At 40.3% G+C, this 141,835-nt stretch overlaps 13 protein-coding genes across 18 annotated transcripts in view; 5 read left to right on the top strand and 8 right to left on the bottom strand.

Annotated features, from left to right (window-relative positions):
• Positions 1–10,746: 10,746 nt before the first annotated feature.
• Positions 10,747–14,530, bottom strand: LOC311497206 (uncharacterized protein). 2 transcript variants are annotated; one of them, XM_084557401.1, is made up of 3 exons: positions 14,328–14,530; positions 13,599–14,058; positions 10,747–13,245 (listed from the first exon to the last, which is right to left on the bottom strand). In XM_084557401.1, exons 2-3 carry the CDS (start codon positions 14,032–14,034, stop codon positions 11,861–11,863), a joined length of 1,821 nt encoding a protein of 606 aa, XP_084413527.1. In that variant the 5' UTR covers positions 14,035–14,058; positions 14,328–14,530; the 3' UTR covers positions 10,747–11,860. The 2 variants fall into 2 exon arrangements, with proteins under 2 accessions (XP_084413527.1, XP_084413528.1); XM_084557402.1 differs by lacking the exon at positions 14,328–14,530 and having other exon boundaries at positions 13,599–14,238.
• Positions 14,531–14,762: 232 nt separating this feature from the next.
• megf8 (multiple EGF-like-domains 8) lies at positions 14,763–36,003 on the bottom strand. Its single transcript, XM_084556563.1, has 44 exons — positions 35,247–36,003; positions 34,449–34,638; positions 34,172–34,335; positions 33,856–34,065; positions 33,506–33,686; positions 33,174–33,262; positions 32,661–32,874; positions 32,385–32,568; positions 31,635–31,780; positions 31,434–31,544; positions 31,151–31,302; positions 30,954–31,055; positions 30,599–30,746; positions 30,044–30,207; positions 29,488–29,691; positions 29,082–29,279; positions 28,653–28,913; positions 28,421–28,539; positions 28,185–28,316; positions 27,470–27,583; positions 27,280–27,363; positions 26,870–27,109; positions 26,554–26,738; positions 26,165–26,378; positions 25,808–26,048; positions 25,561–25,693; positions 24,197–24,447; positions 23,862–23,972; positions 23,654–23,772; positions 23,271–23,508; positions 23,016–23,187; positions 22,693–22,856; positions 22,434–22,569; positions 22,108–22,339; positions 21,904–22,030; positions 21,608–21,818; positions 21,238–21,452; positions 20,944–21,139; positions 20,654–20,822; positions 20,366–20,558; positions 20,096–20,266; positions 19,842–19,972; positions 18,119–18,251; positions 14,763–17,948 (listed from the first exon to the last, which is right to left on the bottom strand). The coding sequence occupies exons 1-44, from the start codon at positions 35,268–35,270 to the stop codon at positions 16,449–16,451; spliced, it is 8,673 nt and encodes a 2,890-aa protein (XP_084412689.1). The 5' UTR covers positions 35,271–36,003; the 3' UTR covers positions 14,763–16,448.
• A 432-nt stretch (positions 36,004–36,435) lies between these two features.
• On the bottom strand, positions 36,436–40,239 carry trim35-28 (tripartite motif containing 35-28). Its single transcript, XM_084556735.1, has 6 exons — positions 39,523–40,239; positions 38,881–38,976; positions 38,203–38,433; positions 38,083–38,105; positions 37,873–37,991; positions 36,436–37,720 (listed from the first exon to the last, which is right to left on the bottom strand). The coding sequence occupies exons 1-6, from the start codon at positions 39,943–39,945 to the stop codon at positions 37,185–37,187; spliced, it is 1,428 nt and encodes a 475-aa protein (XP_084412861.1). The 5' UTR covers positions 39,946–40,239; the 3' UTR covers positions 36,436–37,184.
• Positions 40,240–43,975: 3,736 nt separating this feature from the next.
• LOC311497524 (uncharacterized protein) lies at positions 43,976–57,236 on the top strand (the record flags this gene model as incomplete). Its single annotated transcript, XM_084557840.1, has 4 exons — positions 43,976–44,377; positions 44,483–45,163; positions 55,821–56,219; positions 56,325–57,236. The coding sequence occupies 4 exons, from the start codon at positions 43,976–43,978 to the stop codon at positions 57,057–57,059; spliced, it is 2,217 nt and encodes a 738-aa protein (XP_084413966.1). The 3' UTR covers positions 57,060–57,236.
• An 8,870-nt stretch (positions 57,237–66,106) lies between these two features.
• Positions 66,107–68,108, top strand: LOC311497677 (C-X-C chemokine receptor type 3-like). Its single transcript, XM_084558024.1, is given in 3 exon segments — positions 66,107–66,861; positions 66,863–67,057; positions 67,163–68,108. Coding segments are annotated over 3 exon segments (1,149 nt in total). The 5' UTR covers positions 66,107–66,663; the 3' UTR covers positions 67,919–68,108.
• Positions 68,109–71,040: 2,932 nt separating this feature from the next.
• On the bottom strand, positions 71,041–74,100 carry LOC311496424 (C-X-C chemokine receptor type 3-like). Of its 2 annotated transcripts, XM_084556291.1 has the most exons (3): positions 73,923–74,100; positions 72,611–72,961; positions 71,041–72,311 (listed from the first exon to the last, which is right to left on the bottom strand). In XM_084556291.1, exons 2-3 carry the CDS (start codon positions 72,953–72,955, stop codon positions 71,523–71,525), a joined length of 1,134 nt encoding a protein of 377 aa, XP_084412417.1. In that variant the 5' UTR covers positions 72,956–72,961; positions 73,923–74,100; the 3' UTR covers positions 71,041–71,522. The 2 variants fall into 2 exon arrangements, with proteins under 2 accessions (XP_084412417.1, XP_084412418.1); XM_084556292.1 differs by lacking the exon at positions 73,923–74,100 and having other exon boundaries at positions 72,611–73,914.
• A 3,103-nt stretch (positions 74,101–77,203) lies between these two features.
• cxcr3.2 (chemokine (C-X-C motif) receptor 3, tandem duplicate 2) lies at positions 77,204–79,831 on the bottom strand. Its single transcript, XM_084556505.1, has 2 exons — positions 79,592–79,831; positions 77,204–79,342 (listed from the first exon to the last, which is right to left on the bottom strand). The coding sequence occupies exons 1-2, from the start codon at positions 79,625–79,627 to the stop codon at positions 78,236–78,238; spliced, it is 1,143 nt and encodes a 380-aa protein (XP_084412631.1). The 5' UTR covers positions 79,628–79,831; the 3' UTR covers positions 77,204–78,235.
• Positions 79,832–84,635: 4,804 nt separating this feature from the next.
• cnfn (cornifelin) lies at positions 84,636–85,831 on the top strand (the record flags this gene model as incomplete). Its single annotated transcript, XM_084557905.1, has 3 exons — positions 84,636–85,345; positions 85,429–85,565; positions 85,742–85,831. Exons 1-3 carry the CDS (start codon positions 85,222–85,224, stop codon positions 85,829–85,831), a joined length of 351 nt encoding a protein of 116 aa, XP_084414031.1. The 5' UTR covers positions 84,636–85,221.
• Positions 85,832–87,652: 1,821 nt separating this feature from the next.
• Positions 87,653–91,183, top strand: tlr21 (toll-like receptor 21; the record flags this gene model as incomplete). The annotated part of the gene is made up of 1 exon (XM_084558025.1): positions 87,653–91,183. The coding sequence occupies exon 1, from the start codon at positions 88,241–88,243 to the stop codon at positions 91,181–91,183; it is 2,943 nt and encodes a 980-aa protein (XP_084414151.1). The 5' UTR covers positions 87,653–88,240.
• A 52-nt stretch (positions 91,184–91,235) lies between these two features.
• LOC311496425 (uncharacterized protein) lies at positions 91,236–94,362 on the bottom strand. The gene is made up of 3 exons (XM_084556293.1): positions 93,438–94,362; positions 92,475–92,551; positions 91,236–92,372 (listed from the first exon to the last, which is right to left on the bottom strand). Exons 1-3 carry the CDS (start codon positions 94,048–94,050, stop codon positions 91,761–91,763), a joined length of 1,302 nt encoding a protein of 433 aa, XP_084412419.1. The 5' UTR covers positions 94,051–94,362; the 3' UTR covers positions 91,236–91,760.
• A 2,056-nt stretch (positions 94,363–96,418) lies between these two features.
• Positions 96,419–102,688, top strand: pafah1b3 (platelet-activating factor acetylhydrolase, isoform Ib, gamma subunit). Of its 4 annotated transcripts, none has more exons than XM_084557468.1 (10): positions 96,476–96,509; positions 96,806–96,899; positions 97,658–97,747; positions 98,239–98,355; positions 98,521–98,643; positions 99,464–101,728; positions 101,819–101,875; positions 101,977–102,027; positions 102,124–102,192; positions 102,383–102,688. In XM_084557468.1, exons 2-6 carry the CDS (start codon positions 96,819–96,821, stop codon positions 99,719–99,721), a joined length of 669 nt encoding a protein of 222 aa, XP_084413594.1. In that variant the 5' UTR covers positions 96,476–96,509; positions 96,806–96,818; the 3' UTR covers positions 99,722–101,728; positions 101,819–101,875; positions 101,977–102,027; positions 102,124–102,192; positions 102,383–102,688. The 4 variants fall into 4 exon arrangements, with proteins under 4 accessions (XP_084413593.1, XP_084413594.1, XP_084413591.1 ...); XM_084557465.1 differs by having other exon boundaries at positions 101,819–101,869; XM_084557466.1 differs by having other exon boundaries at positions 96,476–96,493; positions 101,819–101,869.
• A 126-nt stretch (positions 102,689–102,814) lies between these two features.
• Positions 102,815–107,600, bottom strand: LOC311496703 (cell adhesion molecule CEACAM5-like). Its single transcript, XM_084556658.1, has 9 exons — positions 106,791–107,600; positions 106,441–106,704; positions 105,760–106,035; positions 105,386–105,637; positions 105,018–105,293; positions 104,674–104,925; positions 104,174–104,581; positions 103,339–103,593; positions 102,815–103,153 (listed from the first exon to the last, which is right to left on the bottom strand). The coding sequence occupies exons 1-9, from the start codon at positions 107,191–107,193 to the stop codon at positions 103,065–103,067; spliced, it is 2,475 nt and encodes an 824-aa protein (XP_084412784.1). The 5' UTR covers positions 107,194–107,600; the 3' UTR covers positions 102,815–103,064.
• Positions 107,601–135,379: 27,779 nt separating this feature from the next.
• The window catches only part of LOC311497525 (cell adhesion molecule CEACAM5-like), a gene marked incomplete at both ends in the record, with an annotated part of 10,561 nt that continues 4,105 nt past the window's right edge, over positions 135,380–141,835 (bottom strand). The window contains 9 exons of the mRNA XM_084557841.1: positions 135,380–135,402; positions 137,078–137,255; positions 138,009–138,046; positions 138,145–138,191; positions 138,515–138,608; positions 139,038–139,292; positions 139,370–139,645; positions 140,810–141,076; positions 141,204–141,482. Of these exons, the coding sequence (XP_084413967.1) occupies positions 135,380–135,402; positions 137,078–137,255; positions 138,009–138,046; positions 138,145–138,191; positions 138,515–138,608; positions 139,038–139,292; positions 139,370–139,645; positions 140,810–141,076; positions 141,204–141,482 (1,457 nt within the window). The remainder of the gene's footprint in view (positions 135,403–137,077; positions 137,256–138,008; positions 138,047–138,144; positions 138,192–138,514; positions 138,609–139,037; positions 139,293–139,369; positions 139,646–140,809; positions 141,077–141,203; positions 141,483–141,835) is intronic.

Genomic DNA, 141,835 nt, shown 5'->3' on the forward strand with positions numbered 1-141,835 from the left:
AGAGAGAGAGAGAGAGAGAGAGAGAGAGAGAGGGAGAGGGAGAGAGAGAGAGAGAGAGAGAGAGAGGGGGAGAGAGACTCCCGACCCCCTCCTTCAAACATACACACAGAGAACTGGCTCCGGCTCCGGCTTCGCTGGAGTGGAGAACCATAAATCTTCATATAGCGGCTGTTTTGATTAATGCAGCCGAGTCGAGCTAGGGGGCTGGACCTATCCCATTACGGCCTAATGGAAGATGGAGCGGCGCTGTCTCCACCACTAGGCCCCTGTCATTTGTTCCACTTTGCAGTCCATTTGGCCGAGAGACTACAAGCCACTCCATCAAAAATATTTTCAGAGTTAATTTCCGCCCGCTTAATTCGCCTTGATTCGGATTGCGTATCGAATGGCAGGATCGATTTTCGCCTGGCGTCTAAATTAAATAAAAGAGAGGGGGGTATACTTTAAGTCTGCGTTTTCTTTCTTTTCTCTTTTCCATTCCATTCTTCCACCTCTTTTCCAGCCATCCTTTACCGTGGGCCCGCTTATTCTTTTTTTACGATGCATCTCATTTCCTCCTTTCTCTCAGATTTTGATAGACCCGTGTTTGCAGAGGAGGAGGCACAGGTTTGACTGTAGTTACAGATGAAGGGAAACCTATTGAAGGATGAGTTCAGGTGGGTGGATTTATGGATTTGCCATGCTGGGGAAATACATTTTATGACAGGGAGGTTAGAAAGAGAGCAAGAAAGAAAGAAAGAAAGAAACCCGCAATGACATTTTGTAGATCCCAAAGAAGATTTGGAAAACATGGAGTGAAGAAGAATTGGACAGGCCTACATGGGAAAGTGGGGTAAATTAGGGGCATCGGGGTAGAGAGGGGGTGAAAAATAATAGGGGGGCAAAGTATCAAAAAAGAAATGAAAAGAGGCAAAAAGCACAGTGACAAATTGGTCGAGTGTGTCGCGAATTCCCTTTTAGATTTAAAGCCGCGTGTAGCCTATCGTCATATCTTTCCAGAGTAATTTATTTTCTCATTTCTCTCTCTCTCCCCTCACTACCCTTCTCCCTCTCTGTGTGAATTTATCTGGTAGTCACGTGGACAGAGGAGGGGGGGAAAGTCAATAAAAGTCTCCGGCGACAACTGTTTCCCCCGTCGGTCTCTCGTCTCCTTCTTGCATTATCTCCCTTGTTTTGCTTTCTATTTGTTTATTCACTGAAGCCGCTTTGCTCCTCCTTATTTCCTCCTCCTTCAGCTGTGTTTCCTGTTTCAGATCCTCTTTCATATCATAGGACTGCAAGCCTATACCTACTCCTCTCCAGAGGGGTCTATTGATTTTATTCTTCCACTAACAGCAAGCCCCACACTTTGAAATTACAAAATCAGGAAGCTGTAGGATCCATCGCTTGTATCCACCTAAGAAATGCTTCGATAAGCGTCAGAAAGTTCTCAGAGGCTTACGGGTTGGAGATGCAGGCCAGTGAGATTTGAAAAAGGAAAAATTATGTCACTTGTGGATTATTCATATTAAAAATGTATTTTAAACCAATCTGAATAAAGGAAGGACAGGATTAAGGAAAGCCACATACATAAACCCCTCAAAATCTAGGACTGAGCAGATGAGAATACCTCTTTTGGAAACAGGGTGATTATTGGCAATGATATGGTCACTCATAGTATAATTCTGATTCAGCAAGTCTGACAAATTCATTACATATCATATCATACCATATTGATGATGCCACATTTACGACCAGAGGGAGAAAAACATCTATGCTTAAACTCCAGTATATCACAATGACCAAATGACCAATTACAGGGGTGGGAGAAGTGTTCAGATCCTGAAGCACAACAACTTTGTGAAAGTAGACCAAAGAAGCAGCAGAATCCAAAGTAAAAGTATTGTTCAGAAATAATGACATGTCAATTTTATTATTTTCATAATTATTAATGAAGAAGCACAGACCTGTTTGCTTTATGCCGACCCCAACACAACAAATAATATTTCAAATTTAATCTATTTAGCCTTTATTTAACCGGGTTTATCCTACTGAGATCAACATCTTTTTTTCTTTTCTTTTTTTTTTTTTTTTACAAGAGAGACCTGGCCAAATCACAGTTGCGTAACATGTAATTCTCAGACAAACAGGACTCAGATTTCACAATCTTTTCAAACTCGTTCAGGGATACTATGTTTTGAAGTTTGAGATTAGCCTGTAGGTTAATCTATGCAGCAAGAGTAGAAAACCTAAAAGCTGTCTTTCCCATTTCAGGTCGTACCTTAGGAACTACAAATGTCAGTATAACCTTAGAACGGAGACTGTGTTTCAGTCTGTGTTTGCATTTCAAACTTAAAGGGAACTGTTTATTTCCCCACAAAAAACAAAAACAATACAATAAATGCTTTAAGAGCCTCACCATTCATTTATTAAAATAATGCAAATGAGGGCACTCACACCTTCTATCCATGCCTCAACAAGCATATCCAAGCTTAAATATGAGCAATACAACTTTTTGTTAGAGGTTTTGCTTCAGGAGTTTCCACCTTATCAGAAATGATTCTCATTTGAAATTCCATTATTATAGCAATAAAAATAATTCCCATTTATTATTAATATTTCAGCTACTGATAAAGTGCACAACTGTAACAATAAATTATGGAACAGCTTGCCAAATATCAACTTTATTTTGAAATGTCCCACTCAGTACATTTATTGGTAACAGTATGTAGTTGAAACTAATTTAAGGGATGTTTATTAGAAATGCTATAGGCAGATATATCAACATCAGCATTTATAGAACCAAATATTGTTGGGATGGGTACTGCTATTATGTTTTCTTCAGTGTGCATTATACTGCAAAATTGTATTACTGTTTTAGTGCAGCAAAGAAGAAACTGAATTCCAGTAGTGCGGTCCAGAGCTAGCCAAAATGTCAGCAATCGGGCAATTTCTTACACTGGAATATCCCACCAGTCTGTAAAGGAATGGCACTGGAGTTGCCAATTTCAACATCAACAGTCTTTTAAAGGATCTGAAGACGCAGCACGTGAAAAAGCACAAGGATTTTGCTGCTTAAGTATCCTTTGGAGTTTGCCAGGATGCAAATAAACCTCAGATGTAAAACATTTCATACAGGCTAACAGATGGGCAATTACGTATCACAGGGGTTAGCTTGTTTAATGTTTTGCTCATAAACATTTTGTTTAAATGCATCCTTATGGTCCTGATGTAACTCAGAGTTCAGGTATTGACGTTGGTATTGGGAAGGAAATATTTTGTTAACCAACTATGCATTATATTTATTGTGTAAAAATGCATGTGATTAAACAGCTGTTCAATGTCTTAAAATGAGAAATACTTGGCAACTGTAAAGGCTGTAGTGTCAGAGATAAAATATTTGCTTCTGAAATAAGTAGAATCAACATACAGGTAAGCATAAATTTCCACATAATAATTATTGATACACTGCTAACTAAACTAAACTCAACTAAAAGACCCATACAGATATGTGTGGCAAAAGCTACAACACTATGTCCAGCAGCTTGCGGCCTATGCTACTGATGAGCTGAAAGGGTTGATGAAATTCAAGGGTCTCTGTGCTCTGGGTATCCTTGGGGGGTTTACACTTCTACAGCAAACAGGACTGATGGCCGACCCACCCAATATGACTTGTTCACTCAGCCCCTCCAATATGAGTCTCTCTATTTCAGTCGCCACATCTGTTATTGTCTGATTCTTAAGAAAAAAGTGGCTGAGCAGAAGATAATGAAATCAAAGTCCAACACACAGTCAACAAGCCCCTGGTAAGAAACACAATGTGTCAATATTAATCTCCCTGACAGAAAGTCGAAATATGGCATCTGTCACACATCATCTTCTCTCTCTCCTGTCTTTTCTTTGGAGTGGAAAAAGATGGAAAAGAGGTGGTTTTGGTGAGAGTGAAGAGGGGGAAGTTGTTGGAAATTGAGGACGTAGACTGGAAAGGGCAAAGGACTTCGGGAATTCAAAAAATAAAATAAATAAATAAAAAAATCATGTTCTGTTTTCATCCTTTGCATTTGTTGTGGCATGCATTTGGACCCTTCAAACATTTAGAAAAATAAAAGCAGATCTGAAAAATCATTTATAAGCTGCCGTGCATCAAGAGCACTTCAACAACAAAACATATTCGCAGAGCACTCAATCTCAAGTAGCACTGGACACAAATAGACATCATTTTTATTAGTGTTTTGAGAAGTTTTTAGAAAATTAGATTAACATTATCCCATTTTTTTTAACACTTAAAATAATTTAATCTGCTATTTTAATGCTCATTGTTCTTGAGTCTATTTGACTTAAGGTTTTAAAACATATTCAGTTTCAGTTGTACCACTAGGAGGGGGCAGAGCCAGAAATAGTCAAATCTTTCAAACATGGACATTATCGATTTATTTTTTTGCAAATGATTATAGCTAATTTGTCTTAACTGAAAGGGAATCTGATTTTTTGGCAGAAACAAAGAACAAACTATACAGTATCTTTCCAAACCCATGAGCTGCCAAAAAGCAACAACAAAGTTATTCAACTGACAAGACATCTGAGTAGCAAAAACCTGTAAGTAGCTTGTAATACAGCTTGTTCCTCTGGGATGTTTTCCTTCTTTACAATGGACACAGAAAATGATCTCTTATCAAGTACATCAGGTATTTATGGTAATCAAACTGGTGTTAGCTTGAGGTCCCCAAATTGTGTCTGAAAATAGTCCCCAACAAATGCCATTTTTACTCCTGTTTGAGAATCATTACTAATAATAAATAAAACAGAAATTTATGAATTAAGTGCTCTGCAGGATTTAAGGTATTGGTTTGAGCCATACAATGACAAGTATTGTTACGTTTCAGTTTTTCATGTGATTTGCTATCAAACATCAAATCTACTGTATAGTAGTATTGTAGTATATTGTAATGTGTAATGTAACAACAAATTGTAGACTGCACTGATTGTAAGAACTGCAAACGCATTTCCTTGTCCATGCCTCTTAGTGGCTGGACAAACACAGACAATTCACGCTCCTTCTGCCTCCTACACACCATCTACTCAGACGTCTTCTCTTTTTTGTGCATTGCAGTAAAAGTAACTGTTGTTCAACATGTATTAGCTCCAACTGCAAGATGAAGCGTTCACTTCCAAACGCCATTGTTTGAAGTACACAGCGACACTCAACACATCTGACTAGACGCTGACTATCCTTTGAGCAGCATAATTATGATGCTGATGCATCAGCTCACAAGTATATAAACGCTTAGAACTGGGCCACTTGTATAGGCTCTGCACAGATCCATTGCAGAAATATAAACCAAGCTTTAAACTCTAATAACAAAGCAATTGACAAAGATTCAAGCTTAGACAGCGATTTCATTTTCTCAACTCGTACCTCACTGACACCTAATTCTTATTAGACATGGAAAAACAAATAGTTTCCAGTAATGGACTATGACCCCCGAATCCAAGCACATATCCTGGAGTGCATATTCAAGGTCAAAATGCAGAAAGCAACAAGTCTGAGTGAGACATGAGCTTTCTGACTGTAGGGCAGCAAAACTAATATTGCTGTTGTAACAAGATGCTTAAGGCCGGCGATCACAACACCAGATCTCTTGGTGATGAGATATAAAATGTCCTCCTATATTTCATCAGTTTTCCCATGCTTGAGGTTTCTCCTCCCCATGCACATCCACCATCCTTTATTTATCCTTCAATCATCCAAGACTCTCTACCCCTTCAGCCTGTTATCTCTTTCTCCCACTCATTTCACCCAGAACACTTTCCTTTCTTTCATCCTCTTTCCATCTGCTTCCTATTCCTCCCACCTTTCCTCTTCCTCCCTCCCTCTCTCCGTCTTTTGGACATTTCTCTTAGTCCTTTCTGTATCCCTCCACCCTGCCTCACCACCCTCTTTTCCCCCCTTTTTCCTCTGTGATGAATGAGTCTGTCTACTGGGTGCAGTTCATATTTACTGAGCAGGGGAGCGCACACTGTCAGTCTTTCTTGCCCTCCACATCTCTATTCCTCCACTAAAGAGACAGAGAGAGCAAGAGGTTACAGTGGGATGAGAGGAGGAGGGAGACTGTGGCCAAAAGATCCACTTCGGCAGTCACCAACATAGCAGCTGGCTTCATTGGGAACACGTTAGTCTCAACTAGCAAAGTTTCTCAGTGCTAGCATAAGAGGTGGTTGAGGGAGAGAGAAATCTTCCTTACCTCTTGACCAACCTGTCAATGTGGTGATACTAATAGGGAATAAACAGTGTCCATCCTTTTATGTGTAACTCGGCAACCCACTCTCAGCACTCAATGCAACACAATTTAACAGTGTTTTCTTTCTCCTTCTTTTGTGCGAGCCATGCTTTTAGGCACATTTGGACTTGAGAGGGAGAGAAGTAAGAGCCGCTACCAGCTACAGCTTACCAAAGGCCCACAAAATACCCGGTTTCATCTACGCCCACACGCACCAGTGTGTTGCGGCGAGTCAAACTGTGTGTTTTGACCCGTGTTTTTGACCCCTTCATAAATGAGAGGAGTGGATGTGGGCCTACCGGAGCCCAAAGGGACAGGCCAAGAGCCGCCGCAAAGCCCTGCAGAGCCACCATCTCTTCCCACACACTGACCTCTGAGGCCAGCCGACACCAAAACCACAGTAGCGTGACGACACCCAGCGCGAACGCACACGATGTGTTCCTCTGCCAAATTGACAAAAATATAGACAGTAAATACAAGGAAAATTGGATCGCTCAAATTACATCACAAAGAGAAAATCCCCTTAACTGGACTTTTATAAGATTCAGTAAGGGGCAATTTAATTCTCAGACTGCAACCTAAAACACCACCAACTGTCTGTCAAAGGCGGCAGATTGAAAATTCTTCCTTTTTTTTTTTTTTTTTTTTGCCATTTGGCATTGTGACAGGAAGACTAAATAAATCTGAGTTTGTATTTCTTGATGATTTGCAGTAGTCTCAGCCGCTATAATGCATTTATATCAGCACAGATGAAACATAATGTCGCTGTAAACATTCATATAGCGGTACGTCCGAATCTAAGAAGGAGAGTGAAAGAGAATTAGAGGAGAATGGGAGCAGGAGAGGAAAAGAGTACACCACTGAAAGGAGGGAAGGAAAGCATCCTGCCATAATCAGCTGAATATTAGGGAAAATTGGACACAGGAAAGGCGAAAATTGGATACGGGAAAGATTTCTGAGGAGCGGAGAAAAGCCTGAATGCATCAAATGTGAAAACAATGACCGATATCAAAACGAATGGAAACAAATGTAGGCCCCTCTGGATAAATCACTCGCTGTAAAATATCCTTTAGAGATCCTAAAAGCCATCTTCAGCTGACAAAGAGGGTCAGAGGTCTTACACGGGGAGCACTATCGGCTGAAACAGCACTGTTTATGATGAGGGAGGAGGTATAATGTTGCTTTACAATGGGACATAAAAATATTTTCTCCATGCTGTGCTGACCACAGGCTCATTCTGTATCATAGTTCTAACAAATAGCACAAACTTCGGACCATTTCCTGAGCCTGCCTATTCCCTGAAGCATCCTTTCCACAGCTATCCATTTCCCCCTGGTGCCTCAAGAAAGGAACTACTGCCGTTTCACTGTGGCCTTTTGAAAAGAATCCTTCGGCCGACTCGTCTGCTCTATAGCTGATGTAGGCCTCAAACTGTGATATATCCGACTATCACTAACCAGGTGATGAGATACGTACAAATACTGTATGGAAAGGGTAAAAAGTAACACCTTTATTTATCAGGATGCATTCCCTGCCATCCTGTGTTCGTGTGCTCCCACAGCGTACGCAGCCAACCTCTTCATCCCTGGATCATATTTGTCCGTCTGCCTGCCACGCTGATAGAACATTCCAAAAATGGCTGTTGTGCAATCTATCTCAATTTTCCAAATCTATTAACTTTCTTTGTGTGGCCTGCCTCTCCTCGAGCCCGATCTTTAAAAACCGTGGTTGTTCAACAATTATGATAACTGCAACAGGGGGAATTAGAGAATCCACCCATTCATCTCTCCGCCCCTCCTCCACACAGACATGACGCGGCTAAATGAAAAATGGACACGCTTTAAGAAGTATTGATTCCAGCTTTAAACAAAGGTACAGTCAATATTATTTACTCCTAAATATATCTTTGTTATCTGTGCTGGAGTCGTAGTTACTGCTCTGTCCTCTGTAATTGCGGACATAAAAATAATAGACCAATTCCCACTGAATTGACCAAGACAGGTTTGGTTGTGGCCCTTGTCCTAGTGATGCATATCCTCGGTGTAAATGAATGTGAGCAAGGTTTTCCTCTGATGACTGCTCTACTGGAGGCAGATATATATTCCAATCCAAAAGGGAAATAAAGTGCAAAATGCACAATGGAAAAAAAAAAGAGAGAAAAAGGCAATGCATCTCAAATGTCTGAAACAAAAGAAATTACAATTCATCTTCTTCCCATTATTGTTTTCCATGCACAGTTTGAAAAATTGAGTTTCCTGTTCATAGTGCTGTGTATTTTAGATTTGTAAGGTGTTCTTTAGAAATACTCCTTAAGCCCCCTGGAGTTTCTTTTCTTGTGTGGAAAATTCAAGTTTTTATTTCCTTTTTTTTTTTCACAGTATATTTTTTATTTGTTGGTCCACAGCCATGCCAAACGTATTCCTGGCAAGATAAGCATTTAAGTTGCCTGCTGTTAATATTTTTTCACAATAAGTGCAACATATAAAATGTATTGCTAACACAATTTAATTAAGAACACAATTTTAACCAGAGAAAACGGTAGTGTAAACATGTTGCTAATTTTGGTCCTCTAACGGCACGTGAAAAAATATTTTTTCAGCAAATCTAACCGTACAGTTTCTTAATATATTGTGTATGCTAACAAAAGTATTTTTAGAAAATCTGAGTAAACGGTGAGCGATAGTATGGGGGTGGAAAAATAAACAAGCGCAGAACTATCAACAACAATTTCTTAATTTCGACCCTATTATTAAAGAATTTGGTATGCACATCTACTCAGCCTTTGCTTGGGTCAATGTGAGATGATAATACCAGCCAGTGAAGACTATTGCCTAACACTTTAGTTTCTATAAAAGAATCGGCCGAGATGATTCTTCAAGAACTTACTGCAGCACAGCAAGGACAATGAAATGGCCAAATATGTTCATTTTTCAGAAGCAACCATTTTGAATGGATCACAACCCTTTACTGACAAATCTGAGATTACAAACGTTTTTTCTCTAGACACCAGCTCCTGCAACTTCCACAAGATTGTCTTACAAACACACTCATGAGGCCTTGATCCTCATGAATTATGGAAACTCACTCTTACAGTCCAGTGAAAGGAACGGTTCCTCAGCTCATTCGTTATGATTTAATTTGTTTCTGTAATTTCCTGGATGGAGCAGAACGGGCTTGTTTCTTATGGCACTCTTAGTGACTGAAAGTGCCCATGAAAACCAGTTCTGGTTTAAAGTAGACATGCTCAATTTTTGTTTTCATTAAACATTTTTTTTTTCTCCCCACTTAGCATTAACATATTGGGATGATCACAGTGGCAGGCCAAAACACTAAAGACATTTCCAGTAATCCAGTTCTGACTTTTAATATGCCACCAGAGCAGCAGTAGGAGTTTATCTGCTCACAGCACGCATCACGACCCAGGAAGAATCTCTACTGCACAGACCAGGTCCGAGGACATCACAACCAACAACTGTGTCTAACAGATTTACAACACTGAATCTGCAAAACAAATAAGGGTCTTTCTAATGAGCAAAAAATAATCTTAAACTATTCAATGAAGCATCTCAATTCCCTGAGGAGGATTAGTGAAAGATTAGATGTGAGAGGATGCTTACTTGTGCTGCCTCCGCTTGTGTTGTCGCCTCATAGTGTCCGGTTAACCTGCCCTCGATGTCTCCTTTGACAAATGCCTCCAGGCCTTCAAATTCCCAATTCCCAAACTTTGTTACACGACAGATTTCGTGTATCTTTAGGAATCTGCTGGCTCCCCTTCGACTTGTTTACAGTTGACATCACTCCAGCTTGTGCTCTTTTTTTTATCTATTCTTCTGTTTTTAGGGCGTCCACTTTTTAGAGTCTTGACCATGTTGTAATTCATGTCTCTCAACAGGCTGTGATGTATTGGTCTTGGCTCGCCCAGGTGCATTTCATTTCATTTTTTGTGAAATATCTCTCTTGGTTTGGTTCTCTTGGGTTGTCCTTGTCTTGCCCGCGTCCTTGGCAGAAATTAAAACTTGCTAATGGTAATGAAAGATGGCGAAATGGCAGCAGCTGCGGCCTTATTTTTAAATTTGTTGTTAGCTAAAGTACATTAGCGCTAGCTTGTTTTCGCAGTTCACCAGAATTAGTGAAAAGTTATTAACAGTTAGTAAAAACACTTTGTTTGTGAAGGCCCGTGTCCGAATCTCAAACTCGGCTGTTTAATGACTCAAAACCACAAGAAATGTGTCAACTTGGTGTGGCCATGGACTGGTACTCGGCTGATACTGCGGCGAGCAAACTTTGTTCATTAGCGTCTGACAAGTTTAACCTGCGCGCTCTGCTGCTCGCTGGAGAAGTGTAGGCACGTTTTGTTTGTCCGCCTGGCCGTAGGGAGCGGAGCTTCTATATTGAGCACAGGAAAAAATGATCCGCCCCTCCGGGACACTCCGTACCAAGCATCAACGCTCAGTTATATGTACTGTAAACAAAACAGGCTTCCCTTTAATTAATGTAAGATTTTTTTACGGCCAAAGTAATCGCAAAGTTGTGTTTTTTGAAGACAGCTCCACGGACAATAATTTACGATTTATGGCCTATACTTATTAGTTTAATGTTAAAAAATAAAAAGCAAATACTGTAGTCCTGATAAGTTCAAAAAAACTTCGTCCTACTCAGCTGCTATGAGTTATTATACTCTGCTTATCAACATCTGAAACATATCTATGGTACAATGCAGAATTAGAGACTGTAAGACTTTCTTTGCACAAACTGGCAGTACATCAGACCGTGAGCTTTTTCCTCTATTTGTCCTTTACAGATAAACTATAACATATTAAAGGATAATAACGTCAATGAAGAATATGCGGTGTCAAGATCAAAACAGACACTTGTTTTTCCGGTTTAACAGGAAAAGAGGTCAAACGGAAAAAAGTTGTAATCAATGTGATCACTGTTACAGTACATGAAGCAGAACCTGACCACTCCTGTTTTAATCAGAAGTGTCACACTGATACTGTACACACTATCTTTTCATTAAACAAAATAAAAGAGTCAAATTTGCCAGGATTAACCTATTATACTATACTTTATGAAAGTATTTTCAAAGGTAATTATCCATATGGCGATTTACATATATTCCTAATGTCAACAATTAACGTGTACACAAATAATTTGGCCTCTCCCATTAACCTAAAACACAGTAGCATTACACACAGTGTTCATGCATTCATCAAATAATTTATTATATTTTTACACATAATTCAACGTTGGACAGTGGAGTGAAAAAAAAAAAAAAAAAAAAAAAAAAAAACAGTAACTGCACCCAAACCATATCCTCAAGCCTCGGTTGTAATAGTGTCTTGCTAAACCAGCTCAGACTTACAGTGCCCTGGACTAAAAATTCACACAAGTCTAGGGACAGTGCTGTATAAAAGCTCCATGCAATACTTTTCTTAATAAGTTAATAACAGTCATCCGAGTCAAGAGGCCTACAGTTCATATAAATAATCATTTACAGATATGAGTTCATACTTTAACATATTAGAAAATCTAGTGGTTGATAGTTTTAATTCAGGCCACTTTCATTAAGAACTGTCCTTTTTGTAGTCTTCTCAGTAACCTCAGCGACATTTAGCTACGTGACCAGAAAGGTGGTGAGACCGGGCAAACCTTCGGAGGCAGTTGGGGCAAGAATACGGCTTCTCCCCCGTGTGCGTTAACATGTGAGTCTTTAAATGTCCTGACAAGCGGAAGCTTTTTCCACATTCTTGACATGTGTAGGGGCGCAGGTTAGTGTGACTCCTTCTGTGCTTGCCCAGGTCGCCAGAGGAAGTGTAACGGCGGTGGCACTCAGGACATTCATAAGGTTTTTCCCCAGAGTGTATCCTTTTATGCTTCACCAAGTCACCAGACTGAGTGAAGCTCTTGTCGCATTCATTGCACTTATATGGTCTCTCGCCAGTGTGGGTCCGTTGGTGATTCCGTAGATGTGCGAGGCGAATGAACCTACTTCCGCATACAGTGCAGTGGTAAGGCCTTTCTCCTGTGTGTGTTCGTAAGTGTATTTTTAAAGCCCCCATATCGCCGATCTTCAGCCCACAGTCCCCGCACTGGTGAGCTTTCTCATTGGTGTGAAGCTTGGAGTGAACCCTCAGGTTTCTCTTGGTGTTAAAGTTCTTCCCGCAAACGTTGCAGTGAAAGGGTTTCTCACTGGAGTGCGTCCTCACATGAAGATCCAGACTTGACTTGAATCCGAACTCCTTACCGCATTCAGTGCAAGAATATTCCTTCTTCCCGGAGTGCGTGGTTAAGTGGCACTTGAGGTGGTGTGATCTTATAAAGGCCTTTCCACACACCTGACATTTGTATGGCTTCTCTCCCGTGTGTATTTTCATGTGCTGCCGCCACCCGCTCCGCTCCACGAACCTCCTGCCACAATCTTTGCAGACAAATGGCCGGTCACCTGTGTGGGTGCGCATATGGTCGTCCAGGCTTTGAGGAGTGCACACCTTCTTGCCACATTCTGGACACTGCACACCAGTATCCAGACAGATAGGCTTATCCTCAGGTTCTGCATTATCTGGTTCATGACACAAATGAGGACCTTGGCCCCAGGTAGCTTTAAAATTCTTCCCACATTCAGCACAGCTGAGATGCCCTCCTCTAGTAACAACAGACATGTTGTGCCAGCGCTGACAGTGATTCTTCAGATTCTTCAGGTACTGGAAGCTGCGTGCACATATTGGGCATGGGTGAAGCCTGCGGGGAGGGGCAGAAGGGTGGACTTCATGCATGTGGACCCTAAGGTGCACTTTAGAGTTAAAAGTGCTGCTGCAGATAGTGCAGGTATGTTTGGGGATGAGGTTTAGTGCGCGGCTTGAAAAGCATTTTTTAAGTTTATCGAGATATTCTCTCTGATGGACCCACTTCACATGCTTCTCCAAGAACTCAAAATCAGTGAAGGAGACCGTGCAGTGAGGACATGGAAAAAACTCAGACGATGACTCTATGTAGGAGAGAAAGACAGAGAAAGCAGAATTCATGATTATACTCTTCTCTGATATACAGCAATATAAAATACAGTTATTAAAAACTATATGGGTGATATACAGTATATGAACTATTCTCACCATACAATCGGACATGTTTCAACAAACCTTTTAAGATCTGTTCAACTCTCACTTGTTTATACAATAAAATAATACAAATCCACAAGTGGCAAAATACTGGGCACCTACAGAGTTAATAATATGTTTTATATATGATATTTTATATATGCTTTTCAGGCTGGAAATTGGCTCCGTTTTAAATCTGTTAGTGGAAATAAAAGCAGATTTTGAATGTTTTATAAGCTGCTACCTGTGCAGACCTCCTCTCCTTCAAATTCATCTTGGATGTCACCTGCATCATCCACCTCCTCGTCACTGTCTCCCTCTTCTTTAATCCATGAGTCCGACTCCTCCTTGACAGCAGCTTCAGTGAAATCATATTCTGAGCAATGGTCATAGTTACACTCGCCCTTAATGTGTCCCAGTGGGTGGTGGCTATCTGATCCAGATGTCACAGAGTCACCATTGATGTCCGAACAGCTGGATGTGTCTCTGCTGTGCTCCTCACTGATCTCCTGTGAGTCCGGTTCCTCCTTTATTTGGATGTTCAGACCGTCTCCATTAGTGTAGACATACTGAGAGCCTCCTTCGTCTCCCTCTTCCTGCTCTGGTTTATATTCTGTTTTAACTGTGATCTCATCAGCTGGGTTCTCTCCTCTCCTTGCTTGCTTCTTGGCAGCCTTCATCTTTATGTTGTCGCCATTAGCGTGCTGCGAACGAGAAGAATATGACACTGAGGTGAATGTCCAGTCGGGAAAAGAGTCACATGCAAGGAAATGAAAGAAGCACAAAACCCAAACAAACACTAGCCTAGTATGTTGTGGTCATCTGCACGTTAGCTAACGTTAGCATCACAGCTAGGCTACAGAAATAACAGCGTTAGCCTAGCAGCCATGCTAGCACGGTGGATCATTTACTTTCTCGTAGCTACATAGTTGTCAGCGTTCAGCTCTTCATCTGCTAAAAAGAAGACACTTACACTTGTGAACCAGGCGATTCAGCCGAAGCTTAGCTCTGATATTTTTTGCTAACGCTTCCTGACTGTCTAGACTGGTGTGTGTCGACAATAACACAGGAAGAGCAGCAGCGGTACCAATGAGCGGTACACACTTCCTTAGGTTCTGGCCAATTAAAGTGACCGTAACAAAAAAAAAAAAAATCAAGTATCCTCTGACAATATGTTAACAGTATCTATCTGTCTTTCTAGCTATCTGTCTGTCTGTCTGTCCTTCATTGGAAATATATTCATTTTTAATAATTTAATTTAATTAGATATTAAAATTAATTCAAGAGTGTAAGAAACATGGAACGAGAGCTTTTATATCAAAACTGAAACTTAAAAAAAATGCCAAAAGTATTAATAATGCCAATTACAAAACTTTTTGGTGCCATACAAAAGAGGCTGCACACACAATCATGTTCCACAGACTTTATTTCAGCTGACTCAGGACAGAATTTTCACACAGTCTTCTGTACAACACTGTTCCCTTCTTTAAACAAAAAAACAACAAACACAACAAAAAATTATGTACAAAAATAAAGTATGTTAAAAAAAACACACGAAGACACAAGACATAAAAAATGTTTTAATGCGCATTCGTGGAGGGCTGCTATAGATAGTAACAGTATTCATCTGAGCTTTAGTTTGCTGCAACTCATGAAAAAAATAAAGTTTTGTTTGTTTGATAAGAAGCCAGCAGCACCATTCGGTTCATCAAAGACAATGTGTGCCATCTGAGCCTGAACGACCCCCCCACTCTCACATTTCACATGAATAGTGGGGCTCGTTGGCTCCATGCAGTGCAAAAAGGAAAACAAAAATACTAACGCCAACACAAACCGGGGAAGAAGTAATTCAGTCTAAAAATGCTATCAAATCTTCCCGAAATCTCTCACCAGGAGAACTTTCTAGTGTAACTATTTCCTCTTTCATTGTGATTTCAACTGAGTAACATTTTTCAGTGTGTATGTTCCTTTTTTTTTTATCAAATTGTAGTCTGATTGGTGAATACAATCATCTAAGCAGGCAGGATACCTGGAAAAAAAAAAGCCATCCAGCAAAACTAGCCAAACACTAACATACATTTCCTGTGAACAAAATGTAATTAAATGTTTTTTTTTAAAAGATGACATTGTTTTTCATATTTTTTGTGGACAAGTTCTGTTAATATTATAGCATCATTAACTGAAGACTAATATTGAAAACATCACTCATAATTTCTTTTACAAAAACAACTTATGAAACAAAATGTTCTCCTTACGTCCACAAGGAGCTGTGACACGCTCACACTTCCATTAACACAAGTATTAAGTGTAAGCCAGATGACTCACAGGCAAGGCAAGAAGTGAAGGCAGATGAGCAGAGAGACAAATAATGTAACAGAGCAGGTGAATGAATATGCAAAAACATACTCAGGAGTCTGCTTAACATATACTCGTAGCTTAGAAGCCTGCCATATACCTAGTTGCAACTATAAATCGCTCATATTGACTATGATATAAAAACCATCTCGCAAGCAGCTTCTATTTTTTTTTTTTTTCCAGCACTGGGCTGACAATCAAAACCTTGCACATTATCTGAACCAATTTAAGTCTTTTGTTCTTAATGGCAACTTTGATTGTCACTTTTTTGGGGTATAAAGCACATGTTGGTTCCAAAGCTAGCATGTTTGTTTTTTTCTTTTAACAGCTCTGTTTGTCAATGCGAATAATTTTACCAGGAGTCCAGTTTCAGTCGTGCGAGATTGAAACTGGACTGTGCTCATACCTCTTTAGTGATCACAGACACAACGTGACAGTATTTTGATACGCGTAGCAGTTGTAGTGCATTCTAGAGAGACAGCCGGCTTGGTCATGTGAAGCACTGAAATACAGTATAGCAATACATAATACAATAAAAGACATGTATTAATTCATTATACAGTGTATGTACATCTCTGTTCAAAATGCTCTAGTGATCTGCCGCTGACATAACTCTTTCTTTTGGACTTTTGCCCTGCGGCTATGTTTCAAAAAATTAATTTATTTTATACCAAACACTTTACAAGCTTATTCCATCCTTCTCATCTCTGTCTTTCATTTATATCTTTTGCTTGTTTCCCTACATAGCCATAGTGGTCAGGTGCTGATGCCCTAGCAGCCCCTTGCGGCCCGCACCTGCCCCTGGATGCCCCCCTCCATTGCCATGGCCACAGTATTCTTGCAGGTTCTGACGCAAAGTAACCAGAGCAGAGCCCAGACAGGCACGATTTGGAGCCAAGACGCCCCCAGGCAGCTGGAAGAGGACGGTGGCTACCCCAGCCATGCCATCATCTGTGGGCTCCAGGGTGATTGGCCCTACCTTAAAGGAGGAGTAGGAAAAGCCCATGAGCTGAGAGAGGAAAGGGTCGGAGCGGCAAAAGTGCTGGTAGCCGCTGTACGTGGTTGAGTGGTGATGATGTGAGGCCGGGGCGCCAGCTGTGGTGCTGGCATAGTGATGGGTGTTCAGGTAATGCAGCGGCAGGTGCTGGCCGGTGTTGACCCCTCCACCCAAGGTGAGGTGGTGGTGGTGGTGGGCTGTGGGTCCGGAGCCTGGGTCATGTTTATAAGAGACGGCTCCTGCTCTACCCCTCTGGCCCACCACCACTCCACCTAACTTGCACGTGCGGGCATGAGCAAGTGATACAGTGCTGCCCCCTACCCCCCCACCAGCTGAAGGCAGGTAAATGAGCTGAGGCTCCTCCGGCTCAAGGTATATGGTGAGTTTAGCAAAGGGCCTTGATGCCATTTTGGTCATCTCTTGAATGTGGCGACGCTGCTCCCGACGGAAATCCAGGAACTGCTTAACCTTCCACAAGAGGACACAGACAGACAAGAAGAGGAAAAAACAGGAGAAGAAAACAGAGAAGAAAACAAAAAGATCGATGTGGGCTTGGTCCTGTCGCAGAAACAGCAGGCCTTGGGACTCCCCCTGCTTCTCAGCAGTTCCCACCCCCCTCAGAGCGATGTAGAAGCGGCTTGATTTCAGGGAGTGCACCTCATGTGGGAAGGTGATGACAACACGATCTCGAACACCTCGGACAATCAACACCGTCTGTGGTTTCCACACGGTGATGTAGGTAATGAGTCCTTCAGCACGCTCTTCTCTTATTTCTCTCTCTGCCCCTGGAGGTTTTGCTTGAAGTTGCAACGGGTTGTGGGAGAGCACGGGACCTCCAAGGCTGGACGAGGCGTTTGCAAACACCTTTATAGGGGACGGAGGTGAATCCTTATCTGCTCCAGTAGTTGCCCCCCGAGTCGCTGACTCGTCCTCAATCTTGATGGCGTGAATCCCTGTGTATCGGTCCACATCCACAATGAAGGTGTCATGAGAGTTAGACACATAGACCTCCACCTCACCAAAGGTAACATCAATTGTGACCCGAATGTCCACATTTGTGAACTTTGGCTGGGCAGCGAAGAACACGGTGCGGCCCTTGGGCAAGTTGCGAATAGTAGGATCATGAAAGCAGTTGGTTTGGGATGTGGGGTCAAAGCAGCACTCTGTGTCCACATTGAACTGACGGTAACACTGACGTCCATTCACTGGTGTGCCATTGAAGGAATCCTTGCACTTTGCACACTAAAGAGAAGAGAAAAACAAAAACAATCTGAGCAACACACAGTCATGGACGCACTTTTTCCTCAACTTAAAAAAGAAAAGAAATCCAAGGATATATTTTGATACGGAACACCATTTCTTTGTAGATAAATATGTTGTCAACATTCTGTAAACACAATCTCTATGCATACTTGTTGCCTGTAGCAGTCTTTCCGGTCCGTCTGAGGGCTACTAAGGCAGGAGGACGTCTCCGTGTTGTTTTGGCAGGGGCAACCTGTACCATCATGTTCATTACATGTGTCTGCATGGCCATTACACTGACACCTGCAATGAAGAGGAGACATTAATATACTAAATAAGAAAAAAACTGTGTATCAATAAACATTTTAAATTTTCATTTCTTTCACATTTTTAGCACTGATTCTTGGGAATTTGGATAAAACAGGTTTTAATTTTGAAAATAAAAAATTAGTTAAATTAAAAAATCTGAAAGTATATCATTATAGACCAAGGTCTTTTTTTTTTTTTATAGAATAGGCATTTTCCAGTTATTACTTTGTTTTTGTCAACACCGTCAGACACAATAAAAAGCAAATTATTTTTCACTTATTTGGTCTAATATGTATTTTGAGTTTTTAAATCATGATCTGGCATTCTTAGCACACAAATATGCTGTTAAATGTTGAATATTCACTTATATTCATTTTTTATACTGTTTCATGTGTACTCCTTTAAAAGATTTAACATCATACAACGTTTACTTTAAGCCTAAATAGAAAAAGTTAAATTTTTTTATTTAACAAACATATTTTAGTATTGAAAGAGACTATTACTTTAATAACTCAACAGTACTGAAGGAACATATTGTAAGCATATTCATTGAAAACAAATAAAACTCCCTCTGACGGTGGTGACTTTAGACCTGACGGTGGTGACAGTGGCCTCTTTACAACATACAATTCCAAAATGTATACCACTCAAGTCAATGGCTTCTTGCTTAACAACTTTATTTAACTATTTAGTCCAAAAAATTACAATCTTGAACACTGTGTTAACAATTGTTTAAAGAATTATAAGGTACACTTAAGCAATATCATTATTAAAAGTACCCCATCCCCATATATTGAAACATCAAATCATAGTAAAAAATAAAGTCATTACCAGTAGGCATAATGTATAATGCATCACTGACATCATCTTAAACTGTCATCTAGTGCCCCCTACTCATAAAATAATACATTATATTCTTCTGTAAACTGTATACTTGACGTGAAGAACAGATACAAATAACACTTGTGAGCACTGTGGCACTCTCCTCCACAGATAGCTGCTGCCTAGCCATAACTTCCTAAAATATATACAGTCAAACTTGAGTGTAATGACTATAAAACTGGGGGGAATTACAGTGAATGTTAGATTTGGTTAGATGTTGTCATGCCATTTTCATTTGGCGTTAGTCATTGGAGATGCATAGCCTATGTAGGTAGGTGCACTATGTGCATCCCAAATGACGTAAGCCAAATGAACATGGCATAAAGGTGAATTTCATTATTCATGAAAATGTTATTAATTTTCAAGAGAATTAGCACTTTTCTTAGTGGGACATGTTTTTGCCAAGAATCGGTGTTAGGCATGGGAACATTTCTCTACCAGTTTTGTGTTGCTGCAAGATCAGATAGACAAAACAACACTGATGGCATGGTACGTTAAGAAAGACTCATCATTTAGCAGAACAATATGCATTGCATTGTATTCTACTGTAAGTTATGCAATATCTGGCATTATGTTTTGCGATCGTGGACATGGCAAACACTTTTTAAAGCTTGATATCATTTTATGCATAACAATTAAAGACTTATAGTGCACAGCATGGGAGTCCATAAACTGCTCAGCTGGAAACGTAACGTAACTCACTTCTCACACTTCCCCTGCAGTAGGAAGTAGCCACTGAGGCAGCTCTCACACTTGTCCCCTACGCTGTTGTTCTGGCAATTCACACATACGGCATTATCTTCTGTGGGACCTTCAAACACCCAGTTCTGAATCTGATAAACAGATAAAGAGAGAGCTCTCTGAATGAATTAGAACAAAGACTGTGTGCAACATAAAAAGATAAGTCAACTTATGGTACTTGTTTTTGCATATAATCAAGGAAAAGCTATATTTACACTGCTGGGGTCCAGAGGAAATAGCCGCGGATTGTCAAGGGCCTTCTTATGTTCATCCCGGGACAGACACACAGCGCTGTTTCCCTTGCAAAACTCCCGACATGGATGACAAGTTCCACCCCCTTTGGCTGAGCCCACAAACAGAGGCTTACACTTCTCACAATGCTTACCCTAGAGTTGGGGCAAAGAGAAATCAATATTCACCACTGAATGAATATATATAAAAACAGTGTTTACATTGTGTGGATGTGTTCTACTAAAAGCACTTACTATAGTGTTATTGTGGCACTCGAGACAAACATCGGGTTTGTTCACACCAGCACAGTTGCTGTGCTTGTTGCAGCTACACTGAGAGGAACAGTTATCCCCGACAAAGCCAAAGTGGCACTGGCAAATGCCTGGTGACACACACGTCCCGTTCACACAGCCCTGGGCACAGACTGGCTCACACTGACCAGAAACACTGTACAGGAGAAAAGCAAAAAGGAGGTGATTTGGGTTCCAAAGACTGTGAGGAAAAATATGGTGGTTATGTTTTTAACTATTCTCATGTATTACCTGCTCAGTATGTAACCCTGTTTGCAGGTGCAGTGGTATCCCTGGGGTAGGTCATGGCAGTCCTGAGTGCTGTTGCAGTGGTGATGGCCGTTAGCACACTCGTCCTCCTCTGGACAGTGGAGGAAAGACCAGCTGCTGTTTCTCAGAGGGCAAACACCTTCACTCACACCTGACAGAGATAAATGTAGAAAGGTGAACAAATCAGTGATCAGAAAGGCATACACTGAAATGAATTGTTTATTCCCTGAGCCGTTCAGTGTCTTGAACCATCAACATAAATCTTTTCTCACCATCTAGTCCTCCTTGCAGACAGCGTCCAGCCCCATTGCCATCCCGAGCAGCACACCAGCCACACTGAGGCCTGGCAATGCACTGGGAGCACTGGGTGAGTTGGGAGCACTGAGGGGAGCAGGAGTCGCCTCCAGAGAGCAATCGACCACACTGGCCTGCCTCACAGCGGAGGGGCACAAATGACGGGCTCATGCACTACGGGAAAGGGAGAGAGGTTAGCATTATGTGAAGTTTTTGTTATTAAATCAAAAATGCTAAATACTCTGTACAGGTCAAGCTGTCTACAGTCTTACCTGCTGCAGAGCCATGCTCCACACACAGTGCTGCCAGCCCCCATCAGAGCCTCTGGAGCCCAGACAGAGACTGCAGTTATGGAGACTGTGACAGGGGGGAGGGCATGGCAGAGGAGGAGATGACTCCACCTGCATGGGTGAGACGTTGAGCAGGGCGTAGCTGAAACACGTCCAGTCATAAGTTGGGTTCACACTCAGGATGCGCCTGGTCTCGCCTGGTGGAAGAACAACACAGTAAAAGCTTTTACTTTTTGTGTGAACAAAAATGCCCAAAATCATAATCATAATAATTCACCTATAAGCTACTAGGTTTGTTGTTCAGCAACAGACTGAATCCTACAACATTAGTTAACTTCATGCACCTATGTACCTGTGCGTTTGAACTGACGAGTCCACATGCATTTGCCAGAAGCGGTACACTTAGGGCAGTCAGAAGCCTCACAGCTTGTCTCAGTGCAGTTGCTGGACAGGAAAATCTCCCTCTGGTTGATCCGGCAGTCATGTTCAGATGTACAGCTAACAGAACTGCTGATACAAGCCCCCTCTGGACAGTTGGTGCACCATTTACACTGTAAAGCAGGCTGGGAAATGTAGTAAAGAACAGATTTTAATTGCGGCCTCTCTTTGAGCAAATAACTGTGCTACAGTAAGGGCACTGGATGTTACCTGTGATGGAGTGGAGAATGTTTTGGGGTGTCGAGCAAGGCATTCACTGCAAGTCTTGAGTCTGCGACACTGGTCTGGTTGACGAGGGGTTGGAGAACAGGGAGACTGGCCGGTGAAGCAGCCCATTCTAACAGAATCGAGAACAGAATTGTAAGGTGGACATCCTTTAGTTGCAGTAGATAGTTGCTTCAGCCAAAGCGTTACCTCTCAGCAGTATCAGAAGAAGCACATGTTCCCCTACACCAGACACAGCTGCCTGTGGTGGTATTGCATGCCTCAGGTGTGGGTAGCAGAGCACAGGGGTCAGAGGGCACCGTCAGCGTTAGAAGTCTGCCGAGTGTGACACCGTTGAAGCCTCCTGACAGAAAGAGGCGACCGCCCCAGCTCGTCATGGCAAGAGACACCGAACGATTTACTGGATCTCCTACAGCTGAGACTGAAGCACAGAGGTGAAAAGTGGTTAAGTTATGTGACGTTATGATTTATAAATCAGCATAACTTAATGTGCATCTAGGCAATAAGATGATCACCTGGTTGTATCCAGGTGTTACAGTTGATCTGATACAAGGACACAGAGTTACTGTAGTCTTCCGCTTCTGTTCTCCCGCCAACAATGACCATGGTGTCTTTGATCAACGCTGCAGCATGGAAGAAACGTGATAGGGGCTAAAATGGAAAAAGATGTAAAGCAAAAATAGATATGTTATTTTTATGCAGTTGACTGATATGGGGTAACTGCTTGTGTAATTTTAAGAGGATTACAGAAACGATTTGAGCTCAGCTTTTTACCTTATTACCCTGTGAAGGGACCAGCAAAGACCAGGTGAGGTTGGGGTAATAGAGACTGTAGAGTTCGCCTGATGGTTCCACTGTCTCCACATGGAAGCGGTAGCCTCCAAAGACATAGATGGCATCAGTCTGCTCATGGTAGACTGCAGAGTGGCCATATAAACCTGTACACAATACACAAAACTGGTTTAAGTTCAGAAAAATATAATACTTGTTGTGTTTTTTACACATTTTCATAATAAGAGCCAATTCTGTACTTAAATAAACGGTGCATCACTTAATAAGATACTGCGTAAAAACTATGTTCCAAAGTAACAAAATACCTGTAGGTGGTGTGCCAGTGTGGGGGGCAATTGTCCAGTTTCCAGTATGAGGGCTGAACTCAAGCAGATGATGATTGAAGCCATTCTCTGGAGAGTAACCTCCAATCAACAGCACAGAAGAGTCTCGTCGTACAGTTAAAGTGTGACCTGCCACTGGAGGCAGCACTGAGCTCTGTTAGAGGTAGAAGAAAATTTAATTGGTTTGATGTCAAACGTCAGATTCATTTGTATTTCAGCAATAAGTCAAATCCTAACCTTATGTTCTCTCCAGACCAAACTGCTGAGATTGAGACTCCATGTATCCGTGGCAACACCATTTTGAGTGGCACCACCCACCACCAACATGAAGTTGTGACCGCCCCCGTGGCCCCCAGAACCAGAGTCATGACTGGTCAGCAGTGCAGAGGCATGGTGATAGCGAGCGTTAGGAGTCATGCCTTCTTCCACAGAGCTTGTCAACATTTGGGTCCAACGATGCTCCAACACAGAATATCTAAACCAACGAGTGGGGATTGTGTTATTGTACATGCATAACAGACAGAACACTACACTTCATGTGTCAAGTATGACAATACCTAAACATTTCATAACATGAGAACTATTCAAAACATTTGCAATCTCAAGTTACATTTTCCTACCTGTAGACATTACCCAGAATCCCCTCTGACAGAGAAAGCCCCCCATACATCCATAGGTTGCCCTGTGGTCCAGATACTAAGGAATGTCCCATCCTGTGTAGGAACCTGTGGGCTTGGTTCTGTGAAACAAGAGTCCAGTAAATATAAATATATGTTTGTGTGCGCTGGGCTGAGTAATTCATGAATTGCACATCTGTTCGGTCCCTACCACTGTCAGTTGTGTGTCCAGCAGTGTTTCCCAAACCAAGCTGTTGGAGTCCCGAGGAACAGAGCAGTCTGAGCCAGCCCAGCCGTCTGAGCACACACACACACCCAGAGACTAAGATAAAAAAAAAAATGCATTGGTTAGCTAGATAAGAACATGTGGTCTCATTTTTAGAATTTAGTATTTTCAAGTTATTCATTTTATACAGTATACAATACAAAATAAAAACTTAAATAGCTTTAGTACTCAACATTTTACAAACTATAGAAATAAATTATCTTTAAGTCAAACAAATAAACTGAAAAAAGAAGTCTAACTTTTTAATCAAAAATTCTTACTGTGTTACAAACTCCTCTTCCTTCTGCGATTCCACAATCCTGAGGGCATATTGGCCGGTCACAGTGTGGTCCCCCATATCCCTGGTGGCACTGGCAGAGCCCACCTTGGCACTGGGTTCCACCTGGACATGCAGATGATCCCTCTTCACCCTCATCAGAGCTCTGCTGACACCGTCGTACCCAGAAAGATGCATTGAACCCTTGAGGTTTGTTTGAAGAGACGTTGGCTTCGTAGTAGACTGAGATCACACCTGGTGGTAGAAGAGAAGATACAATACTGTGACAGTGACTTTACACCAGGGGTGGGCCATCAGGGCCAGCAAAGCCCTCTCTGCTGACCTAAACTTTATCAAAATTGCTGACTAACATTTTAATACTTTACCATTAATCTTATTAAATTATTCCCAATAGCCTCTTCTTTTCATTTTATTGCTTGTCCTACGGTAGCGTCACCATTTTCTCGTCCTCTGATTGGGGGGTCAGAGAGTTGCTCCGTTTAAGCAAGCTAGTGGATCATGTTCATCTCTTGCGAGCTGCACAACCAAATTGCCGCCGTTAACACTTCAAAAGCTATTTGTTGAACCCAAGATGGTGGAAGGAGGAGAGGCTATCAGTTTGGTTGCAGATCTTCTTAGAAAGTCATTTTCATGGTGGACTTCGAAGGAAAACTGGATATTGTGAGGAAAGGCCGCCCAATCCTGGAGCTAGCTAGCCTGACCCAGGGTGTGTCCGCCACTTTCAGTACAGCAACTATAAGCGCTATGAGGAGAACTCTGAATTGCTCTGGTGAGTAAAATAAATTATATTTACATCTATTATGTATAGTTTTGCCATTTGACATAGTTTCTTGCCTTAGTAAAGGCATTCATCTCGCTATATGAGATACCCGTCTAGGATGCAACGTCCTGTTTTATTGCATATCAATATGGAGTTGATGGTTCCTATAGCAGTGGCGTCATAACGATTGTATTAGGAAGTGTTTTGAATGAGGTTGGAGGGCATTGACGTCCTAGGTGGAAAATGCACGACCCGCCACTACTTTATACTATGCGTGAGTACTTGCCAACTGTGAAGCAGTTATGGCAACACATGGACTAGGGCGTAAATTATGTGTTCATTACTTTAGGGGTGCTCAATACGTCAACTGCGGTCAGCATGGCATGTCGTCTATGGTATCATCTATCCTCACTATGGTATTTGGCACTTGATTGACATTAGTTAATGACGGCTTGACGTGCTGCAAAACTCTTGCGAGCTAAGTAGTTAGGCTTCCAATTTATATCAACGAAAGAAGGGGTACTAAAATGAATGGGGGTGTTGCACCAAGTAAGGTAAATCACTAGTGACTAGTGTTTGAAGCATACCTGAGGTGGCCTCTACTGTGATTGGCTCAGTTCTTGTGGTGCCACAGAATGCGCCAATTAGGTTGTGATCAGAATGTACAACTCCATTGCCCAGAAATCGAGGAAGGCCATCAAACACATAAACATATGAGCTCTGCAAAATAAAGCACAGGGAATGTGTAATAAAGATGACGACTGTAAGGAAATGCTGACAATATATGAGTAACATGTTCATTTGTGTGTATCATCAGGTCATGTTTATACTCACTTTACAGTATGTATGAGAGTCTGGGTGTAGAGTGAGGGCTACTGGGGGACAGAGTTGTCGGGGCAGGCAAGGTGCCAGGTTCTCAGTCACAGACAGGACCCACAGACAATGAGAAAGTCCTGCTTTCCCCTCTGTGCCACTCCGCCATCCCAAAGAAGAGGACAGAGGAATGGTGGAAGATGAAGTGGAGGAGAGCAGGACAGAACGGCCCTGGCACTGGCGGTAGCATGTACCATTGTTCCTATAAGTCAAGGTAGACAAATTATGATGAAATCAAATCCCCCTCAGTTTAGACCCAAAGGAAGTTATTAAAAAAGTGCATTTAGTCATTCAGTGGTGTGGTGAAGATCTCCTTACCTCGGGTCACCGTAGTAACCAGGCAGGCAAGACTCACAATGTGGTCCCTGTGTATTGTGGGTGCAGTAGCACTGGCCTGTCTGGTTGTGACAGTATCCTTGGAGAGGATCACCGTGACCGTTACACTCGCAAGGAACACACCCGCCTCCACCAGCCAGAGCAGAGCCAAAGCTACCTGGACGGCAGTGCTCACAGTGAGGCCCTGTAGTCCAGTCTGAAAGACAACAAGAAAGAATCAACACTGGAACCCATAAATTACCTGATACATTTCTGTGTCCAATTGAAACAGTGGATCATGCAGATTCAGTTTTAAGAATTTTGAGTGTGAGCTAAGAAGAAAATGACAGAAAGACGAAGTTATCACTGAAATCCAGGAATTAGGGTCTCACCCTGGCATTCATCACAGATCCCCGGAGCAGTGATACAGGTGGAGTGGAAGTTGCAGCCACAGTCCCAATCACATTCAACACCACTCAGAACCAGAGTGGCAGGGTCCGAAGTCCACCCCAAGGAACATTCACATTCAAACCGTGGGCTGCCACTACACTGACCTTCACGACACTCATTGTAACAACTGTGAGCGGGAGAAAAATTATTTCAGATTTACAAAAAAGCTGCCTTGATGACAAAATGAGAAAGGTGACGATGACTTTTATGTCAAGAGAATTGAACTATAAATCAACACGTTTTTAGGCGGACACGTACGTCTGGTTGCAGTGCAGTGTGCCATCCCCCGTGTATCCTCTCTCACAGTGGCATTCGTAAGAGGTGGGAGTGTTGATGCAGGTGGCAAAGGGATGACAGTTGTGGAGACCGAGCCTGCATTCTTCTACATCCGGGCAAGTGGGGTAGGACCAGATTGCATCCTGCTCTTCGTCTTCCAAGTGCTCCAACTCCATTTCCATTTCAAGGGGTCGAGGTGGGGCCGAAGTCTGGGGCTCAGGGCTGGGGCAGCAGGAGAAGTAGACATTATTATTAACAGGTATTCTCTATTTATCTATCATCCATCCACTTTGCTTAGGTACTATTTTAATTAGAAGCCCTACTAAAATATCTGAGGGCCCTACTAAAATATCTGATATCATATCATGAAAGTGTGAAGAGAGATATCTTACTTTGCAGCCCGTGCTTCAGCCACAGCTACACTGCAGTTATACACCGATGGATCATCCATTCCTGACCAGTCTCCCCTCAAACATCTGAAATGAAGGATTGGAAATATGCAATAAATACAAGGAAAGCAACACATTCACTGTCTCTGTGGAGTCTGTTGCCAAAGCACTGTTATAAGTCTGCCCTACTTACTTTCCAATGGTAGGGTTGTTGTAGTCACCACACCAGCCACACTGGAACGTTCGCAGGCAGTCAGTGCATGTGTTTAAAGCTGAACACTGCTTACACTGGGGAACTGAATGAACGCTGACAAGCAAGAGAATAAAGAATATGAATAACTGACATATTGATCTATGAATCAATTCAACTCAACTCACTGACAAAATATGCCTCAAGGTTGGCATGTTTTTCTTTTTAGAAGAGTGTACAACTGCATGTGTTCTAACTGAAGTTATCAATAAAAAGTAAGTAAAGATAGTTGCGACAGTAAGCATCTGGACAGTTAGATATTTTTTTTCATGGTTTGTGCAGCACGGTCAATTTAAAATGAAATAATGGCCACCACATTAGTGGCAAGTCTCAGCTTAACATGAATAGACTAATATCATTATGAGTGTGTGAGATATAGCCCCTTGCGCAGTACCCAAATTGCAAAGGTTCAAAGCAATAGGACACTAGGCAACAAAATGTTTCCTGAGGAGCCCTCTGTCAGCATGACTAGGAAACAGGTGGACACAGTCTGATGGATAACAATGAGAAAATTATAAATCCATAAATTACTTAATTGTATTATCCTTGAAAGACCCAAAAATGTGTAGCTGTCCAAATACTTACAGTCTAGACAGTAAAATAGATTTGTCTGACTCAAAAAACCACAACATCAAATATGTTAAAAACATCCTTTTACCTGTCGTACCAGTCCCTGCACTCTCCATAGGGGTATTTTGTGAGGTATGCAGCAAAATAGAAGCAGGCCTGTGCTGACTCACACCATGCACACTGGCTGGAGTTAGAGAGGCACTCACCACACGTCTTTCTCCTTTACAAGAAAAAAGAAGGAGAATAAAACAAAAGTCAGTTATTGGTTCAGGTTAGGTTAAAATAACTCCAATAATGTTAAAAGGAGTTTTTTTTTTATCTCACTGGTTGCAAACTTTAGGACACCCTCCTGGGTCACGTATGGATCCATCTAGTCTTCCCCGTCGACTGCACTGGTAGTCTCCTTTCTTGCTGGAGTTTATCTGCCACTCGCAATAAGGGTCCTGAAGGCCAAGAGTAGCATTGCATGAGTGAAGAATGTGACCTAAATTAAACTATACTACATCTGCAGGATAATGAAACGCAAACGTTTTTTTAGGTTTTATCTGTGTTGTACCTGAGTGCATGCAGAGCAGTCTCTGTACTCTTCACACAATGTGCAGTGCTGGGGGGCTAACAGCAGATGGCGCTGTCCTCCTCCCTTGCCTTCAACCTTCTCTCCTTCAGGGCAGAGTTCCATATCTGGGCTGTCCCGCAATAGGCAACGGGACAAAGACGGGCACCAGCCACAAGACTGGTCAGATAGACACGCCAGACAGGACATGTAGCCTGAGCAGGAACCTGAGCGGTAGGGCTCCAAGAACAGGAAGGAGATCTCCTGCAAGAAGCGGAATGAGGTAAGTGTTCTGCTACTGTTGCGTAAGTCAAGGAAACACACTGTGCAGAAAAATGACTGAAATGTAAATGAGCAAGGAATACCAACTTAAGTTGGCTGTTTATTTTTTACTACTCATAGGTTAAACATCTTAGCAATGTCAGTACTCACACTTCCTCCTGGCAATGTTCTGTTCCAGATCAGGGCCATCTCACTGGTCTGTCCTGAGCCTGAGTTGTTAAGGTAGCCCTCAGCCTGGACTAGGTAATGGTTACCCCGGGTCAGGTTAGAGAACAGTCTACTCCCATCTGTCCGAGCCAGCAGCTTCAACTCCTTTTCCTGCTGGGCTGCCCAGCGACCAACCACCTCCTGATCATCCATCCAACAGTTTCAGAGTATTAGAGAGAAAGAAAATGTGGACAATACTTAAGTAACATTAAAGATCCTTCACATTTGTATAATTAAAATACAACAGCACATTTTGGAATAAATCCAATAATGTACATACTGGAATATTCCATGTCCAGGAAGACTTTAAAAACTACAATTTCTATTGTTGATGTGCACTTTTCCTCACCAGTTGGCTGGAGTTGGGCCCTGATGCCATTCGAGCCTCAAAGTGTAACCTCTGGATGCGAGCCCACATGGAGACGGTCTCTGTAGGAGGGGGTGCAGGTGGAGGAGCCCCCCACAACGGGTGGATGAAGCCCCTGAACTGTAGGGCCACGTCCATTTCTGTGGTGGGGCTGAGGATGATGGTGGTGCTGCGGAGGATGGACACCTGGTGGAGAGGGGAAGAGGATGGAGGATAGTGGAGGATGGATGGAAGTGGAGACACATCAACAGAAGCACTATTCTCTACAAACTGCTCCACTAGCTCGACAAACTACTTGAAAAGAGAATCTTGTCTATGCAAAATGAACAGAGAAAAGGACAAAAGAGAGAAGTGAGCAAAAGTAAACGCAGTAAGGGGGGAAACAAGAGACAATCATAATATTCAAGTTGAAGAACTTCAGTGAAGTCAAAGTGACAAAGCAATGTTGGAAGAAGGAAGGAGGAGTAAGTATAAGCAGAGAAGGAAGTAGTTACAACCACAACTAGTACAGTTAGCACTTGAGATTTGGACTCCGTACCTTGTCAGGCTGGGAGTCGTTGCGGGGGTGCTGGAAGGTGAGCAGGTGCAGTCCCGGGACATAGTTCTCGGTGCGACAGGAGTGGAGGGAGGTTAGGAAAAGGGTACGCTCCCCCCACCAGCCGTACGCCCCTGAGATCTGGTCCACACGGCACGCACTTCGCTCTGTGAGACCGAGAGGGAGAGGTCAGCACACAAATAAAACATCTGACCTCGAAAAATCTCATAATACAGCAGTTTCCTATTGTGTACTACTGTACAGAAATGAGTGCGATCTATGACTCTTGTGTGAAGCGTGTTCAAAGGGAGTCAAATGATTTGACCTCACTGCAACAAAAGAAGTATTCAACTGGACAGACAAGTCAAACCATAGTCTGAGTAATCTGTCCAATCTCAGCATGGTGTAATCAAGTCATTGTACTTAACCTCTGAAACACGCCCAACATGAGTCTAGTCCCTCCCATGTCAACTCCCAACATCATTACTTTTTTTTTTTTTTTTTTTTAAAGTCTAGACCATTCTCTTCTGCCCTCCTTCCTCCCTCCCTGGGTCTCACCTGACACTGGTAGACAGGACTCATTCTGAACACACCAGCCAAATTCACCAGGCGCACGGGCCAGAGATGCTGGAGTGCCACTAAACACCAGACAGGACTGGCAGTCAGACAAGAAGCGAGCGAGGCCCAAGCACCCAGTGCTGCCACACTGTGGACAGAAAACAGACACGCAATGGCTGTAAACCAGTGTAATCCAGTGAGGCATTCATACAGACACATCAAAGTAAAGAAAGAAACAAAATGGTGTTTGATAACATGGGAATGGATATGAAACTTACATTTGGAATATGTTTAAATGATTATGAATCAGTCTAGCATAAAGCAAAGTACAAGGTTGTTCTGAAGGAAGAATTACCGGGTTTGTGGGCTGGTATTCTCTACACCGGCCTTCGCACCAGCTGCACTCTGGGTTCTTCAGGCACATACTTTCATCTAGTGCCTCAGCACAAACAGCGTCCTGGTAAGCGAACACACACAGGTAAACAAAGAAATTTAGCTCCATAAGTTATTTTGTCATATGACTTGTAATTTCTCGCCTGTCCTTTCACTCACCCTGTCACCTTGATCGCTACTGACAAACAGTGGCACTTTGTATGCCACAAGGTCTCCACGGGCGACTCCACTGTAACCCCCAGCAACCAGCAGCACTCGTCCCTCCATCACAGCAGCAACGTGTGAGTAACGCCCCTTCACAGAATCACCACCTGAGAAAAAGGGAGGTTGTGAAGTATGTTCACAAGTAACAACCACCAAGCAACAAGCTGTAGATACAAATCACATTGAGGGTTTTAGATTGTGAAATTTGCGGCAAACAAAACAATGAACGGAAACTCACTGCGTAACCATCTCTCCCCAGCAGACACCCACTGGTGACAGCCCAGATGGTAAAAGAAGATCTCTTCATCATAACACTTCTCTTCTTGATAGTGTATGTGTACATTCCCCCCTAAGAGAAAACAGAACAGAAAGCAGATTAGTATACACAGAGCTGCACTGATTAACAAAGCGTATTTCTCTTAATGTGCTTGAGTCTTACCATAGACCACCATGTAGTTTCCAATGACCGTGGCTGAGTGGAAAGCTCTCTCTCTGGGGCCAGTTGCTGGGAAACGTGAACGGAAGGATGTCCAAAACCGCCTTTCCACGTGGAACACGTCGGTGTTGTTCACCCTCACACTAAACCTTAAAAATATACAGCAAGCCTACTTTTAGTGTCCACGAAGAACTTTGTGTACTGGTTGGAATATTGTTCAAAATGTTACATTTATTACCTCAAATAATCATTCTATCCTTTTTCCTTTTATTCTCAACTACTCTTATCATTGTATTTTTCTGGAGAGCTTTAAGGTTCAGTGAGTAGAATTCAGTGTCATTTAATGGTGAAGTTGCAAATTGCAAAAAGCTGAATACACCTCACCCTCTTCTTCTTAGAGTGAGGGAGAATCTACGGTGTAAGGTTTCTTTAGAACCGGTGTTTGGATGGATTGTTCTAGGCTACTGGTGAAACATCCTGCTCATTCTCCTAGATCATGTATGCACAATGTGACCGTATAAAGTACAATAAATGGGCCTGTCAATGTAGCAAAGAGATGGTAGCACGTACCTTGGCTCCAGAAAACCTGTGATCTGTACTACAGAAATGGGTTGGTCTAACTCTGTAACCCTCTCTGGAATATTTTTCTCCTATACTTTGTCTCGACGAAACTTTTCTATTAAATGCAGCATTCAGTGTTGATTGTTTCTGTTGTTTGTATTACTTATCCAGTCTGCATTAGAAGTTGTGTACCTGGCAGTGGTAGGCCTGTGGCCTCCATAGACTAGCAGTGTCCTGGATGGACTATGGAACACCATGGAGTGTCCAGCTGTGGCTGGGGGCTTCCCACCAGTGGGCTGAACCATCTCCCATCGTCCAGAGCCATTCAGACCAAACCGATACAGAGAAGAGGAAAACATATCCTCCTCAGTGCGCCCTGGAAAATAAGCTTTGTTAGATTCATTTTCCAAGGAATAAAAAAAAAATCAAAACACAAACTGTAAGGTGAAAATACATTATCAAACCCACCTCCAAACACATAGAGATTACTGTCTACTACAGCCGCAGCGTGATTAGCCAGTTTAGGAGCACCACGAGAATAGGAAAAGCCAAGCTGTTGCCAGTCATCATGGAGTGGCCGATAAATCCATACATCACTGGCCAGGGAGCCGTTGGCTAGCTCTCCACCAAAGATAACCATGTTGCCCTGGTACTCTACGGCCGTGTGGGAATGACGAGCCACCTGAACACAAAGGAAAGCCAATGAGTGCCGAAAGGAAAGGAACAACATCATTTATCTCATACACCTGAGATGACTAAGTATGTTTTTAATGACCACTCTAATTCAACATAAGCAAAGTCTCCGGGAACAGAAAATTCTAGCTGCAGAGACAAGGTTTCTCTGAATTCTTTGTTTAAAGATCAGACTACTGCAGAAGGCTGACAGAAACAAGATCACTTCAATGCTTGAAAACAGAGTAAATGAGATGCAAGAGCAGAAGGAAGAGTGCATGTTTGAGTGTATATCCACACAGCACTTACAGGAGAGTGACCATAAGACCTGCTTTCCCATTGGTTGGATGTGAAGTTGTATTTGATCAAGTCACCGAGAGCTCTGTTCAGGTCAAACCCTGCAGGGAAAATAAATAGTATTAAAACATAGTCGTTAACTATTAGAAACGCTACCACACATCATAAGAAAGACAACGATAATACTGTTAGTTAATTTAACAGGAATTACTTGTGATTGATAAACTGTGTTACAAGATAGAAGTCAATAAATCAATCAACTGTAATAAAAACTGACCGGAATGTTAGTTTGTCCTCTAAATATTATAACAAAAGCATAGAATCAAATTGTATGTTTTTCTCACCGCCAAATAAGTACATGGCTCCAGTAGAGGACAGGTACACGCCAGCAGAGCCAGTCCTGGGAGGTGTGTAGGGGTTTCCCTCACTCACACGCCACCACTGCCCTGCCCCACCGTCATCATGGAGACCAAGCTGGCAGCTGTGACCCAGGTAGCCTGGGTTACACAGACAGCGTTCTCCTTTCTGAGACCAAAAAAAAACAAAACAAAAAAAAACAAAAAACACAAAAAGTAAATCAAGAACTTTTCATTAAACTGCACACCCGACTGATTTAATCAAGGCCCATTCAGTGAAAGATGATTGACCTTGTGCCTGAATAATTGTGTGTTCATTCAATTTTCCCCTTGCCTACCTTGTCACACTGGCCACTCACAGAACAGGACTGTGTGCACAGAGGGGTTGTGCAAGATGGTCCTGCCCATCCTTGATGACAGTGGCACTTTGATGTAGAGGAATCACAGCGGCCGTGACCGCCACAGGCTCCAGGGCACAGAGAGAAGGTGTAGGTTGCATTGAAACCCAGGAGATTGTAGTTAGCATCACTGAAGAGATGTAACAGCATCTGGAACAAGGAGATCCACACAAGTTAACACTTCTTTTTTTTTTTTTTTTAAGAATAAATGTGCTGGTAAGACAGGAGTTTCCTTGATGACGTCCTAATTGGTTACCTTGCCAGACTTGGCTTCAATGGGTTGAGGCAAAGTGTGGCCACTCAGACTGGCTAGGAGAGGACTCTGGTAGGAGTCTCCATCATACACAAAGAGGTAGTCATACGTACACTCTGTGTCCATGAAGGTGAAATTCAAGACAATGCGGTGGCTGTTGCTGGGAGCTGGAAAATATAAAAACAGTGGTAAATGGTAATTCATTCCTGCTAGAAATCTAAACACTTAAAGTACACAACAGTCACACTGTGCACAATCTAACTATTTAACCAGATGATACCTTTAATAAGCCACTCGCAGTTCCCATTGACAGAGTAGTTTCCTGGTCCATCTGTGACATAGCCTGGCAGTCCCCTCAACACTTGCCTGTGTCCCTTACAGTCCCCTGCTTGGCACAGAGGTGTCCGAGCCCACAGCAGGAGTACGAGGACTAAGGAGACAGGGAGGGGGGAGGCCATCACTGGCACTGCCTGAAGGACAGGATAAAATGATGAGAACATGGAGATGGTCCCATTAGGCAGCAAATTTGTGCATCAACCGATTAAACTTAACCTACCATCTGATCTGCCACACAAAGCACATTAACTGAATGAGACTGTTACTAAAAAATCCAGGAGTCGTGCAATCTGATGGTCCCAAACGGTGACCCTTTGTAGATCAGTCTGAACTCACTGCAAGATTTCAGTTTAAGTCTACAGTAAACTGCAATGTCATCCACGTCGCACAACTGAACAGACTTTAAAAATGCTAGTGTTGTCTGCGCATTAACATACTCAGTGGTAGCACCTGGAAATAACACTGGTTCTGGTGGGGCTAACAACTGATAGTCCTATGAACACCAAAGCTAGCACGCAACAGTTACCATCAATCTCATAAAACAGGCAAAACTTGAAATATAATAAAACGTAGTTCTTTATACAAGGGAGCACCCCCCTCATTTTTTTTTTTAAATTGCCATTGTTGCATCCAGTAGGCTCTCCGCAGGCTATCACAACAAAGCTAACGTACAGCGTTGCTAAGCTAAGCTAGCTAACAGAATACCGTTAACAGCCTGGGGCCGTTAGCTGGTCATACTTACCAATTCCCGTCTCTTTGGCCGCATGGTAATTTACATTTTCGGTGATTCTTGTAACATTAGCTACAACATGAGCTAAGTACTCGCTGGCGAAGGCAGGAAACCTGACAACTTGAGCTAGTAGCTACAGAATCGTATCCACTGCAGAGGACAGCCAGCGACCGGGGCTGTGACAACTCTGCTAGCTTGGTTGCTAGCTAGCTGCAGCGGCTCCGACAAAATCCAGATGCGTAATCGTCAGTGGTTGCCGGGTCTATTGGATAATATCATTGTGCAGGCTGCGATTTCATTATGTAAGCACAGGATGCTATGTTTCAAAAACTCCAATAGCACACTCGTAGAAAATGCTCCATAGCATCGATGCGACTCCTGCTGTCCATGTTACGGTTAAATGCCGTTGTTTTGGTGTTTATGGCTGGCTAGCAGTGCTCGGTGGTTGGCAACACAAAAGACAGCGCCGCCAGTGGCCTGTCCCGCCACTGCCATCCAGCGGTGATGGGAAACAAGGCTTTAAACATCTGGATAGAAACCACGCACAGACAGTGTCGTATACTTGCCAATAGATTAGGTAGATTAGGGAAAACTTGTAATTTAACAACACAGCATCCATCTCCCTTTACGACTGTTATAATATCCAGTTTACGTTGAAAAGGAAAGGAGGTATTTTAACAGTTTGATCATTTGTGGTGTTGTTGTACTGAATTACACTCAAGTGTTTCTGTTATTCGGCCTATAGCTCACTGTCTAAAATGGGGTTGTCATATAATGAATATAGTAATTGAAGAGTACTACAAATCATGAAACAGTTGAACTGGCTTCTAAATATTGTGTATAGATTTTTTTTATTTTTTTTAAGTTCTCTATTTTCTATTGCTGATTTTAGCGTTTTGTTATATTTTATGTATGGTGTCGAGTGCCTGTACATTGCTGCTGCAACAGTGAAATTTCCCAGTTTGGGATTAATAAAGAAACTATTTATCTATCTATTTTAAACAAATGCTGAATACTATAAATGAAGCCAACATTTTGTGTAGTATTGTTAAATTAGAAAGCATTAATTTTCACTAGTGTAGCTAATGAACTGGCAAGTGAGTGTACAAATAATCCTGTTTTAAGTTCATAAATTTCAGCAATTATGTTTGAATATTTACAGTTGTAAATATTGTAAATAAGTAATTATGAACAAACTTAATTGATTTTAAAATATTTTATTGAAGAAGAGTCAGCGTATTCTGTTTTCACACTAAGCAGATTCACGGCAGCGGTAACAATACTTTATTGCCAAAGCAATGTCCTGATGAGTGCGACTACTTCATGGCAACACTTTGTGTAGTGAGTGACAAGATGATTACACACGATTGCAAATTATCGTACAAACCAACGAACCAAAACAGATTCAGTTTACAACAGAATCTTATAAAAGTAGTTAAACAAGTCATTAAAATAGATTTCCAAGCACAGAAGGAATTTCTTTGATTCTCAATGCAAATAAAATAAATCCAAACACAAAACTACTGCCATAACACCCCATTAAAATACAGAATCAAGCGATTCAAATTGTGCTGACACTGAATCTTTTTGTTTTATTGACCTACCAGACATTAACAACTGAATCGCAGCGTTTCCTTAAGCAAACTTTATCGTAGCCTGGGTTTTTTTCCCCCTTTTCTGGTCAGCTTCATTATGTTTGTGCAGTTATGTTAAGTAGTTTTTCTTTTCTTCTTTTTCTCATGTCTCTTGAAATGTGATTTTCTTATTCTAATCTTTCATCTGTCATCATTAGCAGATTTAAATCTTTTATTTGATGTTCTACATCTTTTTAGTGGTAAGCTGTGCTTGAGCTAAACTTGCCCTGCCTTTTTATTTGAAAATGTTTTTCACGGTCACTTTCAATCAAACAGCTTTGGGTCAAGAACCAGACTTCTGCAGTATTTTAGCATTTCATGATGTGTGTACAGCCATTTTTCCCGGAACCAGAACCATAGGTGTACTATGAAGGCCAGGGCCAAAAATAGGAAATATCCTCTCTTCGAACTTGTGTGGAAAAGTGACCAGGTGCTTTGCCGTTCCCCCATCCCAAAAGGACACCTCTCCTTTATCGATATTCAGCTTGATGCGAATCCTTTCAGGAGGTGGATGCAGCTGCAGCTCTGTACGCTCACTAGTCAGGGCGGTATACACCCCTTTGCTCAGTCCTATAGACCACACACCACGATTTGTTGACACTGTGAACTTCTTTTTACGGGCCACTGACTCATTGCATACCCCTACTATCCACTTGGGATTGTCACCGACAACGACATCCCATCTATGTTTCCCGGAGGTGTAACCTTCGGCACCTAAGACAAAGACACAGGGGTCAAAGCGCTCTGGGTTATCAGGGACGGTCAGCCGCTCGGAACTTTCCTTCATACTGGTCAGATCAGGACTCAACGACAGCCATGGAGAGGCTGTGTTCGGGTTCAGCAACACTGGATCTGCAAACACAGGAAGAAATGAGACACAAAGGTGTCATTTAGCGTCTTATAAGATTTGTTAAATATACGAACAGTTCTTAAAAGTATGCCAATACAATTACAGTTCCGCCAAATACAAGTCATTCCAAACTCCCATCATGTAATTCACTCACAATATTTGACATTGGTCTGCATGTTCTTCCATATCTTGAAGCTCAAACCACCAACATGCTTGCCCATGTTCAAAAGAGCACTGTCAGGAAGGCAAGGCTCCGCCTTAGGCCACTGGGTTCTAGAGCAGAGATGGCATTATGTTAAGTTAAAAAGAGATGTTTATAAATGAACAAAAAACACCAGAAATGTAAAGAGATGCAATGACTTACTTTCTTTTTAAAGCCCGGAAATTCTAAAACACAAAAGAGAGTGGATGAGATTAGCTCAAGTCATCTAAAACAGCTAAACAGAACAGACAAAACAAGATGGACTGAGCTGCTCTCTCTTACTCGCACTAGGGGCAGATCCTCATTGCCCATCTCTTTCTTCAGAGTCTCAATGTGCTTGTTCAGGGCGATGATGTCTTTTTCTGTGTCTTTAATCATCTCCGCTATGGCAGCAGTCTTCTCCTGCTCCTCAGTGGCCAGTGCTTGCAGACGCTGTTTTTCTTCTGCAATAAGCGCCTCGTGGAGCCTCTCATACTCAGCCTTGATCCGTTTTTCGGCTTCCCCAGCCTGATGCTGCGATGAGCCACAGATGATAGTTCACATATACAGTGCACATACAAACATGAAACAGGATATGCACAGTCTGTGATGTGTTGCATATGTTTTGTTATTTTTTTTTTGCATTGTATATACAGTTTTGTTTTTTGTGTACCATGCATTTACTATACAACCTTCTCACTCTCAATATGTTAGGGAAGAACTACTTCCTAATATCCAGCAACTGCTCATCTTTTTCTTTGTAATGTAATCCCGAGAGCCAATATCACGTACAAATATCTTTATGGTCGCTCTAGGGGGCTGTATTATTCACAGAAGTAAAAGATCAAAGTCAGGTATGGATCCAGTTTCCCTGCTGGAACTGGGTGAAGATGGAAGATGTCTGAATGCAATGGACAAGTTTTGCAGCTTGTGTGTAAGAAACTAGATTAATCATTAAATGCAGATGGACCGCAACTTTACCTTGATGTATGTCACTGCATTGCTGAATTTCCGTGTCATTTTCTTGTATGTTTCCACTTTCTTTTCAAAGATCTGGACTTTGAAGCTGAGCTCCCTCTGCAAGAAGCACATCATCACCAAGAGATATTTTAGGCAAGTGACCAGTACCAAGAAAAACAAGGACTCTGTACCGTGTTCTGGAATCAACGAGGGAAAGCGAAAATGGAGCATAATATTAATTTCAAATGCCGTTCCAGTCTTTGCTGCCAGATATTGGGCTCAGTTGTATGCCAGCTTGCTCACCCTTCCAAAACTGCAACTTTAATATTGCTGCGAAATTATAAGCTTGACTGCTGTGTTGGTCTGGGTGTATTTCCCTTTCTTTGGAAATATCAAACACAACCCAAAATGAACCTGGATGTTATTCTCAGGGTGTTTTTAGTGTGGTTAAGAAATGGGACTAGAGCAGGGTGAAAAAGGAGTGAAGAAATGAAAGCATAAAAGAGGACCTAAGAAAAAAGAACAGATGAGGAAAAACTGGCACATCAGGAATAAGGAAATATGTTAAATACAATAAGCTACGGGGTGTGGACGTATTCAGTCTTTGCTTCCTTTCTTGTCAGTATTTCCTTAACTGGTTTAAAGCTGGGCAGGGCTCTTTACCTTACATATCGGTACTCCATCCCTCAGAGAATGCAGCCTGTGCGTGTTGTGGAGAGAGACACATTCCACGCACAAAGGCTCCTCATCCTTCTCACAGTACAGCTCCAGCGGCTTCAGGTGCAGGTTACAGCTTTCCTCGTTTCGGCGAATCGGGTTCGGCCGCAAGTTTGCCTGTTTAAGAAATGTCTCGCAGGCGCTGCTGAGCGCACGGTTGGAGATGGCCTGCTCTTCCTGAAACGCCGTCCTGCAGACGGGACAGGCTTTGCTGTACTCGAAACTTCTCTGCAGGCACTCCCGACAGAAACTGTGGCTGCAGGGTAGCAACGCGGGGTCCCTGAATATGCCCTGACACACAGGGCATGTCAGGTCCTGCTGGAGCGGTAACTGGTCATCGGACATATCCTCATCCATGCTGTCAGCCATGATTTCACGGGCCTTCTTCAGTAAAGTTTCGTTATCAAGACCAACGGAAATCAACAGATAAAGGCAGCCACATCCGTGTTCTGGCTCTCTGTGATAAGTCACCGCCTCACGCCTTGCCTTATGCCGACGACCATTAATGAAATATTTTTATGTCGAAATAAATCGCATAAAAGCCGACAAAAACTACGCTCTCCCAGCGCGCACTAACTTATGTCTTACGCCGCTCCTTTTCCGTGTTTGTGACGATGACGCACAGTGAACTTGATCTGTGTTTCTACAACACTGCCCTCTAAAGGATCTGGCACGTATAACAGGTCAGGTTTTGGAGAAGTGCATACAGCGATCAGTCATAACATTAAAACCACTGACAGGAGAAGTAAATAACATTGACCATCTTGTGACAATTCAGTGTTCTGCTGGGAAACTTAGACCTGGCATTCATGTGGTTGTTACTCAGACATGTAGCACCCACTTAGACCAGACCAGGCACCCCCACCCCATAGAAACGACAACTCATAAAACATGGAAAACAGCACAAGGGGTTGACCTGGCCTCCCAGTTCACTAGATCCCAAACTGATCAAGTATCTGTAGGATGCACTGGACCAAGCCTGATCCACGGAGACCCCTGTGACCAACATTCTGTTGCCGGACAGAACAGGACAGCCTCAGAAGGGTTCATGGGCTATTCCGCTGCTTCTCTCAGTTATATTTTTCTTTCATTCATTTTTCATTCATTCATTTTTTTCTCCATTCTGGGAGCGACTGGTGTGAATAATTCCAACAGATGGCACCAAAGTGCCACATTGTGAAACTGTACTTCCGCCATTGCATCTTTGATTAAGACCAGTGTGTCTGTTACCCAGTTAGAGGGAAAATTCTTAAATACAACACATTCATACTAACTGCAGCATGCATTAAAAGATGTGTGTCCTTTAAAGAATCATTGCAACCATGCTATTTAAAACAGTAACAGTGCAGGTCAGAATAACCACAACCTAATGTCTACTCATACATATCTGCTGCCACTGTCTCCATGGAGTAGCAATACAAAGTGCTCTGATTCCCTCACCTTTTGCACTCTTTATTTTGCAATTTGACTTTTAACTGGATAAAACTGCAATTATGGTCATGTGTTTACACTCCACACTGACATTATGAAAAACACCAACACTGAAATCTCATTTACAAAAGGCTCTACAGGTGCAGTCATCATCCTTGAGATGGGTGTAGACCCTTACTAGAGTGGCAAACTGAACTGACTGAACAGAGTTTAAAAAGGTAGTTCTCAGTGAGTGTCTTGACACAAAACAAGTCCAAGTCTAAATCTGTAGATTGAGTAAAGACATGAAGCCACATGTAAATCTTCAGTGTTCCCTAGAACACTTTTACTTCCCTAGTGCATTGAAACCACAAACCAGAAGTACCCTCTACTGAGACAGGGGAAGTGGCAGTAAGGGCAACCATCTCAGCAGGACTACATCAGTCAGGACTTTATATTAGAGCTACATAACCACCTGATGAAAGGCACAGATTTGCCAGACACCATTTAAAGGACTCTCAGAGCACAAGGAGACAGATTCCCTGTTACGAAGAGACAAAAATTTCAAAAGTTGAAGTGTGAGTTGAACTCCAAGTACTAACACTTGGCACTTGTCATCACCTCTTAATACCATTCCTACCGTGAAGCATGGTGGCACTAGCATTATGTCATGGGATGCTTCTCAGTGGCAAAGACACAAAAAACTCCGGGAAAGATGAATGTTAATACAAACAGTAAAATTCAGTGGTGCAGAAACATTTTGGTTGTCACATTTCTTGAACAGATGTTTATTCCTGTCACAGGGGTGAATTTTACACACTGTCAATGTAATATTTGTGAAGAAGTTTCACATATTAGTTGTTATGACAGTATTTTTGTCCAGGATACTGCTGTGGATGCTGAACTGCTTAAGTATATATATATATATATTTTTTTTTTTTTTTTTTTGAGACAGGACATGAACACTGATTGTACATTACAACTGAAGACCTTTTCATGTAAAATGTAGGGTTCAGTCGTATAGCTTATATGATGTAGGTTTTTCAAGTAGCCTCTTAGAGATTTTGAAACGGTGTATATACCAGTTAGCCACCCCTTTGTCTCTTGCTTAATGGGAAATGTTACAAATTCAGTAAATCGGTTTTCAAACAAAGACACAATAATTACCAGTAGTGCAGGGTAAAATAACAACAGATTAAGAATTAAGAACAGAATTTTTGAACATTACACAAGGCTTAACACACCAACAGAACTTCCTTATCAGCAGCGTTTTCAGATTCAGACTGTGTAAATTCACAGAAATCAGTTTCTTTTCTTCTTTTCAGAGTTTTGTTATTTTTTGTAAATATTTTTCAAATTTGTATTGTGTTTTTTTGGTAACTCTTTTCCCTGTCGAAGTCGTCTTTGTTTTTTGTATATATATTTTGCCAAATTCCGTGCTACTGTGACAAGGAAATTTCCCATACGTGGGATTAATAAACATGTCTTATGTCTTATGTCTTTCTTTGGAAAATGTGCCAGCCTGCTCACACAAGTACGTGTTTAAAACAATTTTATTTTATCTTTACATTGGCGTAAATTGCTTGTATTAACATGAGCTTGGAAAGTCAGGGGTATTTAGTTAAACTTAAATTTACTTTTAATAAATAATTTTTTAAACTAGTAATTTAATTTCTGTATTTTCTGTATTACCTTAAACAAAAACTCAAAGACATTTTATTTGTTAAACAATATGATGGGGAAACTAAAAATGTTTTCTTGAAGCTATATACATTTATGTACAGTGTATGCTGCATATTTCAAAAATGATATTTCTATATAAAACCTGAATTCCCGAATATTTCCTTCTAAAGAGAAGAAATGAAAAGTAAAAGAGAAACATAGAACAGTTTTACAGTAACTCTGCATGATTCCCCTGAAAAAGATGAAACTCTCTCTTGAAGTTCCCCATTGTGACATTCGCGTGTCTTAATGCCCCGTGGCATGTGATCTCTCTTCGGGCTTCCTCTGTTGTGGTTCCAGATTTCATTTTGACTGTGGAGCTTTGAGAACTACAATATCAGAGGATTAAAGTTTTGGTAAGTTATTATTTTCCATCATATTTTTTGGATATTTAAATATATAATATTGTTCACTCATTTTGTAGTATGAGACCACAGCATGTTAAACTGGGATGTGGTTTTCAGTTTGATGTGATGCTTTTTTATAACCACGTGCCATTCAGTAAAATGCTGCTACATTTTGTGAAGGACAAGGCAATGAGACCATAATGCAGCTACAGTCAAACATTGTTTGATAGCATACGTACTTGGACTAAATCATGTATTATATAATTTTAAATTACAGTTGCAGTATTTATGTCTCATGGCTCTTAACTTATGAAAGGTCTGAATTTACACACGCTTTCTCTTCAGCTAGTGCAAAAAAAAAAAAAAAAAGTAATAGTCTAACCGTAATATGACTGAAAAGGCCAAACTTTAACTCAAACAGAAACTGTGATCATGTTAATTGTTGGTACGGAGTCATACAGTTAATGAAACACCACAAACCTGACAAAAGCAAACCGTTACGTCACCCTCAAGCAAACCAAGTATGGTGGTATTTCACCCTGGCTTTATATTTCAAATATTACAAGAAAAGGAAATGTTTTTTTTACCTTCCCTTTGAAATATATCAAAGATGTATCCAGCATCTCCCTTCACAAGACATTGACCACACTTGATTAATGAAAATAATTGTCACTATAGGTTCTTTTACAAATCAGACCTATACCGTGCTAAACTAAGACACTTACTACATTCTTTTACATTGGTGTCTGTGCTGCAAAAAAATTAAAATAAAATAAAATAAAAAATCACTTAAATCAAAACAGTTCAAGCTTTGACTTGACAGTAACATAAAATGCACCACCATGTTTGACAGGTCAAATGCTCAGCCCATATTAACGTGCAGATTTCTTCTGTTTGTGCAGAGTTCACCGGCGTATATGATGGAAAGTGAAACATTCACACTGAGTAAAGGCCGGGCATGGTGGCTTGACGACCTTGATGACTTGTACTACGAAGACAACAACACCTTTAACTTTTCTGACTCATGCTGTGAGGGGGCTGACATTTGCAACCTTGATGACAGTAAGGATTTTGAGGCGGTGTTCATACCTATTCTGTACTCCGTGGCGTTTGTTGTGGGTTTCCTGGGGAACGGAGTGCTGCTGGGTGTTCTGCTTAAGAGCAGGAAGAACTGGAGTGTAACAGACACCTTCATCTTCCACCTGGGTGTGGCAGATGTCCTGCTGTTGTTGACGCTGCCGCTCTGGGCTGCACAGGCTGCCCAAGGTGATGGATGGACATTTGGTACACCTCTTTGCAAGATCACTGGAGCCGTTTTTACGGTAAGTATCGTGCATCAGGAAGATACCTCCGTCATACAAAGGTCCATGTGATAGATACTGAAAAAAGTTCTCACTTCTGTTTCATTCAATTCTTTGTGCCCTCAGATTAATTTCTACTGTGGCATCTTTCTCCTGGGCTGTATCAGTTTGGACCGCTACCTGTCCATTGTCCATGCTACCCAGATGTACTCCCAGAGGAACCCCATGGTTGTTCATGTCAGCTGCTTGGCAGTGTGGTTCTTCTCCATGCTCCTCTCTATCCCTGACTGGATCTTTTTAGATGCTGTGATGGATTCCAGACGAAACAGAACAGAGTGTGTTCGTAACTATTTCATGCTGGATAGCCAGAGAGTAGTTAGCTGGCGACTGGGATCACGCATGCTCTACCACATTGTGGGATTCCTGCTCCCTTCAGTTGTCCTGATCTTCTGCTACTCCTGCATTTTGCGCCAGCTGCGCTACGGCACCCAGGGTCTCCAAAAGCAGAAAGCTTTCAGGGTCATTGTTGCAGTGGCGGTGGTTTTCTTTCTCTGCTGGACACCATACAACATCACACTCATGGTGGACACGCTTTATTCAGGCAGGAGCAGTGAAATATGTGGAGTCAGTTCATCTATGGAGAAAGCAAAGACAGTGACCTCTTCTATAGGTTACCTCCACTGCAGCCTCAATCCCATCCTATATGCTTTCATGGGTGTGAAGTTTCGGCATCAGCTCCTGGACATATTGAAGACTTGTGGGTGGAAGGTGAAGGCAAACACTAGACTCCAACCTGACACGACATGTGTGAACGACACCGCATTTTAATAGTTTGGCTACTCATTTCAATTCAGTTTTATTTATATATCTTCTATAGCAGTTCAAATTCTCTCATGGCGCTTTACAGAACCCGGAGCCTGACACCCCCAGAGCAGTCATAAAGGTGACAGTGTTGACAGCAGCAAAAGAGGGAGATGGGACAGAAGAGAAAGGCGGAGAAACAAGCAGATAAATCCATACATGCATCTGGATAAGGCACACACGCGGCATATGCATGATACAATGAGAGTATTAGTTGATGCACGATCTGAAGTTCTTGAATCATGGTCAAAATGGATGAATAAAGCTCAAAGGAGACTATGCCATGTAGTAGTAGCACATGAATGTATGGACAGTAAAGAAGAGTATAGTTAAGTTAAGTCATGTTACAAAGTGGTGAATTTTCCACTCTCTCAACTTAAAATGTGTAGAAGAAGGCTCAAATCTATGTTGTTATGTACATATGTTTGTCTGACAGAACTGTATAAGCTGAGCTGCTGAAATATATTTTTGTGACATATTTTTGGGCATTGACACTGATGACACATAAATTTTTCCTGTAAAATGCAGGATCCATCATATACATCAAACAATGTAAGTTTTTCAAGTATTAAAGATGTTGAAATACTGTGTGTACCCAAGACTGCCATCCCTTTTGTCTCTCGTTTTGTGGGAAATGTTACAAATTCAGTAAATCTGTGTTCAGCATTGCGGTATATTTTACAACATAATTAAAGACAGAATTTTAGGAATTAAAACTAATATTTCTTTTTTTATTTTATTTTGTTAACCTTGTTGCTCTTTAAGCCCTTAACTGACATATTTTCAAGGTTTCAGTTGCACTTTTGAAGTGGTATTTGAGGTATTGTTGTGTCGTCATGTATTTGCTGAAATGACATGCACAGATACAGGAAAAAAAAAAAAAAACATCTTCCTGTCTAAAAGTTAGTTAAGCCTTCCCAGTGCAGTCTCTACAGAGTACAAAAACATAGAGCATAAAAAGGTTTTTGATGCTATGTTGAAACATTTTGAAACATTCATTCATCTTCTGTAACTGCTTGTCCTGTAAAGGGTCGCAGGGGGTGCTGTCATCAGGTGAGAGGCGCGGTACACCCTGAACAGGTCTCCAGTCTATCGCAGGGCTAACACAGAGAGACAGACAACCATTCACACTCACATTCACACCTACGGCGAATTTAGAATCACAAGTGAACCTAACCAGCATGTCTTTGGACAGTGGGAGGAAGCAAGAGTACCCGGAGAGAACCCACACAGACACAGGGAGAACATGCAACAAGCTACATAAATGTATATACTGTATACTGTAGTTTGTTTCATTCTGTGTTAGTATAAATGGTGATTTTCAAAGCATTCTTTTAAAGACTTTTAAAAAGTAAAAGAGAAATCAACGAGTTTTACAGTAACACCATACGAAAATTCCCCTTGAAACTGTCTGTCTGGTTGTTCCTCTACCACTTCACATGCCTTAATGCGTGGTGCCATGTGATTTTCTTTCTATTTTTATTTCATTTTATTTTATTGCATACGTACTCGTTCACCCATTGTGCTATTTGTTCCAACACCTTTAGTCAAGCGTATGAGACCACAGTATGTTAGAGTGTAATGTGGTCTCACACGCTTCACTGAAGGTGTTAGAACACCCTTTTTATATGACTGCGCCATTCAGTAAATAGTTTCCACAACAAAATAGATTTTACCCATTTGATAATCATGTAGTAGATGATTCTTCTACCACACTCTCCTGGACATGTGAACTTTGTCTCTCCACTTCACCTGGCTTCCTACATCCTTTTTGCTAGAGAGAGCTGGGGCGATGTGGCCGCTCTACAGCTTGGTGTGAAAGTTGCGTGACCAACTGAGAAGCACAGAAAACTGTTACACACAGATTAATGTGCAAAGCCTTCCTTATAGAACTTACTCTGAGTCCTTTCCAAACTCAAAAAGGAGAGTCAATGCAAAAAGGTCAGATGACTCATTTAAGAGTTTTGGTATGACCAAATGTGATTCATTGTCATTGACTGATGCACATTTCTCCAAATCTCCACCACATGCAGTACGTGGACAGTACTAACCCAAACCCTTAAAGGGACTGCATGCACCAACACAGTGACAATTAAATCATGACAAATGTCAAATGTCAAATGTACACCAAACTGCTGACTATGGTGAATTATGTTATGTCTAACCCTAACCCGAACCCTATTACAGTTATCCAGTTTTCCATATCCCATGATATCAGTCAAGCACAACATGGCAAATACATTTAGTTAACTTATAGCCTGAAACGCAGTTGAGATGTGCTCCAAACAAGCACCTAAGACAAAACAATCAAACAAGACAAACTAACAGGAAGTGTTCTGGTGAGGTGATAGCTCTCGCTCTCTATTTTTTGTTGTGTGTACACTTTCATGTGCTGTCTTTTGCTTTGTAGGCGTTTATACTCGTCCTGGAGTTTAAGTTTGTCTACACTTACTCACATATTTTCATGATTTTGTTTTTGCAGCTGTACAGCTTCTTTCAAAGTGACAAGTTCTCAGTCATCCCATGGACTATACCACTGATTGAATTTGGTCAGTTCATTTTTCAAACCACCATTCCATGGGAGATTCATGCAAATACATCCAACAGATGGTGCCACAGGGCCATTGTGTGACATTGCATTGTGACAAGTGCCTGTTGCCCGCTGGGGTAAACACTGCCAAAACACACCACATTCAAACATTATCATGACATCTTGTGTGGTTGATGTGCGTCTTTGTCTGTGTGTGCCCTCAGAAGGTTTCTTGCCATCATTTAAAACAGGAACCAAAACAGCTCAGCTTGGAATAGTTGCAACTCCCTGTTTGTACAGTTGAAACCAGATGTTTACATACACTGTGTTAATAATAAAGCTTTTAATAATAATAAAGCTTTTATTGCAGACACAGGTCCATATCATACATATCATACACATACATAATAAATAATAAAAGTATGTTAAAAGACACATAAATATTTTTTCCTCACTGTCTGAAATTAAATCAGACTAAACCACTCCTGTTTTAGGTCAGTTAGGATTACTAAGATTATTTCTATTTGCTAAATGGCACAATAACGAGAGAGAGAATTTTTTTATTACTTTCTTCAAAGTCAGAAGTTTACATGCACAGAGATTACTATGTCTTTAAACAATGAAGGAAAGCCCTGATGGTGATGTCATGGCTTTGGAAGCTTCTGATAGGTTAACAGACAACGTTTGAATTAACTGGAGGCACACCTGTGGATGTATTTTAAGGCTACACCTCAAACACACTGCTTCCTTGTTTGACATCATGGGGAAATCAAAAGGAATCAGCCAAGATATCAGGAAGAGAACTGTGGAGCTCCACAAGTCTGGTTCATCCTTGGGAACAATTTCCAGATGCTTGAAGGTGCCACGTTCATCTGTTCAAACAATTATACGCAAGTATAGACACCATGGGAATGTCCAGCCATCATACCGCTCAGGAATTAGACGGGTTCTGTGTCCCAGAGACGCACGTGTTTTGGTCAGAAAAACGCGAATCAACCCCAGAACAAAAGCTAAAGACCTTGTCAAGATGACGGCTGAAGCTGGTAAGAGAGTGTCATTCTCCACAATGAAACGAGTCCTGTACCGACATGGACTGAAAGGCCGCTCAGCGAGGAAGAAGCCATTACTCCAAAAGAAACATAAAAAGGCCAGATTACAGTTTGCAAATGCACACAGAGACAAAGACCTTCATTTTTGGAGACATGTCCTGTGATCTGATGAAACTAAAGTGGAACTGTTTGGCCATAATGACCATGGTTACATTTGGAGGAAAAAGGGGGAAGCTTGTAAGCCTGAGAACACCATCCCAACTGTGAAGTATGGGGGTGGTAGCATCATGTTGTGGGGCTGTTTTGCCGCAGGAGGAACTGGTGCACTTCATAAAATAGACGGCATCATGAGGAAAGAACACTATGTGGAAATATTGAAGCAACGTCTCAAGACATCAGCCAGGAAGTTAAAGCTCGGGCGCAAATGGGTCTTCCAAATGTACAGTGACCCTAAGCATACTGCCAAAGTAGTTACAAAGTGGCTTAAGGACAACAAAATCAATGTTTTGGAGTGGCCATCACAAAGCCACGATCTCAATCCCATAGAAAATTTATGGATAGACCTGAAAAGGCGTGTGCGAGCGGCCTACAACCCTGACTCAGTTACACAAGTTCTGTCAGGAGGAATGGACCAGAATTCCAGCAGACTATTGCGAGAGGCTTGTAGAAGGATACCCAAAACGTTTGACCCAAGTCATACAGTTTAAAGGCAATGCTACCAAATACTAAGGAAATGTATGTAAACTTCTGACTTTGAAGAAAGTAATAAAAAATTCTCTAAGAAATTCTCTCTCTCATTATTGTGGCATTTAGCAAATACAAATAATTTTAGTAATCCTAACTGACCTAAAACAGGAGAAGTTTAGTCTGATTTAATGTCAGACAGTGAGAAAAAAATGTTTATGTGTCTTTTAACACAGTGTATGTAAACATCTAGTTTTAACTACACACTTGACTACAAACAGCTGCATCAGAAAGAAATCAGTTCCACTCGCTTTTTACTCTCACTGAGTGTCATGACAAAAAAATTGTCAAGGAAACTGACCGCATACTTAGCAAACGTTTGAACCCATTTAATAAAGCTTTAGTTTTCCCTAGTGTACACTTACCTACCTAATGAAATGCAAGACGTTTGAAACCACCTATCAGACTTCTGAGACAGGGGGACCTGCTGGAAGGACAACCAGGACTACATTAGTTAGCATGGCCTTTTTGACAGAGCTACATGAAAACCATGTAGGCTATGTGCATAGGTTACGCAGTCTATGTCATGCACGCACTAACCCTAACCCTAACCCTAACCAAAGAATCTTTAGAACTGATGTAAGGATGAACATGGCTAAATACAGAGAGCTCTTTGAGGAAACCTGCAGAGAGCTGAGATTGAGGTAATGGCTCGTGTTTGAGAACAAAAATGATTCAAGGAAAATGGCCAACACTGATGTGCATTCAAGTCTCTGGCTGCTGTACAGTGATCCAGCCAAAGCTGGATTCTAACTCTGCCCATTAAATAAGATCAACAATCAGTCAGGAAGAATGTGATAAATTACCAACAGGTGAAGAAGTGTTGTATGGATATAATACCACACAAGACCAATGAGAAATATCAGTTTTTCTTTAAAATGTATGTATTAATACATGTATTAAAATAGTCAACAAAAGTAAGGAAATACTGTTCATCCAAACACAGACCCATCATCCCCCACCCCCATTTTTTTTTTATCTTGATCTGATATATTAGTGGTAAATTTTCAGCAGGTTTCCATATTTCGTTTCGTATTAAAACACATCGCATTTTATTTTAATTCTGACAGGTTCTCTCCCCGCCTACATACAACGTTCATTGTAGGTACTTTTGGACTGCCAAGTGCAGCTCCTGCAGGAACATTCAATATTACTAAGTGTGGTTTCTCATCCACTTTCAATATCTTTCAATAGATTCTAATGGCGAGGTGGTTGGCACTGATGCCTCAGAGCGAGAAGGTCCCAGGTTTGAATCCATGGGCCAGCTGGGCCTTTCTGTGTGGAGTTTGCATGTTCTCCCTGTGTCTGCATGGGTTCTCTCCGGGTACTCTGGCTTCCTCCCACCATCAAAAGACATGCTCATTAGGTTGACTGGTGATTCTAAATCACATCCACACCATTGAATGTTATTTACTTCTCCTGTCAGTGGTCATAATGTTGTGGCTGATCGGTGTATACGTATATATTTGCGTCATAGCAGCAAATGTCACATCGAATATGTTTGTATGACTTCAAATGGGGTTTTACAGCAGGTACTGCTCTAAAATATCATGAGTGCTGTGATGTGGAATGACAGAAGTGTCACAAACAAACCAGACTGACAGTAACACTTATATGCGTCACAACTGGGGAAGGACGTGTAGAAACTACAAACATGTTTATTGCACATAATAAAAAGCTCAGTGCCTGCAGAACACTGAAATCAAATACACAAAGTCAGACAATGTCAGATATCTAAGATCACAACCATGTCCTCTTTGACCCTATTAACCATGACGACTGTAACAACCAGACCTTCCTGTGCTAGGGCAGAAATATGACGGTGCAGCAACCACAGCGGTTATCACTGGAGGTGGCTTTCAGAATATTTGATTCTAATGATAGTGCCACGCTAACCTATAATGTGGTGGCACCAAAAGGTTAAAACTGAGAGACAGGTTAAAACATTTTGCCGATGTTCAGACAGCTGTCAAGGAAAAACCTGCTCAACACGCTCTGAGGTTTTAACCTATAATCATCAGGTTAAAAAAGACAAGTTTTATAAGTTGTCCAGAAGTATTTTCTTCATCCTATGTCTCCCTGCTCATAGAGCTTCACAGCAGTATCACTACAGGAAGCTGACTGTAACATCACAGCACTGAGCGACAGTGATTTGAGTAACAGCACAAATTACAACTGGTTGTATAAAATTTTGATTGTGATTCAAACTAAGCAACAGGACTGAAAACAGTACAAGGACAGGATTTTAGGAATTAAAACTAACACTTGGATTTGTGGCATTTTTTTGTGTTTGCTCTTTCACTTCCTCAAATTACTTATTTCTATGGTTTCAAGGTTAAACAAACACGGCCAAATTTAGGGGCCCGCTTGGAACATGAATGTATTCATTTTGGAATATGATCGTGAGGAAGAAAGTGTTGTTGCGAAGTGCTTGTTGGAGTCACATGAGACAGACACGCGTAGTTATGTAAACCCTTGTTTTGGCTCACACTTGGTCAGCCCTTCCTCAACCAAACCGTGTTTAGAAAGCTGTTTGTGGATATCAAAATGAAACAAAACTCTTAGGTGGCTGTGCCTAAAAACCACATTAAGTATATAAAAACTCCTTTATGGTTTCAAATAATAAATGACCCCCTTAAAATGTGTAACACCACGTGAGATTCGAAGGCGCATAAACCGTCATTGTGCATTCCACGCCGAAATGTGCAGCAACAAAAATGTGGCATGCAGTTCGTGCCCTGTTTAACAATATGAGTCATAATACATTTATTTTGTACATTACATTTTCCAGCAGTCTGTTTCTCTGATTGTGCTGGCTGAAACAGTTTCGCTTACAAGTCAGGTGCTTGTACTTCCATCTCCCTCTCTCACCACAAGCTGTGTCAAAAAAACCTGCAGAACAAACGAATAAAGAAAGGTGTGAAAAAAAACAGGAACAAGCGAGGGGGAAACAGATACTTAAAACCCTGTGCTGTCGCAGGTGTCGTGTTTGCATAGTGGTGGCTGCGTACGCAGTATGAGCAATGCTGAAGACAACAAAAAAAAAAAAGGTGTGATAAAATCTTGAGGTTTGAGATGATTGCATGCCTGAAGAGACTGATCTTACAAAATTACTTCAGAACAGATTTAACACTGATAAGACAAATATAGATAGTTCCAAGGGTTTTAGGTGATCAACCAAGATTAGGAGGTTCATTCATAATTTTCTGTGCCGTTATTTCATTCATTTAGATTAGAAAGTGTAGACTGTATTTGATGTGAGTTGATGCTGTGTTTGATTGCTAATAATTGCTCACTGCTCTGTGCAACTGCTCAAATGCTTTTTCTGTAGAGGCGTTGTAAAATTGTGGACTGTTGCACTCACAAAGATGATGTTAGGTTGTCTTCTTACTATGAAGGCTAAGAGGTTTTACTTTTATCTTCATCTGTATTGTTTCTGCTTTCTGCTGGAGTTCACGGGGCTGAAGACTCGTCACACTGTCTTCAGCTCCGTCCTCAGATACTCTTGATGAGATAAGATGTACATTTACTGATCCAGTATAGGAAAAACACAGGGTGACACGGATGTAATCTGCATATATGCATGCGCTAAGGAAATAACTGTAATTTTGTCAGTCTACACAGTAAATATTACCATATGCCATATGTGCACTGGTAAGCACAGCCGAGAAGACAGCAGGGTGCATAAATAGTGTGTTGGGTTCACATCAGCAGCTTCCAACGTAAATGCCACATCTGGAATGAACATCAGACGTTCTGCCTGCTCAATTCATGATGGATTAAAGGGAGAATAGCTCATACAGTCCCTCGAAATAACTTTTGAGTCAACTGTCCGATTACTTTTGGTCTCTTGAAAAAGAGGAGGCTACATATTAAAGGGCTGCAATTCCTAAACCTGGGGGCGGAACAGTGGTGTGGTGGTTAGCACTGAGGAGCAAGAAGGTTCTGTGTTCGAATCCATGGGCCGACTGGGCCTATCTGTGTGGAGTTTGCATGTTCTCCCTGTGTCTGTGTGGGTTCTCTCCAGGTACTCCAAAAACGTGCTCAACTTGTGATTCTAAATTGGCCGTAGGTGTGCATGTGAGTGTGACTGTTTGTCTGTCTCTCTGTGTTAGCCCTGCGATAGACTGGAGACCTGTCCAGGGTGTACCCCGCCTCTCGCCCGATGACAGCTGGGATAGGCTCAAAAAAGTAGAACAGAATGTGAACTGGTCATTTTGGAGTCTATAAACTTCAAAATTAAAAAATGTGAACTGTGAACTAGTTCACTTTTATCTGTGCGAACTGAACTTTGAACTAGTTCTTCCTTAGTGTAAACTTGCACAACACCTGCAGTTTCTAGTACAATAACAGCACAGTATTTCAACTTTGCAAGAATTTCTCAAGTATGATGCATGAATTTATTTTACAGTTCCCTTATTTTTTATTCCACTTTCCATATTACTACTTAACAGTAAATACCGTAGCAGTTAATTAAGTGGTTAAGCCTCACTAAGCCGGATGCTAAACGGATGTGCCCTTTGACTATGTGTGTTGTATGTCTCATAGACTGTGGCCTTAAATTTAAATACAAAATCCAATTTAAATGTGCTGTTCAGACATTTAATTAATGGCTTTGACATTTTTATTGAATATTATAGATGTGAGCCCAAACATCAAGGCAATAATGCTGGTGGAATTTGCGAGTAGTGTCACAGAGGAAGTCTTAACGCTAAAAGAGATCTAAACCTAAAAGTAAAACGTATTGTCACAGTTTTTATTTAAAGGGAAGGTTTTTTTAGTGTCGGTGAAATGAACTTATTATCACAACATATTCTAAAGTCAGCACTCAGTACAGCACTGTATTTCTTGTAAACGTATTTCTTTTAATCACGGACAGATACTGAAACAGAACTTCTGAAACAATGAAACTGATATGCGTTTTTTAGAATGAGTCAGAGTTGTTCATCATGTTTAAAAAGTGTACCAGCCATAACATGTTTTTAACACATTGTCACACTGGCACAAGAAACGTACAGGGAGGCTATAAATCGCTGGTTTCAGGCATAAAGTGAAAAATTAAAGTTGATCTTCTTCGAGGAGTTTTCTTTTTAAGAGAGAAAATAAAAAAAATAAATAAAATATAGGAATACTAAAGTACATCCCAATCATGCCTTATCCGAGCCAATTAATTCCTATAAAAAAGTCTGCTTCTGATTGGAAAGGTTCAAGAGTTTTGGTGGCGTGCGGAGGATTTTGTGTGTGTGGGTGTGTTTTGGGCTTCCTCTGTAGGGGCTCTAGGTGCTGTTACTGGCAACTCATCATCTCATTCCTGTCGTGTAGCCCAGTGAGCCACAGTGTCAGAGCAAAACAGTTTGGTGAGTTATTATTTTCCTCCTTATTTTTAGAATATATATTTATATATATATATATATATCACTAGAAAGATTTCATTTAACATTCACACATCATTCTCTTTTATTTAAGATTTTCATTCACTGATACACGTGTCTCATTATGCGTGTTTAACAAATTACTAAGAGACCATAAACTGTTTTCTGATGCAGCATATCAGCAGGTTCATCCTCACACTTTTAGTTCAGAGTAACACAGACCACAGCATGTTAAACTGTGATGTGGTTTCCAGTTTGATGGGGTGCTTTTTTTCATTTCAGTGCCATTCAGTAAAAAGTTGCCACATTTTGTGAAGGGCAAGGCAGTTAGACAATGATGAAGCTTCAGACAACTTTCTGTGTTAATATATTTATTCATGATATATTATTCAATTAGAGATGCAACTTCAGGTTGCCGTTACGGCTTTTTGCGCCTCACGACTCTTAACCTGCTGCACACTGTGAACATGCTTGATTTCTCTTCCCCATCTGCTTGCTCAAAACTGCACTTGGTCATACAGGCATACAGTAAATCAAACAGAATACCACAAACCTTAGCGAGCGAAGTGTTACATCGCACTCTAGAAAGCCAGGTATGGTCGACCTAAATATTTGAAAAGTGTTGCAAGCTTCTCTGTCCAGACGGCATTGACTGACGACACCAAAGGTTTTCCACCAGCAGCTTGGATTTGGTGTAATGATCCTGTGGATGCTTACCAGGTCTAAATTAAACTTAGACATCTCCCTGGAGTTGCTCTTGTTCTCAGATTGAAGTCACTTGTGTTTAAATCTGAATGGTTAAAGCACTGACTTACACAAATAGCACCACCATGTGGTTGAAACAGGTTACACATGTCAAATGCTCAAATCAAATAACTGAACGGATTATCTGTTTGTGCAGTTGATCAGCATACATCATGGAGGAGGACAATCCTACACCGAGTGATTACAAGGCATGGTGGCTTGAGGGCCTTGATGACTACGACAACTACACCTTTAACTTTTCTGAGTGCTGTGAGGGGGGTGATATCTGCGACCTTGATGACAGTACAGATTTTGAGGCGGTGTTCATACCTATTCTGTACTCTGTGGCATTTATTGTGGGTTTCCTGGGGAACGGAGCGCTGTTGGGTGTTCTGCTTAAGAGCAGAAGGAAATGGAGTGTAACAGACACCTTCATCCTCCACCTGGGTGTGGCAGATGTCCTGCTGTTGTTAACGCTGCCCCTCTGGGCTGCACAGGCTGCCAATGGTGATGGATGGACATTTGGTACACCTCTTTGCAAGATCACTGGAGCCGTTTTTACGGTAAGTATCGCGCATCAGGAAGATACCTCCATCATACAAAGGTCCATGTGATAGATAATGAAAAAAGTTCTCACTTCTGTTTCATTCAATTCTTTGTGCCCTCAGGTAAATTTCTACTGTGGCATCTTTCTCTTGGCCTGTATCAGTTTGGACCGCTACCTGTCCATTGTCCATGCTACCCAGATGTACTCCCGCAGGAACCCCATGGCTGTTCATATCAGCTGCTTGGCAGTGTGGTTCTTCTCCATGCTCCTCTCTATCCCTGACTGGATCTTTTTAGATGCTTTGATGGATGACAGACGAAACAGAACAGAGTGTGTTCGTAACTATTTAATGTTTGATAACCAGAGAGTAGTTAGCTGGCGACTGGCATCACGCCTGCTCTACCACATTGTGGGATTCCTGCTCCCTTCAGTTGTCCTGATCTTCTGCTACTCCTGCATTTTGCAGCGGCTGCGCTGCGGCACCCAGGGTGTCCAAAAGCAGAAAGCTTTCAGGGTCATTGTTGCAGTGGTAGTGGTTTTCTTTCTCTGCTGGACACCATACAACATCACACTCATGGTGGACACGCTTTATTCAAAGGACAGCGATGACACCTGTGGAATCAGAACATCACTCAGCAAAGCAAGGACAGTGACCTCTTCTATAGGTTACCTCCACTGCAGCCTCAATCCCATCCTATATGCCTTTGTGGGTGTAAAGTTCCGCCGTCAACTCCTGGACATATTGAGGTCCCTGGGCTGCAAAATAAAAGCAAATGCCGCATTCCAGTCAGCTGGCAGCAGGAGAACCTCAATTTGGTCTGAGTCTGCGGACACCTCCAACTCCTTGGCTATCTGAAAAAGAAACATATGAACAAATGTGAACAAGCTTACAAATGAACTTCAACTTTCATAAAAAATAGAGATGAATATCTGAACCTAATGTGTTTTCTGTGTTTCCTCTGCAATATATCCTGTAACATGTTGTGTTTTCTTTAGTTTACCATAGCTCTTAGTGTGTTTGCAGCTAAACATGAACATTGAACATCATTTTGTATATTTCTTGTATAGTATAATATAGTATTTTCTTTTCTTTCTTTGTTTTCTTTTTGAGTTTTTTTTTCTTTGTCTTTTTTTTTTTTTTTTTTTTGATTGCCAGGCAGCTTTGTACCATAAATAATTCAGGATGCAATACTGTTACTGTTAGTATTGGTACTGCAACAAGCTATATTTGACATACAAACTTAAATTATGCCAGTTTTTTTTTACATTGCACATATGTAAAACATTTTTATAATAAACATTTATATTTTTCATAATCTCAAACAAGTGTTTTTGACATTGCAGAACAGCGACTTGAAACTTAGAAATCAATTTACATGTGTTTCACCTTGATATTCCACGCAGCTTTAAAGCTTTCTGAGAGGTTTTAGAAAGATCCATTTCAACTGTAAGATAATTAAAACATTTTTTTCCCAAGTGTACTTTTTTAGTTACCATTTAAAATCCGTCCACTGGTTTGTTCCTGTGTAGACCTGCAGGATACTTTTGCGTCCAGGATTTCCAGGGTTTGTGATCCCCAGCCAGGACTATAAGGCCATTGTTGTTATGATTATTTCTGGAAATGTTCCTAGAGGGGTTGTTTACATCAGATTTTAAGACTGGCATCACAGGTTTGGACAGGCATTACAGGCTTTCATGCTAAATGCCACATAGTTTATTTCTTAATAAAACTGGAAACACAGAGTTCACTCTTTCAGAACTCTTCCTGCTTGGCAAATCAGAAGTCACTGTGAACTTAGCACAAGGTCATTGCTTCAAATGACAAAATTCGAATGACCTACTCACGCAGATCACACATATTTGCACATGTGGTAAAATGGCTAAATATTCAAAACCAAAGCTGAAAACTGTTGTTAGACTACCATTTGCCACCTTCTGCCACATCAGCTCCTAAAAGGAAATTACAAAATAATCATGCATAAATCTCCTATCTTGCAAGTAAAGTGGCATCCAGGCATTTTTGCATGCATACATATATTGCATGAGACAGTGACGTATTTCATATATTATTATATTTATACTTTCTGTGTGGAGTTTGCATTGTCTCCCTGTGTCTGCGTGGGTTCTCTCCGGGTACTCCGGCTTCCTTCCACCGTCCAAAGACATGCGCATTAGGTTAATTTGTGATTCTAAATTGGCCATAGGTGTGCATGTGAGTGTGAATGGTTGTCTGTCTCTGTGTTAGCCCTGCGATGGACTGGCGACCTGTCCAGGGTGTACCCCTGCCTCTCGCCCGATGACAGCTGGGATAGGCTCCAGCAGACCCCCGCGACCCTTAACAGGAATAACCGGGTATAGAAAATGAATGAATGAATGAATTATATTTATACACCCACCCTCAATGGTGAAACCACATGAGGAGATGTCCTTCACAACAAGTAGCAATGCTCCGAAGATAACAAAGAGTTTCTCCTTCTCAAGTGTTTCAGTACAAGAGTTGACTTCTAGAGCTGCATAAAGAGAACTGTCTCTAGAGAGAAGTTATACTTAATCTGTTACTGTTTTCAGGTTTAACACACTTTCACAGCAGGATTCAATTTTGCAATAGCATTTTATTTTATAGATTTGTAGCTGAGAGTTAAAATCCTGCTCCACAACGGCTTTTTATTTATGCACAAACTTTCCTGTTTACACATGCCTTCACTTTGGTCTCTGTCAACTAATAGGTGGGGTATTCAGCTCCTGCTTGCTGTTTCTTTTGTAACAGTTTGTTTTAGTGCACAAATTAAATACAAATGTATTATTTAAAAAGCACTGTGGATGTCTTCAGTTGTCTCTAACTCATGAAGTAACTAACTCTTATGAAGTGTAAACAATGCATGCGCATGTATATATTTATAATATAAACAGAATAAGAACATGAACAATATGTGCGAGAGTATCACCGAAAAAAGGAAACCCACATGTATCAGTTTCTGTGGAAACACTTTATATCTTTGTGACAGGAAACTGATGCAAAGTGACAAAAAGGCGGATGTGCATCCTCAGCCACAGAGTTGAAACACCAAGCTAGCACAGAGAATGAAGGTGCATTGCAACAGAAGTCTCAAAATAAACTAGTATGTGCACGACATCTTAAAAAAAAGCAGAAAGGTGACGTCAGCGTAAGAGATCATTGCAATAAGTCAAATATTTGAGTCTTCAGGCAGCAAAGAGTAGACTAAAGATGATTTAAATTACCGAAAACTATTTCAAACACATCAAGCTTTGTATGTTTGACATGAACTGGGCTTGTTCTTTTATAGTGCTGAAGGTTTTTAATTTTAAATTTGATGAAGTCCGCTTCCTTTCATTTTTTTGCACATACTATTCTCCCAAACTGTATGTTGTTTGCCTATCTCTATCTTAGCTAGGCTCTAGTTGAAGCAGGAAATAACACTTGAACTTGACCTGACACTTGAGCTCAATTATAACCACGCATATATGTGATGTGTTTCTACTGGACGCAGTATGAGCAATGCTGAAGACAACAAAAAAAAAGGTGTGATAAAATCTTGAGGTTTTTGAGATGATTGCATGCCTGAAGAGGCTGATCTTAAAAAATTACTTCAGAACAGATTTAACACTGATAAGACAAATACAGTCAGGTCCATAAATATTGGGACATCGACACAATTCTAATCTTTTTGGCTCTATACACCACCACAATGTGAAATGAAACGAACAAGATGTGCTTTAACTGCAGACTTTCAGCTTTAATTTGAGGGTATTTACATCCAAATCAGGTGATCGGTGTAGGAATTACAACAGTTTGTATATGTGCCTCCCACTTTTTAAGGGACCAAAAGTAATGGGACAAATTAACAATCATAAATCAAACTTTCACTTTTTTAATACTTGGTTACAAATCCTTTGCAGTCAATTACAGCCTGAAGTCTGGAATGGATAGACATCACCAGACGCTGGGTTTCATCCCTGGTGATGCTCTGCCAGGCCTCTACTGCAACTGTCTTCAGTTCCTGCTTGTTCTTGGGGCATTTTCCCTTCAGTTTTGTCTTCAGCAAGTGAAATGCGTGCTCAATCGGATTCAGGTCAGGTGATTGTCTTGGCCATTGCATAACATTCCACTTCTTTGCCTTAAAAAACTCTTTGGTTGCTTTCGCAGTATGCTTCAGGTCATTGTCCATCTGAACTGTGAAGTGCCGTCCAATGAGTTCTGAAGCATTTGGTTGAATATGAGCAGATAATACTGCCAGAAACACTTCAGAATTCATCCTGCTGCTTTTGTCAGCAGTCACATCATCAATAAATACAAGGGAACCAGTTCCATTTAGGCTGATCCAGCTTCGCTCCCACACTGAACGCTACAGGACTACTTTCATACCATTCTCTGTCCAGTTGTACAACAACTCACCTTTCTGTGACAGATAACTCATTGTTATTAATGTTAATGGACACTACTGCACCTTACACCTTACCCTGTATATGTAATTTATATTTATATTCTTCCATTTCTTGTACATTTGTTCATATTCTAATATGATAATTTGTACATTTTGGCTTATACTATTTCTATTTTACGTTACTAGATCTTATTCTACTTATTTTTTATTTCTATTTTATTTAATTTAATCTTTTCTTTTTATCTGAGGTTCTTAAGAGTGTGTTTTTTATGGACAACTAAGCTACTGTAGCCAAGCAATTTCCCTTGTGGATCAATAAAGTTTATCTAAGTCTAAGTCTAAGTCTAAGCCACACATGCCCACGCCATGACACTATCACCACCATGCTACACTGGTGAGGTGGTATGCTTTGGATCATGAGTTCCTTTCCTTCTCCATACTCTTCTCTTCCCTTCCCTCTGGTACAAGTTGATCTTTGTCTCATCTGTCCATAGGTTGTTGTTCCAGAACTGTGAAGACTTTCATCTTCATCTGTATTGTTTCTGCTTTTTCTTTGGTCTCCATGATGGTGTTTAAGATCTGAATGTTGTCTGCCACCCACTGTGTGACTTGCTGGTCAGGAGTTCACGGGGCTGAACTCAGTGCAAGAGTCATCACACATTCTTCAGCTCTGTCCTCAGATACTCTTGATGAGATAAGATGTACATTTACTGATCCACCAAAGGAGAAACACAGGGTGACACGGATGTAATCTGCATATATGCATGCGCTTAGGAAATAACTGTAATTTTGTCAGTCTACACAATAAATATTACCATATGCCATATGTACACCTGAACCTGGTGGTGAGCTATGGAAGCTCACCATGCATAACCAAGTTAACCACATGTCTGTCTTTGTTTGTCTTTGTCTTGGAAACAAAGGAAAGCACCGGAAACCTCAAGTCCCACAATCCTCCAGGTGTGAAAACTGACCCAGCAGTTCACTGGCTGACAGTGGCATGTGACCTTTGAGGTCATCAGGTCATATAAAATGTTCTGTTTGGCCTTTGTTCTTCCTCTCTTCCACACCTCCACGTGGAGACCCCCAGCTGCTCAGCTGCAGCTGGCTGCCTCATGTAGTCTGCTAACAAAGAGCAGCTACTCCAGGCCTGTCCTGCTTACAGCAGCGAAGCAAGATCCTGCTTGAGAAATCTGCACCAGCAAGTCTTTTAGCCAACAAACAAAGGTTTTTAGGCTAAACCCCCAAACAACAGGAGCCACACAGCTAGTAAGCACTAAGCTACATTAAAGGACTTCAAGGAGCGGCCGGTTTCTCTCCAACGTCTGCCATCAGGAACATATTAAGCACTTCAGCTTTTCTCCCCTTGGCCCTTCCATCAGGAACCGCCAGCTAAAGGAGCAACACGTCAGAAATTGACTTTTCCACCAAATCTGGTAATATGACCTGGGCCTAGTCAAGCTAAGCTAAGCTTAGCTTCTAAGTTGTTATAGTGATTTGATGTTAGTTTAGGTTATGCAGCACACAGACTCAGGGTCTCTTGCATGTTAATCTAACCATTCTTCCTTTAATCTGGCACCTCATAAAACTCTGATCACATTCCATATATACACTAGCCAGTACATGGTCTGAGTGTCCCTACTCAGCAGCCATCTTATTTTCTCTTTGCTCAAAGCCTCAAGGCCCTAGTGGCCATTTTGACACACACCCCCACCCACACACACCTGTATAAAGTGCACTGTTGTTAGATCGTATGTTTTTACTTTTAGTCTTGTTAATAAATGTCTTTTAAACATACCTGTTGTCTGTTTATTGTTGCACAAGAATGAATTTTGCCAACTTCTACACTGTCAACAACTCCAAATTCCTTCACCTTAAATAATTGTTAATGTGGTAATTTTGGTTACAGTTATTAATTTAATTATTAATCAGAAATCCAAATTGACAATTTAGTATATTTTATGAGACTGATTTGATTAATTGGCTATCTTTTCCCTTCTTAGAAGGGTGGTGCCCTGAGGTGATCTAGTAATTCAGATCCAATTATTTAATAATAAATAATTATTTTTGATAATTACTAATTATTTATGATAGCCAAACCCCAATATTGAGTGCCTTAGCACACAGGCCCAGCATGAATCAGCATCAGACGTTCTGCCTGCTTAATTCATGATGGATTAAAGGGAGAATAGCTCATACAGTCCCTCGAAATAGCTTTTGAGTCAGTTGTCCAATTACCTTTGGTCTCTTGAAAAAGAGGAGGCTACATATTAAAGAGCTGCAATTCCTAAACCTGGGGGCAGAACAGTGGTGTGGTTGTTCGCACTGAGGAGCAAGGAGGTTCTGAGTTTGAATCCATGGGCCGTCTGGGCCTTTCTGTGTGGAGTTGCATGTTCTCCCTGTGTCTGCGTGGGTTCTCTCTGGGTACTCTGGCTTCCTCCCACTATCCAAAGACATGCTCATTAGGTTAACTCGTGATTCTAAATTGGCCGTAGGTGTGAGCCGTAGGTGTGAGTGTGAGTGTGAATGGTTGTCTGTCTCTCTGTGTTTGCCCTGTGATAGACTGGAGACCTGTCCAGGGTGTACCCCGCCTCTTGCCCGATGACAGCTGGGATAGACTCAAAAAAGTAAAACAGATCCTGGCGGAAAAAATATCACGGGCTGGGGATGGATGGTCCTGTCAGTCAGAGATTCCACTGAACAAGAATGGCTTGAAGCTGCTCATCAAAAAAAAAAACTAGTTCTTCCTTAGTGTAAACTTGCACAACACCTGCAGTTTCTAGTATTCTAGAATTTCACATATTTTTACAGTTCCCCTTTTTTTTAATTCCACTTTCGGTATTGCTCCTCTTGCACGTGAGCACCTTCCCTTTGGTGCATCACGATCATTCTTTTGTCATCTGACTAAACTGTAAATGTTAGAAAGGCCACCCCTATGCGCATGCGCCAGTTATAAGGTCCCCTTTATTAGTATGCCGTAAAAAGTTAGATGCAGCAGTGACTCGGTAGATGAAAACTTTGTGTGCTTTGTGTGCGTAATTGCCCAAAATAAGTGAGTAAACCTGTATAAATCCTAAGTGTTAAGCCTGCAGTATTTAAGTGATCAGATTATAATTTGCCAGAGATTGCCTGTAAAACCGTTTGCATGTAGTTTATAGAGTTAACTTCAAAGAACTTTTCTGCCGTTTAGTTTCATTTTATAATTTAAATTCCTTCTGCTGGTGTGAAGTTGGTGTTGGTGTGATTTGTGTCAGAAGAAAGTTAGCAGTCAGTTAGAATATTAGTCTACCATATTCCAGTCGATTCTGTTGAAGTATTTCATGTTAAACATATCGCAGAATATATGCCAATTTAAACCGTGACGTCGCTGATAATTCCACATCGGTGGAAAAAAGATTCGGGATCCGGCTCACTGAACCGGCCACCAAAGAAGACTCAAGAATAATTAATCTAGACGTCTGCTTAACCGGCTCAGTTGAGTCCTCCCACATTTGATTGATATATAATCAATAAACGGCACCATTCAAACATCTTACATCTCAATCGTCAGAGAAACAAAATGTACTACCCGACTTGACAACTAGCAAGCAGCGCAAACTAAGGCACTCAGCCACTCGGATCCGCTGAGTCTCGAGAGCAGGGAGTCAACAGCCACTCACTCGGTCGGCAGAGCAACGAAACTTAACCGACTCAGGGATCATTCTCATCTCAGAGAAATCACAAATGTTCTTAATCTGCTGCCGCCTATAGCCAGTCTAAAGACGGGGAAAAAAATGGCCATATTTTAGAATTTAGACCATTAATCACAGACAAGATCGTCTGTTTTCTTCTAGGCCAGGGATGCCCCCCCAACGAAAATAAATGACACAAAATTTTGCACAGCCATGTTTTATTATAACAATATAAGTGAAACAGAAACTTGTATTTCTCAATTGCACAAATCCTTCCTTCAATAGAACATTTGAAAATCACACTTAAGACAATCCAGTTATTCAACTATTGCAATTACAACAGGAAACACACTTTTTAAGGTGCACAATCTCCACCTCCAACATAGGTAGGTAGATAGTACAAAACATCCACGAATTGCAAATTTAAATAAACATGCCCTTACATGCTAAATGTCTGTCATTAGAAGCTATATTAATCTATCTTTCCCAGTAAGTGGTTATTTTGTGTTTGCTTCACTAAACACACACACACACACACACACACATATATATTTAAAATGGCAGTTTTATCATATCTGGCTAAGTGTGTGGTCCTATGTGGCCCTCAGGTAGTGTCGATGAAAAATTGTGGCCCCCTCCATCATTTAGGTTGGCCATCCCTGCTCTAGACTGAGTAACGTTATGATACTGAATCTCACTGGAGCCTATGTAGTGAGTGAATTAATAGCCTTTTCTGCATCCACTTCCACATACATTTTAGACCAGGGATGGGCAACCTAAATGATGGAGAGGGCCCTGCTTTGCTGTGCTGTGCTTGACTTCAAGTAAACATCGATTTGCATAATTCCAGTTTCCTGTGTTCTGACCGACACACCGGGGAGATACCCATATTCATTCCTACATACAGTCCAACATAAGCCACGCGGATATAACAGTAAGTACCCTAGCAGTTAATTGTGTGGTTAAGCCTCACTAAGCCGTCCTATGCTAAACGGATGTGCCATTTGACTATGTGTGTTGTATGTCTCATAGACTGTGGCCTTAAATTTAAATAAATAATCCAATTTAAATGTGCTGGTCAGACATTTAATTAATGGCTTTGACATTTTTATTGAATATTATACATGTGAGCTCAAACGTCAATAATGCTGGTGGAATTTGCGAGTAGTGTCACAGAGGAAGTCTTAACGCTAAAAGAGATGTAAACCTAAAAGTAAAACATATTCTCACAGGTTTTAAGTAAATGTGAGGTTTTTTTTTTTAGTGTCGGTCAAATGAACTTATTATCACAACATATTCTAAAGTCAGCACTCAGTACAGCACTGTATTTCTTGTAAACGTATTTCTTTTAATCACGGACAGATACTGAAACAGAACTTCTGAAACAATGAAACTGATTTGTGTTTTTTAGAATGAGTCAGAGTTGTTCATCATGTTTAAAAAGTGTACCACACCATAACATGTTTTTAACACATCGTCACACTGGCACAAGAAACGTACAGGGAGGCTGTAAATCGCTGGTTTCAGGCATAAAGTGAAAAATTAAAGTTGATCTTCTTCGAGGAGTTTTCTTTTTAAGAGAGAAAATAAAAAAAATAAAATAAAATATAGGAATACTAAAGTACATCCCAATCATGCCTTATCTGAGCCAATTAATTCCTATAAAAAAGTCTGCTTCTGATTGGAAACGTTCAAGAGTTTTCACATTCACATTGCAGCAAGTGTGGCGTGCGGAGGATTTTGTGTGTGTGGGTGTGTTTTGGGCTTCCTCTGTAGGGGCTCTAGGTGCTGTTACTGGTTATTTAACATACACACATCATTCTCTTCTATTTAAGATTTTCATTCACTGATACACGTGTCTCATTATGCGTGTTTAACGAATTACTAAAAGACCATAAACAGTTTTCTGATGCAGCATATCAGCAGGTTCGTTCTCACACTTTTAGTTCAGAGTAACACAGACCACAGCATGTTAAACTGTGATGTGGTTTCCAGTTTGATGGTGTGCTTTTTTTCATTTCAGTGCCATTCAGTAAAAAGCTGCCACATTTTGTGAAGGGCAAGGCAGTTAGACAATGATGAAGCTTCAGACAACTTTCTGTGTTATTATATGTCCAGACGGCATTGACTGACAACACCAAAGGTTTTCCACCAGCAGGTTGGATTTGGTGTAATGATCCTGTGGATGCTACCAGGTCTAAATTAAACTTCTCCCTGGAGTTGCTCTTGTTCTCAGATTGAAGTCACTTGTGTTTAAATCTCAATGGTTAAAGCATTGACTTGATGGTAAACACAAATAGCACCACCATGTGGTTGAAACAGGTTTCACATGTCAAATCAAATAACTGAACTGATTTCCTGTTTGTGCAGTTGATCAGCATACATCATGGAGGAGGACAATCTTACACCGAGTGATGACAAGGCATGGTGGCTTGAGGCCTTTGATTACTACGACAACTACACCTTTAACTATTCTGACTTTGGCTATGAGTGGGATAACATCTGCGACCTTGATGACAGTAAGGATTTTGAGGCGGTGTTCATACCTATTCTGTACTCTGTGGTGTTTGTTGCTGGTTTCCTGGGGAAACGGAGCACTGTTGGGTGTTCTGCTTAAGAGCAGAAAGAACTGGAGTGTAACAGACACCTTCATCTTCCACCTGGGTGTGGCAGATGTCCTGCTGTTGTTGACGCTGCCCCTCTGGGCTGCACAGGCTGCCAATGGTGATGGATGGACATTTGGTACACCTCTCTGTAAGATCACTGGAGCCGTTTTTACGGTAAGTATTGCGCATCAGGAAGATACCTCCGTCATACAAAGGTCCATGTGATAGATACTGAAAAAAGTTCTCACTTCTGTTTCATTCAATTCTTTGTGCCCTCAGGTAAATTTCTACTGTGGCATCTTTCTCCTGGGCTGTATCAGTTTGGACCGCTACCTGTCCATTGTCCATGCTACCCAGATGTACTCCCGCAGGAACCCCATGGCTGTTCATATCAGCTGCTTGGCAGTGTGGTTCTTCTCCATGCTCCTCTCCATCCCTGACTGGATCTTTTTAGATGCTGTGATGGGTTACAAACGAAGCAGAACAGAGTGTGTTCATAAATATTTCACGTTTGATAGCCAGAGAGTAGTTAACTGGCGACTGGCATCACGCCTGCGCTACCACATTGTGGGATTCCTGCTCCCCTCGGTTGTCCTGATCTTCTGCTACTCCTGCATTTTGCAGCGGCTGCGCTGCGGCACCCAGGGTGTCCAAAAGCAGAAAGCTTTCAGGGTCATTGTTGCAGTGGTAGTGGTTTTCTTTCTCTGCTGGACACCATACAACATCACACTCATGGTGGACACATTTTATTCAGGCAGGAGCAGTGAATTATATGGAGTCAGTTCATCTATGGAGAAAGCAAGGACAGTGACCTCTTCTATAGGTTACCTCCACTGCAGCCTCAATCCCATCCTATATGCCTTTGTGGATGTAAAGTTCCGCCGTCAACTCCTGGACATATTGAGGTCCCTGGGCTGCAAAATAAAAGCAAATGCCGCATTCCAGTCAGCTGGCAGCAGGAGAACCTCAAGAACCTCTGAGTCCGCTGACACCTCCAACTCCTTGGCTGAAAAAGAAGCATATGAACAAATGTGAACAAGCTTACAAATGAGACTTCAACTTTCATAAACAGTATAGATCAATATCTGAGCCTAATGTGTGTTCTGTGTTTCCTCTGCAATATATCCTGTAACATGTTGTGTTTTCTTTAGTTTACCATAGCTCTTAGTGTGTTTTCAGCTGAACATGAACATTGAACATCATTTTGTATATTTCTTGTATAGTATAATATAGTATTTTATTTTATTTTATTTTCTTTCTTTTTTTTTTTTTTTTGATTGCCAGGCAGCTTTGTACCATAAATAATTCAGGATGCAGTACTGTTACTGTTAGTATTGGTACTGCAACAAGCTATATTTGACATACAAATTTAAATTATGCATCATATTTTATACCAGTTTTTTTTACATTGCACATATGTAAAACATTTTTATAATAATCGTTTATATTTTTCATAATCTCAAACAAGTGTTTTTGACATTACAGAACAGCGACGTGAAACTTAGAAATCAATTTACATGTGTTTCACCTTGATATTCCACGCAGCTTTAAAGCTTTGTGAGAGGTTTTAGAAAGATCCATTTCAACTGTAAGATAATTAAAACATTTCTTTCCCACGTGTACTTTCTTAGTTACCATTTAAAACCCGTCGACTGGTTTGTCCCTGTGTAGACCTGCAGGATACTTTTGCGTCCAGGATTTCCAGGGTTTGTGAACCCCAGCCAGGACTGTAAGGCCATTGTTGTTATGATTATTTCTGGAAATGTTCCTAGAGGGGTTGTTTACATCAGATTTTAAGACTGGCATCACAGGTTTGGACAGGCATCACAGGCTTTCATGCTTAATGCCACATAGTTTATTTCTTAATAAAACTGGAAACACAGAGTTCACTCTTTCAGAACTCTTCCCGCTTGGCAAATCAGAAGTCACTGTGAACTTAGCACACGGTCATTGCTTGACACCAAATATATGAACACATCTGTCAAAATTCAAATGACCTACTCACTCAGATCACACATATTTGCACATGTGGTAAAATGGCTAAATATTCAAAACCAAAGCTGAAAATTGTTAGACTACAATTTGCCACCTTCTGCCACATCAGCTCCTAAAAGGAAATTACAAAAATAATCATGCATAAATCTCCTATCTTGTAAGTAAAGTGGCATCCAGGCATTTTTGCATGCATACATATATTGCATGAGACAGTGAAGTATTTCATGTATTATTATATTTACACCCACCCTCAATGGTGAAACCACATGCGGAGATGTCCTTCACAACAAGTAACAGCAATGCTCCGAAGATAACAAAGAGTTTCTCCTTTGCGAGTGTTTCAGTACAAGAGTTGACGTCACCTCGAGAGCTGCATAAAGAGAACTGTCTCTAGAGAGAAGTTATACTTCATCTGTTTAACACACTTTCACAGCAGGATTCAATTTTGCAATTGCATTTTATTTTATAGATTTGTAGCTGAAAAGTTAAAATCCTGCTCCACAACAGCTTTTTAGTTATGCACACATGAAAACTTTCCTGTTTACACATGCCTTCACTTTGGTCTCTGTCAACTTATAGGTGGGGCATTCAGCTCCTGCTTGCTGTTTCTTTTGTAACTGTTTGTTTTAGTGCACAAATTAAACACAAATGTATTATTTAAAAAGCACTGTGGATGTCTTCAGTTGTCTCTAACTCATGAAGTAACTAACTCTTATGAAGTGTAAACAATGCATGCGCATGTATATATTTATAATATAAACAGAATAAGAACATGAACAATATGTGCGAGAGTATCACCGAAAAAAGGAAACCCACATGTATCAGTTTCTGTGACAGGAATATATCTTTGTGACAGGAAACTGATGCAAAGTGACAAAAAGGCGGACATGTATCCTCAGCCACAGGGTGTAAACACCAAGGTAGCACAGAGAATGAAGGTGCATTGCAACAGAAGTCTCAAAATAACTAGTATGTGCACGACATCTTAAAAAAAGCAGAAAGGTGACGTCAGTGTAAGAAATCATAGCAATAACTGAAATATTTGAGTCCGGAGGCAGCAAAATGTAAATGTAAATGTAAATGTACTTTATTTATATAGCACCTTACATCGACCGATAGGTGAGCCAAGGTGCTTTACAAAAGATTAAACAAAGAGTAGCAAAGAGTAGACTAAAGATGATTAAAATGACTTGGCTGCACACATCAAGCTTTGTATGTTTGACATGAACTAGGCTTGTTCTTTTATAGTGCTGAAGGTTTTTAAAAAGTCCTCCTTTCCTTTTTTTTTTGTACATACTATTCTATTCTCCCAAACTGTATGTTGTTTGCTTATCTCTATCTTAGTTAGGCTCTAGTTGAAGCAGGAAATAACACTTGAACTTGACCTGACGGTTGAGCCCAATTATAACCACGCATATATGTGATGTGTTTCTACTGTTAAGCTTTAACAGCATTTTGAGATGAGGCCAGATTCTTGACCCGTCAGCCCCAAATAAACTCAAATCTACTCAAGCCTCATTCAGAAAAAAAGAAGACAAATACATGGGCTGAGAAGGAAACCATTTATGTGTGAAAATACTGTACACTGAGTTTTCAAAAGAACACTGCATTATGAAAGTGTACTTTATTTAAGCTCTCATTTGTATCAGTTACATACTGGCCCCTTGTGCTTGACTGGCAGGCCACAACCTGCAGAGCAGTTATGGAGGTGTAAACCACAGACTTATTCAGCTCAACAAGTGGAGTGATTGTCACAATAACATTGCATCTTCTCCAACTTCCCTTCATCTACCACATACTTTTTCCCCTGAGCAAACTGCTCTTATGCACAGAGCACGCCACAGTTCTCTCTAACAATGAGACAAGTCTTCAGATGAGTGTAAAATGGCTGCAGCAACAACAGAGGGCTTTTTCTCTTCCTCCTCCTCTGCCTTGCTCTCTTGTCACCTGACCTGTGACGTCACCACATTGTGTTTTTAATGATCCGCAACACAGAAACACACTTATGTTGCAACTATGGAGTTGAAAGGAAAATAAAAAGCATGTGAGATTACACATGGGAAAATTCCCTCACTGCACTTGATCGATGCACACTCCTTGCGCAGTAATGGAATTTCCACAGCCGTTACTGCTGTGAGATAGCAAGTAAATGAAAAGTGAAATAAATAAAAAACAGTTTATTACACCATGTTGCCAACAATAAAGTCATGAACTGTGTCCGTTGCTTAATGCAAGAACATATTAACATTTGATATAATAGCTGATAGATAATAGCTTATACTGTATTCCAACCTGTGTCAAAGACAATTATGATGAATTATGATTATTATATAATAGTTACTCTCTTTTTAATTACTTTGGGTGATTCATTTAAAACAACAATAACAATGCAAATATAAAAATACAAGTAAAATACACAGTTCATGATTTTCAGTGATGAGCTTAAGTTGTGCAATAGTGATGACAAAATAAAAGTATAAAAGCACATGTCACTATCATGTGGCTCTGACACCTTCACATTTCAGTGGAATGTAAGAGTCATTTAGTTTTCTATGAACATACATTTGTCACCATTACACTGCATATATTTTTTTGACCTATGACATGAACTCAATCTAACTTCCCCACAGGGGTGGAACATGATTCAGATCACTTGTGATTGGGGCATTTTTGTCATTTCATCAGCACCGAGTGGTTTGCCCTCGCTATTTAACTGTTTGAGCTGTTCTTCCTCATGACTCTCATGACTCTGGTGGGGCTGACGACCACCCTCGTCCACACCCAGCTCCCACAGTGAGCTTTCAGATTCGCCTGTCGCACATCTCAGCAAGGCCAATAAACGTTTCCTGAAGTTTTCACAGAGAAGGAAATACAGCAGAGGCCGAAGGCAGGCATGAATGCAGCCGAGAGCAGAGGTGAACAGAAGAGCTGTTTTCAAGGAACATTCAGGGTTTCCAGGAAGGTCCTTGGGAGTTTCCTTGCCGCTGTTCTTGAAAGTGTCTACAATGAGTGTGATGTTGTAGGGCATCCAGCAGAGAAGGAATACCACCACTTGAGGCAGGATGATCATGACAGGTCTCTGCCTCTGGAGCCTCTGCTCTAGAAGAATACAGATCCAGCAGATGACCAGGGCGGCTGCAGGGAGTCCAGAGCCGACTATGTGGTGGAGCCGACGTGACAAAAGGCGCCGGTCATTTCCAGACTGAGAGTAGTTGTAAATACACTGGGGTTTCTCTTGTCCTTGGTCCTTCTCAGCCACCAGGAAAATCCAGTCAGGAATGGAGAGGCTGAGGGAGACGAGCCAGACCAACAGGCAGCCAATATGAGCTAACCTGCGGTTCTTTTGGACGCTGGACTGGATCTTGCCGAGGGCAGACAGGTAGTGAACTAGACTGATGCCATTCAGCAAAAATATGCCACAGTAGAAGTTGATCTAGAAAAAAAAAGAAATGGAAAACTGTAATTCTTTTAAAAACTAAAAAATCATGTATATGTCACTTGTCCCCTAATCTAATCACCCCCTCGTCCTCCTTCCAGAAACTAGGAAGTAGGGGTCACTAGGGGAGTACACGCCTCAACGCAAGTACAATTGTAACCATGTTTTGCCAAGAATTGTGTTTAAGCAGGAAACGCCTAGATAGTTGATCCAAAAACAACATTCCCATAGCTGCACTGAAATGAATCTCCCTTTCACTTTCAGTCTCTAGTTAATAAGCAACCCTTGGTACTTACATTGAAAACAGCTCCACAGATCTTGCAGACAACGTTATTGTACCATCCACAATTTTGAGCGGCCTGCGCAGCCCGGAAGGGCAGCGTCCCCAGCAGCATGATGTCTGCGACACCCAGGTGGGCAATAAAGATGTCTGATGAGCTCCGTGATCGCCTCTTTTGAGCCAGAACTACCAGGAGCAGTACGTTCCCCAGCAGTCCCACAACCAGCACCACAATGTACACAATCTGGAGTATCACTGAATTACAGCTACTTGGCTCAGGCTCCTCTTTATATTCATAATCATCATACCCATAGGTGATGTTATCATTAAATATCCCATCTAGGTCCACCTCCATGTCCATGTCCTACTGTGGAGATAAAAAAGATTCAGACAGAAATCATAAATGCGTCTGGCAGGCTGGGTGTCGGAAAACACCAGACTATATACGGTCTCGATCAGCTCAGTGACAGTGAAGTAAGATTTTAAAACTCCCCCTTTGGGAAGTCCAGCTGACTGTATTAGCGAGCTCAGACTCACACCCACAGAAACTCACATGGTCACAGGACGAGGTAACACGGGACGCCCAATTCCCCCTCGGTCTTGCGCGCAAATAAACATACACATTTAAAATACACGAAACAATTTTGTGCGCACGGGCTGCGAGCGGGTGCCAATTTGAAATCTTGGTGAAGCAAAGCGTGTTACGAAACCTGAAGTTGTGTTTGGTGCAGAGATAAGGCACATTTGTTGAAAGCCTGCGACGATAGATATGCGTCATATGAGAAACAGAAACTAAAATGCGCAGTAATAATAGTTAGTACTGAGCTTATGAAACAGCATTTTTCAACTTGGTGCAGTGCCTGGATACAATGCAAATGTGCGTAATGTTTGCATATATATTGCAAGAGCCTCCTACTCTTACTAAGAGGTTTGCAAATATCCGCTCACGTATTCACTTCACATACAGCCGTGGAGAACCCATCCGAAAACCAGGACCAACACGTCGACTCGACTTGCGCATGACCCTTCACACCACCACCGGGGTCAACTGACAACTACAGGGTGGTTCTGAGGGGAGGACAGAAGAGCTACCGCAGCTGTCCAATGCCCGTCAAGTTCGGCTTACTCCGCGTTAGCGCTCAAACTCGGGCATCGTCTATCTAACTTGTAACGAGGCTACAGAAGAGTCTCCCGTTTAACGCCATATGTAAAAGTCGAAGGGGTGACCTTAAACCGAACAAGTGTGAATAGTCCGCGGGTGAATCCACAAAAAACAAACCACAGTAACTAAGAAAAGTAGGGTTAGGGCAAAAAAAAGATGTGCTCACCAAATGGAAGTTTTACGACACGGAGGCACCTCACATGTAGACTGCAATAAGTCCTCTTCCCGGACACTTGTGCGTTCCTTTTCTGTTCTTTCTGTCCCGCTGCGTTGTTTTGGTTCCTCTAATGTCACCAGACTTTGTCAAAATCGCTTCTAGCAAATCTGCAAATTCACATAGCAGCTATGTCCGATTGATTGTTTTTCAAAATAAAACACTAAATCGAGTTCACTGCGCCACCTGCGCATGAAAATCTAAAACAAAAAGACCGAACAAATGACAGAGCAATTTGGTTTCGAGTGAAGACTGTGGATATGCTGAAATGGCTCAGTAAACGCGACTTAAATCGTTATTGTGGCACGGATGTCTTTTGTTTTGAAGAGGACATAACCGTACTTCCGTGTTGCCATTACGGCTGACTTGACAGGACTTCAACAAAGGAGCGCCTGACACAAAGCAGACAAGGAGCTGTGCAACACCAGATGGAGATGTTGTGTTTGTGGAAAAAAAACCCCAAAACCCCAAAACAGAATCTGTGAAAAACGGGGGGTTCCTGTCAGGACAGATAAACACTGATTTAAATGATTTTTCTTTTTCTTTTTTTTTAGTATGATGGTTTTTAGTGAAATTACTGTTTTACCTTACCCATTGAGTCACTTTAAAAAGGAAAGGCGCTTAAAAAAAAAAGAAAGTAGACATTGTTTCTGTTAAACAAGTTATGCCAAAAATAATACAGACTGGTGTTGTACATGTTGCTCTTTTACGCACCTACCTGAACTAAATACTGCGTTCTAGTAATACTGCAGTCACTGGGTCATTTTACTGTGAAGGCGTTTACTTTGATACTCATAGTACATTTGGCTGATTACTTCTGTATAGGGTGACCAGATGTCCCGCTTTGTGCGGGACAGTCACGCATTTTCATTACTTTTCACGCGTCCCGCAAATTGAGACTTTGTCCCGCATTGTTATTGACAGTCAGACTCCAGTTCTGAAATGCGTGTTTTATAATCTGGCATTTATCAAATAAATGTCTGGGGAAAGCAGTGAGGGCTGTCATCAGGGGGGCAGGCTGTTTGATCATGTCAATCAAACTGGGACGCGGACGCAGGTTAAGGGCGCGCGCACCAACAACAAGCAATGCAAATCAGATCAGAACGGCATGCAGCGCGAGACATGGAGGGAAGCACAACCCGTACGGCTAAGAAGAGTTAATACAGCTATAATAAAGACTGGGAAACTATCTATCCCTGGGTGAAACCAGTGCAAGGCGAGTCTGGTAAAGTTTGTTGTGAAGTTTGCTTGAGTCATTTTTCTGTTTCACACGGAGGTGAATACGACGTGAAACGACACAAACAATGCGAGACAAAACGTGTTGCTCAAATTGGGAACTTGGGAAAGTTGCATTTAAATACGTTATAAAATATATTCCCCGTGACCCTTAACAGGACTAAACGGGTATAGAAGATGAATGAATGAATAAAATATATTTAAGGTTTTATTTGCAGGCTGTTATGTGCTACTGAATCAATCAGATGGCAAAGCATAGTAATGTTATAAGCAAAGGGGCAGAATAGAAATGTTTATTTTTTCTGTTAGTTCTTTTAGGGTACCTTGATGCACTGGTATCTCACATTGTCCCACATTATCCCACACAAACGTAGCCTTTGTCCCACATCTGGTGAATTGGGATCTGGTCACCCTACTTCTGTACCTTCACTGAAGCAGGATTTTCAATGCAGCACTTTATTTAATGCCATACACCAAGGCATAAGGCATAACATTATGACATTATGACCACCTTCCTAATATTGTGTAGGTCTCCCTTGTGCCTCCAAAACAGTTGTGACTCATCAGAGAATGGACATGGTTCTTCTGAGGGTGTCCTGTGGTGTCTGGTAACAGAATATTGTTAGTGGGGGCCTTTGGGTCCTATGGGTTGAGGGGAGGGGCCTCTGTGGATCATCCCAGAGATGCTTGATCATTTGGGATCTAGTGAATTTGGAGGCCAGGTCAACACCTTGTGCTGTTCTTCATGTTGTTTGAGTTGTTCCTAAACCGTTTTTGTGTGTGTCTGTGCCAGGCTGCATCCTGCTGGGGATGGCTGCTGCCATCAAGGAGTGTCATTGCTATGGGGTGGGGATGTCTGGTCTGGTCTGGTCTAGGTGGGTGCTACATGTCTAAGTAACATCCACCTGAATGCCAGGTCCAAACGTTTCCCAACAGAACACTGAATTGTCACAAGATGATCAATGATATTTACTTCTGTTGTCAGTGGTTTTAATGTTGTGGCTGAACCTGAATGTTAAGTTCATCTCTACTGCTACTCCTCTACATTCATTTATTTGACTGCTTGACTTACAGGTTTTGAATAATAAATGTTATATATTCCTTTTCTAACTATTTGTTGTAGGAGCAACAGAATGCACACTGCCTGGCCAAAAAAAAGTCGCCACCTGGATTTAACTAAGCAAATAGGTACGAGCCTCCTATTTGATAATTACTGCATGGGTGATTATCTTTCAGCTGGCAACAAGTTATTTAACCCCAACTGATGCAATGAGTAGCTTCTCATTTCTTAAACAACCATGTCTAAAGACACATCCCGTGGTCGTGGGAAAGATGTTAGTCTGTTTGAGAAGGGTCAAATCATTGGCATGCATCAAGCAGAGAAAACATCTAAGGAGATTGAAGAAACTACTAGAATTGGGTTAAGAACTGTCCAACGCATTATTAAAAACTGGAAGGATAGTGGGAAACCATCATCTTTGAGGATGAAACGTGGTCGGAAAAAAATCTTGATTGATGGTGATCTGCGATCACTTAAACATTTGGTGAAATCCAATCAAAGAAAAACAACAGTAGAACTCAGGGCTATGACTAATAGTGAAAGTAAGAGCATTTCCACACGTACAATGTTACAATGTGAAGTGAACTCAAGGGACTGGGACTGAACAGCTGTGTAGCCTTAAGAAAACCACTAATCAGTGAGGCTAACTGGGAAAAAAAAGGCTTCAATTTGCTAGGGAGCATAAAGATTGGACTCTGGAGCAATGGAAGAAGGTCATGTGGTCTGATGAGTCCAGATTTACCCTGTTCCAGAGTGATGGGGGCATCAGGGTAAGAAGAGAGGCAGATGAAGTGATGCACCCATCATGCTAGTACCTACTGCACAAGCCTGTGGGGGCAGTGCTATGATCTGGGGTTGCTGCAGTTGCTCAGGTCTAGGTTCAGCAACATTATGTGTCCAAAGAATGAGGTCAGCTGACTACCTGAATATACTGAATGACCCGATTATTCCGTCAATGGATTTTTTCTTCCCTGATGGCACAGACATATATTCCAAGATGACAATGCCAGGATTCATGGGGCTCAAATTGTGAAAGAGTTTGTTCAGGGAGCATGAGACATCATTTTCATCATTTCAAAGCTAAAAGCAGTCCAATGACCTTTTTTTTTTTGGTGGTGACTTTTTTTTTGACCAGGCAGTGTATATATTTACAGTCAGCTCCACCATGATCAGCTGTTGTGCTGTTCATTTATCGAAGCAACTGAAATAAAAACTCAACACAAAGTAAAAGTATTTAAGTGACTATTCTTATGATTAGCTGCACTTTTGGTGCTACATGTACCATTTGTTGACTATATTTAATTTTGAGTTTTCAATATACTTCACTCTAGGTTTTGCCCATATTGTGCTAATTTCAAAGATTTCTGAGGAAACCGGCAGAAAACTCGATGCATAACAGACACGACACTTTGTATTTATTTGAAAATATTTAATGAAAACGTCGAAAAGAGTTTCAGTGTAACATACAAAATTCAAAATGAGTCATTGGCATTTCCACTTTTGCAGCACATAATACTGCAAAAAACAAAAAAACAAAAAGCATTATACAAATCGTGGAAAAAGGGAGCAAAATCATCTATACAGTCATTTTTACAGTTTTTAGGGTTTTCTCAGAACTGCTGACAAGGTTTTTAGGAGTATGAAAAAATAGATTTGACCTATGGACAATCAACGTGTCAACATGAAATCTTTTGTGATCACATTTTCAATTGATTTTCATCTTGAACTATGTACAAAACTGAACAAAATATTGTTTTTAAGCTGCACTAGATAAGCAAGTAGACAGCAAAGCACCAGTGTAACAGGCAATAACCTTTGAGAACATTTTTAAAGTCATAATTCATCTTTGATCATTTTGACTTCATTTGCTGCAGTTTACTTTAAACTTTCACTCCAACTTCTAGTCTCACACGTAATCCACACACTCATCTCTTCTTTTGCTTATTGTTCTGTGTGTCTCTAATAACTATCACACCATGACAGAGAAAGAAGTATTGTCACTTTCTGCAGAACTGAATGACCCTGTGCTCTTTCTAAGCCTCCTCTCCTTCCACCCTTCCATCCCCAGCAAGCCTCTCTGTCCCAGCAGCCCCTTACACATCCTGACTAGCTCCCTCCTGAACTTTACTCCTACAAAGCCATACAGGAGAGGATTCAGGGCGCAGTGAGTTAGCCCCACACTTTCAGTGATCAGAATCCCTATATCCACCGCGTAGCCAAACTCACAATTGTTCACCACATCCAGTCTGTACAGGCTATCTGCCACCTGGAAGCAGTTGAACGGTGCCCAGCAGATGACAAACACAGACACTAAGGAGATGATGAGGCGCAGGGACTTGCGCTTTTGGCGGCGAGAGGCGTTGCACAGAGACCTGAAGATCTGGATGTAGCAGTAGAGCATGATCAGCAGGGGGAGCCCAAAACCCAGAATCAAAAACATCAGCTGCAATCCTAAGTACCACTGGTCAGGGTTGTTAGTGTACCACACTACGCACAAGGGCACCATCTCTCGACCGACAGTATTTATCTCCACCACCTGCTTGAAAGCAATTTCTACTCCACTTAGTCCCAGACAGACCACCCAGATGATGGCACACGCAAACTGAGCATGGCAGGTGTTACGTTTCCAGCCTGAGCGGACGGCGTGAACGATGGCCAGGTACCGGTCAAAGCTGATGCAGGCCAGGAAGAGGATGCCAGAGTAGCGGTTCAGGGAGAAGAGGGCCCCGGAGATTTTGCAAAGAGCCAGGCCGAACACCCATTTGTGAGCCCACTGCACTGCAAACAGAGGCAGGGTGAAGGCCAGCAATAGATCAGAAATGGCCAGGTGAAGGAGGAAGGTGTCTGTCAGAGAGAAAGCACAGGCTCCACCACTCTGTGAGATTCTGTAGCGTCTGATCACACACAGCACCAACACGTTGCCCACAACAGCCAAGACGAACACAAGGCTGAGTACAATAGGGGAGTACTTCTGTGCAAAACCATAGATGTTTTCCTGAGTGCATGGGGATGCTTGTACCGGGCTTGTTCCAGGGAACATGGTGCCATTTTCTTCTTCTACTTCTCCATAAAAATTCTGCACACAAGAGAGAACAGACATTTGTCACGGACACAAGCCAGTAAAGAAAAGCTTACTTCACAGATAGGATTCCACTGATCATATTTTAAATTCTGCTCAATTTATTTTCATATTTGACATGAAGAATAACTAAGGATATGTGATAGTGGAATTACTTGCCAACTTGAGCTTACAGTGAAATCTCAGTTCACACCTGGTGTTTCTTTCCCTCAATGCACATAAAAGATTAGGAAAATATCCACTCACCCAGTAATCTTCTGTGGTTGGCTCGACCGGATTCATATTTGTAGTTAACTAGAAGTCAGTAGAACCCCTGAAATCCTCCAAGAATGAAGACAATACACTCTACTCATAAGCACGTTAGACAAACGCCCCTTTTCACATCTTTGCCACACTCATCAAGATGACGAAGACTCAGAAAGAAGAAGTCAGCATTTCAGGAACCGAATCTTAGAACATTTTGGCAGATGCAAACATAGCCATAGTGAGAATTGATCACTGGTTCAAGGAAATTGTGACACATATTTTTTACAACATGTCTGCAGCCAGCTATAAATGTTTTCCAGCCACACAGTTGGTCTATATGGAAAATGTTCTATTTCAAAGACTGTGCACCTACAAGTGGTGAAGATTTGATTTATCTTATTTCAACATATAAACTCCACATTGTGACAACAAAACTGAAAATCTCTGGGACCACTGGGAAGCAGAAACTTGCTTTACAAAACAATCCTTCCCAAATGGAGAAGTGAAAGTGCCCAACTGGCAGGAACTCAGCAGTCTCCAGTGAGTTGTTAGTCACGTTAAACTTACGTTCACGTATTGAAGTTTTCATCATTAGTTTTACAAATCTCAGAATAAAAAAAATATAAATAAAACTAAATGGTATGATTTATTATGCTATTCACTGATCAAAGAGCACAAGATTTCTTACCCTTTCAGATGACAGGATGCACAGTAAGGGGCTGCTGCTCCTATACTGATAGTATATGTGATTAGGTAATCGTTTAAGAACACAACAGGATATGAAGCAAACTGTGGTTAAAAAAAAAAAAAACTCTTAAATGCAAAAGTGAATACTACCTGAGAGTCCATGCAGCGTTAAGGAGGCTTTAGACGAACAGACAGAATAATGCAAAAAAAACACCCTCTGCAGATGCAGCTTCCTGCATTTTTTGTAGATGCACCACTGCAGAGAGATTGCCCTGCTTAAGGTCACAGATGATCTTTTAATGACTGCTGACGATGGCATATGTTCAGTGCTAGTGCTACTGGGCCTGAGAGCTGCCTACAGTGCAATAGATCAAAGCATTCTATTAAAAAGGCTGAGGTACTGGACGAGAACATCAGTGACAGTCCTTGACTGGATATCCTTCTACTTGTCAGAATGTTTTATGTTTCTGTAAATCATTTTAAATCATATGTATGTATTGTGATGTATGGAGTGCCTCAGCTGGCACTGGCCTGCACCTGTTTACTAAACATGTTTTACCCATGGCTGGGTCCCCTGATGGGAGAAACCTGTGTGTCTGGTTTGACTGTAAGGTTTTGAGCCCTACATTACTAAGCTAATAGCGTGAGATTGTATTCTAATAGTCTTTTTAACTTTCTGCCCAAAAATTTCATTACTTCAGACGGTCCACTTTTAAAGCGCTTCATGGCTGCGCCCCTGGTTATATCACTGAGTGTTTAGTGCCATACAGGCCAGCACATAACTTGAGATTCTCAGGAAGAGGTTTGCTGTTTATTCAAGGGGCCTGGCTGAAAACAAAAGGACTTTCGCAGTTAGGGCCTCGCAACTGTGGATTGATCAGCCTGGGGAAAACTCTGTGATCACCTTTAAATCTCTACTCGAGACATTCTTTTATCTGAACACCTTTCCTGGTTTTAATTGAGTCCTACTGGATATTTTTAATTGTAATTGTATACTTTTGTGTGTTTTATTATTTTAATTGTTTCATAACCTTTGCTTTATGTGCCTGTTTTTGCAATCACATATTCGTATGTCTTTGTTAAGCACTTTGTAAAAATTGTGAAAAGTGCTATAGAATTATCAATATTTTTGTAATATTCATCAAAAAAGTATGTTTGAGCACTGGCAGACCACTGTCTAACAGACACAGTTCACTGACACGGCGGGCGTGTAGAGATGAGTCAACAAACTAGACCAGACAGAGGCTGGATGGATAGACTAGAGCGAATTCCCCTTTTATTGTTAGCATGTTCTTTATTTCTGTTCAAATACTAAAGCATTACATGTACAAGGAACAGAACACTTTTGCGGTTACTTCTGGCTTAGCTGAGGGTCTTCTGGTAAATTGTGTTATTATGCAACATCATATATGCCTCACTTCCTCCTGGCAAGCCTGTTTATGTGACTGTACAATAATAAATGTAAATATCATAAAAATAAATAAATATCATAAATATGTCATAAATATCTGACCTGAGTGCAGGAATTAAACCTGTCCTCATACTAAGCAGAGCATTTTGATAGAAAAATACTACTAGCTGTTCCCTGACTGGCACAGTGGCGTGGTGGCTAGTGCTGATACCTCACAGCAAAAAGGTCCCAGGTTCGAATCCATCCATATGCATAACCTATGCATAATACTTTATTTAACATCTTTATGACCCTTTATGTAACGTCTCTATGGCTGGATATAAAATGTTTTCTCATCTGTTCTTCTGCGTTCACAAGGTCATTGCACTGACGATGTTGCGTTAAGGGACTGATAGATCTTGCATTACCAGGGAAACCACATACCAAGATTATCTGTGTAAAAGATATGTGTGTAGGGGAGGGAGGCCAGAGGAGCTTCTCTCCAGAGAGAACCTGTAATTAGATTCTCTGTGAATCGCTGATTAAAGAAATCTTTTGACCTGAGTGTCTCGAAGTTCTTTTTCCATCACATTTCACATTCAAAATAATAAATTGGATATTCATTCATCTTCTGTACCCGCTTGTTCCTGTTAAGGGTCGCAGGGTCTTCTGGAGCCTATCCCAGCTGTCATCTGGCGAGAGGCGGGGTACACCCTGGACAACCGTTCACACTCACACCTACGGCCTAACTGCTAGTCTTTGGATGGTGGGAGGAAGCTGGAGAACCCGGAGAGAACCCACGCAGACACAGGGAGAACATGCAAACTCCACACAGAATGGATTCGAACCTGGGACCTTCTCACTGTGAGGCATCAGTGCTAACCACCTCGCTACTGTGCCGCCCTCTTTAGTATATATTTTAACCAAACTGATTCAAGCTAGAGTTCTGTGAGATAAATTGCTGATTTAAACACAGCTTTGGTGACAGGGTTTATTTCAATAAATAACATAAAAGGCAAAATGACCCCTGAACCCTGATTTATGTTAAACCCGAAACATGAGCCACAACATAAAGTAGTGACCAGGAGTCAGAGTTACAAAAATATAGCATTTATTTCAATAAATTACATACAAAGAGTGGGTACTCCTCTCCAGGCAAAACATTCTATCCGCAACTTCTCACGTATGGGCGGATTAATACAATTGTACCCAGTTACCACTCAAAAACATGTGGGGATGAAGAGGAGCATAACACACTTTACCTAATGCTTGTCTATCAGGAATACATTCATCGTAACAGTCACCCAACACGTATACAGGACCTCTAATGAAACGTACGTGATGAGTGTTGCTTTACTGTAGTTTGAAACTCAAAAAACAGAACTAATGCAGCTAGTGACTGCCTAGTGCTCATAGGGTTAACCCTTGTGTTTTTACTGACACTGGTTTCACTTCCTCCTTGTCTGGAGTCTCACGGATTGCTGAATGTTCAAAATAAAAGTATTTACAAAAATTACAATTTTCACATCTAGTGTCTCACCCCTGTTCACAAGCTAGGTTAGTAAACTGAAAGCTGGCAAAATACAGAAATGACCTTAAAGCATTACACAAAATAAGGAAACAGCACTTTTGTGAAAGGTGTAATCAGTCCAAAATTCAGTAAAAATTAATATAAAGTTAGGTGATAGGCAGCAGGGGGTGTTTATAAATGTTAAAAGGACCAGGCACCAGAATATTTACAGGTCTTTGAGTGTATTAGTGACTAATGAAGTGAGTGAAGTATCATACTAGGTCCCGTCATTGGGTAAACAGTATTTGGTGATAACGTGGTCTTAGATAGAGTGCCATGGAAATAAAACACGTCAAGATTTATTGTATGTACTGTACATCCCATATGTTTTTACTCTTGTATACACCGATCAGCCACAACATTAAAACCAGCAACAGGTGTGGTGAATATTCCATCTCATGACGATGTTATGCTCTTCTGGGAAACCTGGGTCTTGGCCACCACCTGAACAGTTGAAGAATAAGCACACCTCCATGACAATGGCAAGAGGGTGGTCCTTGCAACCTGGTGTCTTGCCCATCATGGTAAAAGAAAAAGGATGCTGTCAGCAGTGGACAGGGGTCAGACTACCCTTGCTGGAGGCTATTCAGCCCTCCCACACAAAACAAACTACGATAAAGTGTTCTGAAAACTTTCTATCAGCAATTTTCAGCAATTTGAGCTACAGCGATGGTTGGATTGGAGCACACAGGTATTGGTCCCTCATGACCCAGTCACTTTCCTTCCTTGGATAAATTTTGATAGGTACTGTCCACTGCAGATTAAGAACACCCCACAAGAGCTGCATTTTTTTAAGATGCTCGGACCCAGTCATCTAGCCATCAGGGTTTGGCCCCCATCAGAGTCCCACAAATCTTTCCACTAGCTCATTTTTCCTGCTTCTAACACATCAAGTTTGAGGACAAAATATTCACTTACTGTCTCATATCACCCACTGAAGACTGTTCTCATAATAACAAGATAATCAGTGTTACTGACATAACCAGTCATTATGACCTAATATTATGGCAGATATTGGACTAATTAATACAAGATTATTCTATTATCGCTTTACAATTCTTTTTGCGTTTGTTTTTTTGTTTTTTTGTCTTATGTGTTATATTTCAGTACCCTAAAGCTAACGTGGAACTTTTGATAAACAAATAACACACAGGTGTATAGGTAGCAAATATTTTTGTTACATTATCCCAGCATACACCTGTTCACGGGTGTTTTCTCAGGTCAAGTGCACATGGATTATAGACATGCCACACACACACACACACACACACACACACACACACACACACACACACGCACATCCTAAGGTAAAAAGAAGTATTGCAGCACGAGAGCACAAAACCATTTCAAAGTCTAAGGTCTGGGCCTGTATGTGCCCATTACTTTTCAAAGCACAGAGCTGGGCCCTCAGTGTACACACACCACACCTGGGCTGAAAGTATAAGCAGGTTGATTAGGTGCTGAAATACAAATATGCACTATATACCTACTTTATTATTCAATTAATCTTTACTGATAAAAACTGCATCATGTCAGTTGCACCCTTTTGAAACGTATGATACGCCCCAAAACTAAACTATGACTTTTTTCCTTTTCACGATGTTTGCACCTGCTTAATGGTCATTGTTTGCCATTCCATATCAGCATAGAAACTCCAGCCTACGACTGATGTCACACTGGATATAAGAGCTGTGGCCATGCCTTTGAACCTCATTTTTTGTGGATTTAACCCGTGGCCGTCTTCGTCATTAGAAGTCATACACTAAACTCAGAAGGTAAGATGTGAAGGTTTCTGTAAACCAAGTTTACCTAGATGTACTACGTAGTCATTTTCATTCCAGTTAATTAAAGTAACTAATTCTACAGCATTGGACAGAGAGGAGGATAAGAAACATTAATGCCAACAGGGCCAATATAAAGTGAATTTATGTTTAATAATAGTATGACGTTTTTGTAACACTGAAGCTTCTTTTACTTGCAGTCATGGCATTCCAGACAACTGTGATCAGCTCACAGCCTCAGGTCTCCGTCTCCGAGTACACTATAACCTCCAGATCATCAGACTGGAATTCAAATGTGTGCGACTGCTGTGAAGACTGCGGCATCTGTACGTGTCTACCTGTCTCTGTGGAAGCAAGGTGTTACAGTGTGAAATTAATTCCAACTTGATGATACGTCTCTCACCTCCAGGTCTTTGTGCAACGTTTGTTCCCTGTATCCTGGCCTGTAAGGTGGCTCAGGACGCCGGGGACAGCTGCTGCATTCCCTTCCTTCCCGGCGCCATGATTGCTTTAAGGACAAGCATCCGCAGCAGATACAACATTAGTGTAAGAGTGCTTATGATACCAAAGAGAATCAATAACCTGATTTTGTATTGAAAGCCCTTTGTGGCTATTGGGAAATCCTTCAACTGGTTTGCAAAAAACATACTGTTTGCACCAAACAGTCTTTTTCTGTGTGTTAAGATAACTTTAACCAGTTTGCTGTCTGTGCTTTTTCCCAGGGCTCGGTGTGCGACGACTGGGTAGTAATGGCTTGCCTGCCTCTGTGTGGACTGTGTCAGATGGCGCGAGAGCAGAAGATGAGGGGATAAACAGGAAGGAACGCCGAATAGTTTTCAAACTATGAAGCAGGAGTGCATGTAGAAATTTACATCTTTTGTTTTGGACACAGTTAATTCAAATTCACACTTTAAATATACAGGAATATATACAGGAATGACAATAATTAGGCTTGAATACAATAGCAACCTGAGACTTGCACTGAACTGCCATTTTGTTTTGAATTATTATTGTATATTGCGGTGTATTATATACTGTATAGTTTATCTAAATTTTTGGAAATGTCCGCAGTGATTCCTATTCTGAGACTTGGAACCAGTTTATTAAGCAATGGAGATAGTTCATTAGAAGTTAAACAGCGTCTCGTTGCGTTGCATTTGCCTTTACGCAACAAACCAGTTCAGAATGAAGAAGGAAATGGATTTTACTTTTCCCTTAAGTTAAATCACCATGTTTACAATGGTAGATTCACACACATTATTTATTTGGGAGTTTATTAACCCCTAAATACTGATTTTGTATTGCATACCGTATAATTCAATTATGTTTATCATGCATACATCTGATATTCTATAAAAAGGATATTTTATGTGTATGTCTTATGTCTTAACATATGTGTATTGTACTGTATATTCATTCAAACCACAGTTTTTAAATAAAACCACTTGGAAGAACCATATTGTGACTATTGAAAACATAAGCTGGAACTGAATATGGAAAAAGAACTGGTTGGACCGCCTTCCTCTTTCTGCTGAAGTGTGTTTTGTCACATGGTCACGATACAACACAGCTCTCTGAAGAGGAGAGGTGAACAACATTCATTTAAGCAGGTAGGTACGCTGTGGCTTTACCAAGTTTAACTTCAATGTGGCAGTGTAATCGGTTCAGACGATAGCGTGAACATTTGCGCAAGATTGTGAGAAGTCATCGCTGTTATTTTGCAAGTAATGACGCACAGAAAGCGGTTGAATCATACACGCGGGACAAATAATGGGACTAAAAATGCATAGAAAAATCAAAATTCATCCTCTATATGTTAATGTACCATTACTGCACACCAATGACTACTAATCCAAGTCTTATCTATAATTTGATTCTCTAAATTCTGTTGCTTCAGCAATTAACACCATTATTCCATTGTTAATTGTTACTGGCCAACCGTTTCATGTCATGTTTTAATATTATAAAACATGCCATTAAACAATACATATAGAGGAACATATATAGAGAGTGAAAAGGGATATGAAAATATTTCAAAAGAGGAATCAGGTTTTCCTAGTTATAATAAGGTTCAAATTTGTTGGCAAACGCAGTAACACCTCAGGCTTAGAGGATGCTTTGAGCTGGCCAGACTGATACAGAAAACTGGTGACGGGTGCGTCAGGTAAGACACGCCAACATTGACAAGAACTGTTTGAATTAGTTAAAAAAAAAAAAAAAAAAAGATACAGTGCATATAAACAATGCTGTTTTTCATTTTATTTTCAGTGCTCTATGTCAGTTAGAATATTTAATATATAGGGCTTTTATTCAGCAAATATAGCTCAGTTTGATAAAAATCAAATAATGATGTTGGAAATGGAAAATATAAATGTGTAGATAAATATGTAAATAAGACATAAGACATAAGACATGTTTAATTAGCCCACGTATGGGAAATTACCTTGTCACAGTAGTGTGGAATACAAAAAACAACTTTGACAGGAGAATTAACACAATACAAATTTGAAAAATACAAAAAATAACAACACTGAAAAATATATAGAGAAAAATAGAAATATAAAGAGATTCTGTATATGCAGCGTGGTAGTGGAAAAACTTTACAAATAAATAATTGACTTTAAAAACTATAATATGGTGAGGTAGGGGTTCGTGCAAAATAAGGCAGCGCAAAAAGCAGATTTACTTGTGCAAAAATGACTGCAAAAAACAAAGGAAGCCAAGTGAAGCCAAATGATACATTTCAGACTTTGAGAGCTTGTCAATAGACCTTTCTCACAGCAGGCTTTCTGACATGAAATAGTCAAGAAATGTGTGTTACTAATGTCATTAATGAAGACAATGGACTTAAACAGAATAAAATCTTAATTAATATCCTTAGCAACCCTGGCGTTAGGCTACTACTTTATGTCAGAATGGAAGAAATTAATTAATTTGACAATACTCCATGTCCCGTAAAGACAATGGCTGACATGTACTGTGCAAGTGGATATAGATAGATAGATAGATAGATAGATAGATAGATAGATAGATAGATAGATGTTGCATTCAGTTCAACAATTTGCGCTCAGTCTGATTTGGAAAATGTTCTCTTTCCTCAGATTCCTGTGTCACGTTCAACTGATGAACATTTTCAGTGTAAAATTCAAATCAACCAAACCACCAAAGAGACCGTTAAGAGGACATTCAAGGACTGTATCTCCAGACTGCTACAATACAAAATGGGAACTCTGACTCATCAGCTGTTGTCAGGTGTAGTTGTTCTTGGTGCTGTTCACGTCATCCTTGGTTACAGCTTTAACAACTGCATAGCAGATTATCACAGAAAAAACTTCAGCTGCCTCAATCGGAAGGTGAACAAAACGTCTGCTATTGTCGCTGACCTGCCGGAGTCTGTCGTCAATCTAACCATCGGCTTAACTGATCTGTGGCGCATTCCCAACAGAAGCTTCGATCATCTACCAAACCTTCAGGGTCTCAGACTAGATCGTAATCAACTGAGAAGCATCGAAGAGTCAGCTTTCCAAAATATGCATCAGCTTAAGGCTTTGAATTTGTCCTTTAACAATATATCCCTTCTTAAGCCTTCTCTGTTTAAGGACCTGCACAACCTCACCTTCCTCTCACTGACGAACAATAAACTAAAACAGCTCCCTGAGGTCCTTTTCTCTGCTGTTCTCAGACTAAAAGATTTAAGCATGAGGAGCAACCACCTGACAAATTTCTCAGAGATTGCTACGTCTGTGTCACATCTACAAGATCTGAGGACCCTGGACCTTTGCTCTAACAATTTGACCTCTTTAAGTCACTCAAATGTGTCACTCCCACAATCCCTTACGGCGTTGTACTTATGTAAAAACAATCTGTCTACATTAGGATGTAAACATTCCTTTCTCATGTTTATCCAGCTGCTAGATTTGTCCTACAATTTCAGGCTCCCTACGATGGCTTTTCACGGGATGGATTTAAGACATCTAAACTCTCTGCGTTTGTATTCAACAAGTGTTAAGATAGTAGAGTTTTTAAACATCAGCAACATCAATGCGGGTCATGTCGATTTCTCTGGGACCGGTCTAAAGAATGACAGCCTGCTCATGGAACTATGCAAAACGCTGAAGAGAAAGTTGAAAGGGATTAGAAATTTGAGACTGAAGCACAATGGGATTGAGAAGCTGACAAACTACACACTTCACAACTGTCCTAAGATCACAGGGATTTTGGATGTATCTAACAACAACCTGAAGAGTATAAGTTGTCTGTACTTTCTCAAGAAACAAAAACATATAAAAAAGTTCTTCGCTGAGCATAACCATCTCACCTACCTGTTGTCCTGTAAAACACAAAATGTGTCTTATTTCCAAAATCTGGAAGAGCTGAGTTATCGTTACAATCGCATCCTCTCAGTCAAGGGTCATGCTTTCTCACAAATGCCAAATATCAAGACACTAAAACTTAACATAAACACAATTGCTTATTTAGATCGGAAAGCTCTCAAAGGCCTACAAAGACTTGAGGTGCTCCGTTTGGACAATAACCTCCTAACTGATCTGTTTAAAGACACATTTGAAGATCTTTACAACCTGCAAATCCTTAACCTACGCAACAATCGGATTTCTGTCATTTTTAACGGGACCTTCCTGAATCTTAGAAATTTGACTATTCTGGATCTCGGAGGTAACAAGATCGCTCATTTTCAACAATCCGGCCTTGATGGGCTAAAAAGTCTGTCGAAATTCTATCTAGATGGAAACAACCTCAAACAGATTGATACTTCCCTCTATCACCCATTTCAAGATACACTCACAGTGCTGGATTTACAACGCAATAAGATACGTTTCATTAAAGAATGCGTGAGTTCACCCTTTATGAATCTCAGCAAACTCAGCGATCTGAAACTGGATGGACAGCAACCTCACGGCATCACCCTTTTACCCCGCACTTTTTTCCGTGGCCTCCACTCATTGAAATCTTTGTATCTCACTAACAACGACATCGCTCGCCTTGATCCTAGCGTCTTTGATGATCTGACAAGCTTACGTTTCCTTACACTGGACACCTGCTGTGTTGGAGTGACGCAGCTGCAATCAGGAGTCTTTAAAAATCTAAGAAACTTGACCAAACTGATTGTTGAAAACATGGGCATTCAGAACTTTTCAAAGGACGTTTTTGGGAATCTTACAAAGTTACGTGTTCTGCAGCTAAACCGCAACGTGATGCATAGCATTCCTGTAGATGCACTAGAGAGCCTACCGAATCTTAACTACCTCGACATACGTGACATTCCTCTGAGCTGTACCTGTGACAATAGCCTCTTGCAAAACTACACACAAAGAAACAGCAATGTTCAAGTGGTCTATCTCTACAATCTGCCATGCCAATACGATGCCAAACACAAATTCTACAAATTTGATACAAGCGTTTGTTACATAGATCTTGGGGAGTACCTGTTCTTTAGCACAGCTGCTGTGATCTTTCTGTTTACAGTCACTCCTTTGCTTTATATCAAACTCTACTGGAAAATGAAATACAGCTACTATGTGTTCCGTTCCTGGTTCAGTCAGCAATGGAGCAGACTCAGAGAAGAGGAGGAAAACTGCAAGTATGATGCATTCATTTCTTATAATTCCTCAGATGAACAATGGGTTATGGAACAGCTGCTGCCCAACCTGGAAGGAAATAACTCTTTTAAACTTTGCCTGCATCACAGGGACTTTGAGTTGGGCCGAGATATCGTGGACAACATAGTTTCTGCAGTATATAGCAGCCGTAAAACCATTTGTGTGGTGAGCAGGAATTTCCTACAAAGTGAGTGGTGTTCTTTGGAAATCCAGCTTGCCAGTTACAGACTCTTCGACGAGCACAGAGACGTTCTTCTGCTCGTGTTTCTGGAGCCAATCTCTGAAAGGCAGCTGTCGTCTTATCACCGCATGAGGAAAGTCATGTTAAAAAAGACTTACCTGCAGTGGCCTGACCAAGACTGTGCTAACCCAGTGCAGGCCCAAGATCTGTTTTGGAGTCAACTACATAGGGCAATGAGAACCGGGAGCAGAGTGGAAACAGAAGAGGACAACAAAAGAAGTAAGGGTTGGCTTGGTTCTGAAAGAAAAGAAACTGACGAGTTGGAGAATCACACATCGGATGAAAACTATTACCTGCAACCTTAAGTGAGGGTGGGGTTGGGGAGGACGGGGTGGAGGATGGGGGTTACAGCTTAATGCATTGTATTGCAGTATGGGGGGGCATTGTAAGACTAATGATAAAATATTTTATTGAAGCATGAATCTGCAATAACATTTAATACCTTTTGATTAGTTAAACTATATATATATACTATAAGCCGTGATTGAGACAGAATTTCTTTATTATACATTTTCTACAAATAAACTTTTTTTTGCATTTAAAGACAGCTCACAGAAAAATATAGCTAAAAAAAGAAAAATACCATTATAGCACCTGTGTTTATAATGTATATAACAGCTCTGTGTAATAAAAATGCTCTAAAGATGTAAACAATGCATAATTGTGTGTGTTTCTTCATCACAGCACGAAAGGAAAAATTAGGTATAATTCCTTAGATGGCAGCGATTGTTATTACATTTAATACTGTGTTTCAATAAAGTACAGAAGCACAACACATTTTTGTAGCTGTCTTGATGGTACAAATGAATAGAAAACTGTTCTTTGGTTGGATGTAAAAATGTTTCAGGACAGGTGCGTCTTTATGCAGAGCTTCACCACACATTAATACAGTCTCATAGGAGGGAAGGACCAGTGCTGAGGGCTTGGCAATGAAGAAATGGGAGGTGCTGGGCCTCTTTCAAGCATGTCAGATGGAGGGTAATGCATTGTGTCCGAGGGTTGGGATCTGAGGGGAGGGGGAGGACAATTTGAAGGCCAACTGAATTGGCTGAAATGCTCAAAGTGATTGCTCTGATGAGGATGATGAGTTTGGGCAGGGAAGTGGGGAGCAAAGGAGTATCTGTCAGTCAGGTGCAATGACTCTGCTGATAACTGTGCTTGGTAAGGAAAGAAAGGCTGGAGGTTACTGTTAAGATATTGTGACCCACAGCTCTTCTCTCTAACTGTGCTGGTGTGGTTTATAAAGTTGTCTTCATAAGAATCACATGCAGCTGATTTGTTGCTCTCTGACTTGAAAATTTCTTCCCAAGGCTCAGACAATGAGGGATTTTCTTCCTGACATATGGCGGGAGTGGAAACAAAAAAAGTATCTGCTGAAGCTCCAGTGGGCTTAAAATGCATACAGAGCTCAGGAGAGAACCTAGTTTTGAGGACATCATCCAAAAGGTTGACAGAAGTGCCCATGGGGCTTATCAACCACTCAGTAGTCTTCACCTGAAACACCAGCAGCAGCGATATTTATTATGAGAAAATTTCAAATTATGACCAGATTAGGTGTGAAGATACATGAAAATGTAGCAGATCATAGGATCTCACCTGTTCCGGTCTCTGGTGTGGCTGTGGAATGGCCTTCCACTTAAAATGTCTGCTTTGTGTCATTTTGACAGATGTATCTATATAGAAGGAAACACAACAGAAGAACTGCAGATAAACAATAATATGGGCTGCACAGATTAATGTGACAAAGACCACCTATAAGGATGGGTTAATAATATTTAAAGTCTGTCATTAAGTAATATTCATGTGCCCAAATAAACAAATAATTTAAATTTAGGTGATGGAGACAAAATTCAATCTGTGCAAAAATATAAAGTTTATTTGAAGTTGTTATCGTATTTCCTTAAATAAAAAACCACACACTTCGTGAGAGTCTTATCTCTCATCTTATTTCATTCACAGTGGGTGTATGACATCCAATGAAATGTTAGAGTCAGTTCCAGGAAATGCTGAGTTTGTTTTAACAGAACAACACAGTAACATTAACAGGGGAAATGGCAGTGGATCAAAAAGAGTCTACTTACTAAAATATGACGTGTCTTTGTTATACTTATCAAACAGAGTGCATTAGAGATAAACGCGTGTCTCTAATATAATCCTGCTTCAAATAAATGCTTGTCTTCTGAGGTGAATAAAGCCCTGGATGCTGTTTTTAATCGTAATATAACTTCACATAAATAGCAAGAAAACCCTGTTGCACATGCTCTGCTTTAAAAGAGGCATACAAGTTGTAAATCTATCCTTTAAATTCTCATGATACAAATGAAAGGTTCCAGTAACTGAACTACAGAGTGATGTTGTCAAGAGTAGTTTTGTTTTTATCTTGACTCTGCACATGGGCACACAAACCTGTGCATCAGCTTGAAGAGAAGTAAGTACAGTTAATTCTTGCTATGATTAATGACTCAGAGTGGTATTAAGTGTGTTAATACTGCAACACAAAATGACAAATGATGAAGAATATCATTAAATTACAACACTTAAACTCGGCATAGACCTCACCTGCAGACACGGGCTCACTGTCATCTGTCACACATGTCTCCTGATCCTGGGCTGCCTGTGTGGGATCTCTGTCAAAGTCAAGGCCTCGCTGCACCTCAAGGAGGTTCTCCTGAAGCCAAGGACCGTGCCTCTCCCGCAGCTTCTTCAACAGCACCTCCCTGCCCTCTGACACCAGGTTTCTACTTCTCAGACGTGGGAACTGCAAAGACTCACACAAAAGTGCTGCCACGGTACTGATAGACTTAGATATACATTCAGGTTCTTGTCTTCTGTGCTGTAAGTCAACGCTGTCAGAAGTAGGTGAGCTGGAGAGTTGAAGTGGATTGAGATCACCAGTTTGTTTCAGGTGGACACGAGGCTCCTGGTTCTTCTGGGTTTGCTCAAGAGTAGTGTGTCTCTTTACCTTCTCTTTTAACGTCTTTGCATCATTTCTGTCAACAGTCACCTGTGACTCTCTGCTCTCTTCAGACACAACATTGTTGGCCGTCCTGGTTGTTACCACACCGAGGGAGCTGTGTTTAGATGAGAACATGTTTTTAAAACTTCCTGATGAAAGATCCAGTTGTTGCTCAGGGCTCTGCCCCGGTGTAATATTTGATCCGTGACAACTCATCTCTTTCCTCTCCTTCTCTTGACCATAATCATGGGCATTTGTAGCAGGGTCTTTTTTATTTTTAAAAGGAGGAACATCATCTTCATCAAACAGACCATTACTGGACAATGAAGCAGGTATTAGAGACGCTGCAGACAGATGTGAATTAGAATTGTTCTTGTTTTTTGCTTGCGGTCCACTTTGCTCCAGTTCCTTCTGCTCACCTAGCAAACGTTCAATATCAACAGACTTTACCTCATGGTTGAAAAGGCCGTGGTGTCCTATCAAACGGCTGTCTGTGATGATACTGGGCTCCTGTGCAACAGGAACGGCACTTAGGTGAGAGAGTGAGAGTGGTGTCTCACTCTTTGAAGGAAAACAACAGCTACTATGGCAACATTTATGGACATGAGTCATGTCTCTACTGCTTCTGCGACAACACTGATGATGGTATATTTTAGTCCTTGAGATGTCCTTCCCACCATCTCTCACTTGACTCCTCTCCTTTCGGGTCTTCAGTCGTTTGAGTTTGTGCTGCCTGTCTGTCTTACTGGAGTGATTTAAACATTTGGAGGGTGCAGTGACACTGCTAACTGAGTAACAGTTTTTATCTGATGCTTTTGAGTGCTTGTTGAAGTTCTTCACAACCTTTACTTTTTCTGATAATCCACACATGTGGTTCATGCTGCACAGAGTTCTGAGGAAAGATAACCACAATTAGTCATCTCTAAACCTGCAGGAAACAGAAACTAAGTTGGGTAACCTCTAAAGAATGCACATGCACCTCCAAAGGGCAGCTCTACCTTAAAAAGAATCATTGTTGATGCAGTGACATGTGTGCAATGCATGACAAATGTAATTTTGTTACCATAACGATGTTCATAACAATGTTAGGGAAACATGCAAGATGAACAGCAAAGTGTGTGCTGCTTTGTATAGTGCAGCAGAAATTCATAATGTTGCTATATGTGGGAAAACTTTCCTTTTACATCAACGTTAAGAGTGCTTACACAGTATTCACATTAAACCCACAAATGGAAATCCTTTCACACGGGGTGAAAAATAAAAAAAATAAAAATTAGGGGAATTAGTTTTGCCTGACATTTAAAAATGCACAAAAGACACAATTTTAAAATGCAGTCGTCGGTTGGTTTTCTACCACATTCAGCTGCAAAAAGACAGAATCAGTCAAACAGTGCCACGTATATCAACAGCGACATGACAGTGCAAACAGGTGTTTTTTCACAGCAGCTGGTGGTTATTAATAATACTCCACATTGAGAAATGGGCATTTGAGACAACTCAGCAGAATATTAATAAGAAACACACTGCAAACTGAGACTTAACTGATGATGATAAGTATTTCAACTATTAATATAATAAAAACTGGAAAAGCTGTTGGTTTAGCACACGCTTCTAGTGGATTATATAACTGCAGAGTGGAATAATCTAAAACAGGTCAAAAACACAGAGCTTTGTTCTCAAATCAGTAACTCAAAAACTTTAGAGAAACAAAAGTGGGTAAGCCTGAAATCAATCTGTAAAGACCATTTCTAGGTAATATTAATTTTGCTATGTGTGCAATGCCAAAGGACCTTAACATTGCAAATTACAAGAAACAATTGCAATAAGCATGGGACATGGGCCTTAAACCTTTTACTCCCATATCCCTAAATCAATGCAAGTAATAAACTTGGAAATGTATAAACTCTCCACACATTGCTAAATACGTATTTCTCTCTCCTGTGGTATTACAGAAGGCTAACTAGCAGGAACAGAAACAGAAAACCGGTCACCATTTTCTGACACCACAGGGTCAGAAAATGTCCATGCCTCTCTGTAGCTCTGTAACTTCCCTCTACACGCCGAACTAAATCCAGGACAACAACATATATGCAACTGCGCTCTCTGGTGGTTTCTGCCGCGTGACAGATTTAACGTTGGGAAACATGTAACGTCAACCGCCAGGTGCAATTAAAACTAGAAGCACACGTGTTTAAAGTTACAGCTGTAACTGCTAAGAATCTACCTTTAACTTTAGAAACACACTAACATAAACGGTAAACATGCAAGAAGACATTTTCTACAAGTGAAAAATCAATTAACTACCTGCTGCTTACCGAAATGTTCCGCATTTGAATCAGTCGTTGCCCGGCAACACGCCTCAGATGTGTTTCTTTGCGCAGCTCTAACTCCCACGAACACTAAATTTCCGGACGAATCCACTTGCACGGACGAGGAGGTAACACTGTATCATGTTTTTGTGCTTTTTTAATTTAACAATTGGGTATTTGCTATTTTATTTCACACGGCATATTCTGAAATGTAACGTAAAACACGGTAAAATAATAAAATGTTAAATCATTTTAAAATACATCAAACAGGTCTGTTGTTGCCCATAAAGGAGAATGGTACGTGCAATTATAGTGAAAATTTACTTCCTGAAACTGAATTGGGGATAACGGTATTTTGATTTAATGGTAGCTTATGTTCAGTAATAACTCTAAATATAGATGTATTTAAAGCTTGATCTTTTCCCTTTGACACAGTATAGGCTTGTATAATTCAGCGTTAATACATTTAATGTTACAACTGTCGGACCGTGGTCTCTTCAACTACATATATCTTGTGATTTAGCAAGTAGGCTAGCTGCCGTGGCTAATTCTGCCAACCTCCATCGATTTTGCAAGTAGTTTTAGCGATAGGCTGTTGATTCATCGGGTTGTTTGCGTTGCTAAAACTATCACCAACTCTACGTGACTGTCTTCCAACACAGGTAGAGCCAAGTCATGAGTGCAGGAGACTCAAACCCAGCCGCCACACCCACTCCCTGTGAAGACATCCAGGGAGATGGACGATGGATGTCTCTGGTGTGTGACATGACGTTATTATTATGATTTTTGTGTTGCTTACTTGTAATCACTCACGGTCAAGGGACGCATCTCAGCTGAAAATCCAGTTGTGACTCTGCAGTGCATGCTACAGTGATGAGAGATTAATAAAGAAGATACTTTGCTTTATTTTTATAATCACAGAGTTTTGTACATAATTTATGAAAAAGGAAAACGCACAGTTCTAACTTCCCATGTACATGCACTTGCCAGTTCATTAGGCACACCGTTGAAAATGAATGCATTCTAATATAACGGCCCTGCTCTAAATCTTTTTTGAAGGCTGTGGTTTGTATTTCTATTAGATTGTATTATGTTGTACCGACACAAGCTTCTACTATTTTGGCAACCCCATTTTAGTCACTGGGCACCTAATTTACAGAAACACTTCAGTGTTTAATTAAATCCAGTTTAACAGCAACACAAACTACATCCTTCAAAATGATCATGAAGATGAATTATCACCTTTCTGACGCTTCGGCATAAACTGAACAGCTGGGAGATTTAGTTAAGGGACGTCATAGTAGGATGCATTTGTTTCCACAAGTGAACCTATTGAACTGGCAAGTATTTAGTTTTACATGTACAGAAATATGCACTGATTAATAACAATAGCAACAAAATATACAACTGTGTTATGAGTCTGTGTGTTTTCACTTTTCAAATGTAATTCTTTGGCCTTGTATTCAAGACTGTGATGCATACTTGTTTGCATGTTTGCGTTTTTCTTTTTGCAGCACAACCGCTTTGTGTCTGACAGCAAAGACAAAGAACCTGATGTCCTGTTTGTTGGAGACTCCCTCATTCAGCTCATGCACCAGTTTGGGGTAAAACAAAGATCACATTCATATACACCAAGGAGGCATAACATTATGACCACCTTCCTAATATTGTGTAGGTCTCCCTTGTGCCTCCAAAACAATTGTGACTCATCAGAGAATGGAAATGGGCCTTCTGAGGGTGTCCTGTGATGTCTGGTAACAGAATGTTGTTAGTGGGGGCCTTTGGGTCCTATGGGTTGAGGGGAGGGGCCTCTGTGGATCAGGCTTGTTCCAGTGCACCCCACAGATACTTGATCAGTTTGGGATCTAGTGAATTTGGGGTCCAAAAGTTTTCCAGTCGAACATTGGATTGTCACAAAATGGTCAATTGTCCCCGTCTCTTTACTTCTCCTATCAGTGGTTATGAAGTTATATCCGATCGGTGTATGTGTCTTTTCTGTAAACAGTGTTTAATAGATTGTCATGTTCTCATAAAAATCTGAAACGTCACATTTTATAATCTTAATGTGACATGTTTTGTTGTGGTTTGTCTGCAGATCTGGCGGGAGCTGTTCTCTCCTCTCCATGCCCTCAATTTTGGAGTGGGTGGTGATGCAACACAACATGTGCTGTGGAGACTGAGCAATGGCGAACTGGATAACATCAGCCCAAAGGTCCAAAACACTACCAGAAATAGAAAACATGATCGTACTTGTTCATTTGCACAAAAGACTGATTGTATTAAATGTAGTGCTTAAATCCAAATTCCTGGTAAATTGACCCCAAACTATCAATGACATGTGCTCAGTCATGCACTCTTTTCTCTTTTGTTGTTGTAGGTTGTTGTGCTCTGGGTTGGCACTAACAATCATGGTCACAGTCCTGAGCAGATCTGTGGAGGAATCATGGCTATTGTCCAAGTCATCAAGAACAAGCTCCCCCATGCTCACACGCTTGTACTTGTAGGTTTTTTTTTTTTGATGCATTCCTTTAGTTACCTGTATGTTTGTTGGAAGAAGTTCATGAAGCCATTATGTGATAGTGATATCACACTTTCAGTTGCATCTCAGGTTTTTGAAAGGAGGAAAGCAATAGAGTTCTTGATTTATTAGATTAATTTAGCACTTAGATTGGCCTTTAGGTTACAATGCGAACAGTTTCACATACTATATTTAAAACTCTCTAACAGTATGTGAATTTGCATGATTGTAGATTTAGGGTTGCTGCAAACTTATTTCATTGGAGTAGCAACAGACATTTTGCTCACTTAGTCATGTCTTGTTGAACCTATAGTTAGGCCCATATATATGTTTACACTGATACAGCTTTGTTCATTTAAGATAAGATCATCCTTTATTTACTTCACAGTGGGGACATTTGCAATTGTGGGGATTATGGACTTAAAGTACAGACTAAGCTTTAATTGGCAAACTGGAGAAAAGGAAATTTTATATACTGTCCTCTATTTCCCCCTCTAAAAATTAAAGGTTTTTCTTTCTTCATCAATTAAACAGATATAAGTTCAGGAGGAGTTTATTTGCATATGGAATCTGTAAGTGTAAACCCACAAGATATGGTCAAAGGAGCTGTCAATTTAAGTGACCTTATGCCTCACCTTAACTTTATGCTTCAAAAACAGAACACATCCATCAGAAAGATAGCAGAACAAAAGATGTGTCCAAACATGTATTAACCTAACTGTAACATTCCTTAAGATAGCTTTTACAATAGTGCCTTTGTTTCTCAGAATAAAAATGCAACATTTCCTCATCTGTTTTCCAGGGGATACTACCCAGAGGTAAATCACCAAATCCTCTGCGGGAGCGAAATGCCAAGGTTAACAAGCTAGTCCAAGAGGCTGTATCATCTCTACCCCACGCGTCTTTCTTCAACGTGGACCCTGGCTTTGTCCACTCCAATGGTTGCATCTCCCACCAGGACATGTATGACTACCTTCACCTGACTCCTCAGGGCTACCAGGCTGTGTGTGAACCCCTCCACGCTCATATCAAATCCATGCTAGATAAACCTGAAAACTGAGCAAGCAGGCTACAAATATACACTACCGCAGTGGTCCTCGTCCCTGTCTCTGGAGAGCTTCCCACTCTGAGTAGAAAGACCTTGAATGGTGGATTGAATCAATTATTAAGGGCTAAGAGCTGCACAAGATATTGTGTAAGTGATCTCCTCTGCCAGGGTTGGTGACCACTGTTACAGATAATGGGACCATATGTTTTTTTTTGTGTGTTTATGATACAGTCAAAAATTTAATGTGCTGTGCTATATAGAGACAAAAATCCCTGCCTCAATTTCCAGTTAGCACCTGTTCTGCTAGCTTTTAGTTCTCAGGACGTTTTCTCATAGAAGGATTGTTTCATTTCTCTACCACATGTTACAAGGGAAGAATATGAAAAGGTCATCTGCGGTGACTCAGAGGTCAGCACAATAAAATTACATTTGAACAGGCAACCTTCAGAACATAGCCATAAAGACGCAGCTTTTAAAAATATGCAACAACCCTTTATGCTAATAACAACATTATGTAGATCAAAACATTACTTTGCTGCTCTGTAAGGAGGGTTTTATTTATGACCTGAGTGCTAAATAACTGGAATACTTACACCTATATTACCTTAAAAAACAGACATTTAAGAAGGACTAATGAAAGAACCCCGCTATGACAAAATACACTGTCTGACTGAGGCTACAGGAACAGGAGCTACTTGGAAAAGTGCTCGGGACTCTTCAGGTATATATGCCTCTACACAAGTTCCCCGAGTCCCACCTTTGTTTGGCAAAAGCTTTACAGTATTGTGATATCTGATGTTTTTTTTTTTTGTACATGTTAATTTGGACCAAAGCTTTTGATTTTTGTCTATACATGGCAAACAATTGACCATTACTGTCTCTTTTCTTTTCATCAGATCATATTATCTCATTCCCCTTTTCGTTTGCCTATTGTAACAGAGACTGTTGATGTATTTGAGTGTGTTTTGAAGTTGCACTGATACATCTACTTGCTTGTGCTTCAAGGCCAATTTCTTCTGTAACATTGCAAGCTCATGTGACACCTTAAAATGCTTTACTTCACACTAACATGCTTCTGAGCCTTTTCAGACACGGATTGCGCTACAGAACTTGAAATATGAATTCCGGGATGGTGAAAGTGATGAAAGAAATACATTAAATATCAAAACAAGAGGGGTTTCAGTGTCCTTTGATTGATCTGATCTGATCTGTGTGCTGATACTGAGACGTTTATCACCAGTGATGCAGAGCTACATTGTTAGGCCTGAAAGGATTGATCACAAACCACTGGGTTCATGAGGAGTACACATAGACAGATTATGTCCACAGGAGATGGAAGACTGATGGTTGACTGGTTGGTGCCTTTCTTAGGTTGAAAGCAGAGAGATGGATTTCAGGAACTTGAGGAGTGTGAACAAGTCCCGCTTTGCCCTTAGCATCCTCCAACCTCGTTAATATTAGTACAAGACAGATACTTTTTCACAGAGTCATTACACATAATACAATACCAGAGTACTTCCAGTTCTGTCTAATAATGGTGAAAACAATCTCACAGTTGACAATCCATTGCAGTAGACAGGACTAATAAAAAATCCTCATGATGGAGTTAGTCAATCCAAACTGCAGGTCAGTAGCGTGTGAATGGTTCATTTTCTCACCGTGATTATGTGTAACTCAAAACCACAATAAAAGTCGTTGGCAGACGTACAACTCCTACGCTATTGAAAGCCACCCGCTGTAGACGTAGCAGTTGTGCATAGCATGTTTTGTTTTGGACAACTGGCAGTTGATTAATGTGCCACTGCTTAAATTTCAGACATCAACACACTCCTTTATAAAGAGCCCAGAACGACAGCCCTTTCATTCACTCAGTGGGACTGAAGTTAGAGCATTTACGTGCAGGATTTTTTCCCTCGACACACTGACACTGACTGACAGTCATGGGACCAAGGATACTTTTGATGATGATTCTTGTACTGCTAATATTCAATGATCACAGCGAAGGGGTTAAAATGACAGGTACTGTATAAAGAATCAGAGTAATATCTTGAAATTAATTCTCACAGCACCGCGATTAATGTTCTGTGATTTTTTTTTCTTTTATCAAAGGTGCTCCTGAAACGGATGAACAGTCCTCAGTCGTCACCACAGTCGCTGATGGTATACGTGAGATTAATTTTATTATTTCAACAGAAATAATATTTCCTCTTATTATTATTATTTTTTTTAATCTACTTTTATTAAGTTTGGTATAAATTGTGTTGCAGAACATGTTGGTGGAAAACAACCTACTTCATGTCCAGCATTGTGCACTATGAGTAAGTATTTTTCAAGGACATATAGTAAAAACAATTCATTTAGTTTGTATCTTATCATTTTAATGTAAACACTGCTTGTTTGTCCTCACCCCCCAGGAAAGGATGGAGAGAGTGGTGCCACACACTGCCGCTGTCAGCGGGCTGCCCCACGCAAGAGTGCAAAACGTGAGTGGCTTGAAGTTTCTGAGATTCATAAAATAATATTGTATTACAACAACAGGAGAGATTAGTGGTAAGAATACTTTTTTATTCACTGTGATATCATGACTTTAAATGAAAGATGATTATAATCCAATGACTTTTCAAGCATGTTCTGGATTTTGAAACATTTGAAACATTTTTTTCTTACCAAAAGTGAGAGGAGGAGTTTGCCCAAAGAACAAGAAGTGCAGGAAGGGTCTCAAATCAAGAAAGGAAGCTCCACAAAAGAGTCTTGGTCCCAGTGTCCCCATATGAGTGACACAAAGAAGCTGTCCTTGCACTGCATGTCCTCATTTATGGATATTTTGTAATCATTCCTGTCGCACATATTTCTTTGTATACAAGCTATATTCTTCTTTTCAAAAGCAAAACGATTATGCTTGCCTTGACTGTAACTTTCTGCATCAACACCAATAGACCTGTAATTGCATCCTCCTCAATAAAGTCTCCATAAAATAGATTTTGTTTGTTTTTTATTATTGATTAATAAATATATATAGTGAATCAAAGTATGAGAAAACACACATTTACTTTACATAAGTTCTGATTTCAGCACACTTTACAGGATAAAACTGAAGATGTTCACAATGAAGAATTGTAATTTGTACCAGAGGGGTATAGCATGATGACACAACTACTTTTTCTTGCTAATATGTTTAATGTTGTCCACTTAAAAATCCTAAATCAGTCAGTGCAATAATTAAATAATTAGCTTAGCACTACCTGTCCCAGTGTTACATTAAGGATTTGGTGTATTTTCTCATAAGATTGTTGTCAAAGACTGTAGAGGGAGCAAAAGGCCTTTCAGAGTGACTGGCCTTCTCAGTGTGGATGGCTCAGTTGAACAGCACAGGAGCAGAAAACGCAAACAGACCCATCAACATCAGACTGGCTTGGGATGGGAAGTGGATGGCAGAGGCATGATCTGTGTATAGAAATAATGCAAAGAGAAGAACAAACAAGTATGTTTAATACAGCATGAGGCATCGAAGGTTGTCTGGCATCTAGTATACAGTAGTAGTGTGGCAGTGGTAGTTTAACTATACAAAGAAAGATTATGTAGTACGATCATTTTTCAGATATCAAAAGGAGATATTAAGGCTCTCTCACCAGCCAAAGCAAAAGACTTCCTTTGGTACATCGTGATGTTGGTCACAGGGTTTCTTGCTTCGCATTTGTAGTTCCCCTCATATTCTTTTTTCGCAGAGAACATGAAAACAGATCCTCTTCGAACATGCTCTGAGTCACTGTTAAAGAACCAGTAGAAGTCACACTCTGGCCGAGAATCAGCGGAGCACGTCAGGGACACGATGGTGCCCTCTTTCGCTGAGTCTGGACCGGAGATACTCACACTCAGAGGGCCATCTGCAAACAGAAAGAAAGCTGGTCAGCATCATGTGAAGTAAAATGACGAATATTATATTGTCTTGCTATGAAATCCTGACATTTACACAAAATAAAGTTATCGTAACTCAAGTTTAGGAACAGCACCATGCCTCACATTTGTAAATAAAGTCTCTGTTTGTCTTAGTTCTCACCCCCTCAGTCCCTCTCTTTTATTCGTTTCCTCTTTCCTCTCGTATCAGATTTGCCACCATGCTTTGTCTCTACCCGGGTTCCCCTGCGTTTGTAGACCGACTTACATCAATTCCCTTTGACCCCCTCTCATCCCTCAGTCTATTTCCCTCAGGTCCTGACAACCAATAAACTTACTTTAATCAGTTAAAAAAACTAAAATCCCCTTCTAATGATCCAGCACACTCGTACATTAAGTGAAAAGTCAATGTATGTGCATTATGCCTGATCCAACACTCAAACAATAGCGCAAAATGTTTCTCCCTCCTATATATTAAAACGTGTTTCATGCAACATTTTGGAATAAAAGTGCAACTTTTCTTAAAACTAATTTAAAAATGCACTCTCCATTGCTTGCTGCAACACTTACAATTGACTTGGAGGTTGTATGGGGGGCTCATATGCCGACCAGCCCGATTGGTAGCAACACACTGATATATCCCGTCACTGTATATTGTCACTGGGGTGAAGTGTAGCATGTTTTTTGCCATGTGATAGGACATGTGTGGGTGAGCGTCAGAGGCGTTCATGTTGTGCGTCGTGTTGTGCGTCATGTTGTACGTCATGTTGTGCATCATGTCGTGCGTCATGTCGTGCGTCATGTTGTGCATCATGTCGTGCGGCATGTTGTGCATCATGTTGTGCGTCATGTTGAGCGTCATGTTGTTCTTCATCCAGTAGATCATGTCATAGGGCCCAGTGACGTCACAGACGAGGGTGAAGTTTTCAGAATCAATTGGAATTGAGGTGGTTTCAACGATCACTGAGTCTATGGCCTCTGTAAACACAAACACAGTGAGTTAACAAGGCAAGACCACATTAAATATCAGTTTCTGACCAGTTACATCTAATTCCGTCCAGTTTTCATACCGATGACCGTGAGCATTGTGGAGCTTGTGCTGTTCTTTCCTGTCACGTAATTGTAGGCCATACAGGTGTACTCCCCACTCATGTTTAAAGACAATGGGTCAGTTGTAAACACTGAAGTATTGGCCACCTCTGAGCCATTGAACCACCAGGAGAAGTGGCTGGGAGGCAACGACGTGGCAGAACAGCTGAAGGTTGCATAATTTCCTGTCTCAGCAAAAGCTGGCCCATAAATGGTGGGCGTGTGTGGTCCAACTGCAACAGAAAAGGACGCCAACAATCTTGTACTATCCATTCACTGCGCATAAATTTAAAATGAGCATTAATCCTTTAAACGTTACACTCACAGTTGACAGTCAGATTGTAAGGAGGGCTGGTCATGTTTCCAACAGCATTGATAGCCATACATTGGTAGCTTCCGGTATCACTACGTTCCACTGGTTTGAAGTGGACTGTCTTGTTATCCATGTAGAAGACAGTCCTGTTGTCTTCATGAAGTTGCTCATAGTTCCTCATCCAGTAAATGTGATCAGCAGGTCCGGTTACATTGCACATTAATTTATATGAATCACCAGCTTTGGCAGGATTCATTGGTGTTTCTACTTGTACATTTTCTATTGGGTCTGAAAACAAAGCAAATGCCATTATTTAGTTATCTCCTGGGGTGCTGTTCCTTTTCACAAGTAGAAAAAACAAGTTTTACACAAAGTCTCACCAACAACAGAAAGCATTATGTAGGCAGAGCTGTTTTTGCCGGTGATGTTGTTGAAGGCGATGCAGATGTACTTCCCACTCATGTCTGAGGTAAGAGGAGGTGTGACATACTTCGACATATTGGAGACCAGATAGTGGTTGAAGTACCATTTGTAGTGGCAGGGGGGGACTGATATTGAGTGGCAGCTGAAAGTGACATTGTCTCCTGCTTTCACTAAGCTTGGTCCCATGATAGTTGGCATCTCTGGTCCATCTAAACACATGGATAATATCTCAAATCACACAAAGCTGTGCATAAAAGGAGAATTTCGCCACTGAATAATGTGGCTCCACTTGCTAATGTTTCTTTAGTTTGAGAAAATACCAAATACTTACAGTTAATTTCCACGGTGTGAGGGCTGCTGGTCATGTTGCTCAAAACATTAAAAGCCTGACACAGATAACTTCCGTTATCTGAATGCTGGACAGGGTTGAGAGTCAGTGTCTTGTTGTTCATGCCAAACACTGTTGTATTGTCAGCGGTAATAATGTGGCCATCCTTCCACCACTTGATGCTCTCAACCGTTCCGGTCACTTCACAGTGCAGAGTGAACGAATCATAAAGTATAGCTGGCCGACCAATATAATTCACCACAACTGCTGTTATCGGATCTAAGAGCAGGAGAAAGGAATTGAGGGATTTAAATTCGCACATATATGGCATGAAGTTATAAGGAATTGTTTAACATGTAAGGAAACAATATTATTAGCCTGCAATTAGCTAGATGAACTAGCTTAGCATAAAGACTGAAAAAAGTGGTCACACCTGACGTAAATTGAAGATAAGAAAATCCAACTACTACTACCTCTGAAGTTCAACAACTGCTAAATAGTAGCAAAAATTCAATTAAAAAATGTTTTTAGTTTTTGCATCAGAGAAGGGTTCATTAATATAAACTCTCTGCAAGGTAGTAAAAAAATATGTTACTCAAACTGTCCTTTAAGATGATCTAATGTAGCTGAAGAACAGATCAAAACAAAAAAAAAAGTCACCCTCTATTACAAATCCAGCCTTACCCAATACCCGAATCTTCAGAGTCGCGCTGCTGAACCTGGACGTGACTGTGTTGTGAAACAGACATGTGTAATTTCCTGTGCTGTTCGGTGTAACATTCTCTAGTTGAAGCTGTGTCCCAGAGTGGTTTAGGTACACTCCATTAAACATCCATTGGATCGTTGGTGCAGGGTTGGACTCCGCGGAGCATGACAGTGTCGTCTTAGATCCTGTTTCATATGTATACATCATGGGCATTATCATCATCATTGGATTACTTGGACCATCTGTTGATGCAAGAAGAAGGAAATATTGTGATATTAAGTTTGCATTTTTTTTATACAGATGCTTATAATCTTTTCTTCAAACTCACAGCTGATGTTCAGGTGTATAGGTTGGCTGATTTCACGGCTGACACCATTGTACACTTTACATCTGAATGGTCCCTGGTCATAGCGGGTCACGCTGGTTATGGTGAGAGTGGTGCCATCATTGCTGATCTGTACATTCCCACCAGCTGTGAGTGTAGCGTTTCCCTTCAGCCATTCATAAGACAGGGAGGTGCCGTTGGACGCAGAACACGTGAAAACTGCAGTGTCATTGAATTCCACCAAGTTGGTTTCTTTTGCTTGGAAGGTCACGTTTGATACTGGCACTGCGGAGATGGAAAAAAATTCACAAATTTTCAACACTGGTTTGAAATGTGGTACAACTTGAACTTCATGATAATTTATTTGTATTCGTTGTGGTAAAGGCTTCGCTCTTTGGATTGCCATGCTAGTATTATGAGTGGTCAGTCCACTACTTAAATATATCAGTTCCTAGATGGTGCCATTGACCTTTGTTCATGTCCTTCTGAGGATAAACTGATATTACTTTGATCATGTAAAAGGCCCTTTTCACAGGAACCATTTTGAATGTCAAGGTCATAAATTGTTCTACTTTTTATAACCAGTTATATAAACATTTTAGTGCGTCATTATGAAACATCCCAGTGTACCTGACCACCTAAAAGCAATGTCTATGCTGTGTGTACCTTTTTTGGACAAGATGGCTCCTGTGAATAGTCTATTAAGTCAAAAATCGTATTTGTCTATACTTTGCGTTTAGCGTTAAATATCAAAGTGGGCTTAACATCATACCTGCTAAAAAGTAGCACTCATTCAAACCAAAGATCTATGTTCAGGTGACCAAAACACCTTATTTGAAATTTCATAACTTTCCGTGACAGTTATTGTACCGAGTTTTATTCCACTGAAAAAACAATATTTTCAGTGAAATTATCCTAGTGAGCTCATTTGACAAGTGAAACTAAGAGCTGAGATGACTTGAGACTCAAGTAAAGCTGACTACTGGCTGTTACTTGCTCAAGGCAAACAAAACATTATGGCTTCACTGTAGCTATTGCTGTCATTTATTACTATTACATCCCTTTGCCTTGCAAATCAGCACTTTGGAAACGCAAGTACACAAACAGGTTTTTCAGCACAATACAGGACTAACCCCAGACACGGAGAGGTTACTGAAGTATCTGTGTGTATACTCGTGTGTGCTGAATAAACTTAATATGGATTGTGGAATGTGTTAGTGGGTACGCAGGAAAAGGTAGAAATCCCTTACCTTGAACAGACAGCGTTAAATCACCAGTAAAACCATTTAAGTCTTGTAATGTGTATTGTCCAGAGTCTTCAAGCGTTAGTGACCTCAGAGTCAGTGCTGAAGTGGTTAGGTTGAACGTTGCCCTCTTAATCCAATCATTACTAATGGAATAATTTCCAGGAATTATAAACACGATCATACGGTTGTTGACCAGCCATGTCCCCAATGTGACAACTTCTTTGCTGAAAAGTGTTACGTTGCTGCCCACTGGCAGGGGGTTTTCAGAGGCATGGATGTTCTGGCAGCGCACATCTAGAAATAGACAGTCAGTCAGCACTGAATGTAGCTGTATCAAACAGTGCTGAAATATTGGGGGAAAAGCACTTTTAAAACTGTTAGTACATTTAAAAAAAAAAATGTCATTCTCTATAAAATTATAGACACAGTTTAATAGAATGAATTCAAATTTACCCCCAAAGGTCAAGGTTGCGAGGATTAGGACAAACACCACTGGAGATCCCATTCTACTTCTCGGTTCTTCTTCGTCAGCTAAATGTGCTGGACGCGACTCTGGCTTTGATATATTCAAATCTCGAGGTATTGTATGGCCAAAGCTCTCTAATCAGCAAATATTTGCTCTCAGTCCAGCTCTCTGTTCTTCTGATGCAAACATCATCACCAAGCCACCTCGCAGCCCTGGCCACACCTTGTTTTGCCCTGTCCACTATGGGTGCGTGCCTGGGAGTGTCCATTTACTGTAAACTCTAATCTGTCATTCTGCAACTTATAACCAAGCAGGATATATTTTGTAAATGTACCAGGTGACTTGGGAGAGCAATAAATGAGATGACCATTTAGTAGAACCACATGTTCTGGTTAAACTTTCATCAGTAAATAATAACTCCTTTATAAAGGGACAACAACTAAGAACACTGCTGAATTTAAGCACAGGTTAGTTCCTTGTCGCTCCACATCTAAGCCAATAATTGTCTTTCCACTTGACAGTTTTAGTGTTTGATTCATTTGATTCAATGAGTTGCACTCATAATCGCAATACTGGAAGGGTTTAATACCAAACAATCAACTGTGTCTCCCTTTACTGGATGTTCTCTGTCCACTGTTCTGTTTATTGTAACCACACACCCACAGAGTGATTATTTGTCTATTAACAAATTAGATTTTTTTATTTTTTTTTAAATTGTAAGACTTTGGCCAATAGCTCGAACAATTTCGGCAAACTGTTACTTTATATCTTTCAGAAAGCTTTTCTAGTTTTCTTTTACAACTTCACATCTCTGAAACAGCTAATGAGCATTTTCTCATTGTTTAATGTATTATTTAAGCCATTTGTTTCATTTTTGTTGAACAAGTTATCTTAATTAGTGTGTCATTTTAACAAAGAATTACTTGTTATTTGATTGTTTTTGTATTTTTGGTAGGGGGAGAATGGCTTATCGACCTGCACCTGATTTTGTGTTTCAGAAATATGGTTGTGGTTCTGAAGTATTATCAGTTTGCTTTAAGGGCTTCTTATCAGGCTACATTTATTCAGTGAACATGCTGTTACAGCATACAAGGTCAAAAGCAAAACTATTAAACAAGAAATTTACTTTTCATAACTTAATTGCTGAATCAAAGTATTCATAGATGTATAACACTTCATGGAAAAAAAAAAAACAATGGCACAAAGAAGCAGGCAACACATACACATATCAAACTTTATGAATCATGCTCAATGTTTGACAGTAAACACAGTGGACTACAGGTTTTCTTCACTGCATGAAAGTCATCCAAGGACTGAATGAGCCACCAACATCTGTGAAAGAGAAACATGTTCAAGTTATTAGTCATATGAATAATCTTCCTGTGTCAGTGCTATTATTGAGCCTTCCTCTGCTTAAGGTAAATTTGAACCCTGGCTGAATGCTCATGCAAGAGTATTCCTTTAACCATAAAAATGTTTTTGGCAAAGCAAATATACAAGGGAACTTCTGAAACAGCATTGACTGAATTGGAAATGGCTGAAAAATTGTTTAAGTCTTTTTTTTTTTAAGGTCAGGACAAAAGAAATTTGAATTTTCAACCTGGAATGAGAGAAAATTATGATTAGATTTGATCCATTTTATTTTATCTTTGCCTCTTGCTGGACATAATATATAACCGAACTCACAGAATTATGTTCAAGACTAAAATTAGTTTAAATTAAAACAGTAAGTGGATAATTTTGGCCACAACGATAGACTTCTAGACTGATATATCTATCTACATCTATATAGATAATTCACGTGTCAGGTTTCAAGTTGTTGTTCATCTTGCCTTGCAAAGAGGGGAGGGATCCAACATATAACAGCAGAGGAAGGAGCCACACTTGCACAGCCTGTTTTTCAGATCCTGACAAGGGAGAATCTGCAAACACATAAAACTAAAGTAAGTTTGGAAACAAATGGGCAATTATTATTTCTATAGTAACAAACTCACTCGTTATCATGATGTGCGTGGTGATGTTGTTGTGCATGTTGGTGTGATTGTTGAAGGCCATACAAGAATATGGACCACTTTGTTCCTCTGTGACACCCAACAGCTCCAACAATGGACTTGTCCTGTTCACGAGCTCTCCTCTGAAAGCCCAGTGAAGCCGAGCCAGAGGACTGGACTGCGCTGAACAGAGCATGCTTAGATTCGATCCAACTAAGAAGGAAGTCATGTGCTGTCCATTCACTTTGACATCCATGTTGTCTGGGCCATCTAAGAATGAGACAAGAAAAGGACTAGAAATTAAAAATCTATGGTTGTGATTGAAATGATTAAAGGCATAGAAAATAATGTTTAAACTGTCTTTATTTTACTCACAGATGGTGGTTAAGTTTACTGGATCACTAGAGGCATTGCTGACAGGATTGAACACAAGACATCTGAATGGTCCCTGATCATAACGGCTCACGCTGACTATAGTGAGGGTGGAGTTTGCGTCAGAGAGCTGAACTCTGTCACTGGCTGTAACCTCAGAGCTGCTGTTCAGCCACAGGAAAGACAAAGAGGATCCAGAGGAAACAGAGCACTTCACAACTGCTGAACTGTTGAACTCCATCAAATCGGTCTGATTCACACTGAGCGACACATTAGAAACAGGTTCTGTGGAAGAGAAGTAAATGTGATAAATTGTTAATGAGCTTAGTACACTATGAGGCATTGCAGAAGGAGCAACACATTTTCGGGGTGATGTTAAACTGTAATTACTAATGCAGTCCAGGGCATTCATTTACAGACACGGCCTTTGGGTAATATTTTTATTTAAGACGCTTAACATTGTTGAATAGTTGTAAATTTAACACGTTTCTATGTTTCTTACTGTGGCCATTGTTAAAGATAGTGGTGCACAACAGTTCATTTTTTTGTCAGTTCTATCTCTAACTAGTGTGTAACCAGTGTAAATTTTCAACAAGAAAAAAATTAATTAAAGGAAAGCAATCGTATTGGAGTACATTAGAACTGAGTGTACATCACTTAAAACACAGTAACATGGGTGGGATAAGATGGCAACGTATTTGTCAGTGTACTTTATCATGGCCACTTCTTTTCTAAACAGCACTAATATATTTTTGGAAAGTGCAAAGTTTAATATGACTTATACCAATATAAAAAGGATTCTTCCAATAAAATAATCTTTAATGTAAAAGTGTACGTTTTAATTACCTTACAAAGATTGGGGAATTCAGTTTAATTAAATTTATTATTGTTTTTTCCTGGTAGTCATGAGGATATGAAACACGTTGTTAAGTGAAGTTTGCGTGTTGTCATTACAAATATCACGAGGCAGGGGCATGAATTCCTTTAACCCGTTTCTGCAAATTGTTGAGTGATACTCACATTTCATTGTTACAGGAACCTTTCCCAGGAGAAAGGGTAGTGTAAACAAACTGTCAGCACCTTTCTCTCTCCCTCTACGTGTTTAACTGTTCATTGCAGAGAATCAAAATACTAAACTGTGAAAAAGGCACTGACAGATTTTCTTTTATGCTCCCATTAGCTTGGTTTTATGTTTCAGCAGCTCACTTCTTTCTTGTCGGTGTCTTCATTTATCATGTTTAAGTGAGGCTGTCAGAGCCTCCATGTTGGTTCAAATTATACTGCTCATACAACATCTACTTAGAATAGCTTTTACAATTTACTCACCAGCAGTCACAGATTAGTCTTCAATGTTTTCTCTAAAGAACTTTCCAATGTAAAAGTCAGTAATAAATTCTCAAAAACGCAGGTTAAGTAATTTTTTTCTTGATGAAGATATTATTTTAGCATTCAGCAAATAACATTACTTTCAACAATAATTGTATTTTGGCTCTCTCAGAATAAGTTAATTTTCACTCAGGGAGTCAGAACGGTGTTGTGAAAACATCCTAAAGTAAAGTTGTTCTTGACCCTGCACCTTGAGTAATGCTTCATTTTTCAGCTTTCATGTATTCATACAGTATGTTCTGAACATTAAACTCTAAACAGTTTCTCCCGACTTTATTAAATGTCAGTACTTCTCTGTTTACTCTGACCTAGAACCATGATGGAGGTGCTGGCCTTCAGCTGGGGGTCGGAGCTCTGCACCACATAGACTCCAGAGTTGGCCACAGTGACCGAGGTCAGCGTGAGAGCTCCAGTGGTGACGTTGACTGACGCTCTGCCAGTGTGGCTGGGGAAAATTGCCTGCTGGTCCCCCATCCAGGTGAGGATAAGGGACTCTCCCAAAGCCCAGCTTCCACTCTTAAGAGCTGCAGAGTTTGACAAGGACAGTGTTATTGTGTCCCCAACTACAGCAGGGTTGACAGAGGGCTGGACCTCCACACCACCAGAAGCCAGAAACCCTAAAACAAGAAAAGAAAATTACCAGATAACCAGTGTAGTTACAATCACAGTCCCATCAACATAACACTACGTACCTTGTATTAAAGCCAAGAGTATGATTGCTAAAGTTCCTTCAGTTTTCTTCTCCATTTTGTTTCAGTGGTCTGACAAGCTTCTTTGCTACTTGTCTTCTATTATATTAGTTATCCTTTGTATGTCCAGCCCACTACCCATGAGCACATAGTAGCGACCACAGGTCTTATCTGCAGGTGTTTCTTGTTATTTGGTGTTGACTTTTGTCTAACTTACAAAGGAGGATTGAATTTTTGTTTAACGTCCTGGGTGAAGTTCTGCAAATGGCCTATGAACAAAATGACAAATTATGACAGAAGGTATGCAGGCAAAGACTGAAGGGTAGCGGGGTTAAACATGATGTATTTTCCCATTCCAGTGGCCTCTCTGACCCAACACTGACCATTTCTGACAGTGACAGGTTAGATCCTGGAATATTCCCCTCCTTTCCACCCCTACACCTGAATGTTTTGGTGTACACACCCCTTACATGACACAGCTCATTTTTATGTCTCTCTCCGTGTGTGGTTGTGTCTGGACATAAGGTACGGTACACTAGATACACTGGATACACAAGATAGACTAGTTAGTTTATGACAAATGGTGCATTTCAATCCTATTTTATCTATTGTATATAGCTTGTATGTAGCAGCAATAAAAAAAAAATGTCTCTAGACGTAAATCTGCAAAGCAAGCGCTCAAGAAACAATAGCAAGGGAAAACCTTTAATGTAAAAACCATATGGCTGCCTATCTGCTTGATGCTACCTGGGCAGAAAGACAGAAGAAATAGGGAGGTCAGAGAGAAGAGAAAGAAGGGGATGGTGACGAGAGAGAATAAGAAGCAACCAGATAAATTCATGCACCTGGGTAGAGCAAACATGCAGCATACAGACATGATACAAACAATGATATTTATCAGAGATACATGGAAGACTGATACTGATTAAGAAGGATGGATACAGACAGCAATCAATACATTATTATCCATTCACGTCTACACAGTGTATAAGGGAAAAAGCTGTGTCTCCAAATAGGTAGACACTGATTTGGTTAAGGGTCAGTGAGTAGTCACTATGTTTAGAAAAAGTCTATAGAATATATGAATAGAACTCTATGCAAACTACACAAAAGTAATCTACTACCCTAATTTACAATGCTTAAGTGTGCCGTTTTGGCCTATAACTTTTAGGTTAAAATCATTGTTTATTGGATAAAGGCTACAATTAAGCTAGGGTTAGGGTTAGGCACTCAGTTGAGAGGGTTAGGATGAGGGTAAGGGGCAAGGTATGCATTATGTCAATAAATGATATATCCCAAACTAAAGCTTAAACAATACTATAATTATTTAATATAATCTTTTGCTAGAGTTTCTCTAAACCATTCAAAAAGAAAAAAAGTGTGTGAACCAAAAGACTTTCTATCAGCACTCCACGTGTTTTCAGCAGCTTTACACTTGTATGAATGCATGTACATGCTCCTTTATGTACTGCTTGTTCATCGGTTCGCTTTCATGTTATCTTGCTAGGAGCAACACAGGGATCTACGATGCCATCTATTTTCCATTTTAAGAAACATTCTGAACAAGTTGTCCTTTCAGTATATACAGATATACACAAATACAACATAACAAGGTCAACACAGTGTCTTCAACAATGAATCTCTTATCTGTTTCAGACATTAAGAAATGCCTCCTTTTCTAGCATCACGTGTTAAGTAGGCAAATAACTATGTCTTTCACAATGTCACTCTGTAAACACCTGTTTCATTATCTAAGCTGCAGCAGTGCAAAGTTCAGTATCTGAGCACACCTGTGTTGAGGCACAAAGAAGATGTGATTTATGTCCAGGGGATTTGTAGAGAATATAGGTGAGGGTGAATAGCTGAGTTAAAGCACAAATATTCTAGAGTGAAACATTCACCTTCTAATCAATGACGTACATTTAAGGTAGGTCTGTATGCACACTGTCTGGCCAAAATAAAAAAGTCGCCACCTGGATTTAACTAAGCAAAGAGGTACGAGCCTCCTACTGGATAATTACTGCATGGGCGATTATCTTTCAGCTGGCAACAGGTTATTTAACCCCAACTGATGCAATGAGTAGCTTCTCATTTCTTAAACAACTATGTCGAAAGAAGCATCCTGTGGTTGTGGAAAAGATGTTAGTCTGTTTGAAAAGGGTCAAATCATTGGTATGCATTAAGCAGAGAAAACATCGAAGGAGATTGAAGAAACTACTAAAATTGGGTTAAGAACTGTCCAATGCATTATTAAACACTGGAAGGATAGTGGGGAACCATTGTCTTTGAGAAAGAAATATGGTCAGAAAAAAATCCTGATTGATTGTGATCGGTGATCACTTAAACGTTTGGTGAAATCAAATAGAAGAAAAACAACAGTAGAACTCAGGGCTATGTTTAATAGTGAAACATGTACACACGTACAATGTGTTAAGAAAACCACTAATCAGTGAGGCTAATTGGAAAAAAGGCTTCAGTTTGCTAGGGAGCATAAAGATTTACCCTGTTCCAGAGTGATGGACACATCAGGGTAAGATGAGAGGCAGATGAAGTGACGCACCCATCATGCCTAGTGCCTACTGTACAAGCCTGTGGAGGCAGTGCTATGATCTGGGGTTGCTGCAGTTGCTCAGGTCTTGGTTCAGCAACATTATGTGTCCAAAGAATGAGGTCAGCTGACTACCTGAATATACTGATTGACCAGGTTATTCCATCAATGGATTTTTTCTTCCCTGAAGACACAGGCATATTCCAAGATGACAATGCCAGGATTCAACGGGCTCAAACTGTGAAAGAGAAAAGTTGAAGGGACGGGGCATCTGTGGATCATCCCACAGATACTTGATCAGTTTGGGATCTAGTGAATTTGGAGGCCAGGTCAACACCTTGTGCTGTTTTTCATGTTTTTTGAGTTGTTCCTAAACAGTTTTGTGTGTGGCTGCTGCCATCAAGGAGTGTCATTGCTATGGGCTGGGGGGTGTCTGGTCTGATCTAGGTGGGTGGTACATGTCTAAGTAACATCCACATGAATGCCATTTCCAAAAGTTTCCCAGCAGAATATTGTATTATTACAAGATGGTCAATGTTATTTCCTTCTCTAGTCAGTGGTCATAATGTTGCGGCTGACTGCGGCTGACTGCATATATATATATACATACATATATATACATAGGTAATAGTAGTTGTATCATAGTGTTAAAATACTGTATTACAGAACTGCAGAATAGCCTCATGTATAAACTATAATTAAGCACTACAGATGTATTCTATGAGAACAGATAAACTCTACTTTAAACCACCTGATAGTTTATTCTACCTTATCATACCTTATAGTAAAAAATTCCCTCTGAGATGTACTGGAGCTGAGGTAAAATAGATCTCCACATATCCAAATTAACATAGTTTGACTTCAGTTGTCTGAAGTGTATAACATGATGTGTGCAGTCTTGACATCATCCCAATATGTAATCTAATGAAAACCAGCTGTATGTTCTATAATATATGTTACATACACAGTTCTAAGAATAGTAAGAACCATAAGAATAATAAGAATAAAGAAGAGGAGGCAGGCTGCTGCTAAGTGCCCTCATGTTGTCACTTTATTATCCAACGCCCTGATCACATTTCCCTTAAGAAAACAGTCATTGTAATGCTTGGCATTGAGCCTGAAGCGGATGATACACACCTGTTTGACAGAGGCCTTGACAGAGTCCTGTTATTGTTATGATTAAAATATTGTTTTTTTTCCCCAAACTGGAACTGTTTTGACATAAACAGCATCTTGGGTGGCATGACTAGTCAGAATTCAGATATGTTCACCTTTTTCTTTCTTTTTTTTTTTCTTTCAGGTCATTATGGGATCTAGGATGCAAGCTTAACACGCTAGTCATCCCCTCAGTTATGAATCACCTGGGTGATAATAAATATTTTAATGAAATAGTTATTCTGTGCTTTTTATCATACTGTTATATGAATTATGCTAAGCTAAATTAATACATTTACTTTGTAGAGCACAGCATCTCCCAGTGGCAAGATAAAGCAAATGCATGAACAGAAAAGAAGATAGTCCATCAGCACACTGAAAAAAGTGATTTTGGAGAGAGGTAAATATAATATATGTAAATCGTATAAAATTTACTTGATTATTGTAGTCAGCCAAGGAATTATAAAGTAATGGGTAAATTATACACATACTACCTAATTATTAACAGTAAAAACTGTGTATAGAAAAATAGGGTAAAATATACCCAGAAGTTCTGAGTCCTGTGCTACAAATTGCGCATGCGTCAGAAGGCGTGTTTGAGCGGGACACAGGAACTCTTCACCGCCATCTTCCTCTCGCTACCGGCAGCCATTGAACTTCGGAAAGGAAGGTAAACTATTTGCATAAGCCTACTGATGTGTATAATAGCGCGAATTTAAATTATATTTTATGAAATGATGAGATATTCCACTTCCCTTGTATTCGGCGTGCGTCTGTGTTACGTGGCATTACTTTAACCGAAAGTTTGAACCTGTCGCTGGCGGTAGCATGGCAGTTTTACCGTCTGGACCTGTTTATAACAGTCTATATGGCCTGGACACATCGCTGGAGAAACACCACTGAGTCACTAACTCACTCAGTAGGCACCCCTCTATTCTTCCTTCACACAAACAGGCTTCGCGATGTGCTGCATCACTCTACCGCTTTCACACACCAACATGTCGCCAACATCTGAAATGCCTTTACTGTATTCTTTTCACCCGTTAGCTCCATTAGCACGGCTAGTCGGTCTCTGCAGGTCCGTTTATAAACAAAATGATTAGCCCTACCAATTACCTCTATGCTTGTGTACTGCTAATCTGTGTCTCTGTTGTTAAAGTTTAGCGTTACTTCAGAGTTTCTTTTTTTTTTTTTTCAGAGTTTCATTTTTACAATCGGGACTTATAGAAACATAGCGCACGTCTTTTCCGGTCAGTCGTCATGGAAACATGACGCTTTAAAGAAAGGTGGCCGGCGTTATTCAGTGAGGCTCAGGTGAGAATGTTTGATAATTTTTCCTTCCTACCAGGAAACATTAATGTGATTACTTTGTGATCTGGTCTGTCATTTAAAATTTCCTTTTCCCCCTTTACTTACTCACTAGGTCTTTTGCAGCTTATGCGCGCTAAAAGAGGAGCTGTTGGTTCCAAGATACGCCCGCTGCTGGACACTGTAAATGACGTATGTTGTTTCACTTTTTTCACAAATATGTAGTAATTGATTTAAGTGAATTAAAAGTGAAAGAATCTGTAAACAATTGCTTTGTTGTGCACAAGGTTGAGCTTCTAACCAATTTAACAAACTACAGTTCAACATCAATCTGTGAAATGTTTGAAAATGTTTTAGTTTTTAAAGAATTCAGTCTTAGTGTATGTACATAAGTTCCACTAACACTCTTTTGACTAAATTGCATCTCCCTACAGTCACAGAGCAATGAGAAAAAGGGGATGTGGTTGTCTGCTGCCTCATTGAATACGTGGGTGAAAGACAAGAGGATCTTTTCCACGACTGCCAGGTAGGCTATGTCACTGACAACAGGTGACTGATTAACTCAAAAAGATCCTCATGACTTCCTCTGCTCTACTCTGAACTCCTCTCATTTCCTCTGCTCTCCCCTCCTCTTCTCTGCTCTACTCGGCTCTCCTCTGGTTTCCCCTCTTCTCCCCTTCTCCTTTCGTCTTCTGTCCACTCCCCTTTGCTCTTCTTTACTCTGCAAGATAAACTGAAATGTATTGGAACAGCATCTTAAATAATATACGTAAATTAAAAATGTGTATGCTTTTTGTTTCTTTCTTTTTAACATGTAGGAATGTGAGGACCACACAGACAAAACAATGAAAGTGATTGTCATGCAGAGTGTCGTGGCCGAGGAGGAACCATCAGATGTGTGTATTGTGATTGAGGGAAACACAGTGATGGAAGGATGTGGAAGCCAAACGAAAGCCTGCATTCTGCTGATGGGACTGATATGTTCTCTCAATCTCGAATATCCAAAGCAGCTGAAGAACCAGTTTGAAGCTTTTCAAAAACTACTGAAGAAGGTCCACAGCCTCAAAAATAAGCTCATGCAATAGGCACACATTCCCCTCTTCCTCTCAAGAGGATCTTTTGTCCTTATTTTTCTTCTCTTCCCTCCGCTGCTGAGTAAGTTGTTTATTTGTTTTTATTTATTTATTTAGTTAATGAGTTAGTGGTGATCTGACAATCAAAAGAAGAATCTGTCATTATGGTGGCTTGTTGGTTAGATCTGTGGTTTCAGACATGATCAGTAAAGAGCAGCAGTCAGGATTAGAGCTCTGATCGGTACCAATCACCTCCATCAACTGATCAAATATCAATAACCTGCCTCTGCTTAATACATCTGTCTCCTGAACCTGTGATTCTCCATTGCACCAATTACATGTGTTCAGTGATGTAAATGTTAATAATAAGTTCAGTTTGTGTTACTTTAGTTTATGTTATTAAACTGAGAAATTCAGTATTTCATGGATTAAAAACATGTGTGATCACCATCTGAAAGGCTCTTTTTTTTGGGGGGGGGGGGGGGGGTTAAATCTTACCTTTTCTGAATAAGTAATGCAATTAACTGATAAGAATTAATTTTAAATAGTATTTATCAGGTATTACCTACTTAGCAATCAAGAGTTAATTTTACCCAATTTTAATGAGTAAGTAGTTGTTAAATGTATACAGACATGTTAGATAAATATAACCCAATTTATTTTAGTATTCCGTAGCTTTTTATTTCAGTTATTTTATACTCAAAATATGGAATTAAATCTACCCAAAAAATGTAGCTGCAAATTGTTACCTCAGATTTATTGGGTAAATTCTATCCACCTTATTCCTGGGGGCGCTGATGTAGAAACGATTATGGGCGCGACTTCCGGTGACACACCGGAAGTAGCAGTGAGCCATTGGTTGCTAGCGGTTGCTAGCGGTTTTCGTTTCCCGTAGCGGTTTATTTGGAAATTTACTGGTCTTTACTGTTATTTACTAAACGATTATCAGCTCCCGCAGCATTTAAAAATGTACTTGCGCAGCTCGGGAACATGTTGCGCTGTTCGCGGTTGTACTAATAACCAGGCGAAGTTGAATCTGTGGCTACAAGAGCAGTGTTTTGAACATGCACCCGGACGAAGAGGGAATGTTGTTGTGAGAGTCGGTACAGTTTCCACCACCTACCGAGGGATGAGGAACTCAGAAGGATGTGGCTGAAACAACTCAACTTGAAAAACAAAAAACACCGAAAACACTGTACGTGTGCTCGTTTCATTTTGTTGACAAAAAGCCCACGGAGAAACACCCGTACCCTTGTGGTTGTGAGAGACCACCGGAGAAGAGACGCCGGGTGCTAAAGAGGACTGACAGCAGTGTCACAAGAATAACAGTGTATAATATATACAGTAGCAGTCAAAGGTTTGGACACACCCTCTCATTTAATGGTTTTTCTTTATTTTCATGACAATTTACATTGTAGATTCTCACTGAAGACGTTAAAAATATGAATGAACACATATGGAATTATGTAGTAAACAAAAAAGTGTTTAATAACTCTAAATATGATTCATATTTTAGATTCTTCAAAATAGCCACCCTTTACTTTGATTACTGCTTTACACACTCTTGGTATTCTCTCAATGAGCTTCATGAGGTCATCACCTGAGATGGTTTTCCAACAGTCTTAAAGGAGTTCCCAGAGATGCTGAGCACTTGTTGGCCCTTTTGCCTTCACTCTGCGGTCCATCTCATCCCAAACCATCTCCATTGGGTTTAGGTCAGGTGACTGTGGAGGCCAGGTCATCTGGCGTACTGTCCTTCTCGGGCAACTAGCCCTTACACAGCCTGGAGGTCTGTGTGGGGTCATTGTCCTGTGTCCTGGTTCAGTGTGCCTTCAGTTTTGAATAGGTCCCCAACAGTGTCACCATCAAAGCCCCCCCACACCATCACACCTCCTCCTCCATGCTTCACGGCTGGAACCACTCATGTAGAGACCATCCCATCACCTTTTCTGCGTCGCACAAAGACACGTTGGTTGGAACCAAAGATCTCAAATTTGGACTCATCAGGTTAAACCACACATTTCCACTGGTCTAATGTCCATTCCTTGCGTTTCTTGGCTCTGCTTGTTGCTTTTCCTTAGTGGTGGTTTTCTAGCAGCTATTTGACCATAAAGGCCTGATTGGTGCAGTCTCCTCTGAACAGCTGATGTAGAGATGTGTCTGCTAATAGAACTCTGTGTGGCATTGATCTGGGCTCTAATCTGAGGTGATGTTAACTTGTGATTTCTGAGGCTGGTGACTCGGATGAACTTATCCTCAGCAGCAGAGGTGACTCTTGGTCTTCCTTTCCTGGGGCGGTCCTCATGTGAGCCAGTTTCTTCGTTGCGCTTGATGATTTTTGCAACTGCACTTGTGGACACAGTCAAAGTTTTTGCAATTTTCTGGACTGACTGACCTTCAGTTCTTAAAGTAATGATGGACTCGTTTCTCTTTACTTAGCTGATTGGTTCTTGCCATAGTATGAATTCTAACAGTTGTCAAATAGGGCTGTCAGCTGTGTACCAACCTGACTTCTGCACAACACAACTGATGGTCCCAACCCCATTAAGAAGGCAAGAAATTCCACAAATGAACCCTGACAAGGCACACCTGTGAAGTGAAAACCATTTCAGGTGACTACATCATGAAGCTCATTGGGTTTGCAGCGCTGTCAACAAAACAAAGGGTGGCTACTTTGAGGACTCTAAAATATGAATCATATTTAGTTATTTCACACTTTTTTGTTTACTACATAATTCCATACGTGTTCATTCATAGTTTTGACGTCTTCAGTAAGAATCTACAATGTGAAAAATAAAATAAAGAAAAACCATTAAATGAGAGGGTGTGTCCGAACTTTTGACTGGTACTGTAATATTTAGTTCAATAATAGAATAATTCCACTTTCTCTGTGCATCAGTGCATGATGTCCCTGTCTTTCCCTGTCTCACAGCACTCTCAACCTGAATTGAAAATAAATTAAAGATTCATTCGTTCATTCATATCTATTTATTCCATTCATAGATTAAACACATGACATGATTATATACGTAACACCATAAGTGAAAAGGAGCAGGAAGAAGAAAACTTATGATACCTGCCCCTTTCTATACTTTTAATTACATTTAATTGACTACAAAAATAATCGTTTGTTGCAGTCCTACATTAAAAGCAATGAAAATTATCATTAAAACTACCAGAACAATAAACATATACCTTCCAGAGGATGGCAGCAAGCGCTGCCGATGATGACACTAATACCAAGGCTCGGTGATGAGGGACTTTAAGACTTTGGCTGGGCTCTACGTCTGCTTTAAGGTAAATAAGATTGTGTCCCACGCCACGATCTCTTTTAACAAAACGCGTCCAACTTTTATTACTGTGCAGGTACTGATGCGCCTCAGAGCTTTTTAGATGATGCCTCCCCGTCCGAAACAGCACAGTTAAAGTGGCTAACTATGCCACTGTATGTTATTTTAGGCCACTTCTTCATGTTATCCTCCCACCCCTCTATATTATTAGGCAGCGGGATTGTAATGTCGTGTTGTTTGAGCTGGTGTTCCCACATGGTTTAGGTGTCGAAGTAGTCCGAGAAAGTGGATTCGCGCTGACAGCTAGCATGTAAAAACGCCGCTTCCGGTCTGTACCGGAAGTCTCGCCCATAATTCACGCAAGGGCTCATGGGAGCTAGGAATAAGGTGGATAGGTTACTTTTTTCAGTGCAGGATGTGATGAAAACTGTCTGCTGAGACTCTGTCGTCTTAGTCATGGAAATCACAGAAATGAACCAACATGTCTCAAACTCTTTCATGAAAACTGATTTCTTCTTTATGTTTTATAATCTACACACAGTCCAAGTAAGTAGAGATACAACTGCTCTGTATGTTTATTTATTTAATTATAGTACTGTAATCAATGAATAAATGAATCTAAAGACTCTGAAGATGTTTTTCCTCCTTGTAGGTCTTGCTGATCAACAAATATACAAAGTGCCAGGCTGATGATCACTGAAAAAGGTCCACTGAGCTGCTCCATCTATGACCCAGAGACCAGAACATCTGCTCCTGCCAGGAAGCACAGAGTCAGGTCCAATGCTGAATCCCACGGATCAACTGCCAACAATGATAAAGGAAAAAAAATCATTGGTTAATTAAACCAATACTCCATGATTAAATACTTACAGCTAAGCAGATATTCCAAGCTGAATACGCTTGTCTTCATTGTAGGAAAATACATGTGACAGTGGTAAAAACCAGCATCAGAGGGCAGCACTGAGTCAAAGTGAAGTGTGAGGTTGTTCTGCAGAAGCTGCATATTATCACGCAGGGTCACTCTTTGTCCGTCTTTGGACCAAGACACATCTGATGGGGCTTTGGGGTCACCAGATGTAGCATCATGGCAGAGCAGATTCAGTGGCTGGTTGAGAGATGGGACAGTGTTCTGTGGACTGATTTGTACAGACATTGTATCTGTAACATCAGAAAGATTTTCAGTTCATAAGAGGAAAGGAAAATGATCTGACAAATTTGACAGAAACTGCTCTAAGCTCTTAGACATTTGAAACCTTATTCCAACCAGACGCTATTTTTTTATAAGCCACAAAGGTTACTTCACTTTAACCTGAAGTTATGCCAAAAAATATGGTGGATTAGAAGTACAGAACACCATTAAAAAGTTATGCATATGCTGGGTCAATCAGATCACTTGGGAGGTCTTAATGCAGGGATAGACAAAGGACAGCGTTCCCCAACGCTGCAAGAAAGGACAAAGGGGATGGACAAACAACAGAGTTCTGATAATGAAATAACTTCAAAGGTCAAACAGTTAGCAGTGATGAAGGCATTTGTTGCACCAGATGCCACTTAATTTGTTGCTCCGATTGGTTGCAGACTGTGGGTCTTAATGGAGGGATGGACAAAGGATAACAGTGACGTAGTCATATATGCCATCTGAGTGCCACGAAGCTGATTTTATTCCAACAAAATGACTGCCATCAGAGCAGCGAGATGTTTAGATTCTGATAATGAAATAAACTTAGAGGCCAAACAGTTAGTGAATGAAGGCATTTGTTGAACCAGATGCCACTTAATTTGTTGCTCCGATTGGTTGTAGGACTAACCATTTGCATTCTGAGGTGTTATTTTCTCTGTCAAACATACTCAACAATTAAGTCCAAATGGCACGTTACCAGACTCAAATTCTACAAGAAACCACTGCACACTAACATGGTTATTAACCTGCTGCACTCACTCTTGATTTCTACAGTGGTTGAAGTACTGTGGAAGGCTCCAGTTTCAGGATTCCTGACCATGCAGCCAAGTTTAACTTCATCATCCAGTCCATCTGGTGTCCAGGTTAATGTCCTCCCTTTGATTATTTGGCCACTTAAAGACCAGGAGTAGATGCAATTTAGAAAACAAGACGAAGAACAAGTGAACGTGGTGCTGAAACCAGCAGTTACACTGCCGGTCCAAGAGATCTGCACAGGGTTCCCCAAAGCTGCAAGAAAGAAGGGCAAGCAGTTACAGAAGATGAATAAATGAATGAATGAATAAATTTAAGAGGATTCATCTAAATCAGTAATAAATCTTTGCTTAAATTGTGCTCAAACATCACAATATTTTCCTTGTGAACCAGAAGGTAAGTATGCCTGTATAATTATTCCTTATAACAGCTTTTGTTGCTGTAATGATAGAGTTTATTACATTTAAAGTTAATTATCACTAGTGGTCAATAAAGTCTCCCAAGTTCTCACACACGAAGTCAGTTTACAATTTTTCCTGTATCCAAAAAGGCATGACCTCTCTGGTAAAAGATTTGCATATGACAATAAAAGTTGATATGTGGAGCGTCTCATCTATCTCTTAGGAGCTGACTTCCTTTTTATTTGAGTAAACGCACAATGGAGAAATACCATAACAGCACGTTTACTGCATGGTTATCTGGTCAAATTGTACTGCTGTGACGACATTAGGTTATCACACACGAATTTATTCACACTTATTGAATTTATTACTGTGATTTGAATGCACCGTCACTCTTGAAAATGGATTTAAATTTGCATATTTTGACTACAACTCACCCCTCTCAGAGCCTGCACCTGTTTGCAGGCACTAATAAAGATTTGGTTATTTGGAATTGGGGAAGTAAAACATTTTTTATATATGTGTTTTAAAACAAGTTTTAAGACACACAGTATAGTTACTAACTGATAAACTGCACTAAACTTCCTCAATTTCTCTTGAAATTCTCTCAGAAACAGACGAACTTTTCTGGACTGTGAAAAAAGCGAGAACTGTGATGTGTGTCAATTAGTGTACTACATGTAATTTCTCCAAATGCTTGTACAGTAAGAACCATAAGAATAAAGAAGAGGAGGCAGGCTGCTGCTAAGTGCCCTCATGTTATCACTTTATTATCCAACACCCTGATCACATTTCCCGTAAGGAAACAGAGTCATTCTTGGCAGTAAGCCTGAAGCAGGTGATACACACCTGTTTGATAGAGGCCTTGACAAAGTCCAGTTATTGTTATGATTAAAATATTGTTATTTTTCCCCAAACTGGAACTGTTTTGACATAAACAGCATCTTGGGTGGCATGACTAGTCAGAATTCAGATTTGTTCACCTTTTTTTTTTATTTTCAGTTCATTATGGGATCTAGCATATAAGCTTAACACACTAGTCATCACCTCAGTTATGAATCAACTGGATGGTAATAAATATTTTAATTAAATAGTTATTCTGTGCTTTTCATCATACTGTTATATGAATTATGCCAAGCTAAACTAATACTTTTACTTTGTTGAGCACATCACCTCCATGTGGAAAGATAAAGCAAATGCATGAACAGAAAATAAGATAGTCCATCAGCAGGATGTGATGAAAACTGTCTGCTGAGACTCTGTCGTCTTAGTCATGGAAATCACAGAAATGAACCAACATGTCTCAAAATCTTTCATGAAAACTGATTTCTTCTTTATGTTTTATAATCTACACACAGTCCAAGTAAGTAGAGATATAACTGCTCTGTATTTTTTTATTTAATTATAATAGTGTAATCAATGAATAAATGAAAATGAAGACTCTGAAGATGTTGTTCCTCCTTTTCCATTGCAGGTCTTGGTGATCAACAAATATACAAAGTGCCAGGCTGATGATCACTGAAAAAGGTCCACTGAGCTGATCCCTCTATGACCCAGAGACCAGAACATCTGCTCCAAGGTGAAGATGACAAACAAGACAAAAACACATCATTACACTGGATTTAACGCTGAGACTGTAGACACTAGAGCAAATGTTAGAGCGCTGTCAGCACCTGTAACTTCGACCATCTTGGTGGCTTCAGCAGAGCGCCCAGCAGCAGGATTTTCTGCAATGCAGGTGAAGTTTTGGTAGACCCCAGGTTTGGATGGGGTCCATTTGAGCGTATTTTCATTGACTGACAAGAAGGTTCCAAGGGGGAAACCTCCTCTGAACTGCCACCTGACGGTACATTCAACATTTAAGGCACAGCTGGTCAGACAGGTGAACTGACTCAACCTGCCAGGAAACACAGAGTCAGGTCCGCTGATGCTGACATTCCATGGATCAACTGCCAACAATGATAAAGGAAAAAATTATTCATTCTTCATTGATTAATTAAACCAATACTCCATGATTAAATACTTACAGCTAAGCAGATATCCCAAGCTGAATACTCTTGTCTTCAATGTAGGAAGATACATGTGACAGTGGTAAAAACCAGCATCAGAGGGCAGCACTGAGTCAAAGTGAAGTGTGAGGTTGTTCTGCAGAAGCTGCATATTGTCAGTGGTAACACAACAAACTTGTAAAAGCATATGGAAATTTTTAAAATCCCCCGCCCACTTGGCCCCTACAGATGCTGATAAGAAGAAAAAAAGTGCACTAAAGGGGAGAAATGTTGTCTTATTTTTTGTTGTATTGTACTTCCTAAACACGTCCTTACTTTATTTATAATATTTGTTGTGGAGTGATAATTTTCTACACTTTGTTTATTTAAGAAAAGAAAATCCAGAAAGAAGTTCAATGAAGGGAGAGATTAAGTTTTTATTGTAGTTTCTGAACATGCCTGAAAAATAATTTGTTTTTATTTGTCCTCAAGTGATCATTTTGTGTTGTTTCTGAACAAAAACTTTTATTGTGATAAAGTATTTTCTATTTACTTATAAACCAAATTCTGTACTGAACTTTAATTGATTAATAATCCAAAAGGCAAATCACGAAAACACTTAAAATGTCATGCGAATTAATTCAGATTTAGATTGATTCAGATTGATGGCGCATCCACCTTAATTTTTAAAAAGTATCGATATCGGTATCGGTATCGGTGATACTGGCCCAGTATTTACTTGGTATCGGATCGATACCAAATCTAGCGGTATCGCACACCTCTAATTTGTGCCACAAAAACTGATTCGTTTCAGTTTAAATGTTTGTTGTGCTTACCGCGAACGAATTATATCACGGCCTATACAAGAACTCGTCTTCCAACCTGAAAAAGCACGTGGCGGTATGTAGAGAGAGAGAGCGAGAGAGAGGGAGAGAGGGAGAGAGACTGGGTGGGTGTGCGCGCGTGCGTTAGAATCGCATCAGTGGATTGTACAATGACAATAAAGCTACTTTCCTTTCCTGTATTTCCTGAGATACTTTTTAAATACTTTTACTTAAGTATTTTTTTAAGCAAATACTTAAGTACTTTAATTAAGTAATATTTTTGACTAAGCTACTTTTACTTGTATTGGAGTAATATTTGAATATTTGACAAGGAGTATCTGTACTTTTACTCAAGTAGTGAAGGTGTGTACTCTGTCCACCTCTGGCTGTAACAGGCGACATGTGACGAGATTTCTTTACTCTGCCTTTAACAACATCAGTGAAGGAAGCAGAGATTATTTTCTAATGTGTTTCCAAAGTTGGCAAAAAAAACATCTGTTGCTAGTATGAGCTACACTGAACTAATACTTAGTGAAATAATACAGAAACTAGTGCAACTTATCAGTGGAACAAATAACTATATTAAACAATTAAATAAACAAACAAACACGTGAATTACATAAGATATTACTGCACAGTCAATTGCACAGTTCAGGAATTGTAATAAATATTGCACTTTGATACCGGAGAGAGTTCAGTTATTTTATTGCACCAGGAAAAAACCTGTTTAGGAGTCTGGAGGTGGAGGCCTTTACAACAGCCAGAGAATTACATAGAGCATTACCAGTTTACGCCACGGGGTGGCGCCTCCTTTGTTTTCACCCCTTCGTACAGCATCTTGCATCTGTCTCTTGTTTTATGTTGAAGCTAAGCTACCAGCAATCATGGCTGAGCTTTTCTCCAACTCCACGTTACAACTTGGAATGAAGCGCCTCCCAGAAGCTTTGAAAGATTAAATAAGACAATTAATCTGTTCTTTTTTTAACACCTTCAGATATGAATATATATTTAATATGGTCAGTTTTTGTTGTGGTTGATTTTCCAGATAATAAACATCATGTATATTATCTGTATGTATACAGTCTGTATGTATACAGACTGTATACATGCAGACACATTTATTGAGGTTGTATTTTAACCCTATTGCAGCTTATTTCTTTATCATTTTTATTTGTATAAATGTCATTGTGTATAAAATATTGCAGTTGTCCTTAAAATGTACATCGTATACAGCACATTCAGTTTGTTAGAAGAATCAAAAACGAAACAACACACATTATCAATCATATTTTCAACTTTCCTACCATTACACTAAACCACCTGAAGGTTTTCAAATCTCAATCTTTGTTGCAGACAGTAGATGAAGTGTTCTCACCTATTAGTGTCACCAGCAGAATGAGTATCATTGTAACTCCCCTCATGTCTAATTCCACTGTGGGTTTACTCTGCCTCTTTGAGGTCTATGAGGGATCTTTTAAAACTTTTACTAAAAACATTACCACATCTTCTTGTTTAACACCAGAATTCACTTGATGATGAAATCGGTGTCATTGCGAAATTTGTCTGAGCAAACACTTGTTTTTTCTGTGAATGTTTGAACTATTTAAGAGGATTAATCTATATCAGTAATAAATCCTTGCTTAAATCGTGCTCAAACATCAGGATATTATCCTTGTTTTTGGTCCACTGGGATCATCAAACTGATTTCTCAACATACAGTAGATGGACTGTGAACCAGAAGGTAAGTATGCCTGTATAATTATTCCTTATAACAGCATTTGTTGCTGTAATGATAGAGTTTTTATTGCATTAAAAGTTAGAATAAAGTCTCCCCAGCTCTCACACACAAAGTCAATTAATAATTCTGCCTGAGTCCAAAAAGGCATGACCTCTCTGGTAAAAGATTAAACAATGTGCAAACACTGAAAGTTGATATGTGGCGCGTCTAATCTATCTCTTAGGAGCTAACTTCCTTTATATTTGAGTAAACGCACAATGGAAAAATACCATAACAGCATGTTTATTTGGTCAAATTGTACTGCTGTGATGACTTTAGGTTGTCACACACATATTTATTCACACTTATTGAATTTATTACTGTGATTTGAATGCACCGTCATTCTTGAAAATTTGCATATTTTGCAAACCCACTCTGCACTAATAAAGATTTGGTTATTTGGAACTGGGGAAGTAAAACATTTTTTATATAAGTGTTTTTAAACCAGTTTTAGGACACACAGTATAGTTACTAACTTATAAACTGCACTAAACTTCCTTAATTTCTCTTGAAATTCTCTCAGAAACAGACGAACTATTCTGGATCGAGACTGTGAAACAAAAGAGAACTGTGATCTGTGTGGATTAGTATACAACATTTAATTTCTCCAAATGCTTGTACAGTAAGAACCATAAGAATAATAAGAATAAAGAAGAGGAGGCAGGCTGCTGCTAAGTGCCCTCATGTTGTCACTTTATTATCCAACACCCTGATCACATTTCCCGTAAGGAAACAGAGTCATTCTTGGCAGCGAGCCTGAAGCAGGTGATACACACCTGCTTGATAGAGGCCTTGACAGAGTCCAGTTATTGTTATGATTAAGATGTTGTTGCCTTTTCCAAACTGGAACTGCTTTGATATAAACAGCATCTTGGGTGGCATGACTACTCAGAATTCAGATTTGTTCACCTTTTTTTTTTATCTATCTTTCAGTTCATTATGGGATTTAGGATATAAGCTTAGCACACTAGTCATCGCCTCAGTTATGAATCAACTGGATGATAATAAATATTTTAATTAAATAGTATTTCTGTGCTTTCCATCATACTATTATAGGAATTATGCTAAGCTAAACTAATATTTTTACTTTGTAAAGCACATCACCTCCCTGTGGAAAGATAAAGCAAATGCATGGACAGAAAAGAAGATAGTCCAGGATCAGACAAATAGATTGTTTTCATCAATTTAAAATTTCATATTCAGCAGGATGTTATGAAAACTGTCTGCTGAGACTTAGTTGTGGAACTCACAGAAATGAACCAACATGTCTCAAAATCTTTCATGAAAACTGATTTCTTCTTTATGTTTTATAATCTACACACAGTCCAAGTAAGTAGAGATACAACTGCTCTGTATTTTCTTTTTATTTAATTATAGTAGTGTAATCAATGAATAAATGAAAATGACTCTGAAGATGTTGTTCCTCCTTTTCCATTGCAGGTCTTGGTGATCAACAAATATACAAAGTGCCAGGCTGATGATCATTGAAAAAGGTCCACTGAGCTGATCCCTCTATGACCCAGAGACCAGAACATCTGCTCCAAGGTGAAGATGACAAACAAGACAAAAACACATCATTACACTGGATTTAATTTTGAGACGGTAGACACTAGAGCAAATGTTAGAGTGCTGTCAGCACCTGTAACTTCGACCATCTTGGTGGCTTCAGCAGAGCGCCCAGCAGCAGGATTTTCTGCAATGCAGGTGAAGTTTTGGTAGACCCCAGGTTTGGATGGGGTCCATTTGAGTGTATTTTCATTGACTGAAAAGAAGGTTCCAAGGGGGAAACCTCCTCTGAACTGCCACCTGACGGTACATTCAACATTTAAGGCACAGCTGGTCAGACAGGTGAATTGACTCAACCTGCCAGGAAACACAGAGTCAGGTCCGCTGATGCTGACATTCCATGGATCAACTGCCAACAATGATAAAGGAAAAAATAATTCATTCTTCATTGATTAATTAAACCAATACTCCATGATTAAATACTTACAGCTAAGCAGATATCCCAAGCTGAATACTCTTGTCTTCAATGTAGGAAGATACATGTGACAGTGGTAAAAACTAGCATCAGAGGGCAGCACTGAGTCAAAGTGAAGTGTGAGGTTGTTCTGCAGAAGCTGCATATTATCACACAGGGGCACTCTTTGTCCATCTTTGGACCAAGACACATCTGATGGGGCTTTGGGGTCACCAGATGTAGCATCATGGCAGAGCAGATTCAGTGGCTGGTTGAGAGATGGGACAGTGTTCCGTGGACTGATTTGTACAGACATTTTATCTGTAACATCAGAAAGATTTTCAGTTCATAAAAGGAGAGGAAAATGATCTGACAAGTTTGACAGAAACTGCTCTAAGCTCTTAGACATTTGAAACCTTATTCCAACCAGACGTTATGTTATTTTTTATAATCCACAAAAGTTACTTCACCTTAACCTGAAGTTATAGTGCCAAAAAAATATGGTGGATTAGAAGTACAGAACAACATTAAAAGTTAAGCATATGCTGGGACAATCAGATCACTTGGGAGGTCTTAATGGAGGGATGGACAAAGGATAACAGTGACATAGTCATATACGCCATCTGAGTGCCACTAAGCTGATTTTATTCCAACAAAATGACTGCCATCAGAGCAGCGAGATGTTTAGATTCTGATAATGAAATAAACTTAGAGGCCAAACAGTTAGTGAATGAAGCGAATGAAGGCATTTGTTGAACCAGATGCCTCTTAATTTGTTGCTCCAATTGGTTGTAGGACTATCCATTTGCATGCCGAGGTGTTATTTTCTCTGTCAAACATACTCAACAATTAAGTCCAAATGGCACGTTACCAGATTCAGATTCTACAAGAAACCACTGCACACTAACATGGTTATTAACCTGCTGCACTCACTCTTGATTTCTACAGTGGTTGAAGTACTGTGGAAGGCTCCAGTTTCAGGATTCCTGACCATGCAGCCCAATTTCACTTCATCATCCAGTCCATCTGGTGTCCAGGTTAATGTGCTCCCTTTGATTATTTGGCCACTTAAAGACCTGGGCCCGTATTCCTAAAGATTCTTAGCGCTAAGAGTTGCTCCTAGTGGCCAAATTCTAAGAAAATTCTTAGAATCATGACGTTTCCCTCTCAAAGTTAGGAGTAGCTCCTAGTAAAGATAAAAGCTATTCCTAAAGAATCTTAGCTCTTAAGAGTGCTCCTAAGGTGAGATCTGCTAAGAGCAGGGAGGAGGACTTTTAGGAGGCTTAGGAATTTCTTAAGCAGAGGAGAAAATGGCTGAAAGAAGAGACAGGAGAGATATTCTCCAAACACTGAATGACAATCAAGCTTGTTACTATCGCAATACGGTCCCTCGTTAATCGCGGGAGTTACGTTCTAAAAATAACCCGCAATAGGCGAAATCCGCGAAGTAGTCAGCTTTATTTTTTACAGTGATTATAAATGTTTTACGGTTGCAAAACCCCTCACTACACACTTTATACACTTTTCTCAATAACTTGCAAACATACCGCACTTCAGCAAGCTGAACGCATTCTGTACTGTACAAGAGACACCGTACGGAGGAGATTGATTGACAATGGGCTACAGTCCCTTAGCCAATCAGGACGCAAAAAACAATGCGCTGTAAAAAAAAAAAAAAAAAAGCATGCAAAATTGCACTAAAAAAATCCGCGAGGCCGCGAAAGGTGAACCGCGTTATAGCGAGGGACAACTGTATCATCGGAAATGAAAGTCATCACAACACTGATGTATTTAGCAACAGGAAAAATGCAACAATGCAGCAGTGATGACTTGGGGCCAAATCTACGTCTTAAACACTTTTATTCTCATTGACCAGTTGATCCAGAAGCAAACACAGTTCCTCTGTCCAGTTGGGTTTCCTACTTCATTTCTTCTCCACTGCTGTTCGGTTTTTGGAAGATTTGAACATCAACCAACACTGCTTCTTCTAGGCCGGTTAGCAATCACAGAAATTGATGAAAGCTGAGCCGTTTTACTCTTGTTAATACCAAATAGGTGAAGTGCAAAATGTTACCAGTGTGGTAAATGAATGAAAGCAAATAAATAGAACTATCAGCATGTGAATACTGTGGTAGTGGCCTGAGTTTAATCACACATTTTATAGGATACTTTTTAAAGTATAGCTTACTATTTATTTATTTTTATGTAAAGTATTATTTATAATTATACAGTCTTCATAGAGATTAGATTCTGTTATTAAGTCTATTAATTTGACGTCCATTCTAGGCCAATTATCATCAAAAGTATATTTCTATCTAGCTTTTAGGATCAACCAATCACACCTCTTGAAATGATGACTCATACCTAGCAACGGGGTCAACCACACCTCCTCACTAAGATAAGACTTTCTGTCCATTCCTTACTAAGAGTTCTCTGAGAATTTTCTGGAATCACTCCTAAGCTAAGACTCCTAGCTAGGAATTTTTAGGCTAAGATAGGAGCTCTCTGAGAGGATTCTTAGAATCTTTAGGAATACGGGCCCAGGAGTAGATGCAATTTAGAAAACAAGATGAAGAACAAGTGAACGTGGTGCTGAAACCAGCAGTCACAGTGCCGGTCCAGGAGATCTGCACAGGGTTCCCCAAAGCTGCAAGAAAGAAGGAGAATTCGTATGGCTGTAACAGGCGACATGTGACGAGGTTTCTTTACTCTGCCTTCAACAACATCAGTGAAGGAAGCAGAGATTATTTTCTAATGTGTTTCCAAAGTTGGCAAAAAAACATCTGTTGCTACTATGAGCTACACTGAACTAAGTATCAGTGGAACGAATAACTATATTAAATAATTACATAAACAAACACGTGAACTGCATAAGACATTACTGGACAGTCAATTGCACAGTTCAGGAATTGTAATAAATATTGCACTTTGACACCGGAGAGAGTTCAGTTATTTTATTGCACCAGGGAAAAACCTGTTTAGGAGTCTGGAGGTGGAGCCCTTTACAACAGCCAGAGAATTACATAGAGCATTACCAGTTTACGCCACGGGGTGGCGCCTCCTTTGTTTTCACCCCTTCGTACAGCATCTTGCATCTGTCTCTTGTTTTATGTTGAAGCTAAGCTACCAGCAATCATGGCTGAGCTTTTCTCCAACTACACGTTACAACTTGTAATGAAGCGCCTCCCAGAAGCTTTGAAAGATTAAATAAGACAATTAATCTGTTCTTTTTTTAACACCTTCAGATATGAATATATATTTAATATGGTCAGTTTTTGTTGTGGTTGATTTTCCAGATAATAAACATCATGTACAGACACATTTATTGGGGTTGTATTTTAACCCTATTGCAGCTTATTTCTTTATCATTTTTATTTGTATAAATGTCATTGTGTATAAAATATTGCAGTTGTCCTTAAAATGTACATCGTATACAGCACATTCAGTTTGTTAGAAGAATCAAAAACAAAACAATTTGTGCATGAAGGCGATGTTTTAGAGCCTTAACACATCAACACACATTATCAATCATATTTTCAACTTTCCTACCATTACACTAAACCACCTGAAGTTTTTCAAATCTCAATCTTTGTTGCAGACAGTAAATGAAGTGTTCTCACCTATTAGTGCCACCAGCAGAATGAGTATCATTGTAACTCCCCTCATGTCTAATTCCACTGTGGGTTTACTCTGCCTCTGTGAGGTCTATGAGGGATCTTTTAAAACTTTTACTAAAAACATTACCACATCTTCTTGTTTAACACCAGAATTCACTTAATGATGAAATCGGTGTCATTGCGAAATTTGTTTGAGCAAACACTTGTTTTTTCTGTGAATGTTTGAACTATTTAAGAGGATTAATCTATATCAGTAATAAATCCTTGCTTAAATCGTGCTCAAACATCAGGATATTTTACTTGTTTTTGGTCCACTGGGATCATCAAACTGATTACTCAACTTACCAGAAGGTAAGTATGCCTGTATAATTATTCCTTATAACAGCATTTGTTGCTGTAATGATAGAGTTTTTATTGCATTAAAATTTAGAATAAAGTCTCCCCAGCTCTCACACACAAAGTCAATTAATAATTCTGCCTGAGTCCAAAAAGGCATGACCTCTCTGGTAAAAGATTAAACAATGTGCAAACAATAAAAGTTGATATGTGGAACGTCTAATCTATCTCTTAGGAGCTGACTTCCTTTATATCTGAGTAAACGCACAATGGAAAAATACCATAACAGCACGTTTATTTGGTCAAACTGTACTGCTGATGACATTAGGTTGTCACACACATATTTATTCACACTTATTGAATTTATTACTGTGATTTGAATGCACCGTCAGTCTTGAAAATTTGCATATTTTGCCTTCACCTCACTCCTCTCATAGGCTGCACCTGTTTGCATGCACTAATAAAGATTTGGTTATTTGGAACTGGGGAAGTAAAACATTTTATAAATAAGTGTTTTTAAACCAGTTGTAGGACACACAGTATAGTTACTAACTGATAAACTGCACTAAACTTCCTCAGTTTCTCTTGAAATTCTCTCAGAAACAGACGAACTATTCCGGATCGAGACTGTGAAACAAAAGAGAACTGTGATCTGTGCGGATTAGTATACTACATGTAATTTCTCCAAATGCTTGAACACCACTGAAAGAGAAACACTTTAGTAACTTAAAACAGTTTATTGATTTGATTCGAGCAATCAAGTAATCCCAGATGCATCACATTTATCCTGAGGGTTCACTGAATTCTTTAACAAAAAAAACCCATAATGGTCAAAGATTCTTCACATTCACTTTGGCACGTAGCACATAAAACACAACTTTATGTCCAGTGGTTTAATGGTTTAACAAATAACGAGACTTGACAGAAGTTACTGGTAAACACATAAAAGACGTAAAATGCAAGCCCTGGCATGGCACGTGAACCATGATCCTTGCATAAAAAGTTAATTAATAATAGATTATTGCTGGTCAACAGTCAACAGAGGAGAAGGACACTTGCTCTAATGTGGTTAATGTGAAGCCTGGCTCAGAAATAAGCATCTATTTTCTACTGGCATTATTAAATATGCTGTCATTCTTATCTATCTGTAAACTGTAAACTAGCTTTAATTTGGCTTCCACATGTCTGCTTGCTGACTCCCTGAACATTGTATCTTATTTACAGATGATACCATTATTTTTATTACTTTTAAGTTTTGATTGCAGAGCTTTATTTTTTTCCTAACACTAACCAATCAAGCTTCACAATATTATGATAGACTGACTATTATAATGACAAATTCCAAATAAATGTCAAGTATTACCCAGGAGTGTCCATGTCTTGACAACTTAAATTAAATGTATATCATTATAAAATATATAACATTGGTGCAGTTTATATTTGAAGTTAACATTCTTATTAGATGATAAATAAATACAACAATTAATCTTTAACGAACTACAAACAGGAATCTCAACTGAAATCACACAGTATGCATGTGGATTCATATATTGCATCAGATCAGTGACAGACATGCCGCTGCAGACAAACAGGCAAATCACATGAAGAGAATATTACGACTCACATACGTTACATTCACTTTCCATCGACAATACAAATAAAACGCCAAAGAAAAGGGCAGGAAAGCTTTTATATGCGTAGTAGTTTGTGAAGAGAGAAAACACTGTGCCATGGAAACAACTGTTTTACCTAGGTTGATTATTAACCAGTGTTAAAGTGCCTTGATTATGCAAGCTTAGGTCCAAATTAATCAACCATAAAGGGACTGAGAGGGAAGTGCAGGTTTCTCCGAACACGTCAGCTGCTTCAGGGCCTCCACTCATATCCAAAACAATCATTTTTTTACTATCTTAGCGTAAGCTTCCTCACCATAAGTGTGAGGTTCAGGAGATGGCCTGTTCGTTCGCTGAACGTGGGCATCATACGTAGGAGGGAAGGATGGTACTCTGACCTGGGCATACTCTGATTCTGAGGTATTCTGTGACCCCAGCTTCACCTTGCCACCATTTTTGTTCTTGACAAAAGTGATGTCTGCGTAGTGCAGCTCCTAGAAAAAAAAAACAGAGCGGAAAAACATTTGAACAACTGGTTTGTGAAGATAATCTCATCATGTGTGTTTGACATTGTAATGTAGAAATTATATTTCATTGGAATACATTAAAGTGTAGCTGTGAACATAAAAAGTTATATTAGGCTGTAATGTGGGGTTAAACTACATAAACGCATCCTCTACATTGTCTTCCTGGTTCAAAGTCTAATGCCTGCGCTCTGAGGCAAACACAAGTCCTAAACGAGTGTGACAGATGGGGGAGGGGAGCCTCTGTGAATCACACAACCTTTTTCACAGACTAGCCACTAAAATGTTGAAGCAGCTATTCAAAAACAATTTACTGTTCAGCAAAAATGACCTGCATCATTTTAGTATTCCACTCACATGTTCTGGCAACCTTATTTGACCCATTCCTTACTGTCATTGCCGCTATACTGTTATCGTAGATAAAGGTTTGCACGAGCTGCAGAATTGTAGCTTTCAGTATTTATGCTCCTGATAGTGAATAACAGATTGTGCATATGTGACACATATGTACACAATGTAGACTGTGTGAGTGTGTGCGTGTGGATAGCATTGTACGGTATGTAAACAATGAATTATCGTTCAACAGTTTGTTGAGTATGAATTGAGTAGTTGAGTATTTGTTGTGTATAATTATATAGACAGCATAATAGATTCAGACAACATGACATGTTTTCTCTTAACATCTTTGGGTGAATGTAAAGTAAAGCCATGGTTGACTTTTACCTGACTTGAGAATGCAGGATTGTTCAGGCCAGCGCCTCCTTTAAAACATGACACACAATCAGTGCTCAGAATTCAATCAAAGCTGCAAAAATGACTGTAAAAATGCACCAAAACAGAATGAATACAACAAACTTACCTGCTGTGGTGGAAGTGTTTCTATTAGAGGAGTTTTTCACACATTTTCTGTTTAGAGAGATAATGAGTATCCAGAATTAGAAATCAGACCTTTTGCCACTGAACTAGTTTTATTGAAGTGCTAATAATCTTAAGTTTTAACACATTAAAAAAATATACAGAGAGGGGTTTGCACTACTCATTTGATTGAAGTCTTCACGACCAGCTTTATACTTTAAAAAGATAACAAAAATGTTAGACAGTTGGAACTACACACTGACGATACATTTCCAGTACAATTTTAGTAACATCAGCCAATGACCCTTTGCTAAATATCAAACTTTTGTTTGAAACAGCTGCCCGGTTATTATTCAAAGCTATTTTTCACTTACTTTTTTCTGTAAACGTAGTAGCTTGCACCAACAATGACAGCAATGACGGCACAACATGCTACCACTATTCCAACGATGCAACCCACAGAACATTCTGGAGGCTTCTCTTTCTCTAGGAGGGTAACAATAAAATACATAAAAAAATATAATAAAATACATATTATTATTATATTTTTGAAACTGTCTCATGATCCCCAAAGCCTCTAATAATGTTTAGGTACTTATTTGTATGGTACACAAACTAAGACACTGATATCTCCTTTGGCTGGAGAGCCTTTTTTGGCAGAATGGTGGTTTAAGCAAACAACTTTTCATTGCTAAAGGGCAATTTGCTGGATTATTGTAGTTCAAGGCTTTATTTTTCTCATGAGTTTAGAAAAAATAGCCCATATTTATTCGCTGCAAAACAGTTGTAAGAAAACCCCAATTTCTCTTGTGGTTAGTTTAACAGTTAGACGACAAAGCAAGAACAGTAAATGAAAAACACAATCCCACTAGAATCAACAATATCTGCAATCAATACCTGTTACAGTCAATCCATGCACCACTGATGATGATGTTGTCCCAGTTATATTATTCCTTGCTTGACAGGTGTAGTTGCCGCTGTCAGAGAGTTCAGCCTCTTTCATGAACTCAGCAGAATGGTTGAGAATCTCACTTCCAGTAAATATCCAGGTGTAACTGGCAGCTGGTGTGGACTCAGCAGAGCAGATCAGTTTAAACGTCTCTTTCAAATGGATCTGACTTGGACCTGTGATTTGAACATTTTCTGGTCCATCTGAAAAACAGAACAACACAAATGTAGTAATTCAGTCCACTAAAATGAACAGACAAACTGAACAGTGTGGTACTTACAGTTAACAGTCATGCTGTATTTAGCTCCATCACTGCTGATGGGGTTGCTGATGGTACAGAAATATTCTCCACTGTCTTTTCTAGCCACAGTGTTAAACATCAACACTCTGTTGTTGTTGTGAAGAGTCATGTTGTCAGTCAGGTTCAGAGCAGAGCCATCCTTCATCCAGTTTCTGGTAACGATAGAGCCAGAAGCCTCACAGGTCAAAGTGAAAGAGGTTCCCTCAACAAGTGAATCATTTGTTGATGGATGGACAGAAGCTCCTGATATTTTCTCTGTTGGGCAAAAGATAAAGGATTTTGTAATAAATGCATGAAGGCACAACCAAACGTATCAGATTAACCGAGGAATGAGTGGGTACAACAATCAATAAATAACAACATTTTAATTGACTTTTGAACAGTGTGTTCAAAAGCTAATGCTCATAATCATTTTGAACATTTGGATCGCCATCCTTTATTCTCATAATAGGTACTGTTACTTATTTAGGCTACACATCAACTCACTGCACTGAGCCACATCTCCATCCTTTATTCTCATAACTCCAAAAAGCCACATATGCATCGTGTAAATGGCTTTGTTTTTATATAGTGCTTTTCTACCTAATCATACTCAAAGTGCTTTACAGTCATAGACACATCTACCCATTCGCTCACATAAGCACACATGCATTCACACAAATGGGAGCAACTGGGGGTTCAGTGTCTTGCTTTGGCATGTGGCACATTCCGGGGATCAAACTGCTAACCCTCTGATTCATGGATAAAGCGCTCTACCTACTGAGCCACAGCCGGCCTTGAGAGTTGAATTGGTACTGGGCAGGAAGTTCACAAAAAGGTTTTAGCTGCCAGCTGCAGCTAAAAGTTTGCTGTGAGATCCATTCACAGCAAAGTCTTTGACAAGAGAACCAAGTCTGTCCAATGTGAGTCAGAAAACAAAAACAATGAGTCCGTGGGGGAGAAGTGCATTCATGGGTCATGCTTCCAAACATAAGAGTCACGTGACCCACTATTACAGTTGTGTACACATTTCCAAAAAGTGGTCTCTAACACACACTTAAAAGAGTTTTCTACTTTCTAAAAACTCCACAGACACTGCAGTTATATGCTTATAACCAACAGAGCATCAAATAAACACTGATGTGATCCATTCAAAACAAAGCCATCAAAAGTGTTCATGTTTGGGCATCATGAGGTCATGTTACAGGAAGGGTATAGGTACAAAGTAAATATGTATTCCTTCAGCTGATCTGGCTCATGATTGGGTTTCAACATTGAGTGAATCTATCTGGTAATCAGGGTGTTGAACTTTGAAAGTGAGTGTTTCTAGAAGAACAAAGTGTGCAAAATTGTGTATATAGTTCCCCTTTCTTAAAATATAAAAAGAGACACTATTCTCTGACGTGAGTCCAGTGTCAAAACCTCTCAGTTCCAGCTTACCCAGTACAGAAAGAGTTGAAGGTTCAGATGTTTGATATCTCATAGTTTTGTGGTTAAAGGCCTGACAGCTGTAGTTTCCACTCTGACTCATCTGAAAGTTCATCAGTCTGAGCTCTGGTCCAGTATCTGACAGCTTGTCTCCATTCACAAACCACATAAACTGGGCAGAAGGTCTAGATTCAGCTGAGCAGATCAGACTGATGTTTGATCCTTCTTCAACATATTTTTGTGATGACAGTAATGTCAATTTAATGTTTTCTGGACCATCTGCAAAGTGTTGTAGATGTGAGGAAAATCACCAAGAGGGAATGTTAGCAGCTACATGACATGTGATCCATAGTGAAGCCTCTCTATGCCATCAACAAGATTTTGAATGGGTTGGTTAGACACTCACAGCTGATGGAGAGGTTTACTGGATCACTGGTGCCATTACTGAACATATTGAATGCATAACACCTGAATGGTCCCTGGTCATAGCGAGTCACACTGACTATAGTCAAAGTGGAGTTTCCATCAGTGAGATGAACTCTGTCACTTCCTGTAACCTGAGAGCTGCCGTTCATCCAGAAGAAAGAGAGGGAGGATCCAGAGGAGGAGCAGGACAGACTGACAGAGCTGTTGAACTCCACCAAGTCTGTGGTGATTAAAGTCACCACAACATTGGCAATACGCTCTGTGGGTAAAAAAACACAGTGGTTTTGTAATGGCCACTGCTGAAAAAAGGAACATTGTTCTTTAGTATGGAACAATGTAGACACTGGTGATGAATCCCATGTTACTGATACTATGATCAGCAACTTGACTCGATGTTCAACATTTGCATTTGAGATGACATTTTCTCACTTCTCCAGACAGTATGAAAAAAAAAACCATATAAACAGCTCCACCAACGACTGACACACAATAGACACTTTTACCAGAGTTTTAAATGATGGTATGACATTAATCAAATAAACATATAGTATGTTTCAAGACCACCATCTACATTATTCTAGATGAGATGGTCTAAATTTATTCTGTGATTAA

The sequence above is a fragment of the Chelon labrosus genome, assembly GCF_963514085.1.
Source record: "Chelon labrosus genome assembly, chromosome: 12".
NCBI lineage: Eukaryota > Metazoa > Chordata > Actinopteri > Mugiliformes > Mugilidae > Chelon > Chelon labrosus.

What these genes read in the sequence shown, in the direction of transcription:
- LOC311496425 (XM_084556293.1), bottom strand. Translation starts at nt 94,050, where the DNA reads ATGAGTTGTCACGGATCAAATATTACACCGGGGCAGAGCCCTGAGCAA. An exon ending in CAGTGAGCCCGTGTCTGCAG is followed by an intron (nt 92,552 to 93,437) that starts GTGAGGTCTATG and finishes CCTTCTATATAG; the next exon opens with ATACATCTGTCAAAATGACA. An exon ending in CACACCAGAGACCGGAACAG is followed by an intron (nt 92,373 to 92,474) that starts GTGAGATCCTAT and finishes CTGGTGTTTCAG; the next exon opens with GTGAAGACTACTGAGTGGTT.
- trim35-28 (XM_084556735.1), bottom strand. Translation starts at nt 39,945, where the DNA reads ATGGCTGACAGCATGGATGAGGATATGTCCGATGACCAGTTACCGCTC. An exon ending in AGGATCTGCCCCTAGTGCGA is followed by an intron (nt 38,106 to 38,202) that starts GTAAGAGAGAGC and finishes TTTGTGTTTTAG; the next exon opens with AATTTCCGGGCTTTAAAAAG. An exon ending in GCAGACCAATGTCAAATATT is followed by an intron (nt 37,721 to 37,872) that starts GTGAGTGAATTA and finishes CTGTGTTTGCAG; the next exon opens with ATCCAGTGTTGCTGAACCCG.
- LOC311496424 (XM_084556291.1), bottom strand. Translation starts at nt 72,955, where the DNA reads ATGGACATGGAGGTGGACCTAGATGGGATATTTAATGATAACATCACC. An exon ending in TCTGTGGAGCTGTTTTCAAT is followed by an intron (nt 72,312 to 72,610) that starts GTAAGTACCAAG and finishes TTTTTTTTCTAG; the next exon opens with ATCAACTTCTACTGTGGCAT.
- LOC311496703 (XM_084556658.1), bottom strand. Translation starts at nt 107,193, where the DNA reads ATGGCAATCCAAAGAGCGAAGCCTTTACCACAACGAATACAAATAAAT. An exon ending in TATACACCTGAACATCAGCT is followed by an intron (nt 106,705 to 106,790) that starts GTGAGTTTGAAG and finishes TTGCATCAACAG; the next exon opens with ATGGTCCAAGTAATCCAATG. An exon ending in ATACAACCTCCAAGTCAATT is followed by an intron (nt 103,594 to 104,173) that starts GTAAGTGTTGCA and finishes TTCTGTTTGCAG; the next exon opens with ATGGCCCTCTGAGTGTGAGT.
- megf8 (XM_084556563.1), bottom strand. Translation starts at nt 35,270, where the DNA reads ATGCGGCCAAAGAGACGGGAATTG. An exon ending in AGCCATGTACTTATTTGGCG is followed by an intron (nt 33,263 to 33,505) that starts GTGAGAAAAACA and finishes TTTTCCCTGCAG; the next exon opens with GGTTTGACCTGAACAGAGCT. An exon ending in CACAGTAGAGGCCACCTCAG is followed by an intron (nt 24,448 to 25,560) that starts GTATGCTTCAAA and finishes TTCTACCACCAG; the next exon opens with GTGTGATCTCAGTCTACTAC.
- cxcr3.2 (XM_084556505.1), bottom strand. Translation starts at nt 79,627, where the DNA reads ATGAATCCGGTCGAGCCAACCACAGAAGATTACTGG. An exon ending in CAACCACAGAAGATTACTGG is followed by an intron (nt 79,343 to 79,591) that starts GTGAGTGGATAT and finishes TCTTGTGTGCAG; the next exon opens with AATTTTTATGGAGAAGTAGA.
- pafah1b3 (XM_084557467.1), top strand. Translation starts at nt 96,819, where the DNA reads ATGAGTGCAGGAGACTCAAACCCAGCCGCCACACCCACTCCCTGTGAA. An exon ending in TGGATAACATCAGCCCAAAG is followed by an intron (nt 98,356 to 98,520) that starts GTCCAAAACACT and finishes TTGTTGTTGTAG; the next exon opens with GTTGTTGTGCTCTGGGTTGG. An exon ending in ATGCTCACACGCTTGTACTT is followed by an intron (nt 98,644 to 99,463) that starts GTAGGTTTTTTT and finishes TCTGTTTTCCAG; the next exon opens with GGGATACTACCCAGAGGTAA.
- LOC311497206 (XM_084557401.1), bottom strand. Translation starts at nt 14,034, where the DNA reads ATGAAGGCTGCCAAGAAGCAAGCAAGGAGAGGAGAGAACCCAGCTGAT. An exon ending in AGGAGAGGAGGTCTGCACAG is followed by an intron (nt 13,246 to 13,598) that starts GTAGCAGCTTAT and finishes TCTCCTACATAG; the next exon opens with AGTCATCGTCTGAGTTTTTT.